This window comes from Hyperolius riggenbachi, chromosome 5, assembly GCF_040937935.1.
Source record: "Hyperolius riggenbachi isolate aHypRig1 chromosome 5, aHypRig1.pri, whole genome shotgun sequence".
Taxonomy (NCBI): Eukaryota; Metazoa; Chordata; class Amphibia; order Anura; family Hyperoliidae; genus Hyperolius; species Hyperolius riggenbachi.
The window spans coordinates 266,294,921-266,439,099 of record NC_090650.1 but is presented as its reverse complement, the minus strand read 5'-3'; the positions used below and the strand labels follow the sequence as shown (position 1 = coordinate 266,439,099).

The 144,179-nt window shown below is 43.9% G+C and overlaps 1 protein-coding gene and 1 long non-coding RNA gene across 4 annotated transcripts; one reads left to right on the top strand and one right to left on the bottom strand.

The window, feature by feature from the left end:
- Positions 1-27,394: 27,394 nt before the first annotated feature.
- On the top strand, positions 27,395-47,720 carry GCM2 (glial cells missing transcription factor 2). Its single transcript, XM_068234626.1, has 5 exons — positions 27,395-27,493; positions 37,457-37,709; positions 40,711-40,823; positions 42,600-42,722; positions 46,821-47,720. Exons 1-5 carry the CDS (start codon positions 27,395-27,397, stop codon positions 47,670-47,672), a joined length of 1,440 nt encoding a protein of 479 aa, XP_068090727.1. The 3' UTR covers positions 47,673-47,720.
- Positions 40,762-125,717, bottom strand: LOC137517641 (uncharacterized). Of its 3 annotated transcripts, none has more exons than XR_011020605.1 (5): positions 125,584-125,717; positions 112,171-112,251; positions 100,728-100,821; positions 53,808-54,018; positions 40,762-40,961 (listed from the first exon to the last, which is right to left on the bottom strand). It is a non-coding gene; the product is annotated as an uncharacterized lncRNA (long non-coding RNA). The 3 variants fall into 3 exon arrangements; XR_011020606.1 differs by lacking the exon at positions 40,762-40,961 and adding an exon at positions 50,745-50,987; XR_011020604.1 differs by lacking the exons at positions 40,762-40,961; positions 53,808-54,018 and adding an exon at positions 84,831-84,971.
- Positions 125,718-144,179: the final 18,462 nt, after the last annotated feature.

The window sequence follows — 144,179 nt, the reverse complement described above, 5'->3', positions numbered from 1 at the left end:
AGGAGCTCTGGGCCCCGGTGCAAGTTTTACATGGGGCCTCCCAAGCACTCTATACATAACAATTAATACAGTGCACCAAAACCTGCCAAGGACAACCACAGTGTCAGTGGTGCAAAAAGGGTATGTGGGACAGTTTGTTAATGATTACTACTAGTACTACAAACCATCTATAGAAGTGATTATTACCAGCACAGGACCAATAGAGAGCTAATACTGTGGTTAAGGGAGAGCCTCTTGGGGCCCCTCTGGCCCAAGGGTCCTGATACGGTCGCAACCCCTGCACCCCCTATTGCTACACCGCTGCCTTACCACTAGGTAAATTGGTGCAATGTCAATAGTAGTATACACATTACTCAGTGTGCTCAGTGTCGCAGCTATTGGTTGGTATAAATGTCAGTGTCTCACAGGCAATGGATGCCTTTAAAACTTCATATCAAAAGTAGGCTATGCAAAGTAGTACTTTTCCATGCAAAAGGCGATGGTGGAGAAGGTTTGGATTATAAAGCATGCTGGCCACTGCGGCTCACTCTGCAAAGGTTGAGAGAGAGGTGGGTCACTGCCCTCTTCTGTTGTGAGTCCGAAATGTCGGTTCAATTCAAGTACAAGTCGACTCCCATACATTTATTTAGTGAGTCAGAGCTAAATTTCTAGACTTATAGTCAAGTATATACGATATTTCTGGTCAGGACTTCTCGTTGGATTCACCTAGGAATAATCAGATTCTAGCTGGAGAGATGATTTGTAGATCGCCTAGACTGCCTTAAAACAACAACAAAAAAAAGAAATAAGACCTGCCACGAGCAGGTGGCCACACACCATACAATTTTTTAAATATCTGTTCGACTTAAGAATTGCAATACATTTTTCAAACTGATTGTAACATTTAAAAAATCTGACCAATGTACCACACACGTATGTTCAATTTTTCCCCAATTATGATAAAAATTATCGGAAACTCTGCCAAAATTGCTAGGGTATGTATATTAATAATTGGACAATCCAACACACACCATACAATCTTTAGAAAGATTGAAGAAAAATATCTGGCATTCCGGATCGATTAAAATCGAAGAAAACGGGAAATCCGATCGGATTTTTCAGTCGAATGAAAAAAAGCTTTCGATTTTTCGGGAGATCCGATCGTTTTTATCGAATGAACGTAAAATCGGATCATTTCATTGTATCGTGTGTGGCCATGTTCAGATAGATGGCTAGTGCAATTAACTCATAGAACTCATTTGAAGTTTGTGCAGTCCCAGTATATGAGGCTTTATGGCATTTGGATGAACTGCACTAGGATGGACTTTTTTTTTTGTCACCACCTGCTGTGTCTTAATGATGGGGGATTATTGTTATTTTTATCACTATGTATTCATATACAGTAGTGCTGACATTTTTCTCAACCTCTTGTATGGAGTTCCAATAGCTGCAATTAAGAAGAGAATAAAGTAAGGTTTCTAAATTTGCAGTGTTGTTTGGAAGGGGTAATTAGATCAGAAGGCTGGCTGACCAGGATTGCAAATATTTTGGCCCAAAAGCCCATTCACTGACATGTATTCCAAATGCTTACAGGTACTTGCTTGCAGTAGGAACAGTGTGGATTGTTGGATGCATGGTTACCTAATGAGGAGTATACAAAACTTTTATAGTACCAGCATCTTACACTGCTCATACAGAGCAAAGGCTTCTCTGTACCATGTCATATAAAGTATTTTATTCTGCACAAAGCCAGCAGTTCACCAATTATGTAACAAATGACAAAATAAACACTCCACTTTATTCATCCAGCCTTGCATCTGTGTACTGAGCACTCAGCAGCTTTACCCCCATCTCTTCTGCCCTGACAGATGGATGTATTACATTGATCTGTTGTAGCTCTTCAGCTTATCTATTCATGCTAGCCAGAATGAATATAAGAACTATGATCTTACATTACCGGTAATAGCCAAAGGAGGAGAATGTTTCAAATAATGATAGTAATAAAGTTTTATAATACTAATAATACTTTATAATATCTGAACTAACTTACACTACTTTTTATCAAGACAAGCCTTCAAATTACAAAATTACATTAAGTTACCTGGTTTCAGCATCAGAAACACTTCCTATATCTATATATTGCTATATTATATTAAGCCTCACTGAGGCTTAACCTAGGCTGTTTACTAATGCAGAATTCTACCCCCTAATGTAAGGCTGGGTGCACACATAGCACAAACGTTAACGTTGCGTAAAACGCTGCGTTTTATGCAGCAATGTTAGTCAGTGGGGCGCAGAAAAAGAGGCGAAGACCTGCAATTAACAGTATGCATTTCGCAAATGCTGCTTTTGTTGCATATTATGCAGGATCGCTGCCAAAACACACATAATGAAAGTCAATGGAAACGCAATAGATTGCGTTTTGTATGCGTTTTTGATGAATTTGTTGATGCGGTTTCTTTTTAAAATACAGATTTCTTAAGTATTTGCGCTTCCTGTTGTATTCCTAGTGATTTGCATAAATGTAAATATAAGAATGCATACAAAACACATATGCGTTTTACATATGCGAACCGCAAATGCATTAAAATGCATGCAAAACACATCTGCATTAAAAAAAAACGTGAACTCACCAAAAACACACACAGAATTAACATAAAACATGACATAAAATGCAGTCTTTCACGCTATGTCATATGTGAATCCAGCCTCATACTATGGGTGATTTTTATAAAATGTAGGTGAGAACACACACATAGCATTACATTAGCAAGAGCTTGTAAAATCACAAGTGCTTGCAGTGTGAACCTGCCCTTAGAGTGGGCAACTACTTGTGGCTTTCTGCCTCCAACATGTTGCTATACAGTGTCGTAACTCTAAGCAGCCAATATTCTGCTCTGCTTCTATTGGTTACTGCTGGCTGCATTGCCTGCATGGGATATACGGGTATGTATGTTGATTTGTACGAATGTAGACACTTTAACCTCCTGAAATAATCATTAGTGATCATTCTGCTTAACAGTTTAGGTACTTTTTGTCTGCAAGTGGCTACCGGGCGACGACCCCTTGGGGTACCCCACTGAAGACATGATGAGCAGGAGGGAGGAGAAGTCTAGCATGGAGAAACACTTATAAATTGACAGACTGGGGTCAGGATTGTGGCTACCAGAAAGGAGTTAAAGTTGCAGGTCAAGGTCAGAACGCAATCAAACACTTAAAAGGACCCCGAAGTGAGAGCGATATGGTGGCTGCCATGTTTATTTCCAATACCAGTTGCCTGTTTGTCCTGCTGATCCTCTGCCTCTAATACATTTAGCCATATAACCTGAAAAAACATGCAGGTCAGAAGTTTCTCACAAGATTAACTCCATGCTTGTTTCATGGGTTTGATTCAGACTTGACTGTTGCAGGGCTGCCCGGCAACTGGTATTGTTTAAAAGAACACAAATATGGCAGCCTCCATATACCTCTCTCTTCAGGTTTCCTTTAAAGAATAGCCGAGGCGATTAATAAAAGATATCTTTACTTACCTGGGGCTTCTTACAGCCCCTAGAGGTCACGTGTGTCCCTCTGATCGATTTTCCGATCACTTATATATGTTATGGCCAGAACCCGAAGTTTGGCCACTTCTAGTTCTGGCCGGCCACTTCGGGTTCTGCGGCCAATGTGAGAAATGGAATAATTCCTGTAACGTTAATGTATCTTCTGGCCGCAGCGCAGCGGGCAAATGTATCACATATTAGTTAATTTAATGAAATTAAGCCGGTGGCAATGTTACAGATGGAGCCGCCGGCTTTTTCTCTGCCTCTCTCTCCTCCGCCTCTCTCTCCTTCTCTTATGGCCAGCTGGGGGGGGGGGACACGCGTGTCCCCCTAGAGTCGTTCGTCGCGGCAGGGAATCCTGCCGTTCTTGCAGAGCGGGTGCTGGCAGAAGCAATGTCTGCAGCCTCCCCGCTCTGCTCTCCTGCCGCGACGAACGACTCTGGGGGAAACGCGTGTCCCCGCCGGCTGCCCATAAGAGAAAGAGAGAGAGGCGGGGGAGGAGAGAGAGGCAGAGCAAAAGCCGGCGGCTTCATCTGTTACATTGCCGCAGGCTTAATTCCATTAAATTAACTAAGATGTGATACATTTGCCCGCTGCGCTGCGGCCAGAAGATACATTAACGTTACAGGAATTATTCCATTTCTCACATTGGCCGCAGCGCAGCGGCCAGTTCGCACATTGGCCGGCCAGAACCCGAAGTGGCCGGCCAGAACTAGAAGTGGCCAAACTTTGGGTTCTGGCCGTATCATATACAAAATCGATCAGACAAACGATCAGAACAGACCCATTGGAAATGATCTATTTGACCCATCTACATCATGGGAAATGACATGGTGTGTACCAGGCAATAGGCACCTGCTTGCTACTGCACTAACTGGTCTGCTGGTCACGTTCCTGAGACCTAAAATAATACAAAATTACACCCCCTTCCCGTCCCTGTAGAGCATTAAAGATTTGAAAGACATTTCCACTTTTTTTCAAATCTCAATGATCACACTACTCTCCTTTCTATTGGTAAATGGAGGTAAGCAATAACTAAAGCTGGCCATACACTGGTCGATTTTTTACTACAAACGATTATTATAACCGATAAATGAATCAAATGGATAAAAAAATCAAATTGTCATTTTGGTGTAAAATCAATTCTTATCGGCCGATATTCGATCGAAATCTTAAAATGAATCGACTGAGTATGTGAGGGTTATATCAGTCGATGGAACAAGAATTGAGAGCTTTTAATTATGTATTCGATCGACCTTTACTCAATTAATCAGGGTGCTTATTTTGTGAACGACAATAGCCCCTCATCAATTAAAGGTAGAAAAATTGAACAAATATGGACCCTAGTGTATGGGCAAAAAATGAGTTCATGTTTGATTCATTTATTTTGAATCGATTCTAAGAATCGAGAGGAGCATCGATCATCCTATAATCGACCAGTGTATGGCCAGCATTAGAGGTTGGCCATGAAGTATAGCACAGTAAACACATTGGGTAGATAAATACAGATTTTTAAATCAGAGGGTGACAATTGAAAATTACTAGTGAGGGGTTCACTGCAAAAGTGTCAGTTATGCAATATGTTGCATTATTGATAAGTGCCTCATTTTAAGGTACTGTTATCACACAAGTATAAAGGGCAATACACACCCTGCAATTTTCTTGTCAGATCGACAGATCAATCGATTGATAGTATCCTGCATGTCCAATCTGCTTCTGATCGACAAAAGGGGTCAATTTTGAGATCAGTACTGCACAAAACCGATCCCTTTCTAGATTGGAGGCAGATCAGACATGCTGGTAATTATCGATCAATCAGTAGATCTGATGGGAAAATTGCAAGGTGTGTATAAGCCTTTAGTACACTAACACCTTAATAACTACAGGGAGTGCAGAATTATTAGGCAAATGAGTATTTTGACCACATCATCCTCTTTATGCATGTTGTCTTTCTCCAAGCTGTATAGGCTCGAAAGCCTACTACCAATTAAGCATATTAGGTGATGTGCATCTCTGTAATGAGAAGGGGTGTGGTCTAATGACATCAACACCCTATATCAGGTGTGCATAATTATTAGGCAACTTCCTTTCCTTTGGCAAAATGGGAGAAAAGAAGGACTTGACAGGCTCAGAAAAGTCAAAAATAGTGATATATCTTGCAAAGGGATGCAGCACTCTTAAAATTGCAAAGCTTCTGAAGCGTGATCATCGAACAATCAAGCGTTTCATTCAATATAGTCAACAGGGTAACAAGAAGCGTGTAGAAAAACCAAGGCGCAAAATAACTGCCCATGAACTGAGAAAAGTCAAGCGTGCAGCTGCCAATATGCCACTTGCCACCAGTTTGGCCATATTTCAGAGCTGCAACATCGCTGTAGAGCCCAAAAGCACAAGGTGTGCAATACAGAGACATGGCCAAGGTAAGAAAGGCTGAAAGACGACCACCACTGAACAAGACACACAAGCTGAAACGTCAAGACTGGGCCAAGAAATATCTCAAGACTGATTTTTCTAAGGTTTTATGGACTGATGAAATGAAAGTGAGTCTTGATGGGCCAGATGGATGGGCCTGTGGCTGGATTGGTAAAGGGCAGAGAGCTCCAGTCCGACTCAGACGCCAGCAAGGTGGAGGTGGAGTACTGGTTTGGGCTGGTATCATCAAAGATGAGCTTGTGGGGCCTTTCAGGTTGAGGATGGAGTCAAGCTCAACTCCCAGTCCTACTGCCAGTTTCTGGAAGACACCTTCTTCAAGCAGTGGTACAGGAAGAAGTCTGCATCCTTCAAGAAAAACATGATTTTCATGCAGGACAATGCTCCATCACACACGTCCTACAAGTACTCCACAGCGTGGCTGGCAAGAAAGGGTATAAAAGAAGAAAAAATAATGACATGGCCTCCTTGTTCGCCTGATCTGAACCCCATTGAGAACCTGTGGTCCATCATAAAATGTGAGATTTACAAGGAGGGAAAACAGTACACCTCTCTGAACAGTGTCTGGGAGGCTGTGGTTGCTGCTGCAAAAAAATGTTGATGGTGAACAGATCAAAACACTGACAGAATCCATGGATGGCAGGCTTTTGAGTGTTCTTGCAAAGAAAGGTGGCTATATTGGTCACTGATTTGTTTTTGTTTTGTTTTTTAAAGTCAGAAATGTATATTTGTGAATGTTGAGATGTTATATTGGTTTCACTGGTAAAAATAAATAATTGAAATGGGTATATATTTGTTTTTTGTTAAGTTGCCTAATAATTATGCACAGTAATAAATAGTCACCTGCACAGATATCCCCCTAAAATAGCTAAAACTAAAACTAAACTAAAAACTACTTTCAAAAATATTCAGCTTTGATATTAATGCGTTTTTTGGGTTCATTGAGAACACGGTTGTTGTTCAATAATAAAATTATTCCTCAAAAATACCACTTGCCTAATAATTCTGCACTCCCTGTATATGAGAATAAGCCTTTAATTTCTAGTGCCCACTTAAAATACCTAGTCATGTGATTTATAGAGAGTTCCCTCCAGGGTCGTAACTACAGGGGAGCAGCCCCTGCGATTGCAGGGGGCCCAGAGCTGTAAGGGGGCCCCAACTTCTACTTTAGATAAAGGATCCATCCTTCAGGTCAGGTGTTGTTGTGACTACACACACTTGTTATTGGTGTAAAGATTCTGATGTCCACATTTGTTTTATGACCTTTGCAAGGTGGTCCCCCAGGCTGGGAGGGTTACTAGGGGTAGACAGTGTGTGTGTACACTGCTGGGGCCCCATGATTTGTAGTTAGGCCCCTGGTTTCCTCCCATATTAGATGTTTGTAGGAGATTAGGTGAGCGGTTTCCTGAAGAAGAAATGCAGGGAAGATTCACTTTGCCTACTTCAAACTACATTCATTACTACTGTATCATTTCCCTTGCATGATTATTCATCCTGTGGTTTTAAGGACTGACAAATTACAGATCTTATCAAGAGTCTTGCCTTGAAACACCTGAGCGGTGAAAAGACCATCTCAGTGACACAGCCGCCATTCATGCATATTATTTACAGTGAGTAGCGGGAATGTCCTGGCATGCCAGGGTTTTTTCATATTTTTCATTGAAAAACACCACTTAGTTATTCATACTCATACATTACAGGCAGGGATGAGCAGAAACTACGCCAGTGTGAATTTACGCATCGTAGTTCGCATCTACACATCATAGTTCGTAGGTGAAGTTTCAAAAGTACGCTTACAAATTTACGCATAGCGAAGTACCGCTATGCGTGGCTTACAACCAATATGCGTAGTTAACATGTGTATTGCGTAGTGAACTAAGAATGCGTTACTCGCGTCTAATTTTCCACGTTCGATTGTATGCTTACAAATTTACGCATTTGGAAGGGGAATGTACGCATAGAAGAGTTCCCGGTATAAGCAATTAAAGAAGAATTAATGTGTAAAATTTTCTGCATGCGGGCATAAGCATCCGCATACACTACGCTTCGCACTACGCGTAATTGCGTATTTTGACGCGTAGTCTACGAAATGCATACGAAGTGAATATTTGATTTTGAAGCCGTAGTTTGCCGAAGCGTAATTGCGCAAAACTACGCGTATTTCCAGCGTAGCGAAGTTGGCTGACTACGACCATCCCTGTTACAGCAAAGGACCTGTGCGGGGGGCTTGAAAGGTGGAGGAGAGTTGGGGAAAATGGGATCATACTGAAGATAACATATCATTTGTTTATTAACAGGGAAGCCAAGGGAGCACACACCGCCTCCACATCAGTGCATCATACAAGATACATATCAGACTTGTACATAGTAATAGTAGATTCCAATCAGCATGTGGCTTTGTTGTTGTTCAGAATAGGTTACAGAGATTCTATCAGGTGTATGTAATAGATAGCGGAGATACCGCCGCAGAGGCAAGCGGCATGGCGGCTATCTCAGCATATCAGCTGGCGGCCTCTGCCGCGCAGTTACATGCTGCTGCTCTGCCTAGTCCTTCTATTGCACATAGATTGTGGGCTACGCGCGCGCGCGCGCCAGGTGACAGGGCCTTTATGCGAATAGAAGGGGAGTCAGCTGATCTGCCAAGTCAGCTGACTCCAACGGTACTTTGGATTGTTGAGTGATGGGGGCAGCGCTGCGGGGCATCTCTGTATATATAGTACTAGTCTGTCAGTTGCCCCGTGTCTGCTGTTGTGAATGCTAACGTGTTAGCGCTCAGACCCTAGTCAGATCCCAAAGTGTGCTAGAACCTGCTGGAGCTGGGGATCCACACTTAGCCAGATTCTGTTGATAGCTTAAAGTACTAATTGCATTGTATTATCTGTTATGACCTTCTGCTTCCTTTGACTATTCTCCTGCTTGTTGATTCTGTACCTCTGCCCATCTGATTCCTGTTGCCGACTCTGCCTGAACTTAACTCTGAATCAGCCTTCTGTCTTTGTACTTTATCTGTCCGTACGTTGCCTACTTTGCTTGTCTGACCTTCCTGTCCTCACCAGTGGGCCTAGCCACTGGTGAGGGATCTGTAGTAGCCTTCACCTACTCCTCAGGTGAAGCTCAGCTGCAGCACTGTCTGTGACACCTGCTCCTTGTCACTCTATAGTCTTAATCACCTGCTCCTCAGGTGATCAGCCTTTGCAGCACTGTCTGTAACACCTGCTCCTCAGGTGTCCACTAGCTGCAGTATAGTCTTAATCGCCTGCTCCTCAGGTGATCATCCTTTGCAGCACAGTCAGTGGTCCCTGCTCCTCAGGTGTCCACTGGCTGCAGTATAGTCTTAATCGCCTGCTCCTCAGGTGATCATCCTTTGCAGCACAGTCAGTGGTCCCTGCTCCTCAGGTGTCCACTGGCTGCAGTATAGTCTTAATCGCCTGCTCCTCAGGTGATCATCCTTTGCAGCACAGTCAGTGGTCCCTGCTCCTCAGGTGTCCACTGGCTGCAGTATAGTCTTATCGCCTACTCCTCAGGTGATTATCCTTGCAGCACAGTCAGTGCTCCTCAGGTGTCCACTGGCTGCAGTACAGTCTGAATCACCTGCTCCTCAGGTGATCATTGGCTGCAGTACTGTCTGAGTCACCCGCTCCTCGAGAGATCTCCTCTTCCTCATTACTGTTGCACCAAACACTATCTCACATTGGTTGTCCTGTGTCTGGCTATACTACCATTATTTGTGATCCTGCAGATCACCACATAATCAGGTATAGCATCTGTATTATTGGTGATACTGCAGATCACCAATAATCAGAAAATCTGTTTTGCTGACACCAATCATTACAGAACAGCAGACCAAACATTATGGACGCACTGCGCAGCCAAGTTGAAGTCCTGAACACCTCAGTGAATAATCTCATCGGGGTTATTAATACTCAACAGACTCAGATCACACAACTGTCTGGGACAGTACGGGTACTTCAAATGGCTGTTGATATAGTGCGATCTCCTCCAGTCACGGACCTTCGGATGTCCGTACCCGAGAAGTTTTCAGGGCATAGATCTGACTTTCAGAACTTTAGGAATCGTGCGCTATCTTATCAGGGCCGGTTCTGGACTTTCTGCTGCCTGAGGCAAACTTGTGAGCATGCGCCCCCCCCATTTTGAATGAGCACACAGCACAATTTTCACCCTTTGTATAGGTAGTTAGGAGGTAGTTAGGGTAGCCAGGTATAGGTGCCCCCTGTATAGGGTAGCCAGGTATAGTGTCAAGTAGGTGCTAGTCTGGGGGGCCTGGAGTGATATTTAAATAGTGGCTGACTAGGTGGAGGGTGGCTGCCCTGGAGCAGGGCCAGGGATGGCGACCTGGCTGCCATGGGGGCTGGTGTATCTGAGTCATTGGTGGCAGAGCTGACAGTGGTCGCCCAAATGTTAGTGCGGCTGAGAGTGGTCGGAGCTTGTTGTGGCCATGATGTCCTGCGACAGAGAGAGGGGGAGAGAGAGAGAGAGAGAGAGAGAGAGAGACACAGAGAAAGGGTAAGAGAGGGAGAGAGAGACAGAGATGAAGACAGAGGGAGAGAGGGGGGAGAGATACAGAGATGAAGAGAGAGGGAGAGAGGGGGCAGAGATAGAGACAGAGATACAAAGAGAGGGAGGGAGAGACACAGGGGGGTAGAGAGACAAAGGGGGGATAGAGAGAGAGAGAAAGAGATACAGAGAGAGAGAGAGGGGGGTCGAGACAAAGGGGGATATCGAGAGACGGGGGGGGGGAATAGAGAGAGACAGAGGGGGGGATAGAGAGAGACAGAGGGGCGGATAGAGAGAGACAGAGGGGGGATAGAGAGAGACAGGGGGGGGATAGAGAGAGACAGGGGGGGGGGATAGAGAGAGACAAAGGGGAGAGACAGAGGGGAGGGGATAGAGAGAGACAGAGGGGAGAGAGAGAGACAGAGGGGAGAGAGAGAGAGAGAGAGAGAGACAGAGGGGAGAGAGAGAGAGAGACAGAGGGGAGAGAGAGAGAGAGAGAGAGAGAGAGAGAGAGAGAGAGAGACAGAGGGGAGAGAGAGAGAGAGAGACAGAGGTGAGAGAGAGAGAGACAGAGGGGAGAGAGAGAGAGAGAGAGAGAGACAGAGGGGGAGAGAGAGAGAGAGAGAGAGACAGAGGGGAGAGAGAGAGACAGAGGGGAGAGAGAGAGAGACAGAGGGGAGAGAGAGAGACAGAGGGGAGAGAGAGAGAGAGACAGAGAGAGACAGAGGGGAGAGAGAGAGAGAGACAGAGGGGAGAGAGAGAGAGAGAGAGAGAGAGAGAAAGGGGGGATAGGGAGAGAGACAGAAAGGGGGGGAGGGGGGATAGAGAGAGAGAGAGAGACAGAAAGGGGGAAAGAGAGGGGGGGATAGAGAGAAAGAACGACTAAGGGAGAAAACGCACACACACTCTCATGCACACACACACGGGGCAAACACATACACTAAGGCAGACACAGTGAAAGAACAACTAAGGGAGACATCACAAATCACATCACACACACACCTCCTCCCCCGACACTTGCCCGGACTCTCTGCAGTCTGCAGTCTGCTGGCTTAGCTGCATCCTTTGATCTTCCGAGATGGCTTCCTGCTGGCTCTGGCCTCATTCCCTCCTTGTCCCACGCAGCTCACTTCTCACTCACTTCTCTCCCCATCAGCCCCGCGCTCCATTCAAACACTGCTGGGGGGCGGAGCTACAGCAGCTGAAACAGTCACTGAGGCTCCAGCAGCAGCAAGAAGACAGCAAAGTTAGTCAGCGGTGGTGATGGCAGGCAAGGGGCAGCGAGCAACCATCTCGCTCTGGCGAGCGGGGGCAGCAGCAGGTCATTATACTGGCAGTGCTCTTCAAGACGGGCGGCAGGCAGCGTGACTCCAGTCACTTCCGGATTCTGCCTCCGCCCGCACACCATTATCGTGATGGCATCTTAGCCATGCAAGGACTCCCTCAGAGGCCGCATCTAGGGTGGTGGGCTGGCGTGCACAGCCTAGAGGGTCCCAGGGGTCCAGTCCAGGCAGTAAAACGGGAGGCGGCAAATCCCAGGCGCACTCACTTCCTCTTTCTGCCTGGTGCCGCCCCCCTACATCTGCCGCCTGAGGAACCTGCCTCACTCCGCCTTATGGGCGGGCCGGCCCTGTATCTTATTTTGAGTTGAGGCCTAACTTGTCAGGAACAGAGCACCAGAGGGTAACATTTATAAAGACCCTCTTGTCAGGAGATTCACAAACATGGGCATATAGTCTTCATTCAGAGCATGAGGCGTTATCCTCAGTTCAGGAATTTTTTAAGGCCATGGCCATTATATATGATGATCCGGATATTGCAACCACTGCTGAAAGGAAACTAAAGACCCTCAGGCAGGGTCGTAATCCGGTGGAGGTTTATGCTGCGGAGTTTAGGAAGTGTCAGCTAGATGGGGAACATATGCATTGCTAGACTGTTTTCTGTCAGGATTGTCCGATGCAGTCTCTGATTTGATGTTAGGACATCCTGAGCCCAAATCCATAGACGACGCAATTTCTTTGGCAGTACGGGTAGATCGCTGCTTACGCTATCAGAAACAGACCCGTGGCAGAAATGCTGTAAGATCTGTCTCCTACGCCTCCTCTCCACCCTCGTCACCTCCGAACGAGCCGATGCAAATCGGACACTCTAGGTTGACACAAGTGGAAAAGAATCGCAGAAAGTCAGAAAGACTCTGTCTATACTGTGCTGAGGAGGGTCACATTGTCCAGAATTGCCCTAAGAAGTCGGGAAATGCTGCCGCCTAGGTGTAGTCAGAGGTAATACCCTAGGCGAGCAGTCTTTACCTCTAAACAATAATCGTTTGCTCCTTCCTTGTTCCATTATCTGGGAAGGTCAGACCACACCCACAGAAGCCTTTGTGGACTCCGGCTCTGCAGCCAATTTTATAGACTATGACTTTGTAAAAAAGTTGGGGATTCCTTTACTCCCTTTGACCGGCAGATTTTGGTCACAGCGGTAGATGACTCTCCGTTACAGTGTAGACAGCCTATTTCCCAGACCCCCTTATTATTGTGTAATATAGGGGTGTTACATAAAGAGAAATTACAGTTCTTTGTCCTGCAAATGGCAACCTCTACTATTATTCTTGGTATGCCCTGGTTGCAACTCCACTCCCCTCAGATCGACTGGGCTTCAGGTCAGCTACAGAGCTGGTCAACCCATTGTCATCATCATTGTATGGAGAGAGTTGCTGTTTGCGTCACCAAGATACAGGTCAAAGGGGTGCCAGTACAGTACGCAGAATTCGCTGACGTGTTCTGTCCAAAGTCTGCAGATAAACTCCCACCCCACCGGAGTTTCGATTGTCCCATAGAATTAAGATCTGGTTGTATGCCCCCTAGAGGTCATCTTTATAATCTGTCAGGGCCCGAGAAACTGGCGATGCAGGAATACATTAAAGAAAACTTGGCCAAGGGCTTCATCCGTCCTTCCCGGGTCACCAGCTGGGGCTGGGTTCATTTTTGTACAGAAAAAGGACGGTGGGCTTAGACCTTGTATTGACTATCGAGTTTTAAATAAGATCACTGTAAAAATCGTTATCCGTTGCCTCTGATTGACGATTTGTTTGCTCAGGTGACCAATGCCAGTATCTTCTCCAAATTAGACCTGCGAGGGGCATACAACCTGGTACACATTAGGGACGGTGACGAATGGAAGACGGCGTTCAACATGCCCGACGGGCATTACGAGTATCTGGTTATGCCCTTCGGGTTGTGTAATGCCCCTGCCGTCTTCCAGGAGTTAATCAATGAAGTTTTCAGGGAGGTGCTGGGAAAATTTGTGCTAGTGTATCTAGACGACATACTGATTTTCTCTCCTAATTTAACAGAACATCGTAAGCACGTCAAGTTTGTTTTAAGAAGATTAAGAAAGAATTCGCTGTACGCAAAGCTAGAGAAGTGCCTCTTCGAGGTCACTAAAGTTCCTTTTTGTGGGATATGTTATCTCCACTTCTGGTCTCTCCATGGATCCAGAAAAAGTCTCTGCTGTTTTGGAGTGGCCCCAACCTGTAGGATTGAAGGCACTCCAAAGATTTCTTGGCTTCACCAATTACCACAGAATTCGCTGTACGCAAAGCTAGAGAAGTGCCTCTTCGAGGTCACTAAAGTTCCTTTTTGTGGGATATATTATCTCCACATCTGGTCTCTCCATGGATCCAGAAAAAGTCTCTGCTGTTTTGGAGTGGCCCCAACCTGTAGGATTGAAGGCACTCCAAAGATTTCTTGGCTTCACCAATTACCACAGAAAATTGGGGGTTCTCCTCTGTAGTGTCACCCCTCACCAATCTTACCAGAAAGGGGGCTGACACTTACCACTGGTCAGCAGAGGCACAGTCCGACTTTGCCACATTGAAAAAATTGTTCTGTTCTTGTGATGAAGCGCGGAAGAGCCGCCGCCATGAGTCAGCGGCAGGCGGCTCTTTCCGCGCACGGCGGGGCAGAGCACGGGGAGGCAGCCGCCTCCACTCAGTCTGAGGCGGCTGTCCCCGTGCAGGGCATGACGGAGCGCGGAATAACCTAGCGCGCATGGCCCCATTACTGAGGCACCGCAGTGCGGTGCTGGTGTGGCTGGGACACATAGTCCCTCGAGGTTTAGAGTGACGCGCGCGCGCGCACTCAGGCAGGGTAAATATGACGGCCAGAAATGAGTCAGCTGACCAGGCTGGTCAGCTGACTCTGGCTCCACTCCTCATTGGTCCAGCACTTAGGGAGGTGCTGGAGAGATGCATGTGTATATATACTGCTGGCTGCTCAGTTGCTGGTTGTCTGGCGTTGCGAACACATACGTGGGAGCACTCAGACCTGTAGTCAGATCCTTAAGTGTGCCGGGACCACCTGGAGCTGTAATCCTACACTTAGCTAGATTCTGTTGATAGCTAAAGTACTAGTTTGATTGTGATTATCTGTTATGACTCTTTGCCTGCCTGTCTATCCTCCTGAACTCTGATCTTGTACCTTGCCATTCTGATACTCTTTTGCCGAACCCCGGCTCTTCCTTAGACTCTGCTCTTGCCTCCTGATCTTGTACCTCGATATTTCTGACACCCTGTTGCCGAACCCTGCCTGTACCGAGACTCCGCCTCTGTCTTCTGAATCTGTACTTTATCTGTCCGTGTGTTTACGACCTGGCTTGTCCGACCTTGAGAACCGACCTTACTATTGGAGGCGGTTCCCCGTCCTGTTAGTGACACTTCCTCCTGAGTGTCACTTTCAGACCATCCTTCCTACTCTCGACCTGACTCCTCCCGCCTTGGAGAGTTCAGGTCTTTGGAAGGAATCCGTGCAGTACTCCTTACTGCACTGAGGCCTAGTCCTCTAAGTGTTATTGTTGCACCTAACACTACACTCTACTCAGGTGAACAGAGGTTAGCTGGTATATCGGATTATCGGTGATACTGCAGATCACTTATAATCTGGTATATATCTGTATTCCCAGTGATACTGCAGATCACCGGTAATCAGATCCTCTCTGTGCTTCACCAATCGTTACAGAACGCCAGACCAAAAGACAGATGGACGCACGCGCTGACCCTCTAAATGTGCTTGCCACTTCGGTGGATAACATTCATCAAGCACTGGGCCAGCACAAAGCATTAATTGACGCCCTATCAGGCTCTGTGCGAACCCTCCAGACGTCAGTGGATTCGGTGCGATCCCCTCCTAGTGATGACATACGTATGCCCGTACCTGATAAATTTTCCGGCCACAAATCTGACTTTCGAAATTTTAAGAGTAGAGTGTTATCATATTTCGAGTTGAGACCCTGATCCTCGGGAACTGAGACCCAACGGGTCATTTTTATTAAAACTTTGTTAACTGGTGACTCCCAGTCCTGGGCATACAACCTGCCTCCTACAGATACAGCTCTGACCTCAGTAGAGGAATTCTTTAAAGCCATGGCAGTAATATACGACGACCCAGACCTTGCTGCGACCTCTGAGCGGAAGCTCAAGCTTTTGCGGCAAGGCAAAAGCTCAGTCGAAGATTACGCGGCAGAATTTCGTAGGTGGTCAGTTACGGCCAGGTTTGATACCTATGCCTTGTTACATTATTTCCTGTCTGGGCTGTCGGATGAGCTCTCTGCTCTAATGTTAAGCCAACCCGAGCCCAAAACAGTCGATGAGGCCATCTCATCGGCCATTCGAATCGACCGTAGGCTACGTCATCAAAGACAGACTAGGGGCAGTCACCGTGTCAGGGTAACATCTTACGCAGCACCTCCGGTAATTCCATCTCCTTCGGTCTCATCATCTCCAGTCGTGCCTCCACCTGAGCCGATGCAGATCGGTCGGTCTAAGCTGACCCAATTGGAGAGAAGACGGAGAATGACTGAACAGTTATGTTTATACTGTGGTGAGGGAGGACATAGGGTACGAGATTGTCCCATTAAGCCGGATAAGAATAAGCCGGGAAACGCTACCGCCTAGGAGTTGTAAGGGGTGACACCCTAGGCGCCCAACTCACGCCCCTAAAAGAAAGACGGTTGCTTCTTCCCTGTACAGTTTCATGGGAAGATAAAACCGAGGTCACGGAAGCCTTTATTGATTCAGGCTCCGCGGCAAATTTCATGGATTTCGAGCTCGCTAAGAAATTGGGGGTTCCACTCACGCCGGTGGATCCACCCGTGCAGGTTACGGCAGTGGATGATTCTTCTCTGCAGAGGAATCATTCTATTACATTGGGAGACGTTACAGTTTTTTGTGTTGCATATGGCCACCTCCACAATTATACTCGGCATGCCATGGCTACACCTGCACTCCCCACACATTGATTGGGCCACTGGTCAATTAATTTCCTGGTCAGATCGTTGTTTTCAGCAATGTTTAGGAAGGGTGACTTTAGGCCAAACCAGGGTTCAGGTGGAGGGGGTTCCTGAACAGTATATGGAATATTCTGACGTATTTTGCCCCAAGGCAGCGGATAAGTTACCCCCACATTGCCCTTTCGACTGTCCCATCGATCTCCGTTCAGGGTGTGTGCCCCCCCCCGGGGCCATTTGTACAATTTGTCGGGGCCCGAAAAATTGGCCATGCAAGATTACATCCGTGAAAATTTGGCCAAGGGTTTCATTCGCCCGTCCCGGTCGCCTGCTGGGGCAGGTTTCTTTTTTGTTAAAAAAAAAAGACGGAGGCCTGCGGCCCTGCATTGATTACCGGGGTCTTAATAAGATTACGGTGAAGAATCGCTATCCGCTGCCTCTGATAGACGATTTATTCACACAGATCACTGACGCTAAGATCTTTTCTAAGCTGGATTTGCGGGGTGCTTATAACCTGATACGCATAAGAAAGGGCGATGAGTGGAAAACGGCCTTTAATACACCGGACGGGCATTACGAGTACTTGGTGATGCCCTTCGGGCTATGTAATGCCCCGGCCGTTTTCCAGGAACTCATCAACGAGGTCTTCAGGGAGGTGTTGGGGAGATTTGTTCTAGTCTACCTAGATGATATACTTATTTTCTCCAACAACCTCTCTGAACATAGGACCCATGTAAAATTTGTTTTGAATAAACTGAGGCAAAACTCTTTATACGCAAAACTTGAAAACTGTATTTTTGAAGTAACGTCTGTCGCCTTCCTGGGATACATAATTTCCACCACGGGCCTGTCTATGGATCCTGCCAAGGTCTCCGCTGTTCTGGAATGGCCTCAGCCGGTTGGGTTGAAGTCTCTTCAGCGGTTTCTCGGTTTTGCTAACTATTATAGGCGGTTCATAAAGGGGTACTCCACGGTCATTTTTCCTCTTACCAGTCTCACTAAAAAAGGGGCAGATACCACTCACTGGTCTCCTGAGGCTCTACATGCTTTTTCCACCCTGAAGGATCTATTCTGTTCGGCACCCATCCTCAGACATGTGGATACTTCTTTCCCATTTATTGTTGAAGTAGATGCTTCAGAGGTCGGAGTGGGGGCTGTGCTGTCTCAGCGATCAGGCTTGCAGGGTAGGATGCACCCGTGTGCTTACTTCTCTCGTAGATTCTCCCCAGCAGAGAGGAACTACGATATAGGCAACAGGGAGCTCCTGGCCATTAAAGTGGCTTTCGAGGAATGGCGACATTGGTTAGAGGGAGCAGAGCATACGATCACGGTTTACACTGATCACAAAAACTTAGAATACATCGAGGGGGCTATAGGTTGAGCCCCCGTCAGGCTCGATGGTCGTTATTTTTCTCTAGGTTCAGTTTCATTATTACATACACTCCGGGTAGCAAAAATGTTAAAGCAGATGCTTTATCTAGGTACTTGGAGCCAGAGACAGCACAGCCCTCCGTTCCAGAGACCATTGTTCCCCAGAAGTTGGTACTAGCAGCAACTGGAACTTAGGAAGATTTGAAGGAGACTTTGGTTCCCTTCCAACAGGACATCCCGGAAGGGAAGCCCGCAGGGGTTATGTTCATTCCCCTACCTTTTCGTCTCCGGGTTCTAGAGATGTTCCATGTGCACAAGAATGCTGGGCATCCTGGGGCATCTAGAACACAAGATCTGGTGGCCAGATGTGCCTGGTGGCCTTCCTTGGCAGCGGATTGCAGAGAATATGTTAGGGAGTGTGCGATATGTGCAAAAAGCAAACCCTCCCGGCTGGCACCTGTCGGTACCTTGCAGCCTTTGCCTACCCCGAGTGAGCCGTGGACCCACCTGTCCATGGATTTTGTGGGTGAGCTTCCCGAATCTGAAGGCATGTCGGCCATTTGGGTGGTGGTCGACCGCTTTAGCAAAATGGCCCATTTTGTGCCGTTAAAAGGACTCCCCTCGGCTCAGGAATTGGCCGAGTTATTCATCATTCACATTTTCCGATTACACGGCATTCCAGAAAACATAGTCTCAGACAGGGGAGTCCAATTTGTTTCCAGATTTTGGAAGGCTTTTTGCCATCTAATGGGCATGAAGCTGTCATTCTCGTCGGGCTACCACCCACAGACAAATGGCCAGACTGAGAGGATAAATCAGTCCTTAGAACAATACTTGAGATGTTATGTTGCAGAGGCGCAAGACGACTGGGTCAGATTCTTGCCCTTCGCAGAATTTGCTCAAAACAATTTGAGAAATTCTTCCTCCGGATTTTCTCCGTTTCAGGTGGTGACGGGGAGATCGCCCAAATTCTCCCCCTTGCCAGTTGTCTCTTCTCCGTTTCCAACCCTGGAAGCCTGGCAGAGGGCATTTAAAGACATCTTGGGGACGGTGAAAAGTAATCTGGAAAGGGCATTCCTGAGTCAAAAGGGTCAGGCTGACAAAAGACGCTCATTGGAGTGGAAGTTCCAGCCAGGAGACTTGGTCTGGGTGTCCACACGTCACTTGACCCTGAGACAGCCCTCGGATAAATTGGGTCCCAGGTTTGTGGGTCCATTTTCAGTAGCTAAAAAGATCAACAACGTTACTTATTCCGTTGATCTTCCCGCCAGCATGCGTGGGGTAAGGTCCTTCCACGTATCCCTGCTTAAGCCAGCAGTCCATGTGGGTCCCACTCCTCCTCCTCCTGTGTTGGTTGATGACCAACCTGAGTACGAGGTAGAAAAGATTTTAGATTCACGCTTTGTACAAAACTCGGTACAATATCTCGTACATTGGAAAGGGTACGGCATTGAGGAGAGACAATGGGTACCGGGGAGTCGCATGCATGCGGACGAATTAAGGAGGGAGTTTCACGCCTTACACCCCGTGATGAAGCGCGGAAGAGCCGCCGCCATGAGTCAGCGGCAGGCGGCTCTTTCCGCGCATGACGGGGAGCACTCAGTCTGAGGCGGCTGTCCCCGTGCAGGGCATGACGGAGCGCGGAATAACCGCCGCGTTGGACGCGGCGGTTAGCGTGCATGGCCCCATTACTGAGGCATCGCAGAGCGGTGCTGGTGTGGCTGGGACACATAGTCCCTCGAGGTTTAGAGTGACGCGCGCGCGCGCGCACTCAGGCAGGGTAAATATGACGGCCAGAAATGAGTCAGCTGACCAGGCTGGTCAGCTGACTCTGGCTCCACTCCTCATTGGTCCAGCACTTAGGGAGGTGCTGGAGAGATGCATGTGTATATATACTGCTGGCTGCTCAGTTGCTGGTTGTCTGGCGTTGCGAACACATACGTGGGAGCACTCAGACCTGTAGTCAGATCCTTAAGTGTGCCGGGACCAGCTGGAGCTGTAATCCTACACTTAGCTAGATTCTGTTGATAACTAAAGTACTAGTTTGATTGTGATTATCTGTTATGACTCTTTGCCTGCCTGACTATCCTCCTGAACTCTGATCTTGTACCTTGCCATTCTGATACTCTGTTGCCGAACCCAGGCTCGTCCTTAGACTCTGCTCTTGCCTCCTGATCTTGTACCTCGATATTTCTGACACCCTGTTGCCGAACCCTGCCTGTACCGAGACTCGGCCTCTGTCTTCTGAATCTGTACTTTATCTGTCCGTGTGTTTACGACCTGGCTTGTCCGACCTCGAGAACCGACCTTACTATTGGAGGCGGTTCCCCGTCCTGTTAGTGACACTTCCTCCTGAGTGTAACTTTCAGACCATCCTTCCTACTCTCGACCTGACTCCTCTCGCCTTGGAGAGTTCAGGTCTTTGGAAGAAATCCGTGCAGTACGCCTTACTGCACTGAGGCCTAGTCCTCTAAGTGTTATTGTTGCACCTAACACTACACTCTACTCAGGTTAGCTGGTATATCGGATTATCAGTGATACTGCAGATCACTTATAATCTGGTATATATCTGTATTCCCAGTGATACCGCAGATCACCGGTAATCAGATCCTCTCTGTGCTTCACCAATCGTTACAGTTCTGCTTCCATTCTGAGACATGTGGATGTCACCTTCCCCTTCATTGTTGAGGTCGATGCATCAGAAATTGGGGTTGGGGCTGTACTGTCTCAGCGCTCCGGTCTGCAAGGCAAACTACACCCACGTGCCTTCTTTTCTCGTAGGTTCTCTCCTGCCGAGAGGAACTACGATATTGGCAATCGAGAGCTCTTGGCCATTAAGTTAGCCTTTGAAGAATGGCGCCATTGGCTTGAAGGGGCAGAACATACCGTCACAGTCTATACAGATCATAAAAACTTGGAGTACATAGAAGGGGCCAAAAGACTTAGTCCCCGACAGGCCCGCTGGTCCCTATTCTTTTCAAGGTTCAGATTTATCATAACGTATACACCAGGTAGTAAGAACGTCAAAGCAGATGCTCTATCTAGGTGTTTCGAGCCAGAGACAGTTCAGCCTTCAACCCCTGAGATCATCCTACCTCAAAAAGTGGTGCTGGCAGCTACTGAAACCTGGGAGGACTGGACGGCTACTCTGGGGCCTTACCAACAGGACATTCCAGAAGAAAAGCCTGAGGGGGTTATGTTCGTACCACTTCCTTTTCGCCTACAACTCTTACAATTATTCCATTCCCATAAGAATGCTGGGCATCCCGGGGCTGCCCAAACTCAGGATCTATTGGCCAGATGTGTATGGTGGCCTTCGCTGGCACTTGATTGTAAAGAGTTTGTGAGAGAGTGCTCAGTTTGCGCTAGAAGTAAGCCCTCTTGCCAGGCACCAGTGGGTACATTACAACCCCTACCAGTGCCAAATGAACCCTGGACTCATTTGTCTATAGACTTTGTAGGAGAACTCCCCAGGTCTGAGGGCAAGACGGTCATTTGGGTGGTAGTTGATAGGTTCAGTATGATGGCTCATTTTGTCCCTCTGAAAGGACTCCCCTCGGCCCAGGAGTTAGCTGATCTCTTCATTCAGCACGTTTTCCGGTTGCATGACATTCCGGAGAATGTGGTGTCAGATAGGGGAGTCCAGTTTGTGTCGAAATTCTGGAGAGCCTTTTGCCATCAGTTAGGTATGGACCTTTCGTTTTCATCAGGCTACCACCCACAGACCAATGGTCAGACCGAAAGAGTTAACCAGTCCCTTGAACAATTCCTCAGGTGTTATGTGGCAGATGCACAGTCAGATTGGGTAAAGTTCCTGCCATTCGCGGAATTTGCGCATAATAACTTGAAGAGTGCCTCTTCAGGATTTTCCCCTTTTCAGGTGGTATCGGGAAAATCTCCCAAGTTTTCTCCATTACCTGTGGCATCTACTCCGTTCCCGGCCCTGGAGGATTGGCAAAGGGCATTAAAGGAGATTTGGGTGTTAGTTAAGTGGAATTTGGGAAAGGCTTTCCAGACTCAGAAGAAACAGGCGGATAAGAGACGGTCTGTAGAGTGGAAGTTTTCCCCAGGGGACATGGTGTGGGTATCTACTCGGCATTTGGCGTTGAAACAACTGTCACCTAAGTTAGGACCCAGATTTGTAGGCCCATACCCTGTGTCCAGAAAGATTAATGATGTCACATATGCGATTGATCTCCCAGCCAGCATGAGAGGTGTGAGATCATTCCATGTTTCTCTGTTGAAGCCTGTGGTGCACGTGGATTCCTCCCCCCGCCGTCCTCTGTCCCACGGGGGTCTCGCTGCAGCCCTCCGAACAGCCGGCGACAGAGCCGACTGTAGCTTCAACATTTACCTTTGCTGGCTCCAGCGGGGGCGCTGTGGCTGCTTTCGGCACGGAAATAGACGGAAATACCCGATCTCCGTCGGGTCCGCTCTACTGCGCAGGCGGCGGAAACTTGCGCCTGCGCAGTAGAGCAGACCCGACGGCGATCGAGTATTTCCGCCTACTTCGGAGCCGACAGCCATCAGAGCGCCTGCGCAGGAGCCAGGAAGGTAAATATTACGTCACCGCTGCACGGAGGGCTGCAGCGAGACCCCTGACGGATGGAGGACGGCGTGGGAAGCCTCATTAGGATCCGGAGGCTTCCCCCACTCGAGGTGAGTACCCCCCAGGGGACGTTTTGTTGTTACAGTTCCTCTTTAAAGTACTAATTGCATTGTATTATCGGTTTTGACCTTCTGCTTCCTTTGACTATTCTCCTGCTTGTTGATTCTGTACCTCTGCCCATCTGATTCCTGTTGCCGACTCTGTCTGAACTTAACTCTGAATCAGCCTTCTGTCTTTGTACTTTATCTGTCCGTACGTTGCCTACTTTACTTGTCTGACCTTCCTGTCCTCACCAGTGAGCCTAGCCACTGGTGAGGGATCTGTAGTAGCCTTCACCTACTCCTCAGGTGAAGCTCAGCTGCAGCACTGTCTGTAACACCTGCTCCTCAGGTGTCCGCTAGTTGCAGTATAGTCTTAATCACCTGCTCCTCAGGTGATCAGCCTTTGCAGCACTGTCTGTAGCACCTGCTCCTCAGGTGTCCACTAGCTGCAGTATAGTCTTAATCGCCTGCTCCTCAGGTGATCATCCTTTGCAGCACAGTCAGTGGTCCCTGCTCCTCAGGTGTCCACTGGCTGCAGTATAGTCTTAATCGCCTGCTCCTCAGGTGATCATCCTTTGCAGCACAGTCAGTGGTCCCTGCTCCTCAGGTGTCCACTGGCTGCAGTATAGTCTTATCGCCTGCTCCTCAGGTGATCATCCTTACAGCACAGTCAGTGGTCCTTGCTCCTCAGGTGATCATTGGCTGCAGTACTGTCTGAGTCACCCGCTGAGTCACCATTACTGTTGCACCAAACACTATCTCACATTGGTTGTCCTGTGTCTGGCTATACTAGCATTATTGGTGATTCTGCAGATCACCCCATAATCAGGTATAGCATCTGTATTATTGGTGATACTGCAGATCACCAATAATCAGAAAATCTGTTTTGCTGACACCAATCGTTACAGTGTATAAGTTACTTTAGAAACAGGTATCAGGCGTAAATTAAAAAAGGGCGCCCCAGTAATTTGGGAGCTAAATTTTTTTTTTTTTTTTTATATTCTACTACTTCATTTTGATAGTAAAATATAATTTTCCACAGTACTTTACTAACACCAAACCCTGTTCTTACATGAGCACTCCCTCTACTGGTGCCTAACCCTAACTGATCCTCCTGCCACAAAATTCACTAACCCCAACCTACTCTCACATGAGCTCTCCCTCTACTGGTGCCTAACCCCAACTGATCCTCCTGCCACAAAATTCACTAACCATAACCTACTCACACACGAGCCCTCCCTCTACTGGTGCCTAACCCTAACCGATCCTCCTGACGCAAAATTCACTAACCCTAACCTACTCTCACATGAGCTCTCCCTCTACTGGTGCCTAACCTTAACTGATCCTCCTGCCACAAAATTCACTAACCCCAACCTACTCTCACATGAGCCCTTCCTCTACTGGTGCCTAACCCTAACTGATCCTCCTGACGCAAAACTCACTGATATTTATGCCTAACCCTTTCCTACTCGTGCACAAGCCCTCCCTTTACCAATGCCTAAATCTAACCAATCCTCCAACTACAAAATGCCTAACCCAACCTCTCAGCTGATGCCCAACACTAACCTTCTGACTCAATCCCTGCCGTTATCTACTCTGAGGGCTGGTGCACACCGAGCGGCTTTTGTCGCGTTTTCAGATCCGCTTGCGGATGTGGAAACGCTAGAGTAATGTATTTCAATGGGGTGGTTCACACCAGAGCGGGAGGCATTTTGCAGAAACGCATACTCCCGGGCTGCAGCATTTTTTGGATTTCGGAGGCGTTTCTGCCTCCAATGTTAAGTATAGGAAAAACGCAAACCGCTCTTAAAAACGTTCGATCAGAGCGGTTTTCCAGGCGGTTTTGTTACAGAAGCCGTTCAGTAACAGCTTTTACTGTAACGCAAAACGCTTCATAAAAATAAGAAAAAGCGTTTTAAAAAACGCTAGCGTTTTGCGGATCTGCAAGCGGTTTTTGGTGTGCACCAGGCCTAAAAAGGCATCAGAGAAGTTTTGGAACCACTTCGGGTATCAGTGCTATTGCAACACCCTACATGCTGCATAGGAAATAATTAAAGCGAAAAGAAAAAGAAAACAGAGGAGAAGAGAAGATGATACCCAAGCTCTCTGTTTACAGGGCAACGTGCATGTTTGCACTGGCAGTGAGGCATACATTCATTGTAGTGTATATCTCACTGTATGGTCGCATGGCAATGCTACTGCATGATGTGACTTTTTGGCTTTATTGCATTGCAAACTTATCACAATGCAACATGCACAGCATGAAAGAAACCTGCTTTCACACTATGCATGTTCTGTTCTACTTCCTAAAAAAGCAGGATTGCAATGCAATGGTGTTACGAGTGTGATGCAGCCCATACAGTGAAGCACACAGTACACAGAAGAATGCTTTATTGCAACTGTAATTGTGCAACTTGTCCAATAAATGCACAGTATGCAGAGTGTCATTACGATGAATGCTGACTAACGTGCAGATGTGAACATATCATTAGAGTATAACTGCATTGCATTATGTTGTCTGCTGTACTGCAACATATGCAGTGTACCCTCTGTTCACAGCAGTGCATCGAGGTGCAGTGTAACGGCCACTCTGTAAATTGGCTTACCACTGCAATACACCACCTATGTGACGTTCACAATGTAATGTGTTGCAGTATAACAGGTTGTGCTATGGTAACGCACTGCATGCAGTGTGTTACTGGTAAACGCGCATGTTAACAGTGGAAGTGAAGCATACTTTTCATTGACTGTACTCAGCTGTACTTCACTGTACTCAGCGCAACACAGCTGTTGCACCGGGAACAGTGCTCTGTAAAGCAACAGGAGGTTTCAGAAGACTTCAGGAGCCCGAGTGCTCCGGAAGACAGGCATCTCCACACTGCGCATGTGCAAGCATGCACAAGCGGGTACTCCTCTTGTGCAGTATGGATCCACCTGTTTTTGGTAGCACTTGGGCACCCAAAGATTTTCCGAAGCCTCGCGTGGCAGCAGATTGAAACAGGGGAGACAGCAAGGGAGCGAGGGGACTGTGAGAGGAATGGGAAGGCTCTATAGGACTCAGAACCCCCCCTCTCCATAGGTATCTGTGTTTTGGGGGGGGGGGGGGAGGGTTCGCTTAAGACTTGCTTTAAATAATGGACATGGTCAGCATTTAGCTGAGGCACTGAAATGCCTGGCACATGCAAGATTCCCTATTCATTTCAGTAGAGCCAATCATGGATCAACAGAGATATGTGAGGGAGCAGGCTGGTGTACTTTATTTTCTGGTTGAACTCAATGGACGTATGTCTTTTTTCAACCCAAATAACTGTAACTATGTAACGCCTGATGTGCAGAGGACTGTGGGAGTCTTATGGTACCCTAACATGGTACCATTTTTTTCATCAAATCTTACCATTTCTATGTAATATAAGGGAACTGCCTACATTATCCTTTCAGTAAATGGTAAGTGGTAATGTATGGGCACCATAAGGTTCTCTGCATAGAGGTAACAGAGGTAGGTGTACTAATCCAAAGCACTGTAATGAGTGGCTGGATGGTGTAATGGCTCTGGCTCTGCGTCTGACACAGGAGACCTGGGTTTGAATCTCGCCTCTGCCTGTTCCGTAAGCCAGCACCTATTCAGTAGGAGACCTTAGGCAAGTCTTCCTAACACTGCTACTGCCTATAGAGTGTGCCCTAGTGGCTGCAGCTCTGGCGATTTGAATCCTCCAGGAGAAAAGCGTGATATAAATGTTATTTGTCTTGTCTTGTCTTGTGTTATTCTTCAACATAGTCATTCAGATATATCAGAATTCTGCTTAGCAGTGCTGCAGTATTATAACCAAATAGTGCCATAACTCGCATGCATTTTCAAGTATTTCCACCATGCAGTAGGTACATCTAAAGCAGTGTTTTAACAAACTTTTAATTTGCAGCTACCAACAGCTGTCTGGAGTTGGTTTGGAGCATCTTGAAATGAGCTACAGACCTTGACCTTTGATGTAGGAAATTTCTGATTGTCATCATTGTCTTCTTGACATGTGTGTATAAATCTGCTTCCACTTGTCACCTGGATGTTTTCCCTTTGCCACTGAATGAATGGGTATATGTGATCTGCCTGCTTCCCTCTGATCCCCTTGTATGGTGTTAGCAGTGTGTAGAAGGAGGGGTCAGTCTCACGGATCAGTAGTAGAGAATCTTGCACAACTGACAGCAGGTAGTGATAAGACAGATCTTCCTCTCATATCTACATAAGCAGAGGAGGAGGAGGAAGAGACACAGGGGCTGTACAGGAGTCTACCTGCAGCTGACACTTCATCCATGGGACACTCCTGAGACATTGGCAGCCGTCACACAGGTATGTCACCCTTCTTCTCCCATACTTTATGTACTACTGCCATATGGTCTCTGCAAACTTTTCCTGCTACCATCTCCTCTAGAATTCTTGGCTGAGTCCCTGAGTACCTGTCATTCATTATCTGCTTCAGTACTATGTATTTGGGCCAATCATTTAGCCTATCGCCACACATTGGATGATTTGTCATACAGAAACGCATTTCAATGAGGTTATATTTCTACTTTGCGTTACATTTTTGCAGGTCTGGCGTAAAGCTGATTATAGCTCCAGCTAACCAGTACTGATCATGTCCAAGATCTCTGGTGAGATGTACGATGACAACGACTGCATCTGTTCCTATGGGATGAAGCTCAACTGGGACATCAATGACCCCAAACTCCCGCAGGTGGGTAGCACTGTGTCTGTGAGGAGCTGGTGTGAAATAGCAGTGATGACTCTGTGCAATCACCTGCGGCGTGCTAAGACAACACAGCGGCGCTCGGAAATCAGTACCTGGGAGAGTTCAAAGAGTCACCTTCTCCAAACACTGGCTTATAGGCGAAGCCGAGCTTAGCAAATACTTTCACACTGCATGCATGGCGTATATACACCGGCGGTACAACACAGAAACACAACAGCTAGGCATCAAATAACCTGCCCGTCTGGGGACCGGCTATACACACAATCTATTCCCGAGACTACATATATAGCCCTGTATATACACCAAATCTGATGACGGATTAAACGAGGGAAACCGGTCTCTCTGGCCACTAACGATACAATCTTTTTCATCCAATCTTACCATTTCTATGTAATATAAGAGACTGCCTAAAGTAAACATTCAATATATTCACTCAGATGACTCTTTTACTACATAGATTTGGTAAGATTGATTGAAAAAGATTGAATCGTTAGTGGCCACCTAGCTTTTTCCTCAATACATTTATAAAATAATTTAAGTAGCAACATATAGAAAGAGTACAGCAAATCCTGCTATACTAATACTACCAATACCATATCTCCCTTTATATCAAGCTATAGTAGCTCTAGCAAACGCATAAAATACATAGGGCTGATCCAATTCATTTTTTCTCCTGTTTTCTCATTCTGTTTAAATAGCTTTTCAGCATTTCAGCAATTGAAAAAGTACAAATAAGTAGATGAAAATGGACTTTCAAAATTATTCGGAGTGTTTTATTGCTTACTGGTGGCTTAGAATAGATGACATTTCATTGATAAGATGTAACAATTTAACCTAGGAGAAAACTTAGAAAGAAAACGGAATTGTATCGTGTTCATTAGTGTCATAATACTTGTATTAGTGTCGCATAAGCCGGGACTCCTGCAGCACCTGTGCGCAAAATGATTGTGTACTCCTAACATAAACATTTGTTCTGTTTTTGCGCAATTCAAATCCATAATATTCCAGCAGGTGTGAAGAATGTCTTTCTGCCCGGGCAGTGTGTTTTTAAATGTGACACCTCATAATTGATCAGAATGCTAAGCAAATATATCTCCAATGTAGCCTCTTTGCTGCAAAAGCACGTGTGCCCCCCTGTAGTCCCGGCGCGGTACAGATGCAGAGGTCCTTGTTCTGCTGGTCCCGGAGTCAGTCCCCTCCAGTGCAGGTTACTGGGGTGGCTGCAGGATATTGTTGGGTGTGTGGTGCTAAGCTGAGAGGAGATGTCCTGCTCCCTGTATCCAACATGTCCATCCAGCAGCTTCTGACCTCATCGAGCACCTAATGTGCATTTAGATGCATTTCATTCCTGACCAAGATCTGCTATTTCTGTATGCATGTTGGTTATCTTTTATTATTGCTTGTACTTGATAAAGGGCTGACTTACTGAGTTATAGTAAGTAGTGTACATGGTAAGAGTAGTCAATCTTGCTTCTGCTAAATTAAAGATGATCAATGAAATACTAATACATCCGTCTCGCATGCATTTTTAATTAAAATGTTATGCAGTTTGGAATTGGGACATTCCTATTCGGCACAAAAGTGCGTTTGAGTTGTGTATTTGCAAGCTGGATAGAATTTGCATTAGATTCACATGCAAGGCAGTACCACCAGTATCCCTTTGGACATCGCTGGTGGCAACAGCAAGTTCAGTAGGACTGAACATACACCTACATCGTGCTGTGATGTGATAATATTGTATTTTGCAAGACAGATGCAGTGTGACATTGCCGAGCAGAAATACTAGTCTGACAGTTTGGAAAATAACATTTATTACCAGTAGGTAAACTGTTATAATAATATAAAGTGCATATGAACACTTGTATTAAAATGTAGAAATATACAAGTATAGCATCTGCCATTTGTAATATTGTGATTTGTGTTGAGTACAAAAGCTTATAGGCAATGACTACATGTGTATCAGACTGAGATAATCCGTTATAGGTATATTGCATCATCCACATCAACTAGCCACACCTGGATGGAGAGTCAGAAGAATTCTGATTTTTATCATATGCAGTTGCATTTCAAACATTGCTTTTAGCCATTCATTCTGCCTATTTTCAACTAAACAGAACTTATTACCTATAAATAAAGCAATATAATTATTCAGACGGCAGCATAAGTATTCTGTTCTGAAAAGGGCATAGAATGGCACAGGACTGTGTACAACTAATTATGAAAACTTGCAAATCACGTTGTTGTTGAACCATATAAACTATGCAGCATAATGGTGACAGGGCCACACTTGATGAAACATTGAGTAAAATAAATGTTATAATGAGTATATGAACTTTTCGAGATTTAAGTTACTAAATGGATGAGTAGCTAGCCACAGTAAGTGCACACGAATATAAGAAAGCTGGCACCACATCAATGGGGTGACAATGACATAATAATTTGCATGCAACACCAGAAATCATTGTGACAAGGACTTTGCCCGTGGAAAATATATCTTTATTTGCTGTATATAGACAGTGTGCTCTGCGGATCACGTCCCTACATCATGATACTAAATCGGTGGGCATACTGTACAGTAGGAGAACTACATGTCACAGCTATGCATTCCTAATTACCTATTGTTTTGAATATATTCAAATAGATGTGGGACAGTATTTGAGGACTCCCTACAGAAAACAGTGTAAACGGAATAATAATACTAATAATAGTAGTAATAATAATAATAATAATAATAAAATGTTATCATTATTATTATTATTATTACTACAACAACACTTTTGAGCAATACTATATACACTTAGACATCAAACTTTTGATGTGCCAATGCCACAGAAGGAGACGATCCCTGGCCAGCAGAGCTTACTTTCTAACTACATTCTGCATAGCGGCTCTGTGTGTGATATTAATAATTATACTAATAAGGGCACTATGGAAGAAAGCTCTCGCTGTTTGTCAGCAGACTCAGCATTATGTATTGCAGCTGCTCTTTATGACATCTTTTACTACAGAAAGTCATTTTACATCTGTTTTTTAAGAAAAAAAAATTATTCTAAAAAATATATATAAATAAATAATAATTATTATTATTTAACAGTGCACCCCCTTTGTGGCGTGTTTGTAATTAATAGATTGAATGATGCCGGGGTCGCAGAATGACCCTGCGACAAGCAGGTATAGAGGGACGCTGGTGGCAGGTTAGCTGGAGCGACCCACCTATATTAGTAACAGTTTTCCTATGAGAGCAGTGAACAGACTGCATGCTGAAGTATACTGCCTATCATATACAATTACATTGGAGGACATGAGTGGTCTTTCAGTCTCTGCCCGATGCAACCGATAATTATTTGTTATGAGAGAGGTGCAGTGATTTGCCATATCTGTTCCCTCATTTTTCAAGGGCATTTCTCCACTTCTCAAACTTGTTATTTTTAGACTGGTTTTGCAGCTGGGAGATTTCATAAACATTTTTCGTTTTGGTTGAAGTAAAGGGAGCTATTCAGACAACAAAGACGCCACACGGTGTTATCAATAATGTCATCAGTGCAGCCAGGGTGTATCAGTACAGCATCATACTGACACGGCACACAGAGATCACACTGGCACCCAGGATGTATCAATACAGCATCATACTGACAATGAATACTGGCAAGCAGGGTGTATCAATACAGCATTATACTGACACTGCATACTGGCAGCCAGGGTGTATCAATACAGCATTATACTGACACTGCATACTGGCAGCCCGAGTGTAACAGTACAGCATCATACTGACACTGCATACTGACAGCTCTAGTGTAACAATACAGCATCATACTGACACTGAATACTGGCAAGCAGGGTGTATCAATACAGCATTATACTGACACTGCATACTGGCAGCCAGGGTGTCTCAATACAGCATCATACTGGCACAGTATACTGGCAGCCCGAGTGTAACAGTACAGCATCATACTGACACTGCATACTGACAGCCCTAGTGTAACAATACAGCATCATACTGACACTGAATACTGGCAAGCAGGGTGTATCAATACAGCATTATACTGACACTGCATACTGGCAGCCAGGATGTATCAATACAGCATCATACTGGCCCAGTATACTGGCAGCCCGAGTGTAACAGTACAGCATCATACTGACACTGCATACTGGCAGCCCTAGCGTAACAATACAGCATCATACTGACACTGCATACTGGCAGCCAGGGTGTATCAATACAGCATCATACTGACATGGCACACAGAGGACACACAAGGTATATCAATACAACATCATGCTGACACACCTCTACCAGAACATAGAGAATAGTTTCTTGAAGGATTCCCTGCCAGTGGTGTTTTTCCAATTGTCAGAGGGTAGGGAACAATAAGAAGGATATCCTTAAAGCACTTATAATAGTGATTAATTATTTTTTAGATATATAAAGCGCCAACATAGTCCGTAGCGCTGATATAAAAGAGTGCCGCATTTAGAATATTTAATACTCTCCATATACCTGTACATTTATAATTATTTGCATGAGAGTCATTCGCTAAAGAGCTGTAGGGCATTGTTTCCCACAGGCAGAACATACGGAGGTTGTGGCTATCCAGAGGGTTGCTCTGGGCTCCTGGCTGATTGTGTTTTGTTTGTTTTATTTCAATATAGAGGAGGCTTAAAATATATCCTGATCTCCTCCTGGGGATATAAAATGAATAGCATGTACCGGTGTATTTAAAAAAAATGGCAAAATTCTGGATATGATTGCCTATTTAAATTGACGGTATCTTCACTTATCTCCTTCCCTAGTAATTACTCCTTATCAGTTGTTACTTCTGGAATGACAAATGACTGGAAGTGATAAATCATTTGCACAGCCCAGAGGCAGTCTGTGAAGTAGCGACACCATAATCCGATCTGTACACAGTGAAAGCGATAAGCAAACATACAAGTCACAGCTCACAACAGGAACGTGTCGGGGGTGACTGTTCAATCATCATTGAGACTTCTATCGCCAGGCACATTGCCAATGCGAACAGTAGCACACGCCTGGTAATGCCAAGGCAGCTACCAGCTCAGCCTGGCATCATTGCTATTATGCCAAACACATCTGTGCATTCTCTAGGAAACTGCCTATGTGCATTGTGCAGCCCAGCTCAAACTTTATCATAAAGCTTTGTCTAATCGCTTGATATACATGAACGTTTATTAACATCTTTATCGCTTCACAATGCTGTTTAGTGATGGGAATAATTCTATTAGTTGTGCTGTATTTGCTAGAAAGCCCCAATTAATTGACAAGTGTTGACAGAAGGGATACGAGCTATCACAGCAAAGTATTTTACCTGTAACTACATACAGTGAATATACAGGTAAAACTTGTATATAGCATAGCAATGGTTTACTGATGGGGAAAATCCCAATTTTATGGACAGCAGAAAATGTCTTATTAGTACAGTGATTGCAGTTGGGCCACTATACACCATATTCCTGATGGCTGTAATCTTATCTCCCTGAGATCAGCCTGCACTCAGTTGCTATCAATTCAAAGGTCAATGAGTTACATGTCAGGGACCAGAGGTGTTGGAAAATCGGTGGAGAGCGGATCAGGGAATGGGTACCCAGCTTTGTACTTTTTATGGATACCTACCAGAAGTGATAAGCAACAGCTGATCACAGGGCTGATTGGCTGGTCTATGTCCAACTTAAAGGTAGAAGTATAGATGAGAAGTGTCACTAGCCTGACTGTCATGCTCATCTTTTCATTTCAATAGTTTGTCTCTCACACCTGCATCAAACAGGACAGCAAGCAGAGGGTGAAGTCTGAACAACTCCGCCCACATGCAATGCACTTTTTCACCTAAGTTTTCTCCAAGGAGATTTTTTTAATCTTCTGTTTAAAATAAATGTTCAGCATTCTACAGTTGAAAACATATCAAAAGTATGTGCAGAAATACTGTCAAACTTATTCTGAGTATTTTCTGGCTTGCTGGTGGCTTAAAGGGTATTTTATTTCTAAGGTGTGAAAATATCATCTAGGAGAAAACTTAAAAGAAAAAGTGAATTGCAAATGGGCCTTAATCTCTTAACTTAGCTTGAGCTAGCAATTCACAAAGTATTGGGCTTGTATTCTCTATATTATTCCTGCTTTGGGTTTCCTATGTATGGATCCCATTGCCTTTTAGCCATACTGTTATCCTGAAAACTGGGCCAGTAAGGTTAGATTTGATATTGTTTCCTGAAAGACAGTGACCCATATGCAATTCACTTTTTTCCTGAGTCTTCTCCCAGGAGATAATTTTTCATCTTCAATTTAAATGAACGTTTTACCACTTTGCACTGGAAAAAGTACCAAAAGGTAGGTGAAAAAGTACTTTCAAAATTATTTTGAGTATTTGTTTTCTTGCTGGGGGTGTGAAAGGCATTTTATTTACAAGTTGTGAAAATATCGCCTAGGAGAAAACTCAGGTGAAAAAGTGAATTGCATATGGCCCCCGTGTGCTGTGCATTGTGACATTACTGGGGAATCATGTTTATCAAGGCTTCATAGATGCAAGGTGCACATGCTGTGCTTCCCCCCAAATAAGACAGGGTCTTATATTCATTTTTGCTTCAAAAGATTCATTAGTGCTTAACCCATGTTGTGATGTTTGTGGTGACTTGTTTGTGACAGGTTACATGCGGTGATTACGACCATTATGGCGAATTGCAATCACTCCCATGCCGTAGACTCCTGTGCGGGGTACAATGATCGTGTCACACCTGTCCCATGCCATCGTGTGTTCTTGTGGCAGAGGATGGATCGGGGTACAATCGCTCATTTGGTCGCCGTAGTTTCCCCGATCCATCTTTTGTTGGTCCCGCACAGCAATCTGCATTTATTCTTGGGGGGAAAAAACCCTTTTGAGTGCGATTTTTGGGGGGGAGTGGGGGGTTGGGGGGGGGGGGGGTTAGTTCTGCTTACCCTGGTGAAGAGTCTATCTGTCCTGCTGCATTCTATTGCCAGTTGATTGTACTCTTTACATGTATACTGTAGCTGCCTGGATACTATTTTGAATGACTTTTTTATGAACAGTAACTAGGGCTTATTTTTGGTGTAGGACTAATTTTAGGAGAACAGCGTATCCAGATATACATGTACAAATGTCTGTTGATGAAAACTGTTATTACCATTATTCATTTATGGGGTGCTGATATTTTCCACAGCCCTGTAAAGAGTACATTGAACAATAATTGTTATTCTTTCAGGCAGCTGTTTGCCATGATTGCTGTACAGACATGCTGCTCAGACATGTATTGTTCTATGGAAAGGGGTGCCTTTGGGAAAAACATCATGCTGTTGGGACTTCCTATGAATTTCCCATGGAAATAAAAGGAATTGGGACAGCAGTCTTATACTGGGTACACACAATGCAATTTCCCGCCCGATCGACGGGTGATCGGACGGGAAGTTGCATCGTGTGTACATGTCCAAAGTGCACCCGATTGATTAAGTGATCAATTTTCCAATTATAAGTCCACACAATTGATCACGTCATCAATCGTGAGCTGATCGGACATATTGGAAATAATCGCCTGATTCCCGTGAATTGGGTGGGAAATTGCATTGTTTGTATTAGGCATCACAAAACAAAATTTAGGCCCCCGGAAGTGTACTGATTAAGGGGGCACCCCCTTCTTTAAATATTCAATAAAAGGGTGCCTGTGGCTGTGCAAATGAAGTTCCGTCCTGGATGCGAGTAGCTCCACCCACCACATGCAAAAAGCTCTGCCCACCCCACATAAAGCTCCGCCCCTGCCTGAGACCCTAGTGTGGCCATTCCTTCAGTTGTGTGGGTACAAGTAAGATGGAGTCTCCTTGACAGCTGCACCCACTGTGACCTCTCCCTCCCCAGCACCCACAGTGACCTCTTCCTCCACCTAGCAACTACAGTGACCCCCTCCATCCTCAGCACTAGCAGTGATTCTGCCTCCCCCAGCACCAACACTGACTTATCCCTCCCCCAGCACCCACAGTGACCCCCCCCCCAGTGGTACCCCTTCTGTCCCCAGCAGACCTTCTCCAGCAGTACCTACAGTGACCTCTCCCATTTCCACCAACCACAGTCAACTTTCCCACCTCCCAGCATCTACAGTGGCTTCTCCCTCCCCCAGCAACCACAGTTACTTCTCCCTTCTCCCTTCCCCAGCAACCACAGTTACTTTTCCCTTCCCCAGGACCCATACAGATCCCTCCCTTCCCCAGCACCCACTGTAAAGTCTCCTCCAGCACCCACAGTGTCCTTCAATTCCTCTAGTACCCACACTGACTCTTCATGGTCTGCACCCGGTAGCCGACCATGGTCTGTACCCACATGGCACCCAGTACCTAGCTATTATATGCATCAAGTACCCTTACATGGCCTGTACCCAAACAGCACCCAGTACCCACCTATGGTCCAAACCCATATGACACCCAGTACTCTCCTATGGCATCCAGATCCCACATAGCACTCACTACTCACTCATGTCCTGCTCACTGCACCTACTGCACACAGTACCCACTCTTGGCTTGTACCCAGCACTCACATGGCTCCCTGTACTAATTGGCACTCATATGGTACCCACTGCAGATTAACAGCCAATACAACTTGGTATACATGACATCTTCTCACAAACTGGACCTTGGTACCCACTGCAGCTTGACACAGACTGTACTTTGGCACCTCAGCACCCACTGCAACTTAGCATGAGTTGGACCATTGCATCTTGCCACCCAGTGAATCTGGGCACCCACTGCACCTTAGCACTTACTACAATTTTGACCCTACCAATGCTTTGCAGCCACTGTATATTGGCAACCACTTCTTCTTAGCCTGAAAAGAAGCTTGGGTGTTGATCAAAGGGGACAGATAGGGAAGTCCATGTCTACAGTAGGCTCCACTGTGCAAAGTCTGCCTGATACTGCTATAAGGAGGGGGGGGGGGGATGCAAAGACTGCCTAATGCTGCTTTCTGTAGAGGGGGTATTACATACAGAATTTAACACTCATTTGGTTGATTGATTGGGGCCAGTTTTTCAAATTTGAGCACCACCTCTGTGAGGACCATCTGCACGGCCTTGCCTAGGACTGCACAGCAAGAATGATTATCACTTAGCCATTGTACTGTCCCCCTTTAAATGGACCAATGGATTATTTAAATATGGCTATACAGTGTATGAGCTGTTCTACATAATATATAATCTATAATAAATAAACAGCCAAGAATACTCCTCCTGCAATCATCTAGACACTAATATAGTAACATTTCTTACATCAATTATTTAAAAACAAACATATAAAAAATTATATTCACAAAAGCACACTAAAGTTGCAGTGCTGAAGAAGTGTACAGCAATTTTACTGTTACAGGTAGCATGCTGCGCAATTAGCACAACCCCATTATCTAGGTTATGCCTAGGTGATATGAGCCTTGTTAGAGTAACGCGTGTTGTACTAATTGCGCAAGGCCCACAACAGTAACATTTCTGTGCCATGCATTTGTGAATATGGGACAAAAGGGTTGATTCACTAACATAAATAGCGCGAGTAACCTTCTGATACTCGCGCTATCCCTAGTGGGACCAGATAATAATATCCATATTATTAGCTTTTAATTGGTGTTATGTTGATAATGAACACCGTTGTATGTGTATTGAATAGTGGTAATCCTTAACAAACCGTTTCATTACTCTGATTACACCTCTCTGATACTGCAGCTGTCCTTGGTAGGTTTTTGGGCTTAACATCAATAGAGTGCTTGTGGTCCCATTTAAAACTTGAACCAGGGCACCAAGCTCCTTAGTTACGCCACTGACACTTGGATATCAATATTTTAAAATATGTGGTCCCTTTTGTCCTTAATATCTGGAGTAGTTACATCTCTTGACATTTTTGTATATGTGACTGTATCTCAGTGTGCATGACCATGATTTCTTTTGATATGACAGGATCTAAAGCAGTATGACAGTTTCCAGGAGTGGACAGATAGCTACGTTCGGTATATATACAGTGCCGAGGACAAGAATGCCCAGCGCCATCTCAGCGGATGGGCCATGAGGAATACCAACAATCATAACTGTCAGATCCTGAAGAAGTCATGCCTGGGTGTGGTGGTGTGCAGCCGAGGCTGTACATTATCTGACGGAGGCAAATTACAGCTCAGGCCGGCAATCTGTGACAAAGCGCGACAGAAACAACAGAGTAAGTGTAACGTTAACACTTCTGTAAAACAATAGGGCCCATATTCAAATAACTTTTTCTCCTGACTTATCTCCTAGGAGATAATTTTCAACTTCTCTTTAAATTAACTTTACAGCATTTTATATTTGAAAAAGTACCCAAAAGGAGGTGAAAACATTCTATCAACATTATTTTATTTATTTTCTTGCTTGCTGTTGGTTTAAAGGGCATTTTATGGAAAGGTGTGAAGAAATCACCTAGGAGAAAACTCAGGAGAAAAAGTGAATTGCATCTGTACAGCGCTGCAGAAGATGTCGGCGATACATAAATACTAAATAACTATAATATGGGCCCAGGGGCCATATGCAATTCACTTTTTCACCTGAGTTTTCTCCTAGGTGATATTTTTAAACTTGTCAATAAAATGCATTTTAAGTCCCCAGAAGGCAAGAATATGCTCAAAATAATTTTAATAGTATTTTTTCACCAACTTTTTGGTACATTTTTAGTTGAAAAGTACTGGAAACTTATTTAAAATCAAAGATGAAAAATTATCTCCTGGGAGAAAACTCAGGTGAAAAAGAGAATTGTATATGGCCCGATGTCTAAACTCCTCATCAGTTTTAAGTGCAGATCTCTCTATATCTGTTGAAAGTTACTTCTTAATATATGCAGAAAATATTTTTTTCAGGGCCCAGAAGCAATTTAAAATGTCAAGTGTTGGTGTATTTATAGTTACGTGTGTTTAAAATAGCTTAAATGGCAGTATACTTATATAACCAAATGTGTTTAAAATAACAACATTAGACTCTGATCAGTAATGCAACATACCAGCCTGTATGCCTTCCAGCATTAGGGAGTGCTTCTAAATATCTCTCTCCAGGCAGGCTTGTGGAAATTAATCTTTATACATTGTGCATCGCTCTGCTCGCAAGTAAATAAATATTGGAAGGTGGCAATTCACTTCTTACGGGATGTCTTATGATGATGTGTTACTTTGGCTATAATATAATATTATATTAATATACATGTATGCTATGAATTTTGTGGGAAATGTCATGTGGAAAATACAAAAAATCCTAATCAGTGTAATAAAACTCATGTCTTGTAGTACTCTGATATATAATTCATATAGCAAGCTGCTCTGTGGTTCCTCTGTATCTTGAATGTCATGAATCTGGATTGCTTGCTTTGGTTGTTTTTGAATACCTGATGCCTTTTCATTTGGCATCTTTGACTAAAAACACACAAAAAAATTTTTGTGTAAAAAAATAAAAAAAGCAGTGCTTCTAGAGCATCTTCTAAGAAAGGAAACCAGTACTATACATTGGCATGTGACTCTGTTGCCAGAAGGATCAGCTTGAATACCAAGGGATTTCAAATCCCACAGGTCTCATTATTCTGTCATCACATTTTCAGTTTAACCACTTGCTCTCCCCTGGAATGAGTATCTACGTCCCAGAAAAACAAACTTGGGCTCCCAAGGGCGTAGATACTTGTTCCTCACTGTTTATGCCCAGCGCACACGCAGTCATGGCTTCTGGTGGTAGTGCACAGATTGGTGAATGATAACATTCATTCCCAAATGTAAGTGTCTAAAGTGACATTGATCACTGTCGCAACGAGCAACAGTAATCATTGCATTGTAAATTGCAGTAACTGTAATTTCCTGCTGGCTGGAATGCAGCTGGAGCTGCGTTCTAACCAGACAGGAAATGTGTGGAGACATCTCTTGTGGCCAAAAATATAAAAAATAATACAATATAAATTTCCTGTCCCAATAACCTGCCTATTAACCCATTCTGCTGCCTCCCTGCCCCAGTATAACACAATGTAATTATTTTCCTTCTTATTCCCTTTAAAATGCTTATAAAATAAAATAATTTTTTAACAATTCTTAGAAAAAAGTACCACCTGAAGAAAGTCTAATTTGTGTCGAGAAAAAAAAAGGATATTTCAAAAACAATGTAACATTTAGATTTGATAAGTTGTAATAAAGTTGTTGCTAAATAAATGGATACAGCGTAGAAATGTGAAAACTGCTTTCAAAGGGAAAACACCCATAGGCCTGGTGCACACCAGAGGAGTTTTTCTGAGCGTTTTGAGTTTTTAAAGCTGCTGCTAATGTTATCCTATGTGTCAGTGCACACTGGAGCAATGAGGTTTTGTAAAAAAAAACCATAGCATTACATTGGGAAGAGCTTTTGAAACCTCTAGCGTTTGGCCTCTTCCCAATGTAATGCTATGGTTTTTTTTTACAAAACCTCATTGCTCCAGTGTGCACAGACACATAGGATAACATTAGCAGCAGATTTAAAAACTCAAAACGCTCAGAAAAACTCCTCTGGTGTGCACCAGGCCTTAGAGGTGAAGTGGTCACCATTCCCGTGTACTGAATACTGAATATGGCTGCACTGTTCCATACTCTACCAGGGCCAGCAGTGATGCCAAGGTGTGTGCACCACTTGGACATAGGCCTAGTGCACACCAAAACCGCTAGCAGATCCGCAATATGCTAGCGGTATTGGGAGCTGATTTCAGAGCGATTCTAGGCGTGTTTAGAGAGGTCTTCTAAACATACCTAGCGGTTTTGGGTGCATTTTTGTGTAGCAGATTACACATATTGTTACAGTAAAAGCTGTTACTGAACAGCTTCTGTAACAAAAACGCCTGGCAAACCGCTCTGAAGTAGCGTTTTTCAGAGCGGTTTGCGTTTTTCCTATACTTCAGACGCTTCAGAAAACCGCAAGCGTGCAGCAGGAGGCACGTTTGCGGCTGGGCAAAAACCTCAAACCGCCGGTGTGCACCATCCCATTGCAAAACATTAGCCAAGCGTTTTTACAGGCGGATGCGGCCGGCGGGTCGCTCCAAAAACCGCTCGGTGTGCACTAGGCCATAGATATGTGAAATAGTGACAAAACAATTTCACCATTTTATTCCTGGATATAATAAATGGTTATCTAAATATATATCTAATTCTGAGAAGATAAGCTTATCTCATGTTTTATTTTTTTAATTACAGAAAAGCTATGTGGCAACTGTAATGCAGCTTTGGAGCTGATTCCTTGTCGAGGTCACAGTGGCTATCCAGTCACAAACTTCTGGCGTGTAGAGGGAAAAGCCATATTCTTTCAGGTATTTCTTTTAAAGCTGTATGGAATGCCAGTGGTGTCCAGATGCTTTTAGATATTGTGCTTCCAGAGGTGTACAGCAGCAAGCAATATTGCCTGGAACTCATTGATACTTTAATTCCAGTAATAACTTCCCTCTTACCTGTGATATTATTATATATGGACGTTATTATCGGTTATTTCCAGCACTGGAACAATGCACATCTTACCACCCTCCTTCTCCCTCCACCCACAACATATAAACAATGTGCCACCCAGGCAGGGGCATAACAATAGCCCCTGCAACCACTGGTAGCCCCCTCCCTCTCCTCACCCACATGCAGAGTAGTAGCACAGGTAGTGGAGTAATGCTTGCCTGCTCCATCACTGTGGGTCTCCTCCATGCATCACAGCTGCATACTTTCTGCTGCCATTTACTGGCTCCCTATCACATGACCGATGTGAGTCATGTGATTGGAAGGCGGCGAATGGCAGCCGAGAGTGTGCGGCTGTGATGCATGGAGGAGACCAGCAGGACTGGAACAGGTAAATATTACTCTGGTTCCTCCGCTATTCTACATGCATATCGGGGCAAGGTGTGTGCGGGGACGGGGGGGGGGGGGGGGGACAGGGGGGGGTCGGGAAGGAGTTTGGGTACAGTGTGGAGATGTTTGGATTCGAAGGGGGGGAGGAGGGGGGGGGGTAATGGGCTCTTATTACACCCCTACACCCAGTGTAGAACCCTTGGGAGCCTGATGGCAAACAGGGATGATTTTAGGTAAAATGGGAGCTTGGGGATAATTTGGTTCTGTATGTGTGATTTGCCTTCTTAAAACAGAAGGAAACGTGCAATAATTCAGCTTTGAGTGAACATTTGTGGTTACCCACAATGCACCACTACTGAATATGCAAATTATCTCTTTGATTCTGTACTGGCAGAGAAAGGTCTTGTGAGCCCCACAGTTCCTGACTTGAGAGCAATAAAGTTTGGGGGGTCCTGGGCAGTTGTGTAGTTTACCCATATGAAAGTTCCTGCTCTGGTGATAAATATGTCCCTGAATAATGCAACAGCATATATAACAGAGAAGGCACCTGGTAAGAAGGTGCACATTCTGTTTCTACATGCATGTCTATTAGCTGGAAGGAACCTTCATTCTATCAATGACAGATCAGTTTAGCAATGTACTGCTGAGGTCCTGTATACACATTAAACTTTGGTTGTCTGAAGCAGTCATTCATGATTGCTTTGGGGGACTGATCCCTGTACAGATGTGCTGCTTAGCTGTCTGTCACACACTGAAGGATGGGTAGGAACAAGAGGTACTGTAACCAATAGTAGTGGTTAGGCATGGTTTTCCAGCATGGCCAATCACTAATGACTGGTCTGTGTCCTTCAGGGCACACTGTACATATGCTGGATAAGATACTTAGAACAACACTAAACAATTACTTCAGACCACAAACTCTAACATGTCTGTTCCCATTACATTCAACTGTTACTGATGCTTCTTTCTCCATGCACTAAATCCTATCAAAGCAAGCCAGGGTATTTTGATAATGTAGCCTATAGCAACAGTTTGTTGTTATGGAACACACTGCTGTGTTTCCATTGCTGGGTAGGATAGTCATCTTCTCATACCGACGCTATGGCTAAGCAGAAAGAATGCAGAAGAACACTTCCTTTGAAAAACAAACACAAAGGCTAATCAGTCAAACAAGGCATCCTGAGCTCTGAAGGGTTTTTAGTAAAACATATTCTATGGCGAACCAGTTCAGCGATAACATTTCTCTTTATTTTTAGGCAAAGGGAGTTCATGATCACCCGAGACCAGAAAGTAAATCGGAGACAGAAGCTCGAAGAAGTGCTGTGAAGCGTCAGATATCATCCAGTTTGTCTCAGAAAAAGAAACTTCTAGAATCTGAGGTGAGCTAACATCAATTTCTGTAACATGCTCAGATTTCCATTTCTAGGGCCCATACACTGAGCCGATTTGCGGCCGATCGATCGATCTGACATGCTGGAAAATCTAGGTCGATCTGTTCAGAGTGCTTATCATTTTGAATTGGACCTAATGGAAATCTGATGGCAAAAAAATGCCATCAGATCGATTTTCAATAAATTTCATACTGAAATCTATTGGAAATCTGTTCCTAGTAAAAAATGTTCCTAAACACATCAGTTAGATAGATCAGACATCTATCTGATGATCTATCTGCTGCTAATCTAACAAGTGTATGGCCACCCTACAGTGAGAGGGATGTGGAAGGTGCTTCCATAAAAATGCTGCTTGCCTGGCTGCTGTGGTCCATTTTCAAACTGCATGTATTTGATATATTTGATAAAAATGTGCGTATATTTACATAAACTCAGAAGGATTTGCATATCATTGATCAACCCTTCTAGGCAGGAGCAAGTGAGCACATCAGAGACCTCATTCAATTCCAAGTAAAAACAAAAAATCTACCTTTATCTTTTAGGACATTTCAATATGCCACATTTGCTGCTCAATTCATTTGATACACCATCGGTAGCAATTACGGTACAATAAAAGATTCTCCACTTATCGGTAAACCTTTTGGCTTGTGTATTAGGATGTTTTGTTTTGGTGTACTGGTAGGTTGTTTCTTATGGCATGTTATATAATTCATATTATAAGCATCACTTATAGCCTATGACATGACTAGCTCTAATAAAGTTGTTATTATTATTATTATTATCATTATTATTATTATTATTATACTGTATAGTTACAGAATGGTCTTGCATTACATAACAATTTGTAAAAAGAGAAACAAATGTCAGCAACGTATCATTAAAGACTATGGCCCGTATGCAATTACCGGTAACTTTTTTCTCCTAAGTTTTCTCCTAGGAAATCATTTTTCATCTTCTCTTTAAAATAATTTTTCAATGCTTTACAAATAAAAAGTACCAAAAAGTATTTGAAAAAGTACCGGTAATATCAAAATAATTTTGAGTATTTTCTTGCTTGTTAGGCGTTGAAATGCATTTTATTTGAAAACCTAGGAGAAAAAGTTAATTGCACATGGGCCGATATGTAAAATGACCTATAAAAAATAAAAATATTACAATAAGACCATAAATTCTCCTACATAATTGTCCTAGATAATTCAGAATCATATTTTAAAGAATATGATTCAGAAATAAAAAATAAAGTAGAAGAAATAGAAATTAATAAAAGAAGGCAGAAAAGAAAAATAAATAAAAAACTACTGGTTGCACAGAGGCTTAGAGTGGCAGGAAGGCCAATATTCCAATTCCTAAGGGTGGGTTTCCACTGGGGTGCCGATTCAGAAATGGACGGGCACCCCATTGACAACACGACCATACAAGGCTATGGGGATTCGGATACGTTCTGCAAAAAAATGCAACCAACACCATTTTTTTTAACACACACAGTGGTGTAGCAATAGGGGTTGCAGAGGTCTTGACCGCACCGGGGCTTGTAGGGCACTCCCTCAACTGCAGTATTAGTTCTTTATTGGTCCTGTGCTTGTAATGGTTACTTCTATACATGCTTTCAATGATAATAATGATTATCAAGCTGTTCCCAATCCTCTTCCTGCACCTCTCACACTGTGGATGTACTTGGCAGGTTTTGGTGCACTGTATCAATTGTTATGCATTGAAGGTTTGGGGGGGGGCATGTAAAACTCGCACCGTTGCCCATAGCTTCTTAGCTACGCCACTGAACACACACGATTTGGATGCAGCCTATTGGTTCAAATAGGCTGCATTCTGCATTCGAAATCACAAGTGGAAAATGGGTCTTAAAGAGACTCCGTAACAAAAATTGCATCCTTTTTTTTATCATCCTACAAGTTCCAAAAGCTATTCTAATGTGTTCTGGCTTACTGCAGCACTTTGTACTATCACAGTCTCTGTAATAAATCAACTCATCTCTCTCTTGTCAGACTTGTCGGCCTGTGTCTGGAAGGCTGCCAAGTTCTTCAGTGTTGTGGTTCTGCTATGAACTCCCCCTTCCAGGCCCCTCTATGCACACTGCCTGTGTGTTATTTAGATTAGAGCAGCTTCTCTCTTCTCTCTTATCTTTTACAAGCTGGATAAATCGTCCTCTGAGCTGGCTGGGCTTTCACATAGTGAGGAATTACAGACAAGGGCAAAGCTGTTTGCAGGAAGAAAAGAGCAGCCTGAAACTTCAGTGCATGAGAGATGCAGGGGGAAAGAAACACACAAATGATCTCTTGAGATTCAAAAGGAAGGCTGTATACAGCCTGCTTGTTTATGGATGTATTTTCTATGTGTGGACATACTGTACATCAATCTACTTCCTGTTTTGGTGGCCATTTTGTTTGTTTATAAACAAACTTTTTAAAACTGTTTTTAACCACTTTTAATGCGGCGGGGAGCGGCGAAATTGTGACAGAGGGTAATAGGAGATGTCCCATAACGCACTGGTATGTTTACTTTTGTGTGATTTTAACAATACAGATTCTCTTTAAAGTGAATGGGAACCGCATTTAAAAAAAAATGAAGCAAATACTTACCTAAGGAGAGGGAAGGCTCTGGGTCATATAGAGCCTTCTGTCTCCTCTCTTAGTGCTCTCTATCCTGTGCTGGCTCCCCCCCCCCCCCCGTTTCAATCCCCCGCCGAAAGGGTATTTGGAAGTATTCGGGAGCCGTGTCCTCATGAAGACGTGCGGCTCCATACTGCTCACACGTGAGCGTGCAAGAGAGCGTGCTTGCGCAGGCGCAGTACAGGGCCACCCTTCTTCAGGAGCACTCGGGCTCCCTGAAGACTTCTGAAGCCTCCTTCGGCAGGATAAAGCAGTTTGGTGCCATCCAACATTACGTTGCCTTGTCTTACATGGGTAATTAACTATTGAAATCCTCATGTTAATGGGTATTATAATTAGCACTATGTGAAGAATGGTAATTGCAATATACAACTGTCCTTTATATATGGACACTGTGGCCTCAATTCACTAAGCTTATCTCCTGTCTTTAATAACGTTTCTAGTGTTATTACCATGGTGATAAGGCATGTAGTATTCAGGAAACATTTAACCTCAGGCAAACCTAAAGTTAACTCTTCTGTCTTTAAGTTAACTCTTCAATCCTTAAAATAACTTCAGAATTCTAACCTTAAAGACAAGCTGTAAATTAACTGCGTGTGAAAATAACTACAGAGGAGGAAACTTATCTACACAGGAGGAAACTTATCTACAGAGGAGGAAACTTATCTACAGAGGAGGTAACTTAAGGAATGAAGAGATAACTCTCTCACCGTGCAGTGGCATGTTTACTCTTGCCTTATTATCTCCAGCATGAGCTTAGTGAATTGAGGGCATTACCATTTATTTTTCTCCTTAGTTTTCGCACAGTTTTCTGTTTTTGCCAATAAAATACATTTTCAGCCCTCAGCAAGCAAAAAAAAAAAAAAAGTACTGAAATAATTTAACCTAAATCAACTTAAGATAGATATTATTTTCTTATCTAATTTTAGTTCTTTTTAAGTTGCTAGCTGCTGAAAAGGTATCTTGTTGAAATGGTGAGAAACATCGCCTGGCAGAAAAGTTGCATGAATCAGTGATTATATGTTTTAAGGTGACCAAACGTGGTACAATAAAATGATCAGATTTAACAGCAATCCGATAAAAAAAGATCAGATTTCCCCGAAAAATTAAAAGCTTTTTTTTTTGAGTGGTGGATTTTTCTGATCAATTTTTATGAGAATCGAATGGTGTGTGGTAGATTGTCAAAGTATTAATATATACACTCCAGCAATTTTCAATCATTTTTTTTATAATTGGGGAAACATTTTCCACACTTGTGTGGCACATCGGTCAGATTTTTTTAAATGTTACAATCAATCAGAAAAATTGATGGTAAAACTTGAACTGAAAAGAAATTTAAAACAGTGTGTGGCCACCTTTACACATATTTGCAATATAGATTGTATTTTACACCATGATATATTTCACTCAACACTGTCATATGTGTCTTTATTTATATTGAACATGATTGTATACCTTTCAGGTGGGAAGATATAATGACAGCGGTGGACATTTCTCAAACATCCATCCTCTATCTTGCATAGAAGGACCAGAGCGTTTCAGTCTTGTAGATGGAAGCTTTCCTCTACCATCTCAGCATTACACCTCATTTCAGAATGCAGACCCTTTCAAACCTAATTATAGCACAATGGGCTATCAAGGAGAATTTTCAAAATGTTCTGACAGATTATATGTGCCAAGAGCACCGTGCGGCTATGATTTCCATGTCTCTGGTTACATGAACTCCAATTCCTATCCCCCACTGTATAAGGAAGCTGTTGGAAGTTTACCTGATACTGAACGAGTTCCATTAAATGCGCCACAACCCAATCTTAGCATGTTGAACCCCCATGAAAGAAATTTTGATGGTTCTGGCAAACTTCATGGATGGAAGCCGATATTTGCCAAACCGGGATACGCAGACCGAAGTGACTATGGCCAAATTCAGACCAATCCTGGTCATTCTTACTATAATCCTGAATACCCATGTAGATACGCCAGGTCGCCATCTCCAACTTTACAGACTGTTATAACTACTACCACCAAAGTTTCATATCAGGCCTACAAACCACCAGTCGTCAAGTACACAGACAATGTGTGTGATGTCAAAGCTTTACAAAACTATTCAAATATACAAGATGGCATATCAGATGGCGTCTTTCCTGACATGAAAGCTCAAGAAGACTTTGGTGTCATCAAAACAGCTTTGGGCTATCAAGAGCAGGCTCCTACAAAGTCTGAACGAGTGGAAAACATGGACCTTTACCGATACGGCACGTGTGTGAGTAATGGCTATTCAGCACAGCCGTACAGATATGACAATACAGACTATTAAAGAAATAAAATGGACTAATATTAACTGTTATTATCTACTGTCCAAGTGAGCTGTGTCTGAAGAATTGATGTACAAAGTTAAAGTAATTCCTGACATTGCATGATTGTATAAACAAGCTGTATATGTAATATTAAAACGCTGCAGTCAAATTTTCTTTTTTTTTGTGTTTTGTATTTTGCATGGAGTGGAAAAAGGTTAGACTATCTCCCTAGCTGTCTGCCTACCTATTAAAGAGAAAGGCCTAGTTCATAGTGCTCAGTTGCATTGCAGAATAATTCCTCATGTCAACTCACTGCCCATACAAGTCTATAAGTAGCCAATTTAAAAAAAAAAACATGCCCCCTGTAGCACACACACACTCTATAGGCAGCCAGAAGAGCCCCCCTCCCTCCCCACCCCCAATATAGGCAACCAAAGCCCCCCTCCCTCCCCACTCCCTACACACAATATAGGGCAGCCAGGGCTCCCCATGTAGAGCACAGCAGAGCCAATGTACCATCCTGGCCTCCTCTAACTTCCTGCGGTGGTCACGTGATGACTGGTGTCCTGCAGCTATGGAAACAGGACACCGAAGAGGAAGATGGAAGAATTGCATGTACCTTATTCTGCCGGCCAGGATGGTGCGTTCGCTCCGCACCCACTGCTCCCCCTTCCTGCTCTGTGCCCCGGATGATAACCTACTTTGCTCGCCCCAAGAAACTAGTGTTTTTCAAAGCTCTCAGATCTGCTCTTGGTGTGCACCAGCCCTAAATCGGAGTTTTCATCTTTTTTTTTCTGGAGCTTCTGCATAACCAATATATAAAACACATTTTAACATTTAAATTAGGTTGTGTTTTAAACAATGAACGAAACAGATAGCTATGCATAGCACTGACTTGCGCATTTCGCATAGCTAATCTTGCTAATGTGCTGACAAATTCTACAATTAAAACCATCTGTAATCATAAACCACAAGTCTGGTTTCTGTAAAAGAATCATTTATGAATAGGTTCCTATAAGTTACATTTGCAACATTTGACATTGTTCTTCCTATTTCTAGTGGAGATATGGGTGAGAAGGGCAGCAAGATTTTGAGCGGTTGGCAGGCTATTTCCCCTTATTTCATGTATTTACCGTAATTACATTGCTACCATTTGAATTATGTGTGTACTTATAAAATAAATAATTTGACCATGTGTGCAGAGCAGTGCTGCCACAAAGGTCTCTGACGGTATTGCATAGCAAAATATACTTCTGATTCAGCCAGAAACAATTTACAATTCCACTTGTGTTCATAAAAATGAAATGTTTTATCAGTTTGTTCCTGTATATTGCAATTCGCAAGGATTAATTGGACACATTTTTTATTGTGTGTGTTTTGTTTATATGTGCATAAGCATTCCGTGACACTTTTAGCAGAAACCAGTTAATAGAAGAGACAAAGTTTGGTGATGGTGAATGGATTTGTCTCTGTGGCGACAAAGAGTAGCAAAGCCTCTCACTTGCACAACTATTTGTTGCTGCAGCAAGGAGGGAAATGCTGGATGGTCTCATAGCAACTGTGCCCCTATTAGTGTACAGAAAGTACTGTCTCTAATGCCTGGCACACACCATGTAATATCCCATGAGATACACCAGTCAAATCGATTATTTCTGACAGGTCCAATCTAATTTCCGATCATTTTTCTGACCAGTTTTGTATAGAAGTGATTGGAAAATCTATCAAAAATCTGATCGGAAATCAGATCGGACCAGGGGCATAGCAATAGGGGTTGCAAAGGTTGTGACCGCATCAGGGCCCTGAAGGGCCCTCTCTCAATGCAGTATTAGCTCTCTATTGGCCCTGTGCTCATAATAATCACTTCTATAGATACTTTGAATAGTGGTATTCATTGACAAATTGTTCCCCATTCCCTTCTTGCACCTCTGACACTGTAGTTGCCACTGGCAGGTTTTTGTGCACCATATCAATTGTTATGTATACAGTGTTTGGGGGGGCCCAAAGTAAAACTTGCATCGAAGCCCACAGCTCCTTAGCTACGCCACTGGATAGGACCTGTCGGAAATAATCAATTTGACCCGTCTATCTGATGGGAAATTGCATGGTGTGTACCAATCATAAGGCTACCAAACAAAAAAGAAAGATTGTTAATTTTTTTTGTTTCTTTAAATTGAAAAAGATGTGCAGTATCCAACTAGATTTATGCCATTTTTTTATGAAAACAAGTATTTCCCATTAAATTTACACTGCTTTGGTTAATGCTTTTCACTACATTGTATAAACTACACTAAATTAATTATTTTTTTTTAACCTCCCTAGTGTTAAGCACGAACCTGATTCGTCCTAAAAAAACGAACTGCTATTGTTAAGGATGAGTCAGGCTCATCCAGCTGTTACACTTAAGGTGACCATACACCTGATGATTATAGGCTGAATCGACAGAGACAAATTTATCTCTAATCGAATCTGATTAGAGATAAATTTGTCTCTTGTCAATTCTGCCTATATTCAACAGGCCGATTCCCGTCCGATTTCAGCATGAAATCTTCAGGGAATCGGGTGAGCCCGCCGCGTCTGCACCGCCGCTGCCCCCGAATGTATAAATGTGCCCCCCGTGTGTGCATTTATATGTTACCTGTCCTGTTGTAGCCTCTGCGCTTTGTCCCGTAACCTCAGGGCGGCTATCCGTACATGCTACTGTTGCCTAGCGTCTAACGTCGGCGCATAACGTCTGACGTCAGACGCTAGACGCCAGTAGCATGTACGGATAGCCGCCCGGAGGCTACAACAGGACAGGTAACGTATAAATGCACACGGGGGCACATTTATACCTTGCGGCGGGGGTTTTGTCGTCTCGTTGCTCGTTCCGGAAATCAACACTGTACCGCCGCGCACCCGACCAAGCAACTTCGGCCCGACATCTTGCAGCATGCGCGATAGACAAAGCGAGACATTCCTTTCCTGAAATTGGTCGCTTTGTTGGTCGGGCATGCACTTGGCGGCAACGATTTTCATCCAATTCGATTATAGTAATCGAATTGGATGGTCGATCGGCTGCCAAGTTGCCTGATGTATGGACACCTTTACTCACCTGCGGCATTGCTGGCTGTGCGCTATCCCATGCCGGCACAATGCGACTTCCCTGTGCGCAGATTCCCATCTTCATAGTGGCGATTCCCGGTAGCGATCTCCTCTTCTTCATCTTCCATCCGCATCCTGTCCCTCCGGCATGTCCCTCTGATGATGCTGCATGCTCCCACTTGTGTGGGGCGCATGCATTATCATCAATTCAGGTGACAGATTCAAATTTTTTGTATTGAATTCAATACAAACATCTGTATTGGATTCAATATAAAAAAGTGTAAAAATAAAAAACACATTAAAGTAAAAAAAAAATGTAAATAAAAATTAAAAAAAAAATAATAAAAATAAAGAAGTGCTTTTTTTATATTGTAGGCAGGCTTGCAGGCAGCTTGCAAGACCACAACTTGCAAGCAGTCCGCAAAAATGCTTACAATATAAAGAAAGGCTGAAAAAAAATTGTGCCGCTTTTGAATCTATACAAATATGTCAGCCTGCTTTCCTACTCATTTGCACAGTAATTCAGCAGATGGACTGAGTGACTGCAGTTCAGTAAGTGCTTTTGTAAATAAAGTACTGAGAATCCCTTATGAGGGGATGGACTAGTCCAAAACCTGACAGATCTGTCAGATTTTTACTACCTAATGTGAATGACAGTGACATATGAAAAAAGTAATTTATACATCATATTACCCCAAGAGAATATAAACATTCATATGCATGGATTTTAAAGAGATTTTTCTTTCTTTCCTTTTCTTCTTTTTTTTTTTCCTTGGGGAAGAAAGGGGGGGGGGGGGTATCCAATGAGATACAAATAATTCAGAGTTGATGCAGAATTATGCAATTTGTTTAGGCAAGGCAAATGTATGCAGTTTTAATGTAAACTGAATCAAATGAAGCTGAGATGAGATTTAATTGAAGATGGTTTTGAAACCTATTTCCTATATTTATACCCTGCCAATGTATTATGGAGTCCTTTATAGAGTTCTTAGCACTTGTCCCAAGGGAGTTTCCTCCTAATGCCCATGTGACACTCATACACACTGCAGGATCACTTTAGTGAGATGCCAGATATGCCTTCAATATACTGTTTTACTCCTTTCAGTTCCACAATGTGCATAAAAGTGCTCCTGCTATTGTCCAATGACCAAACATATTCAGTATCACAGTTTATCAATGTCTTTGTGCACCGCACCAATAAGGCCGCACCCGGTATGCGCTGATAAAGGCACACTTAAGCATTAAGGACTTACTGTTCCTCAGTCCTTACATCTGTTTCGCAGGGTTTCTTTGCTGACTTAGAACCCTGGCCAGGGGCTCCATGCTCAGTTCACGCCATCTTCATCCCACCGCTACTGTACAGCTTATTGGCTACTTCTGGGTAACTGAACAGACCAATGTGGGTCCTCCTCAGGGAGGATTTCACCTGGGCGGCGGGAATCTGGGGGTCCACTTGCCTACACCCCCACTTTCTCCTGGGGACTATAGGTGGGATTGAGCCCCTTGTACATAATATGGAAAAGGGTTTGGGTGAGAGGATGAGGTTTTGCCACTTCTCCCTAGGGGGTCCCCTTGCCCACACCCCCACATTCTCCTGGAAACTGTAGGCAGACTGTAGGTGCGGTTGAGCCCCTAGTCCATAATATGGACAAGGGCTTTGGGGGAGAGGGTGTGGCCTTGCCACCCCTCCCTTCCAGAGCCCTTGCCCATATCATGGACTATATGGGTTAGTATAGCTCAGGGTGCAGAGCCCCGTGTGGTCCAGGCTCCAAATTCTGCCTATATCAGCCTGCATTGGTGACAGATGGTTAAAGAGGCATGGGAGGGGGGACCTCATGCTGTCTGTTTTCTAAAATTTATGAAATGTATACAAAACTTGGAACTTGGTGTATGTTAAAGTGTACTGCAGCAAAATGTAATTTTACCAAGTTTATAAACCATTTTTTCTTTAAACTTTATAACATTGATTTTCTCAAAAACTATGATGATGGGATGATAGGAGGCCAAATTTTACTATTGAATATGCAGTTTTTTGGGTCAGAACTATCCAAATTCGCACACACATGTTTGGCTTGAATGTAGCGTTGACCCAAATCCAAACAGCAACCTTTATATGTGGTGCACAATATATAGTTGTGTCATCCGCTCCTTAGAGCATGGTGACAAAAGGTTGGCTGCCTGAAAAACATCTTCCCAGTCCTCATTAGACACAGCAACTCCACTATTTACTCTTTGACTCTTCTGTAAGGCCTATTGCTTTTTGGGTAGCAATGAATTTATATGCTAGACCTATAAGGTGTTGAACTGGTGCATTCTGTATTTGCTCTATCACAGGGCAGGTAAAAGTGGGTATTGGAGCATTTGCAACCTGCCCAGAAAAAAACATGCTTTAATTGTGTACATCTAAATCTCTTTGTATGTGATATCATGGCTTTTTACCCTTCTATCTATACTTAAAAATATCCCTTCTTGGACAATTTGGCCAAAGAACAATACGCCTCTAGAAGAGTAGAAGATGTAGATTCCACAAGTGCTGGGTTTTTCCATAACAGGGTATGATACGCAAAGACTTCCTGCAACTTTATTTATTATGTACTAAACTGCTGCCTACTTCTATATTTTGTATATGTCTAGTAATTATTGGCAAGCATCTATATTCACACAATCAGAGGAAATATTAGGGGAATAACTATCAGCACTTGCACTTAAGAATAGTGCAAGAATTTTTTCAGCCATGACTAACAAGTGGAATCATGTCAAGGTCTATGTTTTGGAAGACGTTGCGGTTTATGTTTCATTGGAATCTGCGTGCCATTTTCAAGGCCATCCAGTATCTGTAAAAGGGTGTGCTTTCATCTGCACTCCTCCATGTAAACATTTCAGTTGAAATGATTAGTCAGGTGTGCAAAATCGACATTTATCACATGCTCAGTGTAAAAAACATAAATGTAACTATCAACGTAGCCGTGTTCACAACAGTATGTTAGGAGTTCCACTCTAATTATATATACAATATTTCTTATTAATGAGGAGCCATTAAAATAACAAAATACAAAAAAAATTACTAGGCTTACCTACTGCAAAAATGATGGCTGTCCTTATCATGTGACATATCCTGAAATAGCTGTATGCAAGTTATAATCAAGGACTCTTTTTAGAACAACAGCCAATTTTTTTCTTTGGTGGATAAGCAGTGGAATGGTCAAAAACACTTTAGGTTTTGATGGCTCTATGGGTTTCTGCCGAGTCTTTTCCCCTCAGTTCCTGTTCTTAGTGACAAGGGCACTGCAACAAGTAGTATGTAATATGAGTCAGTGAGAATGAAGAAAACACTCATCCTACAGGGCACTTTTGTTACTACATTATGGTTGACATTCAGTTTTGCTGCCTTCACTTTCTTTCCTACAAGCCCAGAGTTTTTCCACATTTTAACATTATTTTCTCTTTGACACAATCTTGTTTATAAAATAGCCTTGTTTTTAGCACAATGATTATTAGGTAATGCAAGGTCTAAAGCTGCTTACCTGCGCACAATTTGCCCTCAATTTGTGCCGCCCACCAGAATCAAGGCAAGACAAATATCGTTTATATTGCGCTTTTCTTCTGGCGCACTCAAAGGGCCAGAGCTGCAGCCACTAGGCAGTAGCAGTGTTACTGAGTCTTGCCCCAAAGTCTCCTACTGAACTGGCGCTGGCTTACTGACCAGGTCTCCTGTGTCAGATAAAGAGCCCTTAACCAGTACACTATCCAGCCTCTCCAAATCAAAGTTGATCTGCTAGTAACACTGTTGGCCCTAGTTTTGAATGGACACAATGCTAGCCAACAGCTGAGTGACATATTTTGTGTCTATAAAAAAGGGGAGGGGCTATGGCCCTGAAAGAAAGTAAAGAGGGGAGCAAAAGATTAAGCAACCTTGGCAGACCTTGACTGACACTTGCACACACGCTACATTCTCAGCCGAGGCACCCCAACCAACCTAGTCTGTTGTGTGAACAAGGTTAAAGGGTGTACCTCCTCCCTGCTCTATGTGCAATAAAGCATGTAACCTTCCCACACCCTCCAGAATGAGCTCATAAAAAGTTAGATGAAAGAGTAATAAGAAATAATTTCTTGGTGCAGATATAGAGCTTAATTCACTAAGCATTACCGCATTCTGTAATGCAGAAAATGGCTAATTTTAACATCTTGTCAAATGTTGATTCACTAAGGCTGAGACTGCATGAAAAATAAAATTACCGATTAGACAGGTAAATTACCGTGCAGTAAACACCTCAATAAATGTCAATTTACAAAGATTAGAGCATTTGGTAAAACAAATGATATGTTCAGCATTTTACCTCCATCCTGGAGCTGTCGGTAACTAACAATCATCCATTCGATAAAATGGACAGGCAAAGGAGACAACCAATAGAAGGAGCAGCCCCGATTCTACTCCTCACTCCATTAGTACTGATGTACTGCCAGGTGGGACATCAGAAAGTAAAAACAAACATGAGATGCAGGAGCAGGGCACATTCATGTGCCCATGTATAAACTGATACAGAAAGAGGGCCCTCTAGTGGCATGCATGTAGATCTAAAGAGATGCTGGGGATGCCTTTTACTGTTGCACTCTGTCACAATTGAGTTATTATGGTATTCATTATTGAGTCTCAGAAATGTTGACCATATCTGGATCACAAGGTTCGGACCAGTAAAAGGAAAGAGTAAGGATGGAATTCCTTAATAACTAATTAGAAAATGATTGCATAGGATCAGCTGTGACTCTTTAAAAACCACTTAACGACCGGCTAACGCTGACGGGCGTTGGCAGGTCGAAGTGGTGTTACCATGGGGCCGTTCCATGTCAGTTCACGGAGGGTGTCTCCGTGAACAGTCTGCGAGCCGCCGATCGCGGCTCGCAGGCTAAATATAAACACGCGGGGAAGAAATCCCCGCTGTTTACATCATACGGTAAAGGAGATCGGTGATCCCTGGCCTCTGATTGGCCGGGGATCGCCGGCATCTGATAGGCTGAAGCCTATCCTAGACGGCGCAGGACGCAGACCATAGCCTGCGGGAGAAGCAGGTAAGGGCAGAGAGGACGGAAATTGCTGCGTAGGGGGGCGATCAGACCCTCCCAGCAGGACATCCCCCCTAGTGGGGAAAAAAGGGGGGAAGTCTGGTCGCCCTGGCTCAATCCTGATCGGTGCTGCAGGCTGGAGAGCCCACACAGCACCGATCATAGCAAAATTCCCTGGTCCTTAAGTGGTTAAGGCACCCCTTAACATGGAAGTGGTAGCATCTGGTGAGTGAGCACTCCGATTTGAAATCACAGCGTATACTGATTTAACCATTTGTGAAGGACAACAGAATAGAACACATGCCCTTTGCCATTGTCTTTGACTTATAAATCTGAAGCAGATTTCCTTGTCTGCACTCTGCATCTTTTAGTAAATGAAAAAAAGATAGCATGGTTTGGTCCTGAAAAACGACCCATGTACTCTTAGAGTGACCCCTGTTTACATTTTTGTGTGGAAACGTATAGTCTGGACCCCCCACTATCCAGTTTTGTTAGTAGTTGGGCAAAATCCAGAACTCAGTTGCTCTGAAAAAAAAAAAACATTCATTAATGAATAAATGTTCTATAATTGAAGTGTGCTCCTTGGTATGTAGCATCTCCATGCAACTCTGTAACTTGTCAGCCATGATGTAAAATCTACTGTCAAAGCTTTCGACAAATAAGATGTTCCAGGTCTGTCTAGTCTTAGTTTACTGACACAAGAGAATGTTTTGTCTGAGGAAAAAAGAAAAACACATTTTGTTCAGGCAATTATACCTCCGGGGAATAGATCAGCTCCAAGCAAAATGGGCATGTCTTTCTACTTTACAAATAACCAGAAAATGATGGTAGATTTTGTCTAATTATTGATCTGCGATAAATGTAAGTAAGCCATGCAGCAATCAGTGAAGTCAGTAACCTGTTTCTCATTGTACAGAGAGTAACTTCAGAGGAAGAACAGAAAGCAAGCCTTTCAAGCATAACGCTTTCTGATGGTAGCCATTAATTGGGAATGATTGGCCTGCAGGGATATGTGTTAGCAAGACGAACTGCGTTCTGTCCTGCCGGAGAAATCTTGCGAATACCACAACAACTTTAAAATACTTTCAGCTATTGTAGAGATGTCTGGAGCATTAGTTCCTGCCAGCCGCTTGACAACCTAATTTGTCATAGGCTGCAGAACCACAAATATGCACAGCACTGCGCTAATGACGGCTTTTGTTCATGGGGAGTGATAGGAGAAAGGGATACCCATAATTACTCACTTTTCAGTCCGTAACTGTAACAGCAGCGAGAAGAGAAGGTCAATAAGGAAAGTAGTTTGGTGACAAGAAGTATATAATATGACTGAATTACATTTTTCAAAAGTATTTTGGAATTATGTTTTTGACATATTAGTGGAAGCTATGTCATAAGGAAGTTTGTAATTCTATCTCATGAGTAGCTGCAAACAAATAGAACAAGGACAATTATGTTTAGTTTGTCTTGTATTCACAGCAATGGCTTTTCTAGTTACTATACAGCAAAGTCCCGAGTATCCGGCATCGCTGGATATCATCTGATGCCAGATGAATGTGCTTGCCACTGGCTTGGGCAACCAGTCGAAAAAGCACAAACCTCCCTCCCTAAATACTGAGCCTCAAGCAATGTCTAGCAGCCTTCCTGCATCACCTGACAAGCTCCTACAGCTCCTAATGGCTACTGGCTTCCTCCATGCACGGAAGCCTGCGTGTCATCTGACCCGCATCAAGTCACGTGACATTCTGACTTGCAAGCACGGAAGCCAATAGGAGCCCACTAGGTGCTGCAGGAAGACTGCTAGACATCACCGAAGGCTCGGTAAGTATTTGAAAATCTCAAAACCCGCTTGTAATGAATAGCGGAGATGCCGCCGCGCGGTCTGGCGGCGGGGCGGCTGTCTCTGCGTTCAGACCCGCGGTTTCCGCACAGCAACATGTGTCTGGTTTGCCTGGGCCTTCTAGTGCACACAGATGGAGAGCTACGCGCACGACAGAAGACAGGACCTTTATGCCAGCAGGAGAGGTATCAGCTGATCAGGACAATCAGCTGATCCCAGCGGAACTCCTGATTGGTTGAGTGGCTGGGGGCGGCGCTGCGGAGTGCTGTAGTATATATAGATCTTGCTTGTCAGTTGCTGGTTGTCTGCCGTTGCGAATACTTACGTGTGAGCACTCAGACCTCAGTCAGATCCTACAGTGTGTTAGAACCAGTTGGAACTGGGAATTCACACTTAGCCAGATTCCGCTCTTGATGTTTACTGTGTTATACTTTAGACCAGTTCCAGGGTGTTGAGACCAAGGACCTCACACCCAAGCTTAGGATTACTGTATTTTTACTGTTTTATACTGTAGACCAGTTCCAGGGTGTTGAGACCAAGGACCTCACACCCAAGCTTAGGTTTACTGTGTTATTACTGTGTTATAATGTAGACCAGTTCCAGGGTGTTGAGACCAAGGACCTCACACCCAAGCATAGGATTACTGTGTCATTACTGTGTTATACTTTAGACCAGTTCCCGGGTGTTGAGACCAAGGACCTCACACTCAAGCATAGGATACTGTGTTATGCTCTAGACTAGTTCCCGGGTGTCGAGACCAAGGACCTCACACCTCAGACTAGGATTGTCCTTTATATCTGTTATGACCTCTGGCTCTGTTGACCTCTCTCTTGCTTTCTGATTCGGTACCTCTGCCTATCTGTCTACCAGTTGCCGACCTTGCCTGTACCCGATTACCGAATCAGCCTTCTGTCTCTGTACCTTATCTGCTCGTGTGTTGCCGACCTGGCCTGTCTGACCCTTCTGACTGTCACTCATCCCTTGAGTGCTCAGTCTGTCTGTACTACCCGTGACACTAATCCCCCAGGTGTCAGTTAGCTGCAAGGACCTCCTGCTCCTCAGAGAGTCCTTCCTGCAGTTCAGCCAGTGGCCTCTACCCCATAGGAGCCCACTGGCTGCAGTACAGTCTGATTCCCAATCCATCTGGGAATCCTTGGCTGCAGTACAGTCTGATTTCCAGTCCATCAGGGAATCACTGGCTGCAAGATTATATCTATCTCCTCCTCTTAAAGAGATAGTCCCTACACAGCCAGAGGCCACCTGCTCCTCAGGTGGTCACTGGTTGTAGTAGTATCTGTGTCTCTCGCTCCACAGGAGATAGCCTCTCAGTTGCACCAAGCACTTACACTTCTTTAGGTGTCCAGAGGTTAGTCATACTTGTATTATTGGTGATTCTGCAGATCATCCATAATCAGGTATACATCTGTATTTTTGGTGATACTGCAGATCACCAAAAATCAGATACTCTCTGTGTGCTGACACCGATCGTTACACTGCTGAAAGCAAAGTCCCTGTTATCACTAAGGCATGCCGGTTAGTTGAGACCTCCGGTTGCCTGAGTTTCAGATAATGTATACAAATTGAACTTGAGAGTCACTCCCAGCTGTGTGTGTTGCTGTTGGACATTGTTTATCAGAAACACACATGCTTGGACTGGCTGATCATTCATGTTTTCATTTTAGCAATAGAAAGATGAGATGGGAATGGCACCAGCATCTCTGACACCAGCCTTTCATGGGGAAAACACAGCAAATAGCTTGGAGATTCCAAACTGTCACTTGTGAGCCCCCAGTGCCCTGAACAAAACCAGCTTATCAGAAAGTCCATGGATGTCCATGAAAACTGGCATCTGGGTACCAACTACATGGCAGCAATGCTGATCTTTTGGCTTCAGTAGTATCTTTGTCATAGTCAGACCTCAACCTAACTAGCGTGCATTCTAATGGGCAGGGAGGGGGAGGTGGTTGGACGCTACTTAATACTGTGAGTGTAAAGTCTTCAAGTACCCAGAAATATGAAATGGCAGTGAGGAAATTAGCTTATGTCCATGGTGGCTACATACATACTGTGTGAATCAACTGATATTTGACAGTACAGCAAAGTCCACATTTTTCTGGAACTCAGGCAACTGGTTCTTATGACATTATCTAATAAATATTGATTTCTAGGAATTTAACAAAAAATAAATTAGTTTCTTATAAGACACGATTTACATCATGTTTGAAGTGAAAAGCTCAATACTGATACATAAAACATGCTCACTAAACATCGATAAGACAGCTGTGCGGAGACATCTTATGTAGTACATTATCCTAGCGACATGAGAGTTACTCAGATCGCACAGGTCGAGCTGATTGGGTAATGCACGCTAAACAGCTGGCACAAGTAACATGCATGCAGCAATCTTATGAATGTTTAGTGAATTTAGCTTATAGAATGATGCTGCACAATTGTTAGGTATTTCAAGACAATCAATTGTCTTATTGAATTCCTTACAAACTTAGACGTTTTCTTCTTTTTTTAGCAGAAACCACAAACCATGTACTGTCTGGAGGAGGAAGTGTGGAATTTTAGAAAACTTTATCAGATTTTACACCCCCCTCTTAGCATAGCAGAGAATCCATGTTTATATACTGTATAAGGCAGTAAATAAACATCTCTGAAGGCCCTTTCACACTGGTGCGGTGCGTTGCGGCAATTTACCACACTACTACCGCAGGGCAATGAAAGTCTTTGGGTGCTTTCATATTACCTGCGGTGCGGTGCGCTGGTGCGTTGCTCAATCTGACACACTTCCAAAAGTATGTTAGCGCACGTAGCTAGTCGACATGCAGCATACCAGAAGTAATGTAAGTCTATGGCAATGCAGGGATTTGAAAAATGTTGGCGGCGGCGGTGTGGCGATGTTGCGAAATGCATGCGCGGAAGCGTATTTTTACAGTACGCTTCTGTGCACTTCCGTGTTTCCAAAATAGGAAGTGACCTAAATCGAGTGTCACTTCCTGTTTGGATGAGAGCCAGACGGGGAATAACACATAGTAACACGGTATTCCCTGAAGGCCTGTTTTTGGCAGGCAGTGCTGCAGGCACGCGTCATCGCAACGCTAACGACAGTCTGCAGTATGAAGCCAGCCTAAAGGCTGTTAAAGTATAAATTCAATTAGCTTTTTCACTACACAAATCACACATTGGATCATGAAATAGTGAATTCCCTGAGTATCAGATGTTGGAAAACATTTAACGAGTGGATTAGGTGAAATAACATTAAATTATCGGTGCTTTGTTAACTAAATAGACCTATTTTACCCTCTGCAACATGCCTATTGCCAGAGTAAGAATTTATGGCATTTTGAGTTTTAACTTTACATCAGAAACAGAAATAGGCTGGGCTGCTCTTATTCCAAATACTATCATCTTCACAATATGAGCCTAACTTTATAAAATATTTCAAGATACAGGTACAGAAGGTATCCAGACCAGGTCCTCTCAACATACAGATTTGGCTTTTCCAGGTAACATACTTTTTTATGTTACATAACCAATCATATCGATCCCCAACATCCTACAGGAGCTAAATAGATATGGAGACAAATGTGGGATATCTGTGATTATAAATGTTTCATGTCTCTAGTAATGCAGAGGATCTATATAACTTTATTTAGAAAAACACCAAGGCTGAGAGGCTGAGGGTTGTGGTATAAAAGCTGAAGAGATGGGATATTAAGTTATTTTCATAGCCAGGTCATGTAAATATATTCGAAAAATGAATGTGTTACTTAGAATTTTGTTGCTTCTTCAGATTATTTCTGTCAAAATACCACCAGTTTTTTTTCATAGTAATGAGATCCTATTCGTACAATTTGTCTGAAACAAAACACACCAAGAATAGCTTTGTATACACTATGTACATCCAAATAAAATTGTGGTCTTGGTTTACTATTATTATTGATTTATAAAGCGCCAACATATTCTGTGGTGCTGTACAAAGTAAGAAACGCACATGGGGTACATTATATAGACAAACTGAATACACCAATATACAAAATACATAATTAGTGGCAAAATACAGAACTGATACAAAATACAGAATTGATAATGACAGTGACAACTGTAACATGATGAATAAAATGTATAATGAATTCCAAGACACAAAAGAGGGAGAGAGCCCTGTCCTTGCCAGCTTACAATCTAAAGGGTATATAAGATCTCAGAATATATTTTAAAGTTGTATATACATATTTATACATATTTTTGGGGTAAAAAAAACAAATCCATTGGTCTAATACTACTTGGCTCAGCAATGAGCTTTTTAATGGTATCTGGTAAGGTATTCCTTCCTACAGTAAGGACACTGCCAAGCTTTGAAGAACCTGTGTGATCCGACAAACCAGGACTGGATTATTTTAAAAACTGTCTGTTCTTAAGCACCAATTGTTTTCAGACTGGTAGTTGAGATCAGCGACCAGGGATGATTAGGGAAGTTTATCACAAATGCTGGAGGCAGGATATGCACTACTGAACATGGATCATTTAGAAAGAAAAACCATTCGATCAGGCACTGCAGTTGTTGCTAATTTATTTAATATCCAAGTATTGTGCAGTGAATTGCAAAATAGTTGCTGCATACAAACGGTAGGTACATAGTTAGCAGTCATTCAGATGATGCATTAATAACATCATAAGTAGTGGCAATTGTATCCTACCATTGCTGAGGTAGATGGCAGTGGGTGCAGGGCAAAAAAGGGAAGCCTAACTGGTCCATTAGTGGATCAGTCTCAGAGGAGGCACCATCGTGCAAACGGCCGTTAGCCCTTTTTTTGCCCTGCACCCACCACCATCTACCTCATCAATGGTAGGATACAGCTGCCACTTCTTTTGATGTTATTAATGCATCATCTACAGTAAATGACTACTAACTATGTACCTACCGTTTGTATGCAGCAATTATTTTGCAATTCACCGGACAATACTTGGATATTAAATAAATCAGCAACAACTGCAGTGCATGATCAAATGGTTTTTATTTCTAAATGATCCATGTTTTGCATGTTTAAAAAAATTATGAGGATGCAGGATTCATACAAACACTGAGGTAATCGTTTGTGACCTGTACCTCCCATCATCCCTATCTCCTCCTATTGAGACTGTAAATCTTGGAGTGCCGGCTTTTGCACACCTCTTTGATCCTATGCAGTACTGAACACCTGCGTTTGTCACTCGTCTTGATATTGAACACCGTTACCACCGTGCACCCGATCAAGCACATCAGCCATACATCTTGCAGTAGGCCGGATTTACCTCACATGAGCTCATAGGCACAGATGTCCTGGCACCAGGGGTGTAGCAATAGGGGTTGCAGAGGTTGCGGCCGCATCGGGGCCTTTGGGCCAGAGGGGCCCTGTAGGGCCCACCCTGAACTTCAGTATTAGCTCTCTATTGGTCCTGTGCTCATAATAATCACTTCTATAGATACTTTGAATAGTGGTAATCATTAACTAGCTGTTCCCCATCCCCTTCTTGCACCTCTGACACTGTAGTTGCAATTGGCAGGTTTTGATGCGCCATATCAATTGTTATGTATAGAGTGCTGGGGGGCCCAATGTAAAACTTGTATTGGGGCCCACAGCTCCTTAGCTATGCCACTGACTGGCACCTTAGACTTCGCCCTCCATGAACCAACAAACCCTCGCCAAACTGCACCGCAAGTGTGCTGGCTGGCCCAGCTGTCACTTCTCCCTTACTTCCCTTTGCTCGTCATAGGTAAATATAGGTGTCCCTTAGTATTAGGTAGCCAGAAGTACCTTCAAAACTAGAGTTGTCCCCAAGAATTAGGTAGCCAGAGGTGCCCTCAGTATTAAGTAACTAAAGGTACCCCTGACTGAAGGGGGACCTCGTCAGTGGAACGCAGAGAGCAGACCGCGTAACCTCTCATTTACATCATTTACACTCTCATCAGGACTCTGCATAGGGAAGGAGGGAGGAAAGCACTCAGGGAGGGGAGTGAGCCACCTTTCCAACCTCAGGCGTCTGTAGGCACGTTCCTACAGTGACTTATGGTAAATTCGGCCCTGTCTTGCAGCATGTCCAGTCGATACATGTGACCAATTTTGGCCCAAAATTGGTTGAATCGTCAATCGGGCATGCTCTTGGTGACACTAATTTTTATCCGATTGGATCATAATAATCAAGTTCGATGGTTGACCGTCAGACAAGTCGCCTGATGTATGCCCATCTTCACATTTTTAGAATGATGTCAACAATGGCAGAATTTTTTAAAATTTTATTTTAAAGTCTTAAGCTGTGTATTTACGTTAGATGAAACTTGGTCGAGGTGGCTGATAATGACCACCTCTGCTGAGAATCCAGAGTATGTACAGCAGCCACCGCCCCCCTCAGCCACTCGGCCAATGATCAGTCTGTTCTCCCCACTTACTCCACCCACAGCGTGATGTCATACCTGAGCCGCTCCGTAGGCCTTCTTCCCTCCCCCTTTCCGCATAGAAACAGAACAGGTAAGCAATGCATCTTTACAGCCTCGACCCTTCAATGTCGTCCAGGGGATCGCGTTCCAACTCCCGCTAGGCAACATGCCATGTAAATGTGTACAAGGCTTAAGATGATTTTAAAGAAGTTGATATTTTTTCCTTTTAACAAAAAATGTTATTAATAAGTTAATGTATTCATAATTTTTATTATTGGTAGTTGTAATTACAATTTCTAATTACTATTATTTGTCTCTTTTTATATTTATATTATATAAGTAAGTGAACCGCATGTGTCGCTTTGATCTACTAATTAATTTTGGTCTACAAATTCATTTTCAGTACGTATTATAGTATCTTTATATACTTGATTTCTATTTACTGGTATATAAGAATCTTTTGTATATGTTTCACTGACACTGTTCTTACGTTAAGATACTTTTATATTCCCCTGCGAAAGTAAAGTTTACGGAGTTCAAGATTTTGGTTTAAATAATAATAATAATATTTTTACTAATTAAATAATAATAAATGGACCATAGAGTGCAGACATACAAAAAGTTGATCACTTATCTGTGAACTAGATCAAAAGTAAAATATCTTTTTTGTGTGCAAATTCATTGGATTCCTCAGGTGTCTTCCTATCTTCTTATCTACTACCCCGGAGTTATCAGCAGAAGTTCTTCTCCTTTGCTTGTTGGCCACATGCACACACTTTGCACACGCTTCCCTTTTCAGAGGTTCCTGGGCCATATGCATTTAACTTTTTCTCCTGTGTTTTCTCCTAGGTGATATTTTTACAACTTATTATAAAATGCCTTTTAACCAGCAAGAAAATACTCAAAATAAATGTGATAGTACTTTTCACCAACTTTTGGTTACATTTTCAATTGTAAAATGCTGAAAATTTAGTTTACAGAAAAGATGAAAATTATCTCTTAGGAAATAACTCAGGTAAAAAAAATCAATTGCATATGGGCCCCTGTCTCTTCGAATCAAGACTTTCTGCCTAAATCCTGCTGCAGACACTTCTCAGAGATCTTTGTCAAAGGACTTCAGCTTTTTTTCTTCTTCGTGCCAGAGAGTTGATACTCTACCTGCTTTGCAACTTCGTTACAATCAATCTGGTCAGGAAAAATCAACAATCTCTGAATCAAAGCTGTTAATTTGGCCGCTGGCCGCCGCCTGATATTATGGGTACCACATATGGCGCCAATTCATCAAGCATTACGGCATTTGGTATGAATTAGCAAAAATCTAAAATACCAAATGCTGTATTTTCCTGACTTTTGTTTTTTTTTTAATCGCACAGCCTTTGATGAATTGATGCTATACACCGCAATGTTAAATGTGATTATGTCGGCGCTCAGGTAGTTATTTCACAATTATGTAACGGCAATAGCGGTAGAGGGCGTTCTTAGCAACAAAGGAGGCACTCATATCGGCAAACATTGCGGCGCAGGGGGTAGGTTAGGCATCATTAGAGGGTGGGTTGAAGTGAGAATAGGGTCAGGTTAGGCAATAGTTAGCGATAGTAGAATATTGATAATTAATCGGTATACTACAAACAGCTACTGTATTCCCATGCACATTTCCTCAGTGCCCTTTTCTGAAAGGCAATTGTAGTGATTTTCCTTCCATGGCCTATCCACAGAGAGTTTGCATGGATGCTCAACAGCAAGCCCTCATGCTTTTCAGACACCTGCTCTTCTATAGCAAAGCTGTCCCTAAAAATGTACCTACTGTATGTTCTTGTGATCATCATTGCTTGGTGAAAACTCCACAAGGTAAATGTATTTCCTGCTAAGTTTGCATTTAGCCCCAGAACAAGAATTTAACATATATGATCTTTTTCATTTCAATGAATCCTGTCACTCTGATCTTAGGCCCCTGAAAAAGTAACATGCGAAGATAGCTCATCTTTTTTGTTTAAAAGAGAACGAAAGAAAAAAGACATTCCCAGTAACAGACATATTAATGTATGAGGGCACCTGAAAAACACACATCACAGCATGCTTCCTTGTCTAGCTGCATCAAAGCAGGATGATCGGACTAGCTGGGGACTTAAATTACAGCAATCAATGAGAACAGGGATAGCTTGCACAATGGAACTGATACACATAAGGGCAGAATTGGTAAACAATGTAGCTAGCATAGATAGGGACGGATGTGAGTTTTGTTGTGCAATGAAATGTGTTCTAAAGTTTGTTGGATCAGAGTATAAAAGAACACATTGCATGTACACCTGCTGAAACAAAGAGATTGTACAGCTTCAAAAAACATATACACAAACACAATTCTATGGCAGCCAGGTGTGGAATCAAACCAACAGCTATAGCATTTTTATTCTGTCTTTTCTGGTGGATAAATCTACTAAAGCAGAACCACGGGCTGTTAAAGGCGGACCTGAACTCAGAACTTCCTCTCTGCTTACACACTCCTAGGAGTGCTTGTTCACCATGAGTTTGCTGGGTAGTCTGGAAGTCTGGGTTTTTTTAAGTCCTACTCTATAGAGCCACATTAATCCATGCCATGCACTGATGAGGATCAACCAATCCGAAACAGTCTGTGCAACGATCGGTGTAGCAGAGAGGATCTGATTACCGGCGATCTGCAGTATCACCGAGAATGCAGATATATACCCGATTATAGATGATCTGCAGTATCACCGATAATCAGATATATCTCTAACCTCTGGACACCTGAGTAATATATGAGTGTTTGGTGCAACAGTAATACTTTGAGGAGAGCACCCTTACAGTGGGTGCGAGGCAGTAGGAGGTACTGCCCTGAGAACAGATTCCTTCCAAAGGCCTGAGGCTCCCCAAGGGGCGGAGCCAGGCTGAGAGCAGGAAGGATAAGAGAGTGAGTGAAACCAAAGAGAAGTGTCACTGACAGGTCTGTGAACTATTTCCCAACAGGAGAAAATAGTTCTCGAGGTCGGACAGGCCAGGTCGGCAACAGACTGACAAATCAGGTACAGAGACAGGAGACAGATACGGAATCATAAGACTAGCCGAGTTTGGCAACAGAGTATCAGAATGACAAAGGTACAAAATCAGAGATCAGAAGAATGGTCAGGAAAGCAGAAGGTCATAACAAATAATCAACAATTCCTAGACTAAGGTGTGGGTTCCGTGATCATCAACACCTTGGAAACTGGTCTAGATAATAACACAATGATAACAGAATTTCCTAGACTAAGGTGTGAGCTCCGTGATCATCAACACCTTGGAAACTGGTCTAATATAACACAGATACTGACAGGGTCTGAGTGCTACCACGTACCAACGCCAGACATCAGAGGAATGACCAGCACCCAGTATAAATACATCAGCTCTCACTTGCGCCTCCCCTAAGTGCTGGACCAATGAGAACTGAAAGAATTGTCAGCTGACCGGCCCGGTCAGCTGACACCCTTCTGGCTGTCATAAATGCTCTGCCTCTCCGCACGCGCACGCGTCCTTCTGAACAAGTGTGGACTATCAGTCCCAGCCACACCAGCCATGTGTTGTAATGCCTCTGCTGTTTTGAATGCGGAATCCGCCGCAGCGCTGTCCGAGCGTGCGGCGTTCTCTCCGCATTCAGCAGTACTGAGAGAGGCAGGCCTATGCGTGCAACCCGCCGCGTCGGACGCGGAATCCGCCGCCCTGTTCTCTGGGCATGCGGCAGTTTCTCTGCATTCCGTCAGGCCAGTGAATGCAGGTCCCTGCGCGCAAGCTGCCGTGTTGAAAGCGGAATCAGCCGCCTGACTCTGAGTACTTGCGGCGGCTTTTCCGCGTTTTCTCACAGTACCCCCCCCCCCGAGGAGTGGACTCCGGACAGCTCCCACCCGGTTTCTCAGGATATCGAGCGTGGAATTCCCTTCTTAATCTGTCCGCATGCGTGCGACACTCAGGTACCCATGTTCTCTCCTCAATACCATACCCCTTCCAGTGCACCAGATACTGTACTGAGTTCTGCACCACCCGTGAGTCTAAAATCTTTTCTACTTCGTACTCAGGTTGGTCGTCTACCATCACAGGAGGAGGAGGAGTGACACCCACATGGACTGCTGGTTTAAGCAGGGACACATGAAAAGATCTTACACCACGCATGCTGGCAGGAAGATCAATGGCATAAGTAACATTGTTGATCTTCCTGGTTACAGAGAAGGGACCCACAAACCTGGGACCTAATTTGGGCGAGGGTTGTTTCAGGGTCAAATGACGTGTGGAGACCCAGACCAGATCTCCTGGTCGGAACCTCCACTCCACGGATCGTCTCTTGTCAGCTTGACCTTTCTGACTCTGAAAAGCTTTCTCCAAATTATTTCTCACGATTCCCCAAACGGCTTTAAATGATTTTTGCCAAGCCTCCAGAGCTGGAAACGGAGTGGAAGCTACTGGCAATGGGGAGAACTTGGGCAACTTTCCGGTTACCACCTGAAACAGAGAAAATCCAGAGGAAGAGCTTTTCAAATTATTGTGCGCAAATTCTGCATAAGGCAAGAACTTGACCCAATCATTTTGCGCATCCGCCACATAACACCTTAAAAACTGTTCCAAGGACTGATTAACCCTCTCCGTCTGACCATTAGTCTGTGGGTGGTAGCCCGACGAAAATGACAGTTCCATGCCCATTTGATGACAAAATGCCCTCCAGAATCTAGAAACAAATTGGACTCCCCGATCTGACACTATGTTTTCCGGAATGCCATGCAGTCGGAAAACGTGGATGATGAACATATCGGCCAACTCCTGGGCCGAGGGGAGTCCTTTCAGGGGCACAAAATGGGCCATTTTACTGAAACGGTCGACTACCACCCAAATGACCGACATGCCTTCAGACCTCGGAAGCTCACCCACAAAGTCCATGGACAAATGGGTCCATGGTTCACTCGGGGTGGGCAAAGGCTGCAACGTTCCCACAGGTGCCAGACGGGAGGGTTTGCTTTTAGCACACACTGCACACTCTCTAACATACTCCTTGCAGTCTGTTGCCAGAGAAGGCCACCAAGCGCACCTAGCAACCAAGTCTTGTGTTCTGGAAGCCCCCGGATGCCCAGCATTCTTGTGCGAGTGAAACAATTGCAAAATCTGGAGGCGAAATGGCAGTGGTATAAACATAACCCCTTCAGGCTTACCCTCAGGGACATCCTGCTGGAAAGGACTTAAAGTCTCTGTCCAGTCTTTCCAGGTTTCTGTGACTCCCAGCAATACTCTCTGTGGGACAATGGTCTCTGGGTCTGAGGGCTGTGCTGTCTCCGGCTCAAAACATCTGGACAAGGCATCCGCCTTAATGTTTTTACTCCCTGGAGTATACGTAATTACGAATCTAAATCTCGAGAAAAACAGCAACCACCGAGCCTGTCGGGGACTCAATCTCTTAGCCCCCTCAATGTATTCCAAATTTTTGTGATCAGTGTAAACTGTAATCGTATGTTCTGCTCCTTCCAGCCAATGACGCCATTCCTCAAAGGCCAACTTAATGGCCAGGAGCTCCCTGTTGCCTATATCGTAGTTTTTCTCTGCCGGTGAAAACCTCCGAGAAAAATAGGCACACGGGTGTAACCTTCCCTGCAGCCCAGAGCGTTGAGACAGCACAGCCCCTACCCCGACTTCAGAGGCGTCAACCTCTACAATAAATGGATAGGAGGTGTCTACGTGTCTCAAAATGGGTGCAGAGCAAAACAGTTCTTTCAAAGTGGAGAAAGCAGCCAGGGCTTCGGGGGACCAGTGGTTGGTATCTGCCCCTTTCTTAGTGAGACTGGTGAGGGGTGCTACAACTGTGGAGTACCCCTTTATGAACCTTCTGTAGTAATTAGCAAATCCTAAAAATCTCTGGAGGGATTTGAGTCCTACTGGCTGAGGCCATTCCAGGACAGCAGAGACTTTGGCGGGATCCATAGAAAGGCCCGAGGTGGAAATTATATATCCCAGAAAAGCGACAGATGTCACCTCAAAAATGCATTTCTCCAATTTGGCATACAGTCTGTTCTGTCTAAGCCTGTGCAGCACGAATTTGACATGAGACCTGTGCTCAGAGAGGTTGTCTGAAAAGAATAGTATATCATCCAGGTATATCAAAACAAATCTACCCAACACCTCCCTGAAAACTTCATTGATGAGTTCCTGAAAGACGGCCGAGGCGTTACACAACCCGAAGGGCATCACCAAGTACTCGTAATGCCCGTCGGGTGTGTTAAAGGCCGTCTTCCATTCATCGCCCTCTCTGATCCGCACCAGATTGTATGCATCCCTCAAATCTAATTTTGAAAAAATCTTAGCATTGGTGACTTGGGTGAATAAATCGTCTATCAAAGGTAACTGATAACGATTTTTAACTGTGATCTTATTCAGTCCCCGGTAATCAATGAATGGCCGAAGGCCTCCGTCTTTCTTTTTTACAAAAAAGAAACCTGCTCCGGCAGGCGACCGGGAAGGGCGAATGAACCCCTTAGCTAAGTTTTCACGGATGTATTCTTGCATGGCCACCTTTTCTGGCCCAGACAAATTGTAGAGATGACCTCTAGGGGGCATACAACCTGATCGAAGATCAATGGGGCAATCGAAAGGGCGATGTGGAGGCAATTTATCGGCAGCTTTGGGACAAAACACTTCCGAAAACTCAGCATATTGTTCCGGAACTCCCTCCACATAAATCCTGGTCTGGCCTAAGGTCACCTTCACTAAACAGTGACGAAAACAGTGGGCTGACCAGTTCGTTAGCTGACCAGTGGCCCAGTTTATCTGAGGGGAGTGAAGGTTTAACCACGGCATGCCAAGGATGACTGTGGAGGTTGTCATGCGCAACACAAAAAACTGCAATTTCTCCCTATGCAACACCCATATAGTGACTTCCACCTCTGGTGTCTGGGACAGAGGATGGTTACGCTGCAGGGGTGAATCATCCACTGCCATAACCTGGAGGGGTGGTTTTACCGGGGTGAGCGGAATACCCAATCTCTTTGCAAATTCGTAATCCATAAAATTAGCCGCTGAGCCTGAATCAATGAAGGCCTCAGAGACTTCAGATTTATCACCCCATGTAATCATACAAGGAAGAAGTAACCGCTTATCCTCTAGGGGTAAAAATTGCACACCTAGGGTACTACCCCCAATCTGCATTGGCTCAGGAGGAGGCGAGACGGGAGGAGGTGGAGTCACAGGGGACGCCGCGCGGGATACCGTTCTCACATGGCTACTACCCCGGGTCTGCCTCTGATAGCGCAGCTGGCGATCTATCCTGATGGCCGATGAAATGGCCTCATCGATGGACTTAGGTTCAGGCTGACTCAACACAAGATCGGAAACCTCATCTGACAACCCTGATAAAAAGCTATCTAAAAGGGCAAAGGTCTCCTACCTGGCTGATACTGACCACTTCCTAAATTCAGCAGCATAATCTTCCACCGGGCTTTTGCCTTGACGTAACTGTTTGAGCTTCCACTCAGAAGTCGAGGCAATGTCTGGATCATCGTAAATTATAGACATGGCTTTAAAAAATTCCTCTACCGAGGTTAGGGCCAAGTCTCCGTCAGGCAGACTGTACGCCCAGGTCTGAGAATCACATGATAACAAAGTTTTAATAAATGTAACCCTTTGGGCCATAGTTCCTAAAGAATTAGGTCTCAACTCAAATTATGATAACACTCTACTCCTAAAATTTCGGAAGTCAGATCTGTGACCAGAAAATTTTTCAGGTACAGGCATACGTATGTCTGTGCTAAGAGGAGATCGCACTGATTGAAGTTCCTGAATAGCCCCAAATATCTGACATGTCTGGGTCTGTTGGTTCAAAACTGCTGCGGAAAATTGGTTTACCGCGGTGGTCAGGACTTCAACATGGCTATACAGTGCGTCCATTTGGGTTGGGTCTGGTGTTCTGTAACGATCGGTGTAACAGAGAGGATCTGATTACCGGCGATCTGCAGTATCACCGAGAATGCAGATATATACCCGATTATAGATGATCTGCAGTATCACCGATAATCAGATATATCTCTAACCTCTGGACACCTGAGTAATATATGAGTGTTTGGTGCAACAGTAATACTTTTAGCAGAGCACCCTTACAGTGGGTGCGAGGCAGTAGGAGGTACTGCCCTGAGAACAGATTCCTTCCAAAGGCCTGAGGCTCCCCAAGGGGCGGAGCCAGGCTGAGAGCAGGAAGGATAAGAGAGTGAGTGACACCAAGGAGAAGTGTCACTGACAGGTGTAACGACTGTGGAACTTTCTCCGTGATCAGCGCACAACGCGTGCGCTGACACGGCGGAAATTCTCCACAAGCGTATATTTGCAGGCACCCAGCAAAAGGTGCTACGCACCTGTAGAGGGAAATTCCTGTCGGCAGATGGCGCTGGGGAGTGCAGAGGAACCAATCCTCTGTACCTCCACAAGTGCCAGACAGGAATTGTACGAAGCGCAGAACGCAATCGCAAGAGAGGCGATTGCGAATGAGAACGAGCAAAGGGACAGGTTGTATGTGTGTGCGCCAATCCAGTCGCCACCCCACGACCGCGCACACACAACAGCAGATATGAAACAGGAACGCGATCGCAAGAGGTGCGATCGCCAGACGTGACACAAGGCAGATCAGAACAGAATACGAGGTTAGCAAAGGCACAGCAAATAATACAATAAGGAGATACGGAAAATAACAAACGCTAGCTAACCGCGAACACCGCACTCATTCGCAACAGTGCACGCGGTTATGCGCGGTCTCCACGTGATAAGCACAATAGAGACAAGCACGCCTAACTAACCATTAACAGACAAACATGAAACAGAGGACGCGAGCGCTTGCTTAACGGGTTACCTCACCGAGCCTCCAGCAAGCGTAGCAGACAAGACAGACACACGAAAACAGGGACAAGCGAGAGATAGGATCCCCAGCACTAGCGAAAAGTGGCTAGCGCGATCCAGGTACAGAGTAGCAGAACAGAAGGATCCCCAGCGCTAGCGAACAGTGGCCAGCGCGATCCCAGAAGACAGAACAGAAGGATCCCCAGCGCTAGCGAAAAGTAGCTAGCGCGATCCCAGGAGACAAAACAGAAGGATCCCCAGCGCTATCGAAAAGTAGCTAGCGCGATCCCAGGAGACAGAACAGAAGAGATAGCTGGTAGCAACCGCTGCACCAGCTATACTCCAAGAACAGAGATCAGAACCATTTCCTTTCGACCACCGTAGGGACAGGACAATGGCAACAGGCAAGACAAGACAGAACAGGCAATACAGATAATACAATCCTAACTGCACTAGGGAAATCTGCCTAGCGCAGATTCAGGAATTACTCTAAGCTGATGTTCAAACAGAGAGCAAGGCTTACACCCCACCAGGAGTGTTACATAGGACGAAATCCTTATGAACAGCGAATGCATTGTGGGAAAGACATAGTACTTATAGTACACGCCTCCAATGAATGTGGCCAGGCAATTTGCATGACAACGTATGCAAATTCCTCTGCAAGCACAAGCTGCAAAACTGACAGAAGCTCTTCTTTCCAGAGTCCTGCAGCATGCAAACCTACACAATGGTCAAAAGGCTGGCTGCCTGCACAGGCAGCTGAGAAAATCATCACAACAGGTCTGTGAACTATTTCCCAACAGGAGAAAATAGTTCTCGAGGTCGGACATGCCAGGTCGGCAACAGACTGACAAATCAGGTACAGAGACAGGAGACAGATACGGAATCCTAAGACTAGCCGAGTTTGGCAACAGAGTATCAGAATGACAAAGGTACAAAATCAGAGATCAGAAGAATGGTCAGGAAAGCAGAAGGTCATAACAAATAATCAACAATTCCTAGACTAAGGTGTGGGTTCCGTGATCATCAACACCTTGGAAACTGGTCTAGATAATAACACAATGATAACAGAATTTCCTAGACTAAGGTGTGAGCTCCGTGATCATCAACACCTTGGAAACTGGTCTAATATAACACAGATACTGACAGGGTCTGAGTGCTACCACGTAGTGATCGCAACGCCAGACACCAGAGGAATGACCAGCACCCAGTATATATACATCAGCTCTCACTTGCGCCTCCCCTAAGTGCTGGGCCAATGAGAGCTGAAAGAATTGTCAGCTGACCGGCCCGGTCAGCTGACACCCTTCTGGCTGTCATAAATGCTCTGCCTCTCCGCGCGCGCACGCGTCCTTCTGAACCAGTGTGGACTATCAGTCCCAGCCACACCAGCCATGTGTTGTAATGCCTCTGCTGTTTTGAATGCGGAATCCGCCGCAGCGCTGTCCGAGCGTGCGGCGTTCTCTCCGCATTCAGCAGTACTGAGAGAGGCAGGCCTATGCGTGCAACCAGCCGCATCGGACGCGGAATCCGCCTCCCTGTTCTCTGGGCATGCGGCGGTTTCTCCGCGTTCCGTCAGCCCAGTGAATGCAGGTCCCTGCGCGCAAGCTGCCGTGTTGAACGCGGAATCAGCCGCCTGACTCTGAGTACTTGCGGCGGCTTTTCCGCGTTTTCTCACAGTCTGTATGCATGTTGGATTATTGTGGCTCTGTACAATTAACAAGCTGTCACATGATTGCATTCCAGCGGTTCTGGAGGTGTGGTTAGCTGACAGGGACAACAAAGGATAATTTGCATAATCAGCAGTGAAGCATCGTGGGAGACAGTAAATGCTCACTCCAACCTGAATTATTGCAAATACCTTCTGTTATAAGAAGGCAAACTTTTGTTTTGCATAACATTTTAGTAAGAGGGCTTTTTGGTTCTTTGCAGCCCCTTACACACTCCTAGGAGTTCTGGTTCACCATGAGCTTGCTTGGTAGTCTGTAACTCTAAAAGATAAGCAACAACATACTAACCTTTAAAGAAAAACATTTCTTTGTCACAGCTGATAGAAATCCAACAATAAATCAGCAGTGTTTCTACTTTCATAGAAGCATACATAGAGTTATCATCCTGTGTTTAAAAATTAGCTGCTCTGCTGAGGCTGCCAAGATTATTGTGCTGACACAGCTGAGAGATCAAATTACACTTGTGCTTAGTCCCAGATAAGGTGGAATTAGACAGGCTAAACTCTCTGAATACATACAGAGCATATTTCTCTATGTTACCCTTCTGACCTGTGCACGAGTTCAGGTCCACTTTAATGGGCTTAGATGATCATGTGAAAAATAAGTTTAAACCCAATTTCATGCACATGTTTTCTCGAGTCTTCATAGTTTCCCAATGACACATTTTATTTGTGCATATAGTCCATAATAAGGTGGTGTCAAAGAAATTGCTTGTAAAATATTTTCTCTGCTACATTTTTAGGCTGCAGTTCTTTCCAGTGAGTTCCGGCTACGCCCCACCCATCTGCAGTTTGCACAGTGAAGATGCCAAACAGGAGCAGCCCCTTACACGTGTTGTTAACTGCTTCAAATAAGCTGTTTCAGGGCAATCGTCCAAAGAATCCTTAAAGGAGCACTATGGCAAAAAATTGTAAAATTTAAAATATGTGCAAACATATACAAATAAGAAGTACATTTTTCGAGAGTAAAATGAGCCATAAATTACTGTTCTCCTATGTTTCTGTCACTTACAGTAGGTAGTAGAAATCTGACAGAAGCGACAGGTTTTGGACTAGTCCATCTCCTTATGGGGGAATGTTCAGGGATTTATTTTTTTCAAAAGCACTTAGTGAATGGCAGTTGCTCTGTCCAACTGCCAAAAAACTGTGAGCAGCAAGCAGGGAAGCTGGCCAGCATCATTGTTTAAATCCTTTTTAAGGAATATCTTTATGAAGAATAAAAGCCTTGCTGAGAATCCCCTATGAAGAGATGGACTAGTCCAAAACCTGTCACTTCTGTCAGATTTCTACTACCTACTGTAAGTGACAGCAACATAGGAGAAAAATAATTTATGACTCATTTTACTCTGGAAAAAAACGTTTTTCTTATTTGTCTATGTTTGCACATATTTTAAATGTTACAATTTTTCACCATAGAGCCCCTTTAAATAAGGCTCTTAAAGTGAGCCTGAATTCAGAACTTTCTCTCTGCTCTAAAAGATAAGCAACATCATAATAACATGTATAGTGTAGTTTAGGGTAGTTAGTTCTGGTTTGCTGGGAGCACAGATAGGGTTAAACTCCTGTGTTAACATATTAGCTCTCAACTCGGCAGACAGCTGGGAACTCAAATTCCACTAGCTCATTACTTACTAAAAAGAGAGAATTAGACAGGCTGCTCTCTATAAACACATGCAGGGTGAGCACAGGGTGGATTTTTCTGTTTTCTCCTTCTCTCCTGTGCAAGAGTTCAGGTCCACTTTAAAGAAGCCTCATTTTAGACTATAAAGGTCGCACTCCGATTACTAAGTTAGCAGGTGGTATATTTAGATCTGTGTGCAAGAGTGATAATCTTGTCAATACTAAATAGTCTGATCTGAATTGTTAGAACCTAATATTTTTTGAGGATTATTTGTGATTCTCTTTCTATACAGGGGCAGCTACATGAACTGCTTTTAAGTATTTCTATGCTGTATAATTCTGTATTTTACATTTATTTCTGCTCAACGTATCAATCTCACTAAGAAAACTACCAAAGAACAATAATCACCGTTTGTCCTGAAACCTGTAATAGTATCATACACTGAAATTGCTCATTTCTTTTTAAACAACCTCTATTCACTAAGCTTTATCAAACACTTTATCGAACCTTTGATAATTTTCCTCATGGGTAAAATCTAATTTTGAATTCGCTAAGGTGTTATAGATTCATTGAACGTTTTAACGATAAAGCATTTAATGAATCTATAACACCTTAGTGAATTGAAAATTAGATTTTACTCATGAGGTAAATTATCAAACGTTCGTGTAACGATCGGTGTCAGCACACAGAGAGAATCTGATTATTGGTGATCTGCAGTATCACCAAGAATAGAGATATATACCCGATTGTTGATGATCTGCAGAATCACCGATAATCCAAGTATAACTAGCCTCTGGACACCTATATAGTGTGAGTGTTTGGTGCAACAGTAATGACTTTGAGTAGGACCACCCGAGGAGAAGGTGGTCTTTGGCAGTATGGGCGATACTGCCCTCTGGGAAGTGCAAAAACCTTCCACCAGCCTGAGACCTCCAAAGGGGTGGAGCCCCAGGCTGAAAGTAGGAAGGACCTGTGAGTGAGTGACACCTGAAAGGTGGATGTTACTAGCAGGTCTGTAGACTATCTGTTAATGGGTGAGAGATAGCTCTCAAGGTCTGGCAAGCCAGGTCGGCAACACACGGACAGACAAAGTACAGAGACAGAAGGCTGATTCGGTATCCAAGGGCAGGCAGGGTTGGCAACAGATAATCAGATATGCGTAGGTACCGAATCAGAAAGCAGAGGCATAGTCAGAAATGCAATAGGTCATAAGAGATATCAAAACAATGCCTAGTCTTGGGTGTGAGGTCCGTGGTCTCAACACCCTGGAACTAGTCTGGAGTATAATATGATGGTACACAGTATCCCTAGTCTTGGGTGTGAGGTCCGTGGTCTCAACACCCTGGAACTAGTCTGAAGTATAACACAATGATAACACAGAGTCCCTAAACTTGGGTGTGAGGTCCGTGGTCTCAACACCCTGGAACTAGTCTGAAGTATAACACAATGATAACACAGAGTCCCTAATCTTGGGTGTGAGGTCCGTGGTCTCAACACCCTGGAACTAGTCTGAAGTATAACACAATGATAACACAGAGTCCCTAATCTTGGGTGTGAGGTCCGTGGTCTCAACACCCTGGAACTAGTCTGAATTATAACAGAATGATAACACAGAGTCCCTAATCTTGGGTGTGAGGTCCGTGGTCTCAACACCCTGGAACTAGTCTGAAGTATAACACAATGATAACACAGAGTCCCTAATCTTGGGTGTGAGGTCCGTGGTCTCAACACCCTGGAACTAGTCTGAAGTATAACACAATGATACACAGAAGTAATCTGGCTTAGTGTGAATACCCAGGTCCTCCTGGTTCAAACACACTGTAGGATCTGACTAAGGTCTGAGTGCTTCCACGTAAGTGTTCGCAACGGCAGACAACCTGAGACTGACCAGCAGTAACTATATATAGAGCGGCGCTCTCCGGCGCCACCCATCAGTGATCAACCAATAGTCACTTGCTCTAAGGTCAGCTGATCCCTCCTCAGTTGTCATAAAGGTTCTGCCTCTCAGCGCGCGCGCGCGTATTCCTCAATCTGTGTGAACTAACAGACCCAGCCACACCAGGCGCACGCTGCTGCGTGCAAACTGCCGCGCTGGACGCGGAATCAGCCGCCTTGCTGTCAGTACACGCGGCGGCTTTTCCGCGTTCTATTACAGTTCGATAAGTGTTTGATAAAGCTTAGTGAATTGAGGCCATCTATTTTTTTTTAGTTTTCCTGTGTCAAGGATCTATCCTGAAAGGAGGTGTGGCCTAACAATGATACTATAAACAGCGTTTTGTGAGAGACTGCTTAACCATTGTACCCCTACCCCACCCCCTCCATGACCTAATTTCCTCTTGATTTGGCAATGCTTGTATGCATCTTGGTAATGCCAATATTTTTTATTTGATTTGAAAACTCCCAGTCCCAGATAGCTCAAACTGCTGAGCAAGCAGCAAAGCAGGGAGGCAATAATAAAGAGAACACCCAGAGTATAAGTAAAGCAGCATACACGTGTTTGGCTTTCCTAGGTCATAATTATTCTTCTGGAATCCTAAAGTGTGTGCAAGTGTTTGTGGATGTCACGGGCCATCCTCCACACAGCTATTACCTCGGCACAATTTCTCTCGTTCCTGTGGGAACTTCATATAAAGCTCCCTCAGCAGAGTGTTGCAGGCAAGATCTCTCTCTCTCTCTCTCTCTCTCTCTCTCTCTCTCTCTCTCTCTCTCTCTCTCTCTCTCTCTCTCTCTCTCTCCTCCTCCTCCTCCTCCCTTGTTTTGTCTTGTTTTCCAGGGATGTGTAGGATGTCAAAAGCAAGCTCACATACATTGGCCAGGAATCAAACCCAGGTCAACTGCTTGGAAGGCAGCTATGCTCACCACTATACTACCAACACTACATGCTGAATTTGAAGTCTGGAAGATTCCAAGGCAAGGGTGGGAAGGATGAAAAGCTAGGTGGCCATGCAACCATTCCTGCTAACCTAAAGCTTTCTTGTGTCTTACAACACATTGGCTTAAGACTTTACCAAATCCAATGCTCCAATATGGGGAAGCTTTGCCGTTTGCTGTTTTTTTTTAAGTGAGGTGTCACAGTTCACTCATCTCTTCAACTACAAGAAAGGCCCAGGAGTAGTCTTAGCTACCGTAATATCTATGTTACGGCAGGCCCTTATTACACTTTCCCTTACAGGGTTATGGAAACCGTTTTGCCCATGCGATAAAGCGAGGTGCAAAAATGAAATCATGCCTAGCAGAGGATGGTTTCGATCCATCAACCCCTGGGTTAAGGGCCCAGCACACTTCCACTGCACCACTCTGCTTACATTTTAAGGCCACTTCCGGTTTTCAATCCGGATATCCGAATCCGACTAGATATTGGGTTCAGATATCCGATTCTACTCGGATACCCAAATGTACGGATTCGGATATCCGATTCATATCCGGATATTTATTATTATTATTTAGTATTTATATAGCGCTGACATATTACGCAGCGCTGTACAGTGTATATATATTTATATCTTGTCACTAACTGTCCCTCAAAGGAGCTCACAATCTAATCCCTACCATTGCCATATGTCTATATTATGTAGTGTAAGTACTGTAGTCTAGGGCCAATTTTTAGGGGGAGCCAATTAACTTATCCGTATGTTTTTGGAATGTGGGAGGAAACCGGAGTGCCCGGAGGAAACCCACGCAGACATGGAGAGAACATACAAACTCTTTGCAGATAGTGCCCTGGCTGGGATTCGAACCAGGGACCCAGCGCTGCAAGGCGAGAGAGCTAACCACTACGCCACCGTGCTGCCCTATATATCTGGGTACCCGGATCCGAATCTATTCGGATTTTAAAAACTGGTATCTGAGCACCCCTGATGGTCAGGCTCTCCTGCTTCTTGTATCTGCTTCTGTAACTGATGCTTCTACATCTCCTCCTGCTAGGAGAAAAATGGAGCAGTGAAAATCCTTCCTGCATAGCATACAGTAAGACTGTGAACTGTCATTACAGTAGATGTATTATATCAGATTCTTTCAGAAAACTCTTATAACAAGTCAAGCGTTCTTGTTTCTGCTTACAGTCACTCTAAATACTGCAAAACAAGCCCTCTTTACTTTTTTTTGCTGCGATTAGTGATCAAAGGCTCGCTGGAGATGCTGTACAGCATGCAACTAATTAGCTTCTTGGTAGAGTCAGTCTACTGTTCCTCTCAATATCTATATAAACCTGTTGGTGTAGAGGAGATAATGGCCATAATCCAAATCACTTCTTCTAAGTTTTATCCTGGGTGATATTTTAATACCTTATGAATAAAGTGCTTTTTAAGCCACCAGCAAGCAATACAACATTCAGAGTAATTTTTTTACTTTTTCATCAACTTTTTGGTATTTTTTTCTATTGCAGAATGCTGAAAAGTTATTCGAAACAGAAAATGAAAGAAAAACCTCATAGGAGAAAACTTAGGAGAAATCATGAATTGAATGAAGGCCATTTTGTCTATAGTTTCGCTTTAAAGGATTTGCGAGGCCAAATGACCAAAAAAAGTATTACCTGCATCATCTTTTAAGGCACGGAGCACGCCGTCCACCCCCTCCGTGCCGATCCGCCGGGTCCCCCTGCTCATTAGCCCTCCCGGGCCGGCTCCCGTCCCCACGGCCCGGGTCGGGCTCTCCTGCCTTTCCTAAAATGGCCGCTTGATCTGGCCGCGGTTGCGCAGTCCGCATAGCCGCGAGTGCGGCTGCACAGCTCTAGGGCCAACCCCCGATCCACGCTACAGTAGCGTGGATCGGAGGGGGGCTGCTGGCCCTAGAGCTGCGCAGCCGCACTCGCGGCTATGCGGACTGCGCAGCCGCGGCCAGATCAAGCGGCCATTTTAGGAGAGGCAGGAGAGGGGGCTAATGAGCGGGGGGACCCGGCGGATCGGCACGGAGGGCGCGGACGGCGTCCTCCGTGCCTTAAAAGATGATGCAGGTAATTAACTTTTTTTGGTCATTTGGCCTTGTAAGTCCTTTAAAGGGAATCTGAAGCGAGAAGAATATGAAGGCAGTCATATTTATTTCCTTTTAAACAAGACAAGTTGCCTGGCAGCGCTGCTGTTCTATTTGGCTGCAGTAGTGTCTGAATCACACCAGAAACAAGCATGCAGCAAATATTATCAGATTTTACAAAAACAAAAAGTCAGAAACACCTGATTTCCTGCATGCTCGTTCAGGGTCTATGGCTAAAAGTATTCGAGGCAGAGGACCAGCAGGATAGCTAGGCAACTGGTATTGCTTAAAAAGGAAATACATATGTCAGCCTCCATATCCCTCTCATTTCAAGGGTCCTTTAAATCAACAACTCTGATTCTAAACAAATCTTTTACTCCAAGCAATTGATTTATCAAGGCAATTACAAAGAACATGGAAACCTGGAACAATTGCCCAGAGCAGCTTATCAAATTCCTAAAATCTAGTTTCCTTTAACACCACAAACCTGATTGGCTGTTCTGGACAACAGAAACATCTCTTTAGGTTTCTTCCTAGTGGTCTTGGTCTTAAAATAGGGATACTGGGAGACTTCAGGCCCAAGACCCGGGTGTAGGATAGAAGTGTGAGATTTTCACAAAGAAGCCTAAACTCCAGCATGAGCCAGACAGATAGTTATTAGACTGCTACTTGTTTCCATGTTCTGTTACCATCATTATTAATGAACCTACCATGTATTGTTATAAAGGCAACGTGTGGACATCTGGGTGGAAATACTGCTTGCCATACTATCCACACAAATGTGATTAACAATGCAGAACAAAATCCCTGCTAAAATATGATTAATCTGGCTGTTAAAGGCATCACTGCACCTCATTACCTGTGCAAGGGAAAATAAAATCTCACAAAACAATGTTCTGCAGCGCTGGGACTTTGATCGTGAAAGCCAAACTAATTATGAGAGAGTGTAAGTAAACTGAATATATCTCTTGCTCTTATTATTGTCCTGGAAATTATAAATCATATGAATAAGTGATGAATAAAGTGTCCCCAATATAATCTATATAGGGCATTTTAGTTTCATGCTACTCAGCAATTCAAAGTGGACTTGAACTAGATATGAAACTATCAGCAAGCTGCTTTAGGCTTGTTACATACTTACAATTACTGTAGCATGCAGGGATTGGGACTCAATCCCTTCGCAACAGTTTTGGCCTGAGTGTTGTACAGAGGCATCACTAGCCTCCATGCTAGTGACTTGTTTGTTGCTATAGAAGGATGACGTAACACGCATGGCTAGGAAGAGAACAATGAATTTAGAATCAATTGGGTGCTCTTATTACTAAAGATCAGTGTGTCAGATTTGTAGGGGTTGTCAGAGGGCTCCTATATACTTTCTAGATTCGCTTTCAAGACAGGATCAGTCGAATGTCATCTAGTGTGTACCTTGCCTAAAGCTACGTATACACTTTCAGTTATTGCTGCCCACAGGAATGAAGATTCGATCCTTTCATGTGACAGTTCAGAGCCAACTTCTTTACAGACATGTCACTATTCCAGAGGCTAGCAATACTATGGAGGGTGGATGCCCAATGCACAATGGAGAAACTTCTCACAGGGGAATTAGTGGGAGAATAATGTGTTTAGGGTTGCTAGGGTGCCAGATCTAGTATGCCGGAACTTTAAGCGACGTCGGGGTGCTCCTGACCATGTTTGATTCTTGCCTGTGGCAGTTTCAAGCAACTTCCTCTGCCTAGTTTAATTCATGTGTAAGTAACTTTACAAACAAGTTTACTAACAGGTTATAAAAACAAAATGTACACTTACCTGGGGCTTCCTCCAGCCCACCGTAGGAAGCGAGGTCCCCCGGCGTCCTCCTGGCTCCTTCCATGGTCCTGGCTCCGGTTACACAACGGCTTCGGCATGAAGTCGTCAGGTCTGCTTCCTGCTGCGGACGGTCCCGTCATCACAGCGGTAGGCTATGGGCCATCATGTGAGCCAGCGTGAGAGTCCTGCACATGCTCGGTTCTCTAACATTAAGCCACGCATGAGCAGGACTCTCACACCGGCTGGCGTAATGCCGCAATCGTCCGCAGCAGGAAGCAGACCTGACGACTTCAGGCCAAAGTCGTCATGTACCTGGAGCCGGGACAAGGGAAGGAGCCAGGAGGTTGTCGGGAGACCTTGCGACCTACGGTGGGCTGGAGGAAGCCCCAGGTAAGTGTAAAATCAGTTTTTTTTAACCTGTTCAGGGTCCCTTTAAGCACTGTGGTTCCCTGGGAGGAAATGAGATAAATCTTCTCAATAAGCGATGTAGACCACAGTGTAGGTAAATTTCAACTGCATTATACAGAATAAGTAGTACATCCCAAGTCAATCAGGTAGAATTAAATGAAGATAATATATATAGAGTAATACCTGAAGTTATTGTAGAAGCTGGTGCATCTATAATTCACAGTATATACAACAATATGCCTGCTAGATATATACATTAAAGTCCATGTTTCAAAAGTAAGAGCAGAGTCCATTTATATAAGACAAGACAAGACAAATAACATTTATATTGCGCTTTTCTCCTTGTGGACTCAAAGCGCCAGAGCAGAGCAGCAGCCACTAGGGCGCGCTCTATTGGCAGTAGCAGTGTTAGGAAGACTTGCCAAAGGTCTCCTACTGAATTAGTGCTGGCTTACTGAACAGGCAGAGCCGAGATTCGAACCCTGGTCTCCTGTGTCAGAGGCAGAGCCCTTAACCATTACACCATCAGCCAATTGCATAGAGGTAACTGTATTCTGTATACGTTAAGTACTACATGTAAATGCCAGACAAATATCCAAAAAACAGGCAAAAGAACGTGTATAGCATTTAATGCCATGACCTAAATATAGCAGAGCAGGCAAATGGAATCTAGGTAATTTTTGATTATCTCATCAGTTTGATGGTGAATGGGTTGAATGCAACAGCTTTTGGACAATAAGAGTGTTTCCTAAACATTAATTTGCTGTTTCTTCAACATTCTGCACAAAGATGCAACCATCCAAAAAGCTATCCCTTCTACCAAGCAAAAACAAACAAACAAGCCAGCAAACAGAGCACTCTAATGGCTCCTACATGGACGCCAGGTACCCTTTCAACAAAGGTGTGACCACTAGTCATGCTAAAACTCAAGTATTTAGAGGTAGTGATTACAGCATAGAAAACAAGCGGCTAATATCTATGTGAATGGGTCTTAACTTAAAAGTTGGCATATGATATTTAAAGCAATAAAGCTGCTGAGTTGTATGATGATAGAATGACACCGAGATTTGGATTCATATTATTATAGATGACAGTGGAGTTAGTGAGGAGCTTTATAGTACTAAATACAGCTTAATGAATAAAATTGCTTCTTTTTTTACATTTATTTTTTTAGTCAATGTTTGTCCATTCTAAAATCTTACTTCACCCCTGATTTGCATTGTAAGAATTAGCATGGATGTTGGCATGCATCTTTACTGCTGGCAAGGTAAATCACTGTGAAATGTTTTGTTTCCCCCCCCCTTTTTTTTTCTCTGTGAACAAGAACATCACATGGAGCAGCTTCCAGCTGGCAGGGTGAGAAGGAGAACAATGCAGTCAGATGTTGGGGGGGGGGGGGGGGGGGGGGGGTCTCCTGTGCACATACTAGATTCCAGATTGAGACAGTCCTTAACAGCCTTCTTAGCCAAGTGTCCTCTCTCTTCCATTTCTCTCTTTTCTGTGCCTCTCACTTGTAACTTCATTCCAATATGGGGGAAAACTGAGGAGAGAAAGAAATGGAAGAGAGACGGAGAAGGGCAGATTCAATTAAATCCAGAGCAAAACTCATACAAAAGTATAGTGGTGGCCATACTCATCCATTTTTTTATCGATATCTGGCTGATTCACTCATTGACAGAAGATTTTGCTTGATGGGTGGTGGGCCAGGAATGTGTTGTGGCATTCAGTTTCGCAACGAGCAACATGTGGTGTTTGCTACTAAGCTTACTCACCTGTACACCGACCCATGTCATCTCTCCACTGTCGGGCGCTCCTTCCGGTCTTTTCTCTGCTGTGCTACATCATAAATGCTAGAGGTCAAACACAAGAGGCCTTGTAAGGTATGTGCCTTGGTGCCCCTAGTGTTTGGCCACTAGAATTTACACAGGTTCCCTAGGAGAGCAGAGACAGGAAGGAGAGTCCGGTGGTGGAGAGAAGTCACATGTCGGTGGATGGGGGGCAGACATTGGGGGATACCTGGGAACCCGAAAGGCAGTGCACACAGATTTTCATTTGATTTCATAGTGAAATCTGTTACCGGCATCAACCAGTGTGTGACCACCTTAACAGTTGTGCAGAGCAACCAATCAGAATTCATGATCAGCTTAAGTGAAATTAATATTGGACTGCCCTGCCAAATTCAGAGTTAAAGGTATAAACAAATTGTATATCTGCAAATATCTCAGCATTGTTTTCTGCAGATACAATAACAAGTGCAAGTAAATCATATCTAGTTCAGACCTGTGTTCATTTTAGTGAAGGATGTGACAAGTATACTTTAGCGCAAGCACTTGACTCCTCTGTTCCTGACTATAGTACAATTATCATTTTACTAAGATAGCGTTTATTTCTTCTTTGTAATACTTATATAAAAAGCAAGTCCATATTCATGTCAATTTGCCACTGTCTGTTCTTTCCACTAAACAAACTTTGTTGGATTTGTCTTTGTTTTGGGCTCAGGTAGGGAAAAAAAACTTGAATGCTATTAGGCTGCCCACTGCCATCACTAACAAACTCTCACTAATGCAGCAGAGGGCGGGTAAATGACAGCTTTTAGTTTCGCACCACCTGTGGCACATGGATTAGATGAGTTACAAATACTGCAATCTATGTAGAGGAAGTACCATCTGCTATCAAGCCAGTGCGATATTCAAATGGAAAACAGACAAATGCAGCTCATACTAAAAGTTTTCAAATGAAATATAATATAAAAGTATTAAAACGCATAAACATTTCGCAGCTGAGGTCACTGTGTCCTTAATGGTTGCCCTATTCTTGTCATATGGGCTTGTAGAACAACATCTTTATTTTACTTTTGAATCATGTACTTTAGTATTGAAATAAAAAGATCAGAAAGATGAGCTATAATTGTGTTAACATAACAGAAGGTCACATTCAGAGTGCCACCATCTCTCTATTTTTAAAATTAGCTCTTGCGCTAAAATGTCGACATGCACTGAAACATAAAAGCACTATTACAAATGTCTCTTTGGACAGAATACATTTTAGTGGACTATAAAGGCAGTTATTTTCCTTTCCATCTTTTGCTAAGAAAAGTGTGGAGACTCAGCTAAGTGCCAAGAAGTCTCCACCATCATGGTACCTAGGCTGAGAATTGCTGTATTCTTGTTCCCTTTACATACACATTGATTTCAATGAGAACTATTCAACATTTTTTCAAATAAAATGGATTATGATTAACCCATTCAGGTTCCGTCGTTTTCACGTGAGAAATGTTCACCTCCCATTCATTAGCCTATAACTTTATCACTACTTATCACAATGCACTGATCTATATCTTGTTTTTTCCGCCACCAATTAGGCTTTCTTTGGGGGGTACATTTTGCTAAGAGCCACTTTACTGTAAATGCATTTTAACAGGAAGAATAAGAAAAAAATGGAAAAATTCATTATTTCTCAGTTTTCAGCCATTATAGTTTTAAAATAATACATGCCTCCATAATTAAAACTCACGTATTGTATTTGTCCATATGTCCCGGTTATTACACCGTTAAAATTATGTCCCTATCACAATGTATGGCGACAATATTTTATTTGGAACTAAAGGTGCATTTTTTCCATTTTGCTTCTATCACTATTTACAAGTTTAAAATAAAAAAATATAGAAATATTTCATCTTTACATTGATATTTAAAAAGTTTAGACCCTTAGGTAAATATTTACATGTTTTTTTTTTTTTATTGTAATGGTTTTTTTTTTTATACTAAACATTTTATTTGGGTACTTTTGGGAGGGTGGGAGGTAAACAATAGATTTATAATGTAAATGTGTGTTAATTCTTGTTTGTTTTTTTTTCAGGTGTAGTATTACTTTTTGGCCACAAGATGGCGGCCATGAGTTTGTTTACATGACGTCACTCTAAGCGTACCACGCACTTAGAGTGACGCATCGGGAAGGAGACGGCCAGAAAAAGCTCAGCTTCCGAGAGAAGCTGTCGCTTTTTCAGCGGGGGAGAGGAATCAGTGATTAGGCTCCATAGCCCGATACATTGATTCCTTGGCTACCGAATCCGCGGCCGAGAGTGAGCGTGCACGCGCACGATCGGCCGCGGGGGCGCGCGGTAGCGCGCATGGTTCCTGGACGTAGAAACTACGTCCAGGAACCAAAATATGTTAATAATAGTCTTTGACTCTCTGCAGGATTATTCACAGATATGTATGGAGTACAGAGAGGGGAACCAAGAAGTTCAGCTCACAGCCCATTTCAGCTTGATGGGACAAGATTGAACTTTCTAGGATATGATTATATCAGCCCAAAGTACCCCTGAACCAGCATGGGAGCGGGGTAGGGGTCAGTAGTTGACTTGGGGCTTCTTCCAACTCCCCATAGTCTTTCAGGTTCCTCTGTGTCCTTCGCATCTCCTCCATTGTTCCGATGTCACCCCAATTAAAGTCACCGACCTGGCTGGGTGGTGCACTATGGTGCATGCACAGTCCTGGCCATACACCTCCTTGATTGCCCTCCCATTACCATGATTGTTCTGCACATGTTCAGTTACAAGTCTTTATGACCTTTGCATACACAGAACCCTTTTGGTTATGGTAGTGCAAGAGAGGAGGTGCGCAGCGGGACACGGACTTTAAATTAGGTGACAGCAGAACAATGGAGGGGTCTCCAAGGACACCTAGGAACCTGAAAGACTTAAGGCTGCCATACACTGGTCGATTGCCACCAGATCGACCAATAGATAGATCCCTCTCTGATCTAATCTGATTACAGAGGGATCTATTGGCTGCCCATACACTGCACACAGATTTGAATCGATTTCAGTATGAAATTGATTCAAAACCTGTGGAGCTGCCACTGCCGCCTGCCTCGCTACCCCTGCTTCCCCAGCCAGCTGCAATACATTACCTGTCCGGCCGGCTCGAGTCCCCAGGATACGTGTGGTCTCACTTCTCTAGGCTTCTTCCATGTTCTTTTCACTTCCTGTCTTGTCCTGAGGCAAGCGGAAGTTTAAACAGTAGAGGGCGCTCTACTGTTTGAACTTCGGCTTGTCACAGGACATGACAGGAAGTGAAGAGGACACGAAGGCCAGCCGGAAGAAGTGAGACAGCATGGATTTTGGGGACTCGCGTCAGCCGTACAGGTGATCTATTGCTGGTACTATTCTGCGTTGGTCGTTGCCAAATCGAACGCCGCTAGCAATGAGCTCCAGACCTACCGGCGATTGAGCAAAATGTTCCAGCGGGATGTCGGATGGCAATCAGTTGATTGGTCAGTGTTTGCGTTATCGATTTCACAATGTAAGGAATAGCGGAGATGCCGCCGCATGGGCAAGCGGCATGGCGGCTATCTCCGCATTCCAGCCGGCATTCTGCTGTGCAGCAACACGCTGCTGGTTTGCCTGGTCCTTCTAGTGCACACAGATTGAGAGCTATGCGTGCGCGCGCCAGGCGACAGGACCTTTATGCTGCTAGAAGGGGAATCAGCTGATCATGCCGATCAGCTGACTCCAGCCATGCTCCGGATTGGCTGAGTGACTGGGGCGGCGCTGTGGAGCGCTTTTAGTATATATAGGACTTGCTTGTCACTTGCAAGTTGTCTGTTGTTGCGAACAGTTACGTGTGAGCGCTCAGACCTGAGTCAGATCCCACAGTGTGTTAGAACCAGCCGGAGCTGGGAATTCACACTGAGTCAGATTCCAGTGATAGCTTTAAAGTACTATTGCATGCTATTTTTTATGTGTTAGTCTAGTTCCCAGGTGTTGAGACCAAGGACCTCACACCTATGACTAGGAGATTGTTATATTGTCACTACCATCTGTTAGACTAGTTCCCAGGTGTTGAGACCAAAGACCTCACACCTAAGACTAGGGTTGAGAGACACTTCTGTTACCTGTTCTGACCTTTGGCTTTCCTGACTACTCTCCTGTTCTCTGATTTGGTACTTCCGCCCATCTGATTACCTGTTGCCAACATTGCCTGTACCTGGATACCGAATCAGTCTTCCGCTTCTGTACTTTGTCTGTCCGTATGTTGCTGACCTGGCTTGTCTGACCTTTCTGGCTGTCACCTAGCTCCTGGGTGACCAGCCTTATTGTACACCTGTGACACCTGCTCTTCAGGTGGTTACTTGCTGCTATATCTAGCCTATGGTCACCAGCTCCTCTGGAGACCATTGTGCAGTACAGTCAGTGGGTCTCTACCTCTCTAAGATCCACTGGCTGCAGTACAGTCTGGTTCCCTGCCTCTCAGGGAATCCTTGGCTGCAGTACAATCGGATTCCCTGCTCCTCAGGGAATCCCTAGCTGCAGACCAATCCTCATTACATTACTCCAGTCAGTGATCCCTGCTCCTCAGGTATCCACTGGCTGCAGTACAGTCTGATTTCCTGCTCCTCAGGAAATCCTCGGCTGCAGGTCTATCTGAATCACTCTTTCCATTACATATCATTACCTGGCAGCACAGTCAGTGGGACTCTGCCCCTCAGAGGTCCACTGGCTGCAGTGCAGTCCGATTCCCTGCTCCTCAGGGAATCCTGGGCTGCAGTAGTGTCTGTATCTCCCGCGTCTCGGGAGATCATCTCTCCAATTACTGTTACACCTAACACTATACCACATTGTGTGTCCTGTGTCTAGCTATACTAGTATTATTGGTGATTCTGCAGATCACCACATAATCAAGTATAGCATCTGTATTATTGGTGATACTGCAGATCACCAATAATCAGGAAAATCTGTGTTGCTGACACCAAGCGTTACACACAACAAATTAGATCACAGTGATCGAATCTGCTGTATATCGGCGGGAATTTGAGTGAGTGCATGGGTACCTTTAAGGTGGTCACACACGATAAAATAAAATGATCCAATTTATAGAAATTCAATAAAAAAATGTGTTGTACAGAAAAATTGAAAGTTGTTTTTAATTTGTTCGAGAAATGTTATCAAATTTCCCTTTTTTTTTAATATATAAGTCAATCGGGAATGGTGATTTTTTTTTTCTGATCATGTTTTTATGAAAATTGAAAGATGTAGGGTCGGATTGTCAATTTTTGATGTATAGACTCAAGCAATTTTCTCAGCGTTTTCAATCTTGTTTTTTTTAAATTGTTGAAAAATTGGACAAGAGTTTCATATATTGGTCAGATTTTTCAAATGTTGCAATCAATCAAAAAATGTATTGTAATTCTTGAATGGAAAGTAATTATAAAAAGAATTATACAAAATGGTATGGTATGTAGACTCCTAAAGGGGGGCTGGAAGAAGGTAGTTAAGGAATTGAATAGGTTACATGTGTTGATGGGATATCATTGCTCATCACACTACTAAAAATACTGTCTAATGTACCTATCTACGTCTCTGTTGCCTATCCATTACATTTTTAAGATGGAATAAAAATATATATTTTCAAGCCACTTTGAGCCTGAGGTATATGCCCTACTGATATTAACCTGAATATGGCAATTATCCATGTTGGCAAAGCTGTCAACAAATTCTCTGTTGTTTCATCAGTGATCCTTATGGTGCAAACTAGCAATCACATGTAAATGTTTGGAAGTGTAAAAAATATAAAAATGACCATTTTTACTTGCCAATATATTACACAGAGGTCTGTTAATATTTTGTCATGATGCCAGCAAGTTGCCCATTGAGGCCCTAATAAGGGCATATATGGCTTTGTCATACAAATGTCAGGGTTAAAATTAATTAAAGGAATACTATCGATACCCAAGTGTTCTAAAATGACAATGTACGAATAATGTCTAAGTAGCTGTGTAAACATTTTCCTACTTTTCATGTTAAATATCAGAGGCAAAAGCTGTAATTTATTGAGGGTAGGATTTAGCTATATTGGGACAAATCAATTGCAGAAGGGGTGTCTGCTTCAATCCACAGCCAGAGTTGCATATGAGACTACAGAAAGCAAATATCAAACATATCAAACTCTGAAAGCAAAAACAATATGAAAAAGCTATGAGAATTAGTTATATTTCCTCTGCTCTCTTCAGACACTTCAGTCAGAAACAGAGCTCCCAACAGCTGCAGCTCCTGTGTCCTGTCTCTCTCTGTCACACACAGAGCTACACATAGAGTTAACTGATCAAGTGTGAGTGGAATTTCCCCTCTCCTCATAGCTCAGTCAGTCGTCAGTTTTGGCGTCAGTAAAGTTTGAATGTATATTGATAACAGTAAACAAAGAAGTTGCTACTAAAATGTATACACCAGTACTTGGCAGCACTTCCCAAACAATTCCTGTGTCAATTGAAAAAAAATATGTGAATCGATAGTATTCCGTTAAATTCTTACTATAGTTAGGCTCAGAATTGATGGTGCCATTCATGTCATCATACTAAAAACTAGTAATCACAACAACATTGTGAAAGAAAGGTCTGCTTCATGAACACTAGATGCATGGAGTTAGTATGTACTCCCTGTGTTTGCATGAGTTTCCGTCAAGTATCCCCCCCAGTCCAACATCCCCCCCCCCACACACACACACACACACATATAAAAATGGCCTAAAAGTCTTATGCACACGTACAAACCATGTCCCCGGTAAGGAACAGGACATTTCCTGATGTGGTGACATTTCATGGCTGACGCTGTACCTACCAAAGTGTTCTGCTACTATACGAGGGTGGGGAGGGCGGGAACCAACAGAGTGTTGATGGAGTAACGTCACATGGCGGACGGGGTAGGTGGGGAGAACGCTGCTCAGCTGAAGCAATCTGTCAGGGAGATTGCTGCCCAAATGACAGAGGAGGGTCAGAGGCTTTTGTACACAGGCTGGATTCTCAGCAGAGGCAGTCATTATTGGTTGCCTCAGCCGAGTTTCATCTAGCATGTGTACGGGGGCTTTAGTCTACAATAGGAACAGAAGATAATGTCTGACTATGGTAGGAATTAGATTATGAGCTCCTCTTGACATGACTTTATATACTATGTAAAAGTACTGCAGAAGATGTCAGCGCTATAAACAGTGTAAATGCATTGGGGCCATTATAATGCCAGTTTTGCAAAACTATTTCATAAGATCTTCACAATCTGACCAGAAGTTGAACAAGAGGCCTCTAAGCCAATGAACTCAGGGAAGCCTCAGTGAGAGGTGTTGTGGCTTTTCTTCAGTTCAGTATTGCAGCAGTAATGTGATGAAGTGAAGGAGACATTGTTGGTTCTTCAGTCAACATCTTAAGAAGGTTGCAGAACATTACAACAATCATGAACAAGGGTGCTTTGCAGGGAATGGGGGGGGGGGGGGGGGATTTACTAGAAAGAGCACTTTGTAACATTTAAATATGAGGTTTGCATGAATAAAACAAGTCTTTCCTCTATCCTGCTCCATCCAGGAAATAATGACTTTCAAATTTATGCAGACAAGAAGACGAATAAATGCATTGATTGCACCAACTTTTTCCAACTACACAAGCAGTGGCGTAGCAATAGGGGGTGCAGGGGTTACGACCGCACCAGGACCCTTTGGCCAGAGGGGCCCTGTCACAGGAGCTCTAGTGGCTGACCGCACTTAGCCTTCTAAACGGTGCCAGCGCACAGATCGTGCGAACTCTGGTCGCAGTCAATGCGCAGGAACCGTTAAGAATTAGCCGCAGACAACTCAGAAGGGAGCCTGTGAGACACGGGTAATTACAACGTCACCTACTGGTTCAGAGTAAACTGCCACCACCGCGGTTACTATGGGACCGTGGGGCCCACTAACTGACTGACTAATCCTGCGAATAAAACGGTTAAACACACGATATTTTGTCTAGCCAACAACAAACAAACAGTAGCGTATCGTCAGAGACCCGGGATCATTTCTGTGTGTGTGCTGATAAGCAGGGTAGCGAAACAGTGAATGACTTGGGGAAAGTCGTTTATTCACGCAATATAAATAATTAATATATACAGACAATTATTAAAATCAACAATTATTGAAACAGTAATAGCCAGTATGAAAAATAAAAGAAGGGAGAAAAATACTTAGTTCCTGGAAAGATGTCCTGTTTGTGGGAAAAATCAGAGTTCTGGTTTCCAATCAAGTTCAAGCAAACGGTTTCAAGTTCTTAGAGTTCTTTGTTCAGATGGGTCAGCAAAATGGCCACCAGCCCTATGTCCTCTGGCTGGCAGCAGATTGTCATGAAGATGGTAAAGGGAGGAAACTTCTTCCCAGGCAGCTCATTCACTTTTTATGGAGCTGAGCTCAGAGGCGGGCTCCCAGAGTCGGCCCTCCAGGCCGGACTATGGTAATCACATGTGGGCAGGGGCTTTAGCAACCTCATAATCCTGACATGTTCCCTAGGCAGACCTGCGCGGCCGGCCCACAAATAATAAGTACATATTCTCGATCCCCAGAACCTACCGATTAATATGATATCAAACTTGGGCATGTTTGCATGCCTGGTTAAAAAACGGTGGAATTCCCAGAGTTCTGTTTAGGACAGTGGCCCAAATTTAATATCAAAACACTCACAAGATCCGGACCAGCAGAATGATATAACTTTCACATTTCTCACCTGAACGGTATTGCTTAAACATGCTCAAAATACTAAACTCCATGCTTCTAATATGGCTCCGGCCGGTCTGAGCAGAGCAGATTTTTTGAATAGCCCCCTGCTGGGAGCTCATCCTGTCTTCCCCAAATGGCAGAGTGAGTTCTCTGCTGACTAATTAACATCTAGGTGTCACCTGGTTCCCAGAGCCAAAAGGGAAATTGTGCCTTCCACAGGGAATATGTCCAAGCTAATTAACACCTTCCCCCAAGGCTGTCACTGTAGCTTAGGAACAGCTGGGGAATCTGTCTTAGCTGAGGGATACTTCTTATCAAATCTTGGTTCTATTGATCTGAAGCGCAATCGATGCAGGAATCGAGTGCGATCGTTCTTTACTTCACGGGCGGTGCCAGGACGCGCCTGCGTCCCCGCAACCGTCCGTGACAGGCCCTCTCTCAACTGCAGTATTAGCTCTCTATTGGTCCTGTGCTGATAATAATCACTTCTATAAATGCTTTGAATAGTAGTAATTATTAATAAACTGTTTCCCATCCCCTACATTTGTAGGTCTTGGTGTGCCATATAAATTGTTATGTATAGAATGCTTTGGGGGGCCAAAAACTTGCACTGAGGCCCAAAGCTCCTTAGCTACACCTCTGCATCCAAGAACAGCTTGGTGAAGATCAATGCCTTTTCAAGTATGATGGAGCACCGTGCCATAAGGCCAAAGTGATAACTAAGTGGTTTGGGAAACAAAGCATTGCAATTTTGGGTCCATGGCCAGAAAACTACCCAGACCTTAATTCAATTAAGAACTTGTGGTCGATGTTCAAGAGGCAGGTGGACAAACAAAATTGATTATAAAAGAATGTGTTGCCATCAGTCAGGATTTGGCACAGAAGTTGATTAACAGCCTTCCAGGGTGAAATACAGAGGTCTTGAAGAAGAAAGGCCAACACTGCACATACTGACTCATAAATACTGCAAATATTGACTGCATAAACAGGATGTAATTATCAATAAAAGCCTTTGAAACTTATTAAATGCTTATAAGTATGCTTTAAAAAACACAGAAACAACTGACAAAAAGATCTAATAACACTGAAGCAACAAACTTTATGAAAGCCAGTATGTGTACCATTCTCAAAATGTTTGGCATTGACTGTAGTAATCCTATATAATATTATCCCTGTGTCTCTGCTTCCCATGTCCCTGTGTCCATGCTGAAAACCAACTGTGCATGTGTGCGCAGTTCAGCCAGCTCTAACAGCTCTGCACACATCCCTGTGGTTGCTAGGGCAACAGGTACGCAGTGTGCCGAGCTGGGGACATGATGTGGTTTTTGCGTGATAAAAAAAAAAAAAAGGAGGAGGATGGGGCCAGGGGGGCGGGCGTGTGTGGCCGGTGTACACGGGTGGCGCACACGGCTTTTTAGAGGAGAGTCAGTGAGGGGGCCGCGGCCAACGCCTAACGCCCGTTTTCAAATGGGCCCTAGCCCTAGTATGATATAAACATTTTAATAATATAATCAATAGGATAAATAGCAAAGTCACCTGGGGAGACATAGAGTTGGAATCCTGCACTATTCCCCCAGCATTACTGCTCTGCACTGAAAGGGAAACAACAAGAACCCATGTAATAAAACATACACATTTGTGTATGGCCTGGTATAGTTATAATAACAATGACATATTTTGTTAGTTCTGCTATTATCTGCATAACACCATGGACTGATAGAAAAAGTATGTACATGTGAGCCTCTAAGGAGAATAAAATGGAAATCCCCATTTGTTTAACAGCTACATAGAAATACCCCAAGATTCCCCTCTTGTTGCCCTGGTCATTGTATGCTAGAGATGACTGACCTGACCTTTCAAACAGCAACCTGAAACAGTCATGTATTTAGAAGCAGTTAGTGTAGTCAAATCTTAGTCAGAGTGCCTAATCTGCACACTCCTTCTTGAACTTAAAGAGAACCTGTACAGAGTAAAAATATTTAAAATAAACACACGAGGTAACTTCAAATGAAAATTACAGAGTTACCTTGCCATCAGTTCCTCTCAGAAGCTCACCATTTTCTTCTGACAATAATCCCATCCAGTTCTGACAATATTTTGTCAGATCTGAAATATATCAGTTGCTGTCAGTAAAATATTAGTTGCTGTCAGTTATAGCTGAGAGGAAAACGGATGTACCAGGCAATGTCCATGTTTCCCTATGGCTCAAGTGGGCGATGTTACAGTTTAACTGTGTGCTGACTAGAAAGCTGTTATGGGTAATGGCTATTTTCAAAATGGAGGACAGAAAATTCCCTTGATCATAGTGAACAAATAGGACGCAGGAGAGGAGAAAGACACTGAGGAGTAGACTACATGGAAGGTAAGTATGACTTGTGTATGCCTATTTTGAATTTTATTTTCAGTACAGGTTTTCTTTAAGCTTAAAGAGAAACTCTAACCAAGAATTGAACTTTATCCCAATCAGTAGCTGATACTCCCTTTTACATGAGAAATATATTGCTTTTCACAAACAGACCACCAGGGGGCGCTGTATGACTGATTTTGTGCTGAAACCCCTCCCACAAGACGCTCTGGGACCGTGGTACTTTTGGCAGTTTGTTACAATGTAACAAGTTTTACAGACAGGAATTAGCTGTTTACAGCTGTCTCTAACAGCCAAAACAGCTAGCAGCAGCTACATAACCTGCCCACAGTAAAAATGTCACCATGTAATAAATGTCAGAATGTAAATCGGGGAGAGGAAAGGTTTTACAATGAGCAAACACTGACTAAATCATTTATACATAATTATTGTAAAAATGAAGCACTTTTTTTTATTGCATTATTTTCACTGGAGTTCTTCTTTAACTTCTTGCCGAACGATCCACGCCGATTGGTGTAAATGGCCTTCTATGGGGCTGGCAGGAGAGCACGCACGCCGATGCGCGTACATCTCCACTTGGAAGGCGGAGCGGACCTTCAGTCTCGCAGCAGCGATTGCAAGAGACAAGACAAGACAAGACAAATAACATTTATATCGCGCTTTTCTCCTGGCGGACTCAAAGTGCCAGAGCTGCAGCCACTAGGGAATGCTCTATAGGCAGTAGCAGTGTTAGGGAGACTTGCCAAAGGTCTCCTACTGAATAGGTGCTGGCTAACTGAACAGGCAGAGCCGAGATTCGAACCCTGGTCTCCTGTGTCAGAGGCGGAGCCATTAACCATTACACTATCCAGCCACTACAAGAGATCAGCAGGACTGCCAGGCAGCTGCCATTGTTTAAAAGGAAATAGATATGGCATCAGTGATATCCCTTTCTCACTATAAGGTCGCTTTAACAGGAAACGGAAATGTGCAGTGGTTAAAGCCAAGTAATCATTTAGATTGAAGCTGTGTAAATGTACAAGCTGATGGTATTGATGGCATTCTCTGATTCTGATCAGCTCCTATATGTTTCTGTTTGCTGTAACTTGGAAATATGCATACCAGGAAATTTGTCAGTAATTTGTACTGTAATGTTGCAGTCAGGGGCGTAACTAGAAATCACTGGGCCCCCCTGCAAATATTTGGATGGGGCCCCCCCCATAGGTGCCAAATAATCGTAATGGGGCAGCGTTTCACTGTAAATTAATTGTAAAGTGGGCAGCATTTTACCAGACAATCGTAATGTGGGCCAGAAAATCGTAATGTGGGCAGAGTTCACCAGAAAATCGTAATGTGGGCCTTTAGAAAATCATAATGTGGGCAGAGTTCACCAGAAAATCGTAATGTGGGCACCAGTCACCAGAAAATAGTAACGTGAGCAGCAGTCACCAGAAAATTGTAACGTGGGCAGCATTCACCAGACAATCGTAATGTGGGCAGCGTTCACCAGAATATCGTAATGTGGGCCAGAAAATCGTAATGTGGGCCAGAAAATCGTAATGTGGGCAGAGTTCACCAGAAAATCGCAATGTGGGCAGCAGTCACCAGAAAATTGCAATGTGGGCATCAGTCACCAGAAAATCCTAATGTGGGCAGCAGTCACCAGAAAATCCTAATGTGGGCAGCAGTCAGTCACCAGAATGTCGTAATGTGGGCAGCAGACACCAGAAAATCGCAATGTGGGCAGCAGACACCAGAAAATCGCAATGTGGGCAGCAGACACCTGAAAATCGTAATGTGGGCAGCAGACACCTGAAAATCGTAATGTGGGCAGCAGACACCTGAAAATCGTAATGAGGGCAGCAGACAGCTGAAAATCGCAATGTGGGCAGCAGTGACCAGAAAATTGTAATGTGGGCAGAGTTCACCAGAAAATCGCAATGTGGGCAGCAGTCACCAGAAAATCGCCATGTGGGCAGCAGTCACCAGAAAATTGCAATGTGGGCATCAGTCACCAGAAAATCCTAATGTGGGCAGCAGTCACCAGAATATCGTAATGTGGGCAGCAGTCACCAGAAAATCCTAATGTGGGCAGCAGTCAGTCACCAGAATGTCGTAATGTGGGCAGCAGACACCAAAAAATCCTAATGTGGGCAGCAGTCACCAGAAAATCCTTATGTGGGCAGCAGTCACCAGAAAAATCGCAATGTGGGCAGCAGTCACCAGAAAATCGCAATGTGGGTAGCAGTCACCAGAAAATCCTAATGTGGGCAGCATACACCAGAAAATCGTAATGTGGGCAGCAGACACCAGAAAATTGCAATGTGGGCAGCAGACACCTGAAAATCGCAATGTGGGCAGCAGACACCTGAAAATCGTAATGTGGGCAGCAGACACCTGAAAATCGTAATGTGGGCAGCAGACACCTGAAAATCGTAATGAGGGCAGCAGACACCTGAAAATCGCAATGTGGGCAGCAGTGACCAGAAAATCGCAATGTGGGCAGCAGTGACCAGAAAATCGTAATGTGGGCAGCAGACACCAGAAAATCGTAATGTGGGCAGCAGACACCAGAAAATCGCAATGTGGGCAGCAGTGACCAGAAAATCGTAATGTGGGCAGCAGACACCAGAAAATCGTAATGTGGGCAGCAGACACCAGAAAATCGTAATGAGGGCAGCAGACACCAGAAAATCATAATGTGGGCAGCAGACACCAGAAAATCGTAATGAGGGCAGCAGACACCTGAAAATCACAATGTGGGCAGCAGTGACCAGAAAATCACAATGTGGGCAGCAGACACTAGAAAAAAAATGCACCTGTGAAAAAAAACCCAATTCACTTACCTGACAGAAGTCTTCTCCTCTCCCGGCATCTGGCTCGCAGCTCCCCGAGTCCTCCTGCAGCACATCTCCTGGGCTGACAGGCAGAGTGCAGGGCTACGGCAAGATGGCTGCCGAAGCCCTGTACTAGAGACACAAATAGTCTCCAGTGTAGGGCTTCTTCGGCGGCCATCTTGCCGTAGCCCTGCTCTGCCTGCCGGAGACTATGCAGGCTGCTGGAGCGGGGCTGCGGGGAATGAACTGGCGCAGCGTCTATTAGACGCTGCGGCCAGTTGAGCACCTTGCTGGGGGGTCCAGAGCAGCGCTCCCCCCACGCACAGTGAGCGGCCCCAGAGCAGCCCCGGGCGGCCGGGCCCCCCTGCGGCTGAGAGAGTCGCATCCCCGGTAGGTACGCCGGTGGTGACAGCCTTTCCTCCTCCGGGCCCCTGACTTGCTAGGGGCCCCCCTGCAACTGCAGGGGCTGCAGGGTCTATTCCTACGCCCCTGGTTGCAGTTCTTTGGAAGTCACCTGTCACCTTCTATCACACTGGAGGTGGGAAAGAGTAAGTAAATAGCAGTGATTCTGTTCACTTTAAACATCCACTCAAGTGAAAAGAGGTCTCTCTATTCTTCCAGTAAATCTACAACCCTAATCCCGGTCATATAAGTCCATAGCAAGAATTGCAGAAACTACTAACTTACCAGCCTTTCAGCAACCCCACTACTTTAGATCCATAACAAACCCTGGCCTTATATTTGTATTATTATTATGATGAGTGCATATACAGTTAGCATCTTCTGTGGCCCTTTAAAATATGTGCAGTTACAAAACACTGATGAGATACATGTAATGCACAAGGATACACTTAAACAGGTCAGCTGATGTATTGTACATAGGGATGAGAAATATGGACCCACATTACACAGGGTTAAACACATGGAAGAGGAGACAGAGCTTTGTCCATTTGAGCTTATATTCTATGGAGTTGAGAGATAGAACAACTGGTAAGGAGCGTCTGTTTATGAGGTGGTAGCATGTTAGTCAATGGTCAGTTAGTGTCCTCAGTGAGATGCTATGCTTGCCTGAGGTTGTGAGTTTTTAGGTTGGGCCTAAAGATGGTAAGTATTGGTGAGCAATGAACAAATAGTGGAAGGGAGTTCCAGGAATGGGGAGAAATGAAAAATAAGTATTTTATGTGAGAATAAGAAGAGGTGACTAGAGAGGAAGAAAGGAGCAGTGGTGTAACAATAGGGGTTGCAGAGGTAGCGACCACATCGGGGCCCTTCCACATCTCCACCACCTCTCCTGTCACCGCTCCTTTCCACACCAAATCCCTCCTGACACAAGGCAGGAGATAGGCCACCAGGCAGGACAGAGGCCATTATTTATATAGAGCGGGGTATAGTACTACACTAGCTAGGCCTATTTTTAACATTGATCCTCAACCACCCAGAAAGCACACTTATCCGGCATCATCTAATTCCGGTCTGTGCCGGATAAGTGAGACCCTGCTGTATTTTTCTTTTGTAGCGTTAGAGACTGACAGCTACAACACTTTGGCTTTCCAACTAGTGGAGCTTAAAGTACCTGAGATTAAAGTAAAGAACACATTTCTACATACCTGGGGTTTCCTCCAGCCCCCTTCAGGCTGATCAGTCCCTCACCGTCCTCTTCCGCCTTCTGGATCCTCTGCTACAGCCCCCGGTAATTTGTCCCTTTTGTAGAAATACAATTATATATATATATATATATATATATATATATATATATATATATATATATATATAATCTATTTAAGTGCTAAGTAAAATAAATAAAAAAGTATGCTAAAACCAATATACATTACCTCTAATTGAATTGCTGGTTTTTAGTGAGCCAAGCACTGGGTTCTTACAGCTCTTCATAAAGGACAACTGGAGTGAGAAGGATATGCTGCTGCCATATTTATTGTCTTTTACACAATACCAGTTGCCTGGCTGTCCTGCTGATATTTCATGCATCAGTAATGTCTGAATCACACGGCTATGGGATTTGCAGCCTCCCGCATGGAAACTGAAGGCAATGTCGCTTACCTTAGCGATTCAGCCGGCGGTGGCATTGTTTCCTATGGCAGAGTTTCCCAGCGTGGTTTGCCTGCGTTTCCGCGCTAGTAGAAACGGGCCCTCAAACATCTGATCTGCTTGTTTCGGGGCTGTAGCTAAAATTAGTAGAGGCAGAGGATGGTCAGGACTGCCAAGCAGTTTGCATTGTTTCAAAGGAAATAAATATGGCAGCCTCCATATTCCTCTGGCAGTGGAGGAGGTCGGCTTTACCACTGCATGTTTAAATTCCTTCAGAAAGAGTCACACCTTCCTCAGAGCTACAAATCATACATCATTTTTTGAAGATGAATTGCACAGAAAATTCACCTTAGGTTGTACCTCTTTCTTTTCCTATGACTCCATGACGCCTTTAGATTTTGGATGCTTGGCAATAAGTGTCATTTTAGAATTTTCAGCGAAAGAGGTGTTGAAGCATAACATAAATGTGGTTCACATGCATCACTGTATTTCATCATCATTACATGTGTTTTTCAACACAATGATCAGAATGTACGACAAGCCAAAAATGAATGAGGCAGAAAAGTCAGAAGCATTAATCTAAACTTTATGACATGTAAGCCTTTTTCCACTGCATGCTATTTCAGTCATGTGCCCTTCTGGAGTGAACAGCAACGCAGTGGCAAACCACAAATTTATAAGCATGCAAATAACAGATATACCCTTCTTTTCAAAAAACAAACTATTTTTTAAATATAGTGGAAGTGTAAAGAATAAACTAAACAAAAATAACTGTATTACATACCACCACTAAATATATGTAGCGTGCAAGACAAATCTTTATTTGGCAAGTAGATAAAAAAAGGGCATTTTTATCCAAGACAGGGTTCAAACGTATTAAAAGTTATGTGTATATTTCCAAATTCAGGAAACCCCCCTGAGACCACAGTGGACCTTGTCATAAATGCATAACATCAATATTTTACACATACTGTATTTCACCCAGTTAATGCTTCCACTAGTAAAAATTGAGTGTAAGGCTTGGTGGTGTATTCTCCACAGTCAGCATGCAACGCATGAGCTGACGTGGAGGAGGTACACACACTAGCACTAGGAAACAGGCTATCCCCAGTATAGTGGAGGGGAGGACTGACTCCAAAAGGAGATTGTGGCGCACAGAGCCGGTGCAGATCCGACAGCCACAAACAATGCTTTCGCTATAACGTCTCAGCGCAAAGTAGCGCTGAGCGCATAAACCAGAACTGAGGAGATCAGGACAGGTAGACAGAATGGACGCTTGCTAGCTAGCCGCTACTTAGTGACAGCAAGCGTCCACAACAAGACAGACTGGAATGAGGCAGCCAATGCGTTGCAGCGATGGCATGCCTCACAAAGACAGGACAGGATAGTCAGGAAATAGCAGGATCAAGATAGATGAACGTAACACAGACAAATATACAATAAGTATGAATTCCTAGCGTATTACAATTACAGCTATCAATGAAACTATTTGTAACGTCTGACTAACATATGTATATATCGGCAATGAACCGATATATAACATAAGCAGGAATGCTGACTAGGACTGGAGTAATACAGGGAACAGGACTCAGAAGGATTCGCTATCTCTTCGCAGAGATGAACGCAATCCACAAACGGTAACAGGACAGGATTCAGAAGGATTCGTTATCTCCTCGCAGAGATGAACGCAATTCACAAACAGGACCAGGAACAGGATAACTAGCTCAGCACGGGTGATCAACGTGCTAGAACTGACTAACTGAACACAGGATATAAACAGTTCGTGTACGTATATATCAGCGTCACTGATGTATCAACGTAACACGAATACAAGGAAAATAATAAACGTGCTGGTATGCATATATATGGGCAATGAACCAATATATGATGCAAAACCAGCAAAGTATCTTTAGAACAAGAAACACGATCGGGGGCTGAAGCGACAGCAAGACAGGCTTAAACTGAAGCTATGAAAACCCGAGGAGTCCTGCAGGAAGCAGATCTTTATACTGAGGTCATCCAATGGGAGCAGACATGCAGATTCCCACACAGGTGAATGATAATCAGTCACAAGCTGACAGCAGGAAAAGGCAGACAAAGCTATGCAGCTTGCATGGAAAGAGATCAGAACTACCTGAGCTGCAGCACTACTACTTCCAGCAATGCCTGCTGCAGCAGCGATCATGACAGTACCCCCGCCCTTAAAAGCGGTTTCCAGACGCTTTTCAAAACTGAAATTCCCAACAAAACAGTCTGACTGATAATTCATGATGACCGGGACAGCCCGGCAAGACCGAATTCCAGAATCAGTCCCCACAAGACTGGACCCATCAGAACCAGAACCTACAGAACCATGCCCATCAGTACTACAAGCCCCAGTGTGACACCCATCAGAACCATGATTTCCAGAAGAAAGCCCTCCGAAACTCCCTGAGCGATACCCACCGCCTTCCAGGAACCGTTCAAAAACGCCAAAGCCTTTGCAATGCCCACCGGGACTGTCTTTACCAACACAAAACCCACTGTTGAATCAGTCCAAGGCACCAGGACAAGTTTTCTCAGAGACCTCCCAGAACACCTTGAAGCTCCAAAGAGATCCCCATAGGTCAGAACGCCCCTTAGGCTCACATGGAGAACTATCAAGAACCCCTATGGAACCTAGGGCAATTCCCGAGTCAGGGCCACAAGGATAAACATCAAGATCAGGGCTTTCAGGGACCAGAACCATCTCTGGGCATGCAGGCAGACTGGCAACATCAGAACATGTTCCCACTAAGGAAGCATCAGAGCACGCTAACACCTTAGACACACTTGGGCATTCTGGCACACAAAGAACATCTGGGCACACTGGCACAAGAGAAACCTCTGGGCATGTCAAGGAACTGTGAGCCTCAGGGTCAGCCAAGACAGGACCAAAACCAGGACTGGCCAAAAAAAAAATCATCATGACTAGACTTCGCAACTACTGGACTTTTACACGAGAATGCAGGATCAGACTTAGATGTCGCTGATTCCAGCAAAGTCAGTAACAAATCAGATTCAGGGGCACTAACAAGACAGGACAAATCTTCTGATGTATGCACTGAACCAGATAGGGACTCCACAACTACCTCTGGACTGGACAGAGACTCATCTAATACACTGGATTGGAGCTCATGAGGCGCTGCAGAACAAGTCAGTATTGCAGCAGCCCCCACCGGACTAGGCAAAACTGAGGAATTCCCTGGACAGGAAGGGGACTCTGGAACCTCTGCCATAGCGGCCAGAGAACCAGAATCTTTCAGGATACAGGGCTGGGTTTCAGGAACACTCATCAGACCGGACTGAAATTCTGAGATTTCTATTATTTTGACCAGAGAATCAGAATTATCCATGTTACAGGGCAAGACTTCTGAAACATTCAGAGGACAGGGCTGGAGTTCCTCGGCTGTTACAACACTGGAGAGAGACTCAACAACATTGGTTAAATCACACTGTGTACAGGGCAAGGTATCTAACACACTTGCTGATGAGGACAATATTTCAATGGCTTCTGCTTTGCTGGGCAGAAATTCATCAAGTTTTATTAGAGCAGACTGTAATTCCAAAACAGCTGCTAGACAAGTGAATATTACTGCAACACCAACTGAGGTAAGCAGTGTCTCAGACTCCTCTGCCAGAGGGTCTGAAGTATCCCAAGTACTGGGTGAAGCATAAGACTCTGCGACCACAGCTTCACTGGACAGGATCACTGAACAGTCCATATTGCAGGGCAAAACCATGGAAGCACCTGCTGGACAGCATAATGATTCTGTGACCTGAGTTTCATTGGAGAGATCTACTGCACAATTCATGGTACAGGGCAAATTTACTGGAACATTTTCTGAACAAGGTAATAATTCTGCGATTTCAGGTTCACATAGCAGATGCTCTGAGCTATTCACGATACAGGGCAAATTTACTGGAACATTTTCTGAACAAGGTAATAATTCTGCGATTTCAGGTTCACATAGCAGATGCTCTGAGCTATTCACGAAACTAGAGCGAGGTGTAGAAACAGGAAGATCAAGACACAATGTTTGCGCATCTGAATCACCATTCATTTGTAAAATTGGAAAATTCAGATGCTGGGGTTCTGAGGTTTCTAGACAGGATTGCTGGGACTCGGAAACTGATGTAGTGCATCTATTGGCATCTGCTGGATCAGACAGGAGTTGAACTTTATTAACACAGGTAATTTCTGCAGAAGTGTTTGCAGAGGCAGGCAAGATTTTTCTGGTGTCTGTTTCACTGAACAAAGACTCATGAGTACTGGCTAGGCTGGACTCAGAAGTCAACAGGACCTCTGGATTCTCTGCTGAGAAATTTGTGCAGGGCAAGGTTAAGAAAGTATCAGTGGCTTCTGTTTTACTGGGAAGTAACACTGAGTTATCCATGGTACAGGGTGGAGTTACAGGAACATTCACAAGACATGGCAGGGACTCAGTAACTGGAGAAGTGGGACAGTCTCCAATTGACAGTGTGTCTTCCCTGGTATCAACTGATTGAATCGCATAAAAATCGTCCAAAATCATTTTCCACACATCGATCAATGGAGCCACAAAGTCATACCCACACACACCAGTTTTTATTAGGTTATAGGCAGACTTAATGCATGCATTCAATACTAATTCACTTTTTGCACTGTAAAATTGACAAAATGAACTTGAATCATTCTTCCATTCATTGACCAGAGCTTCCATCTCTCCTTTCTCAAATGGAGGATTCCAAGCATACTTAACAGGCAGATCATAGTTTGCAGATATGATTGTGGCAGGGACATATATTGGGTTAATTAGCAGGTGATTGGCAGATTCCTTATTCTTAAGAATCTCCAATACCTGTAGCAAGTGTTGAACTGTAGTGTATGCAAACTTTCCTTGCTTCACAAATAAGTTGATTTGTTCAATACTCTGTAATATCTCCTCATAATCATACTCAGATAATTCTTTTAAACAAAAATCTTTATTTTCCCTAGCCAGTGATGAAAGTTCATTAGTAGTTTCATAAGTCCATTTAACTCCCCTGAAAGACAATTGCATTTCATTATCTGTTAATGGCAGAATCTCATTATAGGTCTCAGTCGCTAAGGATAACGACTCTGCAGATCGGACACGTTTCTTAGAACGTTTGCGTTTTGCCTTAGACCCTGCTGTTTTTGGTGATTTATTCAAGGCTGCAGGAAAATTATCAGGAACACTCTCTGCTTGCTGATCATTTTTGCAAACAATTGAAGGAGCAGCTGATTGGCCTGCTGCCAGGAGTTCATTTAGAGGAAAAGGCAATGGATCTATGCGCAACCAGTTATGGATCACAAACGCTAGAAATTCCAGCGGTCTCTCATTCAAATCGGAATGATTGAGAACATCACATGCCCACTGAAACAATTGCCCTTTAAACAAAATATAAACTAGTTGGAGTGCCCAGGTTGAAACAGGAGTCGCTTGGAGATCAGGATTGGCCAGGAACCTGGCACATTCAGAGAAAAACTCATTTTCTGTTTCAGAGCTAAGTTCTTCAAATTTCTTAAAGGAACAGGAACCATAATTAACAGTGTCATACTTTCTGGGAATCCCCCCCACAATGGGGATTGGTAATGGGGTTTTCATAATGTAAGGCTTGGTGGTGTATTCTCCACAGTCAGCATGCAACGCATGAGCTGACGTGGAGGAGGTACACACACTAGCACTAGGAAACAGGCTATCCCCAGTATAGCGGAGGGGAGGACTGACTCCAAAAGGAGATTGTGGCGCACAGAGCCGGTGCAGATCCGACAGCCACAAACAATGCTTTCGCTATAACGTCTCAGCGCAAAGTAGCGCTGAGCGCATAAACCAGAACTGAGGAGATCAGGACAGGTAGACAGAATGGACGCTTGCTAGCTAGCCGCTACTTAGTGACAGCAAGCGTCCACAACAAGACAGACTGGAATGAGGCAGCCAATGCGTTGCAGCGATGGCATGCCTCACAAAGACAGGACAGGATAGTCAGGAAATAGCAGGATCAAGATAGATGAACGTAACACAGACAAATATACAATAAGTATGAATTCCTAGCGTATTACAATTACAGCTATCAATGAAACTATTTGTAACGTCTGACTAACATATGTATATATCGGCAATGAACCGATATATAACATAAGCAGGAATGCTGACTAGGACTGGAGTAATACAGGGAACAGGACTCAGAAGGATTCGCTATCTCTTCGCAGAGATGAACACAATCCACAAACGGTAACAGGACAGGATTCAGAAGGATTCGTTATCTCCTCGCAGAGATGAACGCAATCCACAAACAGGACCAGGAACAGGATAACTAGCTCAGCACGGGTGATCAACGTGCTAGAACTGACTAACTGAACACAGGATATAAACAGTTCGTGTACGTATATATCAGCGTCACTGATGTATCAACGTAGCACGAATACAAGGAAAATAATAAACGTGCTGGTATGCATATATATGGGCAATGAACCAATATATGATGCAAAACCAGCAAAGTATCTTTAGAACAAGAAACACGATCGGGGGCTGAAGCGACAGCAAGACAGGCTTAAACTGAAGCTATGAAAACCCGAGGAGTCCTGCAGGAAGCAGATCTTTATACTGAGGTCATCCAATGGGAGCAGACATGCAGATTCCCACACAGGTGAATGATAATCAGTCACAAGCTGACAGCAGGGAAAGACAGACAAAGCTATGCAGCTTGCATGGAAAGAGATCAGAACTACCTGAGCTGCAGCACTACTACTTCCAGCAATGCCTGCTGCAGCAGCGATCATGACATTGAGGGATAATATTCACTAAGTCGAACAATAAACTCCCAGTGTTAGGGGGCTTAGAATTAAACTTAAAGCTACTACTATTGTAAGATTATCAAAAGACTCGGAATATCAACTGAGGTGTTCAATACACCTACAAGAGTTTCTCTGCCAAGGAGAATTTATGTAGAAGTACATGACTAATTAATCAGGTCTCTTATTTTCACAGTGATTTGTCTCTAATTGGTTGGTCACAGATGTGATCAAGTCTTATTTTTGCTTCCAGTGAAAGTTGTTCAAAACCAATCAGGGAAATACAAATCACTCAGTCACACATCAATAAATCACTTGATTTCTTTCCTGCAGGAGAAATTCTCTGTAGTTTTTGGGTAGCGATAGGTGAAAGTATTGCCATAGATTAGAGGATTAGAGGCAGAGGATCAGCAGGTCAGGCAATCTGCATTGTTTAACCCTTTAGCAGCCAATTTATTTAAAGGAATACTGTAGGGGAGGGTCGGGGGAAAATTAGTTGAACTTACCCGGGGCTTCTAATGGTCCCCTGCAGACATCCTGAGCCTGCGCAGCCACTCACCGATGCTCCGGCCCCGCCTCTGGTTCACCTCTGGAATTTCAGACTTTAAAGTCTGAAAACCACTGCGCCTGCGTTGCCATGTCCTCGCTCCCGCTGATATCACCAGGAGCGTACTGCGCAGGCCCAGTATGGTCTGTGCCTGCACAGTACTCTCCTGGTGACATCAGCGGGAGCGAGGACACTGCAACACAGGCGCCATGGTTCTCCGACTTTAAAGTCTGAAATTCCAGAGGTGAACCAGAGGCGGGGCCGGAGCATCGGTGAGTGGCTGCGTGGGCACAGGATGTCTGCGGGGGACCATTAGAAGCCCCGGGTAAGTTCAACTCATTTTCCCCCGACCCCCTACAGTATCCCTTTAAAGGCTTGCAAGTGCTCCAGGCCAATTTATTTTAGCTTATTTTTTATTTTTTATTTGTTACATTTCATTGCTTCTAATTAGTAGTGTTGTAACATGTATTTATGGCCACTTGTTTCTAAGGAGCAGTATGAGACAGTAACAGAGGACTTCTACTTTCAGTTGCTATATTTTTTACTAGTAGAGAGAGACCAAAGCATTCCAAGAATTTACAGCACAATGAGTTTTGCCGACTGAGGTCAAAGCAGTTCACACACAGTTTTATGTGTGAGTAAAATGAGATAACTCTATTGCAGCTGCTAATGGGTTAAAAGAAAATGAATATGTCAGCATCCATATCCCTCTCAGGTCAGTGGTGCTTTAACCACTTAAGTCTATCTGTCCAGATAGACTGTGCTGCTGCCACTGCACGGGGCACGCTCCCGTCACCTTCCGATAGCCCCCAGATCAATGTATGGGAACATAGTTCCCATTCATCGATCTAAGTCCCCAGCAGAAAAACCGATGGTCTCTTATCAGGTCTTTCTGCAGAAAAAAAAGTTTCCTGTCCGCCTTGTAGTTCCTGGAAGCGAGATCGTTCATTTCCAGGACTTTTTGACTGTAGCCATCTTATGGCCAAATAGTAAAACTACACCCACATGCATTTTTTATTAAACAAACCCAAAATATTACATTTCAAATTAACTGTTTACCTTCCACACCAAAAATTACCCAAATCATTTTTTTTAACTCAGCAAGTCATTTTATTGGAAGAAATAGCAGTTGAAATAACAGACATTCTCTGCACGCAGGCAGGGTGGATAAAAAATGTAAACGGTTCATCATACAGAAGAGATTGCCCTGTAGCAGAGAAAAGATTCCAATATATGATCCTGCTGGACCACAGAAGGGTAACAGCAAAACAGAGTAACGGGAAGATCAATAATAACTAGGTTAAAAAAAAAACCGAGAAAGAAATAAAAGGAAAAAATAAAAGAAGTAAATACCCTGGGCCCCGCCAGGCCAACTACATCCAGAGAGAAAAGGCAAAAAAGGGTTTGGAATTGTATGCTTATTGCATAGTAAGGGAGAAATCAAAGATGTGCTATATGGGTCCAGGGGTCCCAAATAAAGTGGTATTTGGCAGCAGCACCGCGTCATTGATAAATAGCTTCATGATAAGGAAGGATATTTTTTACCGAAGCAATCCATTCTGCCGTAGATGGTACAAGGGGAAGAATCCAATGTTTAGTTAGAGTTCTACGGGCAATTTGCAGAACATAAAGAATCAATTGGGTAGTGTATTTATTATATGTATTTGGGGGAATTATATTAAGTAGGCAGATTTTAGGGTCAAGAGCCACAGAGAAGCCCATCTTATCATGGAGAAATTTTGTTACTTGTTGTCAATACAAATTTACCTCGGGACAGGTCCATATCATATGGAAAAAAGTTCCTTGCTCTAGAGCACACTTTGGACAGAGAGGGGAATAACCTGGATTAAATTTGGAGAGATGCACTGGAGTTAAATATGCTCTATGCAAAACATAAAGGGGAAGCAACCTGTCGGGGATATGAGGGGATACCTTAGGAATATTGTCAAGAGCATCCTCCCAGTATTCATCAGATAGTTCTCCCACATCCAGTTCCCATGTAGATTTTTTAAGGTAACCCCTGCGAGTAGAGACCTCTAACATTATGGTGTTGTAAATTGCGGATATCAGTTGGGTAGAGGAAGTACCTTTAACTATAGATAGGATTGGGGAGTCTGAAAATGTAGCCGGCAGAGTTGAGAATTGAGCTTTAATTGCATGAGTAAGTTGGAGATAGGCGAATCTCATGTAAGCGGGAAGATTATATTGAGTAGATAATTGTTCATATGGAATAAGGTGGCCAGAGTCTATTATTTGGTGGAGATAAAGGATACCTTGATTAATCCAAAGCCTAGCATTTGGTAGTTTTCGCAGTTCAGGGAGACTACGATTTTCCAATAGAGGGGTATATTTAAGAGGATGTTCGAGACGTAAGCATTTGTGAGCTGTATCCCATGTTTTTAGAGTTTGGGTACAAGTAGTCGGATATTCTTTAGTGTAATAGGAATTTTTGGCTCCTGTGAGTATAATGGTAATGGGTTCGAGTTGTTGAAGTGCTGGGAAATCTGACAAGAGCCCCACCAATCTATATTTCTGAAGATTAAGATCAAAGTAAATGTGAGAAAGCTGGGCAGCCAAATAATAAACATGACAGTTAGGTACTGTTAGACCTCCAAAGTCTTTTGGACATTGTAGTGTTTGGAGTGGTAGGCGTTGTCTACCCTTATTCCAAATGAACTGAGTGAGGAGGGTATATAATTTGGAGAAGAGCGAGAACGGGAGATAAATGGGGGCATTCCAGGAAATGTATAGCATACGGGATAATAAAACATTTTTTAGACGAAAGCGACGGAGGCAGCGGCGACGAAACAAAAAAGAAGCAGGGAAAAGGAAACAGGAGAGGCAGAAACAAGAAGAAAGTGCAGCCTTCAAAACCTATATTACGAGTCCAGCCGCCACGGCAGGGCAAGTACAAATAGTTGATAATATGGGAGGGTTTGATTGCATGTGTGAAAGGGAGATTGTCCCAGAACCTGCAGAAAACCAACCAAGAGAAACGGCACAGAATGTGATGAATCTATCTGACTTTCCCCTAGGCCCGGACCACATTTCCTTCCTTGGCAAAGGGTTATCTTTTTCGCCTGTACAAGGAGGTGATGAATTTTTAGTACAGAAAGACCTACAAATGTTTGTCAGAAAGCTTTGTCTAAAGGCAACTTATGACAGTAAAAATGAGGAAGGGAGAGAGGGGCCCCATAACAATGAAAATCGGGATGGAATTATCCCGGAAATTGAGCCTGAGTGGAATCTCGGTGACCTTGGAACACTTAGGACACTTGAAACACTCAGGGATCAGAATTTAGAGGGGGGTCAAGGTGTGGATCAGGGAGGAATTATAGAAACGGGATTGATTGAACATGTGGATTGTCACTCTAAGTCTAGCTATATGCCCTCACCACATACCTTCCCAGCACTGGGAATATTTCTTGATCTAGTCATAGTCACCCGTGATTTTAAAAAATTGCCATGGAATAGAAAGGCCAGAGATAATTTAATTAAGGGTGAAAGAAAAGCATTAGAAGAACTAAAACAAGCAAAGGAAATAATAGTGCGCCCACGTGACAAGGGGGGAAATGTGGTCCTATGGTCTAGGGATCTGTATTTAGAAGAAGCGGCGAGACAGTTGAGTGACACAAATACCTACCAGCCACTCCGCAGTGGTCCCTATGAGAGGATAGCATATGGAGTCAATCAATGGGTCGATGACGCAGTTGACGAAGGTGTGCTAGATGAAAAGGAAGAAAACTTTTTGAGAGTCGGCACATATAGGGTCCCGGTGTTCTATCTGATCCCTAAGGTTCATAAAAACTTAAATAGGCCCCCCCGGGAAACCAAAAGTCAGCGCCATTAATGGTCCCACTGAGAAATTAGCCATTTGGATTGATTGTAAAATCAAAATGCTGGTTGCATCTCTCCCTTCCTATGTTCAGGATTCGAGAGATGTATTACGGCTAATTGGCGATTTGTCAGTTGATCCCGGAGACTTTCTCGTTGGGATATACATTGAAAGTTTGTATACATCTATCCCACACGAGGTTGCATTGGATGCCCTGAGGTTTTTTCTGGCAGATACTTACCCCGATACACCAGTCCATAATTACTTTGTAGGGCAAGCCATGAGGTATGTACTAGAGCACAACTGCTTTTTGTTTAAGGATACCCACTATAGGCAGGTTCGCGGTACGTCGATGGGGGCATCGTGCGCACCTGCCTATGCCTGTTTACACCTAGGCCTGTGGGAACGGAAGGATGTTTACACGTTACCTGAATTTGATACCCATGTCAAGATGTGGCTCCGTTTTATTGATGATGTGCTGGTGGTGTGGAGGGGGAGTGAGCTGGAGACCTTTTTGAACCGGCTCAATGTGAACCAGCGGAATATACATCTCACATACACTTACAGCCTAACTGGTATATCCTTTTTGGATTTAAGTGTTGAGAAGGATGGTAATACACTGCGGACCACTACATACCGCAAGCCCACTGCTGGGAACACCCTCCTCCACGCCACCAGCCATCATCCACCACATCTTATTAGGGGGATCCCTAGAGGTCAATTCCCCCGTATTAGGAGGAATTGTTCCAGTAAGGTGGATTACCAGCGGGAAGCCATGGAGATGTACGATAGGTTCAAAGATCGTGGTTATCGACATGAGGCGTTGTGCTCTGGTGCTGAGAGGGCCCTTCAAACTCCACGTATTGAGCTACTTAAAAACCGGGACAGATGTCAAGTACAGGCTAGACAGGGAAGAGTATCTTGTCCTAGTTTCATTTCCTCGTACAATTCCAATTGGTCACGTATACGTGACATTTTGACTAGGCATTGGTCGGTTTTGCAGGTCGATCCGGTTTTTGGGCCCATTGTCGGTGAGAGACCGCCTTTAGTGGCCTGACATGCGCCCAATTTACGGGATCGCCTAGTACATTCTGATCTTTTGCCACAGTCTAATTGGTTGGGTGAACTTAGTACTAAGGGAATGTATAAGTGTGGTGCATGTTCCATGTGTGAATATGTGGATGTATCAAAAACGTTTCAGGCACCAAATAAAACAAAAGAGTGGAAGATACAATCCTTTATTGATTGCAATTCAGAATGGACAGTGTACATTATACAGTGCCCGTGTCCCATGTTATATGTCGGTATGACTACAAGAAAATTAAAAAAGAGGATCCCTGAACATGTAAGCAACATAAACTGCGGGAAACAGCCTAATGGGGAATATCGCAGTACAGTTGCTGAACATTATTGTGAGACCCATGGGGGTTTGAAGAATGGCTTTTTGTTCATAGTCATATATAAACTTCAAAATAACAGACGAGGTTGAGACAGAGAGAAGTGGCTGCTGCAACAGGAGGCAAAGTGGATCTATCTGTTGGACTCTCTACCTCCTACTGGTCTTAATCAAGAATTACATTTTGCACCCTTTTTATGAGGGTAAAAACTGGCTGACAATGTTAGATATTTAGGGTATGCGGGGGATATATATGGTGATCGGTATTGGAAGACTCTTCTGTAAAAGGGCTGTCGCTGTCTTTTTAAACAGCAAGTCTTGTTATGTGGACTATACATATACCTATTGGAGGATTCACAGGATCGGGTTGCCTGATTGAGTAAGCAGTAGCAACGAGAAGGGAGAAGTTCCGGAGTTGAAGCATGTAGCTATGGCTATGAGTGATGTCAGCAGGAACGCCCAGTAAGTGCGACCGTCATGGCGCATAAATCATTGACCCGCCCGCCGCGTCATACATCCTGACGAAGCTCGCAGTGGGCGGGTGCAACGCGTCCACGGGCGTGTCCTTACCTCGATGTGCGTCTGAACGCTCCTACTAGCTGGCCGGCCGTGCTGCAGCAGAAGGACATCCGTCTCCCCTCCTCTCCCCATAAGTAATCACATGGTGGGTTGAGAAAACCGGAAGCGGTGGAGGGTTGAGTAGAAAACGGAGGATGCTATGCAACCAGCGTTGACAAGAGGGAAGGTGATCAGAGGAATCTGTTTGGTCGCGAGGTGGTAAGACATTGCTGCCCAGAGACTGTTCCCAATATTGCTGGAAAATGTATGCAGTTTGAGCCCTAAGCACGGCAAGCGGCCATCTCATATACCATATTCAGCAGCCACTTTGTCTCCACACTCTGCGGATATAAAGGGAAGGTACCGGAGTGAATGGAGTGTGTGTTGTTGTGCTGAGATTGGTATTGTTGAGAAGCGCTCCACAGTATTTTAATTGTTTTTAGGGTGGGTTAGTGATTTGCAATTGTGCTCAATAAAGGTTTTCATACTTTTCTAAGTCCTGAGCGGCAGCATGTGCCTCTTTTTAAGATAACCTTATTTGCTTCTTACATGCAGTTGCTCCTGCTGAAATACAGTTATGGACGGTTTATATTGGTGAGTTGAGATAGACAGGTTTTGCTAGTATTCATTTGTGAGCTGTATCCCATGCTTTTAGAGTTTGGGTAAAAGTAGTCGGATTTTCTTTGGTGTAATAGGAATTTTTGGCTCCTGTGAGTATAATGGTAATGGGTTCGAGTTGTTGAAGTGCTGGGAAATCTGACAAGAGCCCCACCAATCTATATTTCTGAAGATTAAGATCAAAGTAAATGTAAGAAAGCTGGGCAGCCAGATAATAAACATGACAGTTAGGTACTGCTAGACCTCCAAGGTCTTTTGGACATTGTAGTGTTTGGAGTGGTAGGCATTGTCTACCCTTATTCCAAATTAACTGAGTGAGGAGGGTATTTAATTTGGAGAAGAGTGAAAACGGGAGATAAATGGGGGCATTCCAGGAAATGTATAGCATACGGGATTCGCTCTGCCGGCCACATTAATCGGCAATTTACACCATGCTTGAAGTTTAGATTGTATATGCTGGACTAATGGAGACCAGTTTAGAGGAATAAATTCCTGAGGATACCTGGAGATGCGTATGTATAATTCTTAGCAAAATGTACCACCCAAGTAGTTATAAAGTTATTGGCGAATGAATGGGAGGTGAAAGTTGCTTGTATGCATAAGGTGAAGCAACGCTGTAGGCTGAAGTGGTTAAAGAAAACCTAAAATGAAAAAAAAAAAGTATCTATATAACCTGGGTCTTCCTCCAGCCCCATTCAGGCCGTTGGCTCCCTCATCATTATCCAACAGGCAGGTACAGGCATTTGAAATGCTTTAAATGTTTTTAGCATTTTCTAGTGTTTTGTTAGCACTCTCCCACTTTTGAGAATAATTATATCAAGGCAATGGCATATTCTTATTTCTGCCTTCCATGCTTGTGCTTGTGATAAATTGTGCTAGTGGAGTACAGAAACATGTTCCGTTTTATTGTGTAGCAGTACTTAAGTCATCTAAAGTTACAATGCAGCTGGCAATGATGCTTTTGGCAAGGTGTGTAAACTGAGAACAGAAGCAGCTGTGTTATATCTACTGCTTGTGTTTCCGAACATCTCTTCACCCTTATTTTGATTTTTGTTTTTTTACCATCCTGGTTCATAGAAAAAGGAAGTCATGTTTTGTCTGTATCGGTAATTTAAATACTAATTGATCCTCAGATCTAACTAACTTGTCAGTTCTGTGTTGTGACAGACTTTCCAGAAGGAGGATCACAACAAGCTAAACAAATGCTTCTAAATTGTAAAAATTAATATAGTTATGTACACAAAATTAAAAATAAAGTTACTGGCTGCATTTTTAACACCAGAAATTAAGGAACAGATTAGTGCACCAAACATAGGGTTTGGGGTTAATACTACCACTACGACCACTGATTGAACAGTTGTTTTCTCATGTCACTAAAGGACCCCAGGGGACAATATGTGTTTCTAACTTTCTATAAGTCCAGTGGATTGTTAGTTTATGAACTATTAGGGAGGAGTGCAATAGGAAGGCTGTCATTGCACCTGCTGCAGACTGTATGAGGGAGGCAGATGACCTTCCCTACCAGAGACATCTCTCACTGTTGTTGTCTCAGATTCATGCAGCTGGTTGGTTGCTCAATGGACTGGTGTTACCACAAATATCAAAAAGTTTTTAATAAGCTCACACAGGTTACCGTATATTCAGGGTCAGACTGGGACCCTTGGGGCCCACCATAGTAATTTCAGTCTAGGGCCCACCCAGCCCAAGACTCAGAGGCGGAGCACACATACCCAAGCCCAAGCATCAGAACTAAAAATGAAACAGCGTTCTTTCACCAATATTGCCCAGTGTGACATGACTATGGACTCTGCAAAGTGCTGCAAGAGGTGTCAGTGCTATATAAATAAATAGTAGAGTGACCAGATTTTTGTGGTGTCCAGTGGATCCAACCTGGGACGAGGGGGGGGGGGGCGCACGTGCCGTGGTGAAAAATGGGCGTGTCCATGACATTGTATGGGCGGAGCTAACGTAATGATGCAACAGCGAGGCATAAGAAAGCAGTGTTTACGCCATGATGTGGTCAAGCGAGACTTCGCATCATGGGTGTGCAGAAACTGTGTGATGCTAATAGTATACCATAACCCCAAAGCAGCAAACATAGCCAACTATGACCATCAAATTATAAATGCAGCAAGTTACCCCAGACATCCTGGTGTGGTACGCCAGTTCCTCCACCAGCGACAGGCTCAAACTGCAGAGGGACATTAGATCAGCAAAGAAGATCATCGGGAGACCTCTTCCCACTCTAGACCTCCTCTACCACTCTAGGCTGAACTCCAGAGCTTTAAAGATCACCAACGACCCCTCACACCCGACCTACCGCTTCTTTAGTCAGCTCCCCTCAAGACGAAGGCCCCGGTTCCGATCCATCTTCACCAGGACCTCAAGACATAAGAACAGTTTTTTTCCCTCGGCTGTCAACGTTCTTAACTCTCTCCATGGAAATGCCCATCTCCTCCCCAAATATCATGCCCGCACTGAGGCACTCTGCATATAGACGATGCTCCAGCTTAAGTGTATTTTTTGGTTATTTTGCTTTGTTTTGGTGTGGTTACTTATGCCACATTGTCTCCCTCTGTATAAATGCTATATAATGTTCTGTTCCTACTGCATGTCCTGTCCTGTAACTGTAACTATTTCATGTATCAGCACCCCTGTATGTGCCAAACCCAATTCCGGGCACGTCCCAGTCGTGCTTGGCGAAAATAAAGATTCTGATTCTGATTCTGACACCAGAAAATAACATGTCAGCACAAAATAAACGCATTGAGAGCAACGTTAGCACAAAATAAACACAATGCAGGCAACACGTCAAAACAAAATAAACGCATTGTGAGCAACATGACAGCACAAAATAAACGCAATGCGGGCAAAAATGTCAGTACAAGATAAACGCGTTGTGAGCAACATGTCAGTACAAAATAAACGCATTGTGAGCAACATGTCAGGACAAAATAAACGCATTGTGAGCAACATGTTAGTACAAAATAAACGCATTGCGAGCAACATGTCAGGACAAAATAAACGCATTGCGCGCAACATGTCAGTACAAAATAAACGCATTGTGAGCAACATGTCAGTACAAAAAAAACGCATTGTGAGCATCATGTCAGTACAAAATAAATGCAATGCGGGCAACATGTCAGTACAAAATAAACGCATTGTGCGCAACATGTCAGTACAAAATAAACGCATTGTGAGCAACATGTCAGTACAAAATAAACGCATTGTGAGCATCATGTCAGTACAAAATAAATGCAATGCGGGCAACATGTCAGTACAAAATAAACGCATTGTGCGCAACATGTCAGTACAAAATAAACGCATTGTGAGCAACATGTCAGTACAAAGTAAACGCATTGTGTGCAACATGTCAGTACAAAATAAACGCATTATGAGCAACATGTCAGTACAAAATAAACGCATTGTGAGCAACATGTCAGTACAAAAAAAACGCATTGTGAGCAACATGTCAGGACAAAATAAACGCATTGTGAGCAACATGTTAGTACAAAATAAACGCATTGCGAGCAACATGTCAGGACAAAATAAACGCATTGCGCGCAACATGTCAGTACAAAATAAACGCATTGTGAGCAACATGTCAGTACAAAAAAAACGCATTGTGAGCATCATGTCAGTACAAAATAAATGCAATGCGGGCAACATGTCAGTACAAAATAAACGCATTGTGCGCAACATGTCAGTACAAAATAAACGCATTGTGAGCAACATGTCAGTACAAAATAAACGCATTGTGAGCATCATGTCAGTACAAAATAAATGCAATGCGGGCAACATGTCAGTACAAAATAAACGCATTGTGCGCAACATGTCAGTACAAAATAAACGCATTGTGAGCAACATGTCAGTACAAAGTAAACGCATTGTGTGCAACATGTCAGTACAAAATAAACGCATTATGAGCAACATGTCAGTACAAAATAAACGCATTGTGAGCAACATGTCAGTACAAAAAAAACGCATTGTGAGCATCATGTCAGTACAAAATAAATGCAATGCGGGCAACATGTCAGTACAAAATAAACGCATTGTGCGCAACATGTCAGTACAAAATAAACGCATTGTGCGCAACATGTCAGTACAAAATAAACGCATTGTGAGCAACATGTCAGTACAAGATAAACGCATTGTGAGCAACATGTCAGTACAAAATAAACGCATTGTGAGCAACATGTCAGTACAAAATAAACGCATTGTGGGCAACATGACAGCACAAAATAAATGCAATGCGGGCAACATGTCAGCGCAAAATGAAACGCATTATGAGCAACATGTCAGTACAAAATAAACGCATTGTGAGAAACATGAAAGCACAAAAAAATGAGGCTGCATGCAGGGCAGCTGAGCCCCATCTGGGCTGGCAGCCTCCTACCCTCTCCAACCCCACCCCTCCAACACACAAGAGAGCCCACCTGAGGCTGCGTGCAGGGCAGCTGAGCCCCCCTGGGCTGGCAGCCTCCTCCCCTATCCAACCCCATCCCCCCAACACACAAGAGAGCCCACCTGAGGCTGTGTGCAGGGCAGCTGAACCCCCCCCTGGGCTGGCAGCCTCCCCCCCTTCTCCAACACCGTCCCCCCAACACACAAGAGAGCCCACCTGAGGCTGTGTGCAGGGCAGCTAAATCTCCCCTGGGCTGGCAGCCTCCTCCCATCTCTAACACCGCCGCCCCAACACACAAGAGAGCCCACCTGAGGCTGCATGCGGAGCTGTGGCGTCCAGCCAGGGCTCTGTCTAGCGCCAGGCGGTGTAAAGTGATGATGCGGACGGAGGCGGAGCTTGTAGTGACTGATGCTCTCTCCTCTTCTTATAGGCCTCCGGATCGCACGTCACCACGCGGCGCCTGGCTGAAATAACACTGGCGCGCGCAGGCCCGGCCGCCCGGATAGGAGAGAGGGGGGCCCTCTGGTCATGTGACTGTGACGTCACAGTACTTAAAGGAAACCTGTACTGAGTAAAATTATTTAAAATAAACACATGAGGTAACTTCAAATGAACATTACATAGTTACCTCACCATCAGTTCCTCTCAGAAGCTCACCATTTTCTTTTGACAATGATCCCTTTCAGTTCTGACAACATTTTGTCAGAATTGAAATATATCAGTTGCTGTCAGTTATAGCTGAGAGAATAACTGATGTGGCAGGTAATGTCCATGTTTCCCTATGGCTCAAGTGGGCAACGTTACAGTTTAACAGTGTGCTGACCAGGAAGGGGTAATGGCCATTTCCAAAATGGAGGACGGAGAATTCCCTTGATCACAGTGGACAAACAGGTCGCGGGAGAGGAGAAAGAGATTGAGGAGTAGACTACATGGGAGATAAGTATGACCTGTGCATGTTTATTTTGACTTTTAACTTTCAGTTCAGGTTTTCTTTAAAGGGGGCCTACCGAATTTTCCGTTGGTAGTTCGGTGGGTCAGTCCGATGCTGCGTATATTCACTTACCTATAGTAGTGTCTCATCTGGTGTTCAATCTAAGCCATATTTTCTAATGCTAACCTTAAAGCATACCTGAACTGTAAAAAAAAAAAAGAAAAAAAATATAATTTTTACTTACTTGGGGATTATTCCAGCCTTTGGTAGTGTTTCAGGTCCCCCTGTGTCCTTCAGATCCCACTGTTGTGCAGCTGCCCCCTCAGAAAGATCTGCAACTAGTTTTAGTCATAGGCTACTGCACATGCCCGGTCCCATACATGTGCCTCCTTGATCGTTCTCCCATCGTTGGGAACAATCTGCATATGTGTGGTTTGCAACAGAATTGTACCATGCACACACACATAGAACACTTCTGGAAACGAGAGCGCAATCAAGTAGGTGCACAGACGGGACTATGCATGAGCAGTAGCCCACGACTACAACTAACTACAGATCTTTCTGAGGGGGACAGCAGCACAACGGAGGGGTCCAAGAGGACACAGGGGGACCTGAAAGACTATGGGGAGATGGAAGAGGTCCCAGGTAAGTAAAAATCAACTTTTTTTTTACAGTTCAGGTATGCTTTAACCACTTCAGCCTTCAGTCGTTTTCACTTTACGCATCCAGCAATTTTCACCTCCCATTCATTAGCCTATAACTTTATCACTACTTATCACAATGCACTGATCTATATCTTGTTTTTTCCAATTAGGCTTTCTTTGGGTGGTACATTTTGCTAAGAGCCACTTTACTGTAAATGCATTTTAACAGGAAGAATAAGAAAAAAACAGAAAAAAATAATTATTACTCAGTTTTCAGCCATTATAGTTTTAAAATAATACATGCCTCCATAATTAAAACTCACGTATTGTATTTGCCCATATGTCACGGTTATTACACCGTTAAAATTATGTCCCTATCACAATGTATGGCAACAATATTTTATTTGGAAATAAAGGTGCATTTTTCAGTTTTGAATCTATCACTATTTACTATTCACTATTCACTATTTAACCACTTCCCGACCGCCTAACGCACAGGGGCGGCCAGGAAGTGGAGCCCGCAAGGACCAGCTCACCCACAGAGGCGGCGGTCCTTTTAGGGGCATGGGCGGAGCGATCGCGTCATCCGTGACGCGATCCTCCGCCGGCGCCTGACTCCGCTCACCCGCCGCAACATCCCGCCGGCCATACGGAAGCGCCTGCGGGATGTTAACCCCACGATCGCTGCACGGAAAGTGTATAATACACTTTGTAATGTTTACAAAGTGTATTATACAGGCTGCCTCCTGCCCTGGTGGTCCCAGTGTCCGAGGGACCACCAGGGCAGGCTGCAGCCACCCTAGTCTGCACCCAAGCACACTGATCTCCCCCCCCCCCCTCAATCACCCCCTGTCACTGCCACCCATCAATCAGCCCCTAACGTGCCCCTTGCAGGCAATCTGATCACCCACCCACACCAATAGATCGCCCGCAGATCCGACGTCAGATCACCTCGCAAGTGCATTGTTTACATCTGTTCTCTCCTCCAAACACCCACTAATTACCCATCAATCACCCCCTGTCACTGCTATCCATCAGATTAGACCCCTATCTGCCCCTAGGGCACTCAATCACCCGCCCACACCCTCAGAATGCCCTCAGACCCCAGCCCTGATCACCTCGCCAGTGCATTGCTTGCATCTATTCCCCCCTCTAATCACACCTTGAGACACCCATCAATCACCTCCTGTCACCCCCTAGCACACCTACCCATCAGATCAGGCCCTAATTTGCCCCGTGTGGGCTCCTGATCACTCGGCCAAACCCTCAGATCCCCCTCAGACCCCCTTCTGATCACCTCCCCAGTGCATTGATTGCATCTATTTTCCCCTTTAACCACCCCCGGAGACACCCATCAATCACCTCCTGTCACCCCCCTAGCACTCCTATCCATCAGATCAGGCCCAATACAACCTGTCATCTAAAAGGCCACCCTGCTTATGACCGGTTCCACAAAATTCGCCCCCTCATACACCACCTGTCATCAAAATTTGCAGATGCTTATACCCCTGAACAGTCATTTTGAGACATTTGGTTTCCAGACTACTCACGGTTTTGGGCCCGTAAAATGTCAGGGCGGTATAGGAACCCCACAAGTGACCCCATTTTAGAAAAAAGACACCCCAATGTATTCTGTTAGGTGTATGACGAGTTCATAGAAGATTTTATTTTTTGTCAAAAGTTAGCGGAAATTGATTTTTATTGTTTTTTTTTCACAAAGTGTCATTTTTCACTAACTTGTGACAAAAAAATAAAATCTTCTATGAACTCGCCATACACCTAACGGAATACCTTGGGGTGTCTTCTTTCTAAAATGGGGTCACTTGCGGGGTTCCTATACTGCCCTGGCATTTTAGGGGCCCTAAACCGTGAGGAGTAGTCTAGAAAACAAATGCCTCAAAATGACCTGTGAATAGGACGTTGGGCCCCTTAGCGCACCTAGGCTGCAAAAAAGTGTCACACATGTGGTACCGCCGTACTCAGGAGAAGTAGTATAATGTGTTTTGGGGTGTATTTTTACACATACCCATGCTGGGTGGGAGAAATCTCTCTGTAAATGGACAATTGTGTGTAAAAAAAATCAAACAATTGTCATTTACAGAGATATTTCTCCCACCCAGCATGGGTATGTGTAAAAATACACCCCAAAACACATTATACTACTTCTCCTGAGTACAGCGGTACCACATGTGTGGCACTTTTTTACACCCTAAGTACGCTAAGGGGCCCAAAGTCCAATGAGTACCTTTAGGATTTCACAGGTCATTTTGCAACATTTGGTTTCAAGACTACTCCTCACGGTTTAGGGCCCCTAAAATGCCAGGGCAGTATAGGAACCCCACAAATGACCCCATTCTAGAAAGAAGACACCCAAAGGTATTCCGTTGGGAGTATGGTGAGTTCATAGAAGATTTTATTTTTTGTCACAAGTTAGCGGAAAATGACACTTTGTGAAAAAAACAATTAAAATCAATTTCCGCTAACTTGTGACAAAAAAATAAAAACTTCTATGAACTCACCATACTCCTAACGGAATACCTTGGGCTGTCTTCTTTCTAAAATGGGGTCATTTGTGGGGTTCCTATACTGCCCTGGCATTTTAGGGGCCCTAAACCGTGAGGAGTAGTCTTGAAACGAAATTTCTCAAAATGACCTGTGAAATCCTAAAGGTACTCATTGGACTTTGGGCCCCTTAGCGCAGTTAGGGTGCAAAAAAGTGCCACACATGTGGTATCGCCGTACTCAGGAGAAGTAGAATAATGTGTTTTGGGGTGTATTTTTCCACATACCCATGCTGAGTGGGAGAAAGATCTCTGTAAATGGACAATTGTGTGTAAAAAAAATTGTCATTTACAGAGATATTTCTCCCACCCAGCATCGGTATGTGTAAAAATACACCCCAAAACACATTATACTACTTGTGTGGCACTTTTTTGCAGCCTAACTGCGCTAAGGGGCCCAAAGTCCAATGAGCACCTTTAGACTTTACAGGGGTGCTTACAAATTAGCACCCCACAAAATGCGAGGACAGTAAACACACCCCACAAATGACCCCATTTTGGAAAGTAGACACTTCAAGGTATTCAGAGAGGGGCATGGTGAGTCCATGGCAGATTTCATTTTTTTTTGTCGCAAGTTAGAAGAAATGATAACTTTTTTTTTTTTGTCACAAAGTGTCATTTTCCGCTTACTTGTGACAAAAAATAATACACACTAAATCCAAAAAATATAATGAACTCGAACGCTTTAAAAAAGCAGATGGTTTATTTTTATATACTAAGCCTAAATGCATATTTCTGAGCACCCAACATCAATGCAGGGGAGCCTTTAGGCATAGGCAGTACAGGCCATAGCCTGGAGTGCCACTGGTCCTGGGGGCGCCATGTTGCTGGATTAAGCCCCACCCCAAATGAAGCCCCACCCTCAAAATAAGCCATGCCCCGTGGGTGTTCTATTTCTTTCTTATGCTGCGTGTACTTAGCGTAAGTTGCAGGCAGCTGCCATCTCTGAGCCTTGTGCATCCTTCTTTCCCCCTTTGTGCCTCCTTCTGTCCCTTTTGTGCCTCCTCCTGTCTCCTTGTGCCTCCTTATCTATTTATTTATTTATTTTATTTATTTGTGCCATGTCTGACCACCTGTTTGTCCTTCTGTCTCCCTTTGTGCCTCCTTTCTCCATGTGCTTCCTTCAGTCCCCTGTGCCACCTCTGCCTCTTTCTGTGCCCCTTTGTGCCTCCTTCTGTCCCCCTGTGCCTCCTTATGTCCCTTTTGCCTTTCTTCTTTTCTGCCGCATTACGATTATTTTCTGGTAAAACATTGCCGCGTTATGATTATTTTAATGGGGGGCCCCACGGGGGAGGGAGGGCAGGGGTATGGCTCCACATGTTTTCTCGCCTGAAGTGATAAAATGGCTAGAGGCGCCCCTGCATCAATGTATTGTTTCAAAAACTATGGAGCCACACAATAGGTCATTGTCTTCCCTGCAGGTGTTCATAGGTATAAAGGAGAGGAAAAAATCAGTATGAAGTTGATAAGTATGCTACGGCATGAGCAGCAAGTTCCAAGTGACTAACAAAAGTGGACAATGATGGGGTTGTAGAGTGGCTCCTTGGTTTTTCATAGCTTTGCAACTGCACATCTAGCAACCTCCTGTTTTCTTGACAGATATCAGAAGATGTATTCAGATATGTTTTTAAAATAAAGCAAAAGAAGATTTCTAATGAACTTACCCAAGAAGCAGCTACAAATGGACTCAAGGTGTGTGTGAAAAAAGGGCGCCAGGAAAAAGGGCTCAGTTGGATAATGAAATGGCGCCAGTGGATAACGAAAGCTCAATAACAATAAACATTGTTAACGAAATTGGTTAACAATAAATACGGTTTTAAAACAGATGAGAGTTGATAGCGAAAATATATTAACGTTAAAAACGTAACGTAATTCAACAATACAGCTTAACCCAACCCCACTCTCACACAGAACCCTCCGCTGGTGGTGCCTAAAACTAACCACTCCCCTGGTGGTGCCTAACTCTAACAACCCCCTCCCCCGGTGGTGCCTAACCCTAACTGCCCCCAGGTGGTGCCTAACCCTAAGCTCTCCCCCTGAAGAAACACCCTTTTACACATATTACAGTATATAGATAGAAAAAAACAACATTTTGTAAAAAATAATACCTTTTAATGGCTAACTGATAGAGTTAAATTGTGCAAGCTTTCCGGAATCTAGTCCCCTTCTTCAGGCATATTTCCAGATGTTAGCTGAAGTAAAACACTGATGCAGGTAAATAGTAAACACGAAGATGACAGTTGTGCTGGTTACTGTTTATCCGTTAGGTGTCAGGTGATCAGCAGGCTGGAGCCAGTGAGTTAGTGCAAGCATACATGAAATCCAGCAGGTTTCTGAAGATCATGAAGCCAAATCAATCATGTTACATAAGGTGTCATGAACCCTGTTCCACAATTTAAACCTTCTGTTAATGTCTTGAATATTTTCATAAATTTGTACTCAGAAATTGTTCTTGATTGTTCATTTTTGAAGTTACCCTTAACGGGAAGCTAAACTGAGTAAAATTATTTAAAGTAAACACATGAGGTAACTTCAAATGAACGTCAAAATTACATAGTTACCTTGCCATCAGTTCCTTTCAGAAGCTCACCATTTTCTTCTGACAATAATCCCTTCCAGTTCTGACAACATTTTGTCAGAACTTAAATATATCAGTTGCTGTCAGTTATACATAAGTTGCTGTCAGTTATAGCTGAGAGGACAACTGATGTGCCAGGTAATGTCTATGTTTCCCTATGGCTCAAGTGGGCGATGTTACAGTTTGCTGACCAGAAAGCTGTTATGAGTAATGGCCATTTTCAAAATTGAGGACAGAGAATTTCCTTGACCACAGTGGACAAACAGGACACTGGAAAGGAGAAAGAGATTGAGGAGTAGACTACACGGGAGGTAAGTATGACTTGTGTATGTTTATTTTGACTTTTAATTTTCAGTTCAGGTTTTCTTTAAGAACAAGTACTTTTAGATCTTGCATGCTGTGTCCTGGTTCACAGAAGTGTTGGCCCACTGGTGTGTCCATTTTACCCTCATTGATTTTAAAGCGGTGATGGTTCATTCTTGTGCGCAGTTTTTGTCCTGTTTCTCCTATATAGATTCCTCTTGAGGGGCATTTCATGCAGCGTATCATGTATACAACATTGGATCACTCACAGGAAAATTGGTCTTGTATTTGATGATATTTCTGTGAGTTTGGTATTTGTATTTGGCTTGTGCCCAGGATATAAGGGCAGGTCTCACATATTGTGTTATTGCAGGGTTTCTGGTGCAGATAATGCACTTCTGATAATCATTTGTCTCAAATTGGGAGGTTGTCTGAAAGCAAGCAGTGGTAAATCAGGAAAAACTTCCTTCAGGCGTTTGTCTTTGTGGAGTATCGGTAGTAGGGCTTTCGATATCTTCCTCGGTGTCTTTAATTTTGGGTTGTAGGTTACCACAATTGGAATTCTGCTGTTTTCAGTCTTTGGTGTGTACTTCAACAGTTCCTCTCTTGATTTTAAAGTTGCTCTGTGTATTTGATCATCAACGATTTGTGGATGATATCCCTGATCTATGAATATATTACGTAGTGACATAAGTTGTCTGTCTCTGTCCTCTGAATTAGAACATATACACATATAAATGATAATATCTTTGATAACGTAAAATCTGTACATACAAATGAAATAATATGACAAAAACCTAATGTTGCAAGCTTCTAAAACGATAACATACTTCAAAAACGTTAATGTTCTAATGTTGGTAACAATATTTATCGGGTGCCATTTTTTTCTGCTTTTTTTCGCTGTATTAATGATAATTGCATTAGAGTCTATGGCGGTACCCTTTTCATCCACAAGCCGCCGACACTTTTTTTTTCCTGCTTCTGACTCAAGCCAATAACCAGTAACGTAAGGCATACCCAGGAATGTTATTTTGCATGGGCAATATTTACTTCAAATGCATGACAGATACCAGTGGACAACTTTATAGACATGGTAAGGAGTTTACAGTGGGATTGGGGCATTCACCAGCCCAACTTCAAAGTCCAATCATGAGCTGGATCTCAACTTTAAGTAATCTTAAAGCTGTATTCAATATTTGTAATCCCTCTTTGTTTTTCTTGCTGTTTGGAGTCTACATCAGGCAGATGCAGTGCTGGTCCCAAACAGTCATTTTTGGTGTTGTAGACTGCCTCCATGTGAGTACCTGGCATGTTTATTAATTTCAATGTTCAACCTACTGCGCAAGTACAGCCATATCTGTGCAGTAAGCCAGAGACTCATCCATGAGTGGCACCCTAAAGAGAACTATCCATGAATGTGTTTTTCCAAGAATTTACACTTGCTTTTTTAATTTCGAAAACTGCTCCATTTTCCGTCACCACAACTAGAGGCAGGGGGCACAGATCTACATAGCTATCACCATGTACAAAGCCCCTGTATATAAATTGATTGGTGATTACACTTCAGAAATCAAAACTTTGATGCTGTGAAATCTTCCTCCTTCACCTAAGGTACATTAGACACCTCATCCCCAGAATGACTGTCAGCACTAGCATTATATTATTGTAGGACAATTGTAACACCCTGCACAGTTACCAGCAATTCAAATAAGGACTTGCAAGAAACACCCACATCTATGACACTGTCACACTGTTGAAAAAAAAAATCCCACCACTGTCACCATTGGTTACCTAAAGATAGAGAATCGTTTTCAAGACTGGGCTACAGTCATTCAAATCCATCCACAATTTAGGTCATCTGAACTATACCACACATCCAGAACCTCAGATCAACATGACCTAAGAATTAAGTCATCATCAGAATTCACCTAGAGCCTTCTGTCATGCTGCTACTATCTTATGGAACACTTTACCACGCTCAATCAGGACACCTTCCTTAAAGGTGTATACATTTAGATTGACTGTCAATCTGTAGAGTCTTTATGGACATGTAGTTACTTCCTCTTTGACCATATTAACTCTGCCACCAACTACTTGAACTTAGACACGTTGGCCCATATGCAATTCACTTTTTCTTCTGAACTCTCTTCGGCCTGGTGCACACCAAAAACCGCTAGCAGATCCGCAATATGCTATCAGATTTTGAAACGCTTTTTCTTCTTTTTCTGTAGCATATCAGCTAGCGTTTTGTGGTTTTGTGTAGCGGTTTTGGTGTAGTAGATTTCATATATTGTTACAGTAAAGCGGTTACTGAACAGCTTCTGTAACAAAAATGCTGGCAAAACCGCTCTGAACAGGCGTTTTTCAGAGCGGTTTGCGTTTTTTCTATACTTAACATTGAGGCAGAAACGCATCAACAATCCAAAAAATGCCTTACCACGGGAGCATGCGTTTCTGCAAAACGCCTCCCGCTCTGGTGTGCACCAGCCTATTGAAATACATTACCCAAGCATATCCGCAGCCACAAGCGGATCGCAAAACGCAGCCGAACCGCTCTGGTGTGCACTAGGCCTTCTAGGTGATATTTTTACAACTTGTCATAAAATGCATTTTAAGCCACCAGAAAACAAGAAAATACTCAAAATAATTTTGATAGTACTTTTTCACCAACGTTTGGGTACTTTTTCAATTGTAAAATGCTGAAAAGTTAGTTTAACCACTTCACAACTGAGGGGTTTTACCCCTTCAGCATCCGAGCAATTTTCTCCTTTCAGCGCTCCTTACATTCATTCGCCTATAACTTTATCATTCCTTATCGCAATGAAATGAACTATATCTTGTTTTTTTTCGCCACCAATTAGGCTTTCTTTAGGTGGGACATTATGCCAAGAATAATTTTATTCTAAATGTGTCTTAATGGGAAAATAGGAAAACATTTGGAAAAAAAAAAATCATTATTTTTCAGTTTTCGGCCATTATAGTTTTTAAATATTGCATGCGACTGTAATTAAAATTCATGTAACTTATTTGCCCACTTGTCCCGGTTATTAAACCGTTTTAATTATGTCCCTATCACAATGTTTGGCGCCAATATTTTATTTGCAAATAAAGGTGCATTTTTTTTCAGTTTTGCGTCCTTCCCTAATTACAAGCCCATAATTTATAAAGTAACAGTGTTATACCCTCTTGATATAAATATTTAAAGATTTCAGTCCCTAAGGTAACTATTTATGTTTTTTTTATTGTAATTTTTTTTAAATTTATTTTAATATTACAAAAAAAAATGGTAACAATTGGGGAGTGTGGGAGTTAATGAGTTAATTTATATTGTAAAATAATGTATTTGTAAATGAAAAATGTTTTTGGGTGTAGTTTTACTTTTTGGCCACAAGATGGCCACAGTAATTTTTTGTAAATGCGTCCTGCAAGCGTAGGAAGTACGCTTACAGGAAGTTCAGGGAGGCTGGGAAACTGTTTTTTTTTTCACAATGATCGCGCTGCTTCTCATAGAAGCAGCCAATCATTGCTGGAGGCAGAGATCAAGATCGGGAATGGTTTTTCGTGCGGCGTGCACAAGCACGGGAGCGTGCGCACATGCGAGCGGGAGCGCGGACAGCGGCGGCAGCGGCGGGGTGTGCGTATATTTGAAGTCCAAAGGAGCATAGATATACTGTACCCGGGCAGCGAAGTGGTTAAAGAGGATATGAAAATTCTCTACTGACCTAGGAGATAACACAGGTGAAAAAGTTAATTGCATATGGCCCATTATGTCTTTTTATTCTTGTGGAAGAAAGCCACTTTACAAATATTGTTGAAGGAGCAGGATGTAAACACCAGGTTTGGTTGGAGCATATATAAGAAACACATTACTGATCCATTTATCTGAGCTGGAGGTGGTCTAAAAAATATTTTATACAGAGTCATACACTTTATGAGCATCTCTATTAACCCTCTGCTCATTTTTTAGTCTTAGTTTCTCACCGTTCCGAAGAGCTTTGTAGGTAATTTGATTGTTAAGGTTTTTTTTCCCTCTCCTCTTTTAACAGATTATTGAGGAAAACATGACAGTTTTGGGTTTTTTAGCCTGTAAGACTTTTCCTGTGGTGTGTTCAGTTTCTCACGGAAATGTACATGAACGTGTCTGAAGTCTTAAAATGCAATACAAAGTCTTATAGATCATTGGATAATGTGCAGGTTGTGTCATGTCTGGTCTCTCATAGAGACCAGAGAAGACAAGGCTGCACAGGATTATGGAACAGTAACAGCCTATTCTTTGTGTTTATACCTGTTGATGTTTTACATTTGGTTTTCCCTCAGGAAGCAGAGGGGGAAAAGCTGAAGAGATTTCCCGTGACAGAAAGATGGTAAAGCAGCCGTCAAACTATGACTACTAAGGCAGTTAGGATGGTGTAATTGGACACCAAACATTTGCTGATTCAGAAGTCAGCAAGCAAAAGTGTCTGCAAAACAAAGACTATCAATGACCTGCATCTGCTGTGTACATGCCAAGAAAATCATTTCAAGGTCATTTCCCAGGTATTTCTTTGGTGCAACACATCATAAATCAAAAGGCGCATCTGGATGTCACTCCACAACATAAAAGTCAGAACAGAGAAAAAGACAAAATATTAGATTTAAGATTGGTGATGTCTCACTTATTATAAATGTCGGATGAGCCATGTATAGAAGCAAGAAGTCTTTTGGAGTGAAAGTGTTTGGTGTTCATAAAGTTGAAGCTAATCAGAGTTTCATATACAATATGAAGTTTTTAGGGACTATGTAGATGAGTTTATGTCATCAGAAAAAATAAAAGTACCAAAAAGGTTCTCCAGTGGTAGAAGATGAACCAATGCAACAAAATAGGAGAACCTGACGATTTAAAGGATACCTGAAGTAACATGTGAAACTAAGAGATCAACATGTATATGTACAGTCCCAAGTCTACTTAGACTTAGGCCTGGGACCTATTAGCGGACACAAGAAATTTGGGCACATGAGGCAATGGAACAAAAAGGGTGCCACCATTGACTCTCATGTTAAATATCGTTTTATGGGCGCCCAACGGGACATTTGGGCGCCCGGTGAATAATAACATTTACAATGGATGCCTGGTGTATAATAACTTTTAAAAACATACTTACCATATAATAGCATTTACAAACATACTTACCATAATTATTGTTTCTATCCATGTAAAGTTTCATAACAAAAACAATATTCTCTGCAAAATACAAATACTCCTCAAATAACTAAATATATCGATTTAAAAAATAATTTGATAAACGATATAGGAGTTTTAGGGTTAGGCACTACTAGGGGAGTTTTAGAGAGAGTAAAAAAGGAAAGCAGAACCCATCTGCAAACCAAAGTACTCAATGAGTCATGTAGTTAATCAAAAAGTAAAAAATATTTATTATTAAAAAAAGCACATCATATAACAATTATAAATATCCATACATATGTGGGCATATAAATTGGATTAGTAACGGTCTGAAAGCCAACGCAGCTCGAATGCCTGTAAATAAGAAAGTAGCCTCTATGATAGCAATAGCAATCTGTACATTTCATCCAGAGTATAAGGACTGTTGATATATAGCTGTAATAAACGATTCTTTCAATAAAAAGGTAAGTTCATAACCCTAAATTGTTCAAGTTAATCGACTCAGGTGCAGACCAGAGTATCCTGCTGCCAGTGTAAACCAGAGATCAATCATAGTGAACAGATCACAGATGTCCAATCGCAACATCCAAGTGTAGGTTTGTCAAGAGGTATGCTCAATAGAAATGACCTTAAATGATTCAAGCTGACCAACTCAGGTGCAAATCAAAGTGTCCTGCTGCCAGTATAAGCCAGAGTTCTATTGTAGCAAGCTGATCACAGATGTTCAATCGCAACATCCAAGTGCAAACTTATCAAAACATGTACTCAGTAGATGGGGTTAGAAAAGCCATCAAGCAATGTATCAGCAATCCATGTGTCTGTCCTGTGACAGGACATATAGGAGTTAGTTTGCAATCCAGCAAGATAGAAAACTGCGTTATAGCTACCAGTCCTTGGGATTATCTGGGTTCAGAGGCAAGCTTGCTTCCATAGGCGGAAAATGGCGGAAATCCGTGCATGAAGAAGCATGTAAAGAGGCATCAGGCTATGCATCAGACTGTGAGCTGGAGCTGCTGAAGGCTACAAGTCGACCGGTTTCGCCGGTAATCCGGCTCCTCAGGACTCTCAGACCGTGAGAGTAGATGCCCGTATGGTTGCTGGCGTTCCCCATGCCATATGAGGCGTTTCACCCGGAAGTGCGTCAGCCGCGTCCACATAGGGGCGCGGCTTAATGCGTTCCAGGCGCCCGTGCTAAGCGTAAAGTCCCCCGCGCGGCGCATGCCCAATGCGTCTCACAGGAGTCAGGCTCAAGCGTGCGCAGACAGTAGACGGCGGGCAATCCATGTGGGCGTATAGTACGCCATCAGATGGTGCCCCCCTGTCTGCGCACCAGTGTCAATATCCCCACAAAGGCGGGAACGAGGCATGCGCAGAAGCATGGCAGGCCAAAAAAAGAGGGGAAAGAGGTGAAGGGGAAAAAATGAAAAGAAAAAGAGAATAACAAAGAATGGGAATTGAGTGAAAGGAAAGGATGAAAAAAGCAGGAAAACAGAAATAAGAATTAAAATATTGGCATACCACGTCCGCATCCAAGTCCTGCCCAGGGTGGGATGACACTGATGGGCTTAAGGGGGATCATCATCATATATATACATCTAAGTCCTAAATTCAATATTGTAAAAGTATAACATTTAGGTGAACAGAAAAGGAAAAGAACCCAAGATCTAAGCTATCCTTAATCAATATTATATATCCTCACCTGTGAGGAGAGTAAACCCTGCACAGGAGGGGAATAACAAAAGTAAAAAAAAAAAGGGGGAAACAAAGGAAGAGGGTGAACCTCCAATCCGAGAGCAGAGAGGCAGCCCCACCGCCTCTAGGCACCAGGAAAGAGCGGCTCGGCCAATGCGGGGGGCAGCCGACAGCACCATTGCCCCAACTGAGACAGCAAACAGGTAGGTTCCCAAAGGGTACCAAGGAGACAAGGAGACAACTACAAAAATGGAGAGTATTTTAATTCATCATTAAGGCCTGGTGGAGCCGTGGCCTTAAGATCATATATCCAGCGACATTCACGCTGTAAGACCAGCTTCTCAAAATTCCCGCCTCTCAATGGTTGATGCACGCAGTTCACTGCGCTAAAAGTAATAGCATTCAGCGAATTGTGTGTGCATGCAATAACATGTCTAGCTACAGGGGAACGTAGGTTATGCCCCACAATGTCCTGTGTATGCTCATATATTCGTCTACGAAAATTTCGTGTTGTCATCAGAGCCGGATTAAGGCTGAATGGGCCCTAAGCAAAGTAGCAGATTTGGGCCCCCCTCGAATATCTGAATGATATATATATATATATATATATATATATATATATATATATATATATATATATATATATATATATAATTATTATTATTATAGGTGAGAGGACGCAGCATAAAGAATGGTAGTGCTCCTTCTGGACAGGTGAGAAGGCTCTGGTGTGAGCAGTTTGAATGAAAGGCAGGTGTGTGGCCCCTTGTTCAATTGGATTGAGGGATGGGGGATACAGGGCAGCACGATGGCGTAGTGGTTAGCGCTCTCGCCTTGCAGCGCTGGGTCCCCGGTTTGATTCCCAGCCAGGTCAACATCTGCAAGGAGTTTGTATATTCTCCCCATATCTACGTGGGTTTCCTCCGGGCATGTTGGTTTCCTCCCACATCCCTAAAACATACAGATAAGTTAATAGGCTTCCCCCTACACATCCCTAAAACATACAAATAAGTTAATAGGCTTCCCCCTACATTGGCATACATATATACTGTATATACCTAGACTACAATACATACACAGACACATGACTATGGCAGGGTTTAGATTGCGAGCTCCTCTGAGGGACAGTTAGTGACAAAACTGTATATACTCTGTACAGCACTGTGGAAGATGTCGGTGCTAGATAAATACTAAATAATAATAATTCAGTCAGCAACTGATACATCTAATTGGGGGGGAGGGGGCTGATAAAGTTTGCCCAGCCCAATTTACTTTGTTTAATATGCTCTTTGTAGCTGCACTTTTTCTACAAGTTGTCCCCTTCACCTTACCTACCTGGAAGCAGCAGGGCTATAGGTTATCCCCTCAGGCAGCAAAGGCTGTATTCTGTGTATGCCTGTCCATGCTCTCTCCACTAGAGATGTCGCGAACGGTTCCCGAACTGTTCGCCGGCGAACATCTCTGTCTCTCTGTGCCCTGTACTACTTCCGGGTCGCTATGACCCGGAGTAGTACGCCGGCACTGGCCCGGCGGTGCGTGTCCTAGATCGCGCTGCTGTTGCCGGGCACTTTCTGTGCATGTGCGTGACGTCATGAGTGACGTCACGCTCATGCGCAGAGACTGTCCGGCAACAGGCGCGCGATCAAAGACACGCACCGCTGGGCCAGCGCAGGCGTACTACTACGGGTCATAGCAACCCGGAAGTAGTACAAGGCACAGAGAGATTCGCTCGGCGAATGGTTCGGGCCATCTCTACTCTCCACATGGTGTCACAGCTCCTGCCCTCAGTGACCAAGAGACGCCTGTAACTGGAAAACAGCACAGACAGGCACACTACAATACAGCCTGTGCTACTGAAGAGGTTAATTTAAAAAGCCCCTCTGCTTTCAGCTGTTATCAGTGTCATTTGCTAGGGCCAGGCTGCTAAGTGTGAGTGTGATTCCCCTCCTGCCAGGAGGAAAAAGGAGGAACAGTGAAGAGCCTGATTACATGCTGATGGGGCCCATTACACTCTGACTGAGGCCCCAAGCAGCTGCTTGAGGTGCTTAGTGGGTTAATCCGGCCCTGGTTGTCATGCCGATATAGAAGGCGTCACATGTGCATTTAAGCACATATATGACGCCCTCCGTTGAACAATTGACAAAATGTCTAAGATGCACCATTCTGTTGACATGTGGGAAGGTATTGGATCTCCCCACTGTCACATAAGGACATTGTTTGCATGATCCACATCGAAATACACCACTTTCCCTACATGGGTCGGTACGTGCATTTCCTGTGTAATGGCTCCTAACAATTCGATTTGCTATGGTAGGAGCTTTTCGAAAAATTATTTTGGGCCTGTCTGATACGCACTGTCGTATCTTGGCATCATCAGTAAGCAGATACCAATGTTTAGAAAGAATCTTTTGAAACTGTTCTTGTTGTTTATTAAAGGAGGTGATTATAGGAACTGTTTCCATAAAGGAATCTGTCTTTTGCCGATATCCCAAAAGGGAATTACGGTCAGAGTTCAAAGCTCTGCTGTAGGCCCTGAAATAGTTATCAATGTCCCTCATAGTCCTAATAAAGACCAAAAGCATTCAGAGCCACCAACTCAAAAGGTTAATACTCCAAATGCTCAGATTAAAAGAAAGGAGATGACATCACCTCCTACAACTCCAGACAACCTAACGTCACAGAAAGAAACAGACACTTTTTTAGAGAACACTATGGTGCCCAACAAATCAAAGGTAAAAGAAAAAGACAGAGAAAAAGAAAAAGACAAAAAATTAAGTGTAAGACACACACAAATTCCCCAAAACACGTCACTCTCCCCACATCAAACAAATCCCTCCAAGAAAATGAATATGGAGCAGTATCTGCACCCGAAAAAATAGATACCGAGGAAAACACGGTGATTAATCTTAGCCACACCCCTTTGACACAAGATCAAATCTCAGTATTATCACTAGGTTTAGGTTTTTCACTCACTAAGAATATTGATAAATTCGATTGTGCTAAGGACTTGAATCTCTTTGCACGTAAAATAATTCTTAAACTCCAGCACAAACGTAAAGAAATGGCGCCCCTGGGTGGGGCTATACAGGATTGGTCAGATTTGACTAAAAAAGACTATAGGGCCCTTCGGGACCTTACGGCCTTATGGGAAGAAGGACATATACCAGACGAACAGGCCACAGATACAGAAGATACCACTGGTACTAAAACCACACAATTTAAGAATAAATCACGTTACTTTCCATCTCTGTCTGCAAGTCCAAGGGTCAGTGTCTTTGTGGAGATGGTGTTAAAGGATCTGGACGCCATACATATGGGTTATGGTGCTGATAATCTCACAGGAGCTCAGAAACAAGCCCTGTTTGAGCTTACACAGCTGACAATGCTCACGGTTAAGCCCTCCGATAAGGGGGGCAATATCGTGGTCATGGATAACGACCAATATGAGAATATGTGTTTACGTATCCTGAAAAATAGGGATTGGTACCAAAGGGCCTCGGCGTCCAGCGTCTTGAGGGACCAGGGTGCACTGTTTGGCATCATTGTTTGGGCAGTCAGCAATCGTATAATATTCACTGAGGTATCATCTTTCTTAAAGGTACCACACCCACAAATACCCACATTCTATGCATTACCAAAAATTCATAAGTGTATGACGAACCCACCCGGTAGGCCGATAATATCGGCCTGTGGATCCCTTACTGAAAACATTAGTAAGTACATAGATTACTATTCACAGAAACATGTACAATCTTTACCCTCCTTTGTACAGGATACCATGCATGTACTGCGCATCCTTGATGGCCTTCATGTGCGCCCTGGTGTCCTTTTGGTGGCGCTGGACGTTGAGGCCCTATATTCAAGTATACCCCATAAAGGTGGCATTCGAGCTGTGGCAAGGGTTTTTTTTTTTTTTTTTTTTTTTCTTTTCTTTTCAAACTCAGCCAGTATGTGACCCAGATATGACCATGTGACAGCTGTGAAGCCATCATACGTGGGTCTCAGGTCTGCATCATAGTTTGATTTTCTTTCCTCTCCTCCCCCCCTCCCTCACTCCATCATCACTACAATATATCAAATATTCCACCAGTGGCTCAGGTCAAACTAATTATAGTAAGAGAGAGAAAAAAGAAAGTAAGAAAAACAAAAAAAAACACAAGCACCAGCAAAAAACAAACTCCACCTACCCATCTTAACATCTTAACATTAAGTGGTTAATATCCCTTTCCGACCACCTACTTATTTTATGGACATGCCCTCCATGCATGAGCCATCAGGGCCGGACCAAGCCAATGGAGGGGACAGGCCTCATGCACAAACAGGCCACATATCTAAGCTGAGAAGCAAAGCAATTTCTCTTATTTCACCTTTCATACACATTCATATAAGTGCCTTCTATACTTCAACATATATCTATGCATCTGCACATTCATCCATCCATTTATCCTTACAATTTCAGTTGGTAATATAGTGGTTATTTGGTTCTTTTCTCCTCATCCCCTCCACTTCAAATACTCAACTACATATTATATGCTGTGGCAAGGTTTTTGGATACTTTGCCCAGCACCGAATTTGATCATTCAATTTTTCTTTTGGAGATGTTGGAGTTCCTTCTGACACACAACCATTTTGTTTTTGGTGCCGCCCACTACCTCCAGGTGCAGGGCACTGCGATGGGGACAACTTGCGCCCCGTCGTATGCCAATCTGTACCTGGGGGCGTGGGAGGCGGACATCTTTTCCAATGATGACTGGGTCGAATACCTGTGCCACGTGGATGCGTGGCACAGGTACATCGACGATATCTTACTTATTTGGACGGGAGGAGAATCACTCCTGCTTGAGTTTGTTGCAAAACTTAACTCAAATTCTCTTAACCTTAAGTTAACGTGCGAGTACAGCGAAAGATCGCTGTCCTTTTTGGACCTTTGGATAGAGGTGGGAGAGAATGGTGATCTTAACACTAAACTGTACAGGAAACCTACTTCCTCTAATACAGTTTTACATGCTGAAAGTTTTCATCCCCGACACCTAATTAGGAGCATTCCCACAGGCCAATTCTTAAGGGCCAGACGAAATTGTTCCTCGCTTGATGCTTTCAAAGCCGAGGCAGTGGAACTTAAACAGAGGTTCAGGGACAGAGGATACTCTAGGTCAAATATTGATAGGGCCTACAGCAGAGCTTTGAACTCTGACCGTAATGCCCTTTTGGGATATCGGCAAAAGACAGATTCCTTTATGGAAACAGTTCCTATAATCACCACCTTTAATAAACAACAAGAACAGTTTCAAAAGATTCTTTCTAAACATTGGCATCTGCTTACTGATGATGCCAAGATACGACAGTGCGTATCAGACAGGCCCAAAATAATTTTTCGAAAAGCTCCTACCATAGCAAATCGAATTGTTAGGAGCCATTACACAGGAAATGCACGTACCAACCCATGTAGGGAAAGTGGTGTATTTCGATGTGGATCATGCAAACAATGTCCTTATGTGACAGTGGGGAGATCCAATACCTTCCCACATGTCAACAGAACGGTGCATCTTAGACATTTTGTCAATTGTTCAACGGAGGGCGTCATATATGTGCTTAAATGCACATGTGACGCCTTCTATATCGGCATGACAACACGAAATTTTCGTAGACGAATATATGAGCATACACAGGACATTGTGGGGCATAACCTACGTTCCCCTGTAGCTAGACATGTTATTGCATGCACACACAATCCGCTGAATGCTATTACTTTTAGCGCAGTGGACTGCGTGCATCAACCATTGAGAGGCGGGAATTTTGAGAAGCTGGTCTTACAGCGTGAATGTCGCTGGATATATGATCTTAAGGCCACGGCTCCACCAGGCCTTAATGATGAATTAAAATACTCTCCATTTTTGTAGTTGTCTCCTTGTCTCCTTGGTACCCTTTGGGAACCTACCTGTTTGCTGTCTCAGTTGGGGCAATGGTGCTGTCGGCTGCCCCCCGCATTGGCCGAGCCGCTCTTTCCTGGTGCCTAGAGGCGGTGGGGCTGCCTCTCTGCTCTCGGATTGGAGGTTCACCCTCTTCCTTTGTTTCCCCCTTTTTTTTTTTACTTTTGTTATTCCCCTCCTGTGCGGGGTTTACTCTCCTCACAGGTGAGGATATATAATACTGATTAAGGATAGCTTAGATCTTGGGTTCTTTTCCTTTTCTGTTCACCTAAATGTTATACTTTTACAATATTGAATTTAGGACTTATATGTATATATATGATGATGATAAGAATTTATACACTCCTGCAGGGTTCCCCCTTAAGCCCGTCAGTGTCATCCCACCCTGGGTGGGACTTGGATGCGGACGTGGTATGCCAATATTTTAATTCTTATTTCTGTTTTCCTGCTTTTTTCATCCTTTCCTTTCACTCAATTCCCATTTTTTGTTATTCTCTTTTTCTTTTCTTTTTTTCCCCTTCACCTCTTTCCCCTCTTTTTTTGGCCTGACATGCTTCTGCGCATGCCTCGTTCCCGCCTTTGTGGGGATATTGACACTGGTGCACAGACAGGGGGGCACCATCTGATGGCGTACTATACGCCCGCATGGATTGCCCGCCGTCTACTGTCTGCGCACGCTCAAGCCTGACTCCTGTGAGACGCATTGGGCATGCGCCGCGCGGGGGACTTTACGCTTAGCACGGGCGCCTGGAACGCATTAAGCCGCGCCCCTATGTGGACGCGGCTGACGCACTTCCGGGTGAAACGCCTCATATGGCGTGGGGAACGCCAGCAACCATACAGGCATCTACTCTCACGGTCTGAGAGTCCTGAGGAGCCGGATTACCGGCGAAACCGGTCGACTTGTAGCCTTCAGCAGCTCCAGCTCACAGTCTGATGCATAGCCTGATGCCTCTTTACATGCTTCTTCATGCACGGATTTCCGCCATTTTCCGCCTATAGAAGCAAGCTTGCCTCTGAACCCAGATAATCCCAAGGACTGGTAGCTATAACGCAGTTTTCTATCTTGCTGGATTGCAAACTAACTCCTATATGTCCTGTCACAGGACAGACACATGGATTGCTGATACATTGCTTGATGGCTTTTCTAACCCCATCTACTGAGTACATGTTTTGATAAGTTTGCACTTGGATGTTGCGATTGAACATCTGTGATCAGCTTGCTACAATAGATCTCTGGCTTATACTGGCAGCAGGACACTTTGATTTGCACCTGAGTTGGTCAGCTTGAATCATTTAAGGTCATTTCTATTGAGCATACCTCTTGACAAACCTACACTTGGATGTTGCGATTGGACATCTGTGATCTGTTCACTATGATTGATCTGTGGTTTACACTGGCAGCAGGATACTCTGGTCTGCACCTGAGTCGATTAACTTGATCAATTTAGGGTTATGAACTTACCTTTTTATTGAAAGAATCGTTTATTACAGCTATATATCAACAGTCCTTATACTCTGGATGAAATGTACAGATTGCTATTGCTATCATAGAGGCTACTTTCTTATTTACAGGCATTCGAGCTGCGTTGGCTTTCAGACCGTTACTAATCCAATTTATATGCCCACATATGTATGGATATTTATAATTGTTATATGATGTGCTTTTTTTAATAATAAATATTTTTTACTTTTTGATTAACTACATGACTCATTGAGTACTTTGGTTTGCAGATGGGTTCTGCTTTCCTTTTTTACTGTACTAATTGATATCCAGACTACTCTGAGCCATGAAATATATTGGATAATTAATTACATACATGCATGTGTTTGGGTGTTGGTTGAGACGTCCAGTCCAAAAAAAAAAAAGAGTTTTAGAGAGACACTGTAACAAGGAAAACTTCCCCTCGGGGTACTCACCTTGGGAGGGGGAAGCCTCAGGATCCTAATGAGGCTTTCCCCGTCCTCCTCTGTCCCACGGGGGTCTCACTGCAGCCCTTCAAAGCTGGCCCGACAAATCCGTCAGTCTGTTCAATATATAACCTTTCCAGGCTCCAGCTGGGGCGCCTTCGGCTCCGAAGTAGATGGAAATACCCAATCTCAGTCGGGTCCGTTCTACTGCACAGGCGCCGGAGACTTGCGCCTGCGCAGTAGAACGGACCCGACTGAGATCGAGTATTTCCGCCTACCTCGCAGCGCAGCGCCGCTACTGCGCCTGCGCTGGAGCCAGGTAGGTAAATATTTACATCGCCACCATTCGGAGGGGCGCCACTGGGGGAGGTCCTACGGTTAGAAACCACCAGGGGGGTCTTAGGGTTAGGCACCACTAGGGGTCTTCAAGTGCGTACACATGTCCAACTTTATGCCTGATTGTCGTTTAAACTGGTCGTTTGAACGACTTGAAGTGCAAACAACAAGTCATTCAGACGTCATGTACACACTGACCAATAAAGCGGCTGATAAGCTAATTTACCTAATTTACATGTCATTTAACCAACTTGATAATGGACAATGGACTGGATAGAACAATAGACTAGATTAAACTACTGATCAAATGACTTGTTGTTTGAGAGTCTGTAAGTTGGACAAACAACCTTTAGTCGTTTGAACGACAGTTGGTCCAACGGGCAAACCAGCTGTTATCAGTCGCTCGACAGCACTTACACACGTCCAACTTGTCGTTCAAAGTCGGACGACAAGTTGTTCAAAAAAGTTGGACATGTGTTGGACCGTTAGTCACCACCAGGCCTTAGATTTTTTTTCTTCAATGGGAAGCTTAAATGCTATGCCACAGTTGAGGAAGTGATTATATGATCTTGTTTGCTTTCTTATCAGCCACTGTTGGTAAACATTCCTAGCAGTATTTCTGCTGAATACAAGCAGAAAGTGTACACAGAAGGCAAATTCACCCTAGATACATTATAATATATAAATACAGCAGCTCTGCAATAAATTACAATGGCAACTTTTAGAGCTGATAAACTGCAGTTTAGGAACTTGTAATTTTGCAAACCAACGATAGTATGTGTGCACAAAAGCAAATATGATAACTGTGTGGGTAATAAAAATTAGGAAAACACATTTTTTTATTAAATGTTATGTCAGAGTTTAACCTTTTCGGGACCGGCCGCCTATCCCCCCTTAAGGACCAGGCATTTTGCGCGGGAGGGGGGTGCGCGCGTTTGGGGGGTCAGGCGGCCGTATCCCATCTGTGGCTGGCTGGATTTGTGTCCCCCCATAGTGGCCTGTGCCCCCCCTTCTGCAAGCAGCCTTCACTCACCTTCCAGGCTCCAGCGATGAGCCGCACGGGAGCCTCTTCTCCGGCCGGCATCTCTGTTCTGTCTGACGATCAGTTCCGGGTCGCGGCTTGATGACGTCATCAAGCCGGGACCCAGGGCTGACGTCAGACGGAGCGGAGATGCCGGCCAGAGCGGAGGGGGGCGCCGATCGTCGCGGGAACGGCAGGGAGGTGAGTGGATCCTCTTCTTTTCCCCCCTGCCGCCGCAGCTGTCAAACTGATCACTATGATCGGACGGCGATCGTAGTGATCATGTGATCAGCAGCCATACGCGATGGCTGCTGATCACTCGGGGGAGATGTCGGCTGTCATATGACAGCTTAATCTCCCCCTCCGGGTGCGCACGATCGCGTCGGGAGCGGAAACTGCGGGCCGGCGTAGATTCTACGCCGCATCAGGCTAGAACAGCCACAAGTGCGGCGTAGAATCGAATGCACGCGGTCCCGAAAAGGTTAATGAAACACTTCTTAGTACAGGAATATATCTGTCTTTCTTTGTCTGGCATAATAGAAGTGATGGCGCCTGTCATGTTCCTTCTAATTTACTATAGCTCACAGCACAGCAATTCTTTTTGTAGCTCAGTACACTGCACCCTATCTGACAGCACCCTATCTGGAGGACACTGCATAGCATTTAGAAAGACAAAATAAGGCCTGGTGCACAAGAAAACCCGCTAGCAGATCCGCAAAATGCTAGAAGATTTTGAAACGCTTTTTGTTATTTTTCTGTAGCGTTTCAGCTAGCATTTTCCGGTTTTGGGAAGCGTTTTTGGTGTAGTAGATTTCAGATATTGTTTCAGATATTACAGTAAAGCTGTTACTGAACAGCTTCTGTAACAAAAACGCCTGCAAAACCGCTCTGAACTGCCGTTTTTCAGAGCGGTTTGCGTTTTTCCTATACTTAACATTGAGGCAGAAACGCATCCGCAATCCAAAAAATGCCTCACCCCGGGAGTATGCGTTTCTGCAAAACGCCTCCTGCTCTGGTGTGAACCACCCCATTGAAATACATTGACCAAGCGGATCCGGACCCGCAAGCGGCTGCAGAAACGCTGAAAAAGCCGCTCGGTGTGCACCAGCCCTAAGGCCTAGTGCACACCAAAAACCGCTAGCAGATCCGCAAAATGCTAGCAGATTTTGAAACGCTTTTTCTTATTTTTCTGCAGCGTTTCAGCTAGCGTTTTGCGGTTTTGTGTAGCGGTTTTGGTATAGTAGATTTCATGTATTGTTACAGTAAAGCTGTTACTGAACAGCTACTGTAACAAAAAACACCTGGCAAACCGCTCTGAAGTGCCGTTTTTCAGAGCGGTTTGCGTTTTTCCTATACTTAACATTGAGGCAGAAACGCACCTGCAATCCAAAATCTGCAGCAGCCCGGGAGTATGCGTTTCTGCAAAACGCCTCCCGCTCTGGTGTGCACCAGCCCATTGAAATACATTACCCTAGCAGATCCGCACCCGCAAGCGGATCGCAAACCGCAGCCGAACCGCTTTGGTGTGCACTAGGCCTAACACACAGTTTTCAGCCCAGAGTCGTGGCGCTCAGTGTGAATTCTTAGGGAAGTCCTACACGGTTCATTTTTTAGCCGATTAGATGGTTCGATAGATAATTTCCGACATGTCCGATCGCCCTTTCGATTCAATTGCCGCTCGATTTCTGATAGAAGTGAATGGAAAAAGATAAAGCGGACAATAAGAGAATCAACTGCAGAATAGAGCGGCAAAAACAATCGAGAGCAGAAAC

Bases quoted from the DNA above. Each gene is read 5' to 3' on its own strand.
- GCM2 (XM_068234626.1), top strand. From the start codon at position 27,395: ATGTCCAAGATCTCTGGTGAGATGTACGATGACAACGACTGCATCTGT. The intron at 27,494-37,456 runs GTGGGTAGCACT...TTGATATGACAG, and splicing joins ATGACCCCAAACTCCCGCAG to GATCTAAAGCAGTATGACAG. The intron at 37,710-40,710 runs GTAAGTGTAACG...TTTTAATTACAG, and splicing joins AGCGCGACAGAAACAACAGA to AAAAGCTATGTGGCAACTGT.